The following is a 104,431-nucleotide window of genomic DNA, read 5'->3' on the forward strand; positions in this document are numbered from 1 at the left end:
GCTCTGTAAAATGTTATGGGAAATTACCTAGTGTGATCGCATTTTTAACTAATAAAATTTTCTGCTTTAAATTGCAACAATGTAAACTTCTGGTTGCAGCAACAAAATATTAGACCCAGCAGTAATAACAATTCATAATTTACTGCTGTTAACTTAAAATATAAAGGCTTTGAAAATTTAGCTGTTTGTAATTTCTAAAATGAATCTGCTTTCAAAAGTATAAAGGGAGAAGAAAGGCAACTTGAAGCAAGAAAAGTAAAAAGCTTTATTAATGACTCTTAACACCACGTCCTGACATGCACCTTTGATTTTATGAATGGGTTTGGTCAATAAATGTTTAATATGTTTAGGCCTATGAGGGTTCTGGAAGGAAATATGGGGATTTTTGCAGTGGTAATGGTGGGTATTGGGGTAAATATGCTTTCACTGTCTGTATCCAGATTTAAATGCAAGATCTAAGCCAATGCCATCTTCAAATTCGCTGACAATACTGCTGTTGGACTAATCACAGGTGACGATGAGTCAGCTTACCAGAGCAAGATAGGACACCTGGTTGAGTGGTGCCGCAACAACAATCGCTCAACATCAGCAAACCTAAAGAGCTAATTGTTGACTTCAGGAAAGGGAAGAAGGGTGAATATGCACCAGTCTGCATTGGGGGTGGAGAGAGTCAGCAGCTTTAAATTCCTGGGCATTAACATATTGGATGACCTGTCCTGGACCCAACACATAGATGCAATCATAAGGAAAGCTTGCCAGCATCTTTATCTTCTTAGGAGGTTCAGCTTGTCACTGAACATTTTCATTGCACATAAAAGGTACAGAGTATTGTCCAAAACTTTGTCTTTCTTTGACTTGTCACTGAACACTCTAACAAACTCCTACAGATGTACTGATGAAAGAATTCTGATTGGTTGCATCATGGTCTGGTATGGCAATTTGAATGCACAGGAACGTAAGAAGCTGCAGAGAGTAGTGGACATCTCAGGCACATCCCTCCCCACCATTGGTAGTATCTATAGAAGGTGCTGCCTCAAGAAGGTAACATCCATCATCAAAGATCCCCACCATCTGGGCTATGCCATCTTTTTGCAGCTACCATTGGGCAGGAGGTACAGAAACCTGAAGTCCCACACCACCAGGTTCAAGAACAGCTACTTCCCTTCAAACAAACATTTGATTCTTGAATCAACCGGCAAAATCCTAATCACTACAGTTTAGCAACGCTATGACCACTTTGCACTAAAATAGACTTTGTTTTTTTTGTTCTAATTGTGTTCTTTCTTGTAAAAATTTGTTTTTTTTGTGAATGCTGCTTATATGATGCTATGTGCCTGTGATGCTGCTGCAAGTAAGTTTTTCATTGCACCTGTGCATACATGTACTTTCACAGATGACAATAAACTTGACTTGATAAAGCCAACTATTGTCAATAAAACATAGAACGTCAGAAGCATTGCTAAAACGCTTCTGATCATTATATACATTTCTGAGCTGTGACTCTAGCATTCCCATCTCTAAGCTACAGATTTAAGGTCCGAAAAAAGACTTGCATTTCAAAAGGTTGTTTTGTTAACAATCTCCCAGGGTAGTTTTGAACCAAGAGTTTACTTTTTAAAAATAATGACTGATTATCTTGAATACAAAAACCCAGGGACATACAGGGTGTTCTAGAGTGAAGTCTTTTAGGGGACACGTTAAACTGCGGCCCCACCTGGCCTCTCAGTAATGTATAATGGATATGGCACAATTTGAAAGAATAGGAAAGTTATCCTTTGTGTCCTGGCCAGTATTTATCTCTCAGCACAAAAATAAATTGTCTGGTCATTGGAACATTTCTAAGAGCTTGCTGTATGCAAATTGGCTCCTGTTTTTCACACCTACAGCATTGATGCAAAGGCGTTTGAAATATGCTATACAAGTCCTTTAAATGATGTGGCATTTCATCCTATGCACAGACTCCACTGCTTTCATATTGGGAAAGAACTTCTGCTTAAATCTGTGATGGAAATGCTCTGACCATAACTAATTCCCCAGCCAATGTTGTTGCAGCCACAGCATTTCACAGCAAAGCCCAACAAAGCAGTACAAACTTCTGCATATAGCTCTCAGGCTGGGATACCTGCTTGTGGTATCCACACCAGGTTAACCTGGCTCAATTACAGTGAATCCATTGAAATTAATGGGAGAAATCAGTTGTCATGATGAAGGTAAGTGAAGCTTGTTCCAATAGCAAAGTGATATATAGATACTGGAAATTTGAAATAAAAAATATAAAATGTCAGAAATGCTTAGCAGGTCATGCAGCACTGTAGAGAGAAATGCAACAGGTCAGGCAACATCAGTTTCAACACGTCCAGGTCAAAGGCCCTTTGTCAGATTTTCAACATATGTAGTTTTATTTTAATCATCTTTCAGGTCGATGACTTTTCAGTCAAGGCTTTTATTAGATTCAATGTTTTAATTCTTTCAGGGGTGTTTATATATTATTGACATTAACATTATTTTCACGTCCTGAATGATGATGAGCTTGGATATCAAACACATGACATTGATAAGAACATGAGAAGTAGGAGCAGGAGTTGGCCATCCAGCCTGCTCCGCCATTCAATAAGATCACGGCTGATGTGGCCGTGGACTCAGCTGCACCTACCTGCTTTTCCCCATAACCCTTCCCTTACTCTGCAAAAATCTTCCCGTAGCGGGTTTGGCGCCTCCGCCGCTGCGCCGGGCTTCGAGCGGAACACCGCTCCGCACCGACGGACCTCAGCGGGCGGGGCGGCGAGCGTAACCATGTTACCGCGCCAGCGATCGGGCTTCAGTGGTTGGACGCGGCGGGTTCCCCGCGACTGCGCGGGTTAACGGGGGTGTCACCGGGCTGGGCTGGGCTGGGCTGGGCTGGGCCGGGCCGAGCCGGACCGGACCGACCGTCGTTTAGCTCTGTAACCTTGACAAGACGCGTCTTTACTACCAAGCTTCCTCATTGGTTGAACCTGAGGGTGATTATCGGCGCTACCAATCAGGTAGCCGGATGCTTCAGGGTCGGGGTCCTGCGCCTCGCACCCAGCCCCCCATCCCCGACCCTTCTGTACCCTCCGCAGGATGTCTGGCTCCATAGTGAGAGCATCCATCAGAGCCGTCGGTGCCAGGAGACGCCTGGTCCCCACCAGAGCAGCGCTGACGCTGGTGAGTTTGGAGACGCCTCCAGACTCTTGAAGCCCCTGAGATCCTGGTGGGACTAAACAGGCGGGGGAGGGGGTTGCAGGAGCTGTCCGGGCCGCGGGTAAACAGGCGGCGGGTTGGGGGGTGGGGAGCAAGCGGAGAAGGGGTGGGGTTGTGGCCAGTGCTGGGTAGTAGATAGGTGGCGGGGGTTTGGAGGGGAGGGCAGGTGGTCGGGGCTGCAGAGATCGGTCAGGGGGTGGGTGGTTGAATGGGAGCGATGTGGTGCGGCGGGCGGGGTGTCAGCAAGGAGCTGTGGCAGGTTTGCTGTTGGCCACAGGAGCTGGGATTGTTTAGTTCGAGAGCGACTCCTGTTGTCACCGATTGAGATGCTTTGAAAATCTTGTGCATTTCGTACGATGGTCCAGTGAGGCTTTATGGGTGGAACTCAGAAAAAAGATGTGGGTGATCACTTTGATGGGATTGTACTGTAGCCCCCTCCACACACCTCTTCCCCCCCCCCCCATCCCAATAATCAGTAGGAGTTAGAGGAGCAAATATGTAGAGAGATTGCAAATTGTTGTAAGGATGATAGAGTGATAATAGTGATAACTTCCCTAAAGTTGACTGGCACTGCCATAGCGCTAAGGGACTAAATGGGACAGAATTTGTTACATGTGCCAGGAAAGTTTTCTCAAGTAATATGCAGGTGGCCCGACTAGAGAGGTGTCAATGCTTGATCATCTGTTGGGAAATGAGACAGGACAAGTGACTGAAGTGACGTTGGGGAAGCACTATGGGACCAGTGATCATAATTCTATTAGTTTTAAAACAGTTATACAGAAAGATAGAACTGGTCCATAAGTGAAAGTCCTAAATTAGGGCAAGGCTAATTTTGATGGCATCACATGGGAATTTGGAAAGGTTGATTGGGAAAGGCTGTTTACAGATAAAGGGACATGTGGCAAGTAGGTGGTTTTTAAAAGTAAGATGAGGAGAGTTCAGGGCCAGCATCTTCCTGTTAGAGTGAAGGGCAAGGCTGGCAAGATTAAAGGAACCTGGCTGACAAAGGATATTGATGCTCTGGTTAGGAAAAAGGAGGCAAATTTCAAGTGTAAGTTGCTGGAATCAAGTGAATCCCTTGAGTATAAGGGATGTAAGAGTACACTTGTGAGGGAAATCAGGAGGGCAAAAAGACGACATGAGATAGCTTTGGCACATGAGGTGATGGAGAATCCTAAGAGATTCTAGAAGTATATTAAGAACAAAAGGGTAACTAGGGAGAGAATAGGTCCCCTTAAGGATCAATGTGGTTGTCTGTGTATAGAGCCACAGGAGATGACTCAGGTCTTAAATAAATATTTCTCATCAGTATTTACCGTGGAGAATGTCATAGAAGCTAGGGAATTCAGGAAAGAGAATAGTGATACCTTGAAACATATTCACATTACAAAGAGGAGGTGCTGACCTCGAAACATCCACAAAGAGGAGATTCTGGCGATCTTAAAGCACATAAATTCCTGGGGCCAGACTAAGTGTATCCTGGAACATTGTGGGAAGCCAGGGAAGAAATTACTGGGTCCCTGGCAGAGATATTTGTATTATATTAGCCATGGGGGAGGTATCGGAAGACTGGAGGGTAGCTAATGTTGAGCCTTTATTGAAGAAGGGCTGCAAGGAAAAGCCAGGGAACTACACATCAGTGGCGGGAAAGTTGCTGGAGGGGATTCTGAGAAGCAGGATCTAACTGCATTTGAACAGGCAAGGCCCGATAAGGGATAGTCAGCATGGCTTCGTGCATGGGAAATCATGTCTCACGAATGTGACTGAGTTTTTTTTTTAAGAGGATTGATGAGAGCAAGGTGGTAGACATTTTATACATGGACTTTAGTAAGGCCCTTATTGAGGTCCCACATGCTAAGTTGGTCCAGAGGGTTAAATCACAAGGGATCCAGAGTTAGCTAACCAATTGGATACAAAATTGGCTTGGTGGTAGGATGTGCATTTCTGGTCACACAGCTAAAGGAAGGATGTCCTTAAGCTGGAAAGGGTGCTGAAATGATTCACAAGGATGTTACTTGGACTGGAGGGCTTGAGCTACAAGGATAGGCTGGTGCTTTTTTCCCTGGAGTGAAGGAGGCTGAGGGGTGACCATACAGAAGTTTGTAAAATCGTGAAGGGCATAGATAAGGTGAGTGGTCACAGTTTTGTTTTCCTAGGGTAGAGGACTTGAGGGGCAGTTTTTCCACAGAGGGTGGTGGGTATATGGAATGAGCTGCCAGGGGAAGGGGTAAGAGCTGGGTAAAATTACAACATTTAAAAGATATTTAGACAGATATGTGGATAGGAAGGGTTTAGCCAGATAGGAAAGGTTTAGGGGGACCTGGGCCAAATGCAGGCAAATGGGACTTGTTCAGGTAGGCACCTTGGTCTGCATGGACAAGTTGGGCAAATGGCCTGTTTCTGTGCTGTATGACTCTATAACTTTATGACTTCACCTTGGACAGATTTCCAGGTGACAGCCCCATTTCACAGAATTGAGATGTAAATTCTAGAGAGATGGATTATTTTGCATACATGTTCTTGTGGGGGAGAGAAAGAGGGTGGGGTATCATGGTGAAGGGTGGGTCTGTTGGAGATGGGTGTTTGGATTAGTGGTGGTAGGGGCCTGCTGGAGGCATAGCGGGGCAGTGTTATGGTGGAGGGGGTGGCCTGGTGGGGTTAGGGGACTGTGGGCACTGGGAAGGAATATAAAATCTGTAAGCACTTCTATTAAAGATTCTAAACCGTTGCATTCTTAATCTGCTGAACTATGCAGGATTTATTTTGCTGTAAATGCTGTGTCAAATTATGTGATTCTTAGAGACAGCCTGAAGTAACATGATTGTGCTGCAGTGTTGTTTTTGTTTGTTTAGTTCAGTTTTGACCTGGGCACAATCAGCTTTCTGAAGAGCAAATCCACTTAACCACATTCCAGTATATTTTAGCACAGATCAGCAGGTCCAAGGATTTGGGTATGTACACATGTGCACAACAAAGCTGATGGGGTTTAGCTAAAACTGTGCATTATTAGTTCAAATCCTAAGTAAACTTCTTGCTCCTGATCCAACTATGGCAACTGCATCCAGGAACTTCCCCATATAAGATAGATAGGAAAGTAATTTGTGAGGAAAATAAGTCTGTAATGGCATTACAAGTAAGTGAGTGGGTAGAACAAGGGTGAGTATGGGGAATATGAGGATATCCAGTTTGGTAGGGAGATTATTTAAATCTGTGAGACCAATGAATGCTTGTGTTCAGAGATTTGGATGACCTTGTACTGTAAACAAAATTAGTATGTAGCTGCAGCAAGTGATTAAAGGCAGATGGAATGTTGACCTTTATGGTAAGTAAGATGGAGTATAAAAGTAGGAGAGTCTTGCTGAAGCTGTATAGGGCTTTGGTTAGACCACACCTGGAGCACTGTACTATTTTGGTCTCTTTTTAAGGAATGATAATACTTGCCTTGGAAGCAATGTGGAGAAAGTTCATTAGATAGATTCCTGGCATGACATGGCTGTTTGAGGAGCAGAGGGTGAGTTAGAATGGTCCATGTCCATTGGAATTTATGAGAATGATCTTATTGAACCATGTAAGATTCTGAAAGGCATTAACAGTGTGGATGCTGCAAGGATATTTTTCCCAGTGTGAACTGCCAGGCATTGTCTCTGGATAAAGGGTTTCTCATTTAAGACTGAAGTTAGGAATTTCTTCTCCTGAAGATTGTGAATTTTTATAATTCTTTATCCCCAGAGAGCTGTGAAAGCTGAATTGTTAAGTATATCTACAGCTAAAATAGATTTTGGGTTTCTCAGGGAATAAAGAGACCAGCAGCCAAGTTACCCCTGATATTGAATGGCAGATCAGGCTCAAGGAGCCATTTGACCTAATCTTCTTGTTGCTTTAAGTGAGTTTAATATTTGATTGGTGTCGTGGTTCAATATCTATGCCTATTGACTGGTGTAGAGATCAGAAAAGTTATGAGGTTAATTCCTCAGCTCAGTAAATGAGAATCTGCAGTAGTGCATCTTCGTTTCATTAGGGATTGAGAAAATTGTCCGGGATTCTAACATCATGTTGCAAGTTAATGAATGTGTATGCATCTAAATATTAGGTGAGTCACAAGCTGAGAAGAATTTTTAGATCCAAAATGAGCACAAACCATTTGCATTAAAGAAAAAAAGAAACCATTTATTGCAGCATAAACTAATGATATAACATTTAAAAACAGATCTTATTGTTGAAATTACAAAATTTGAATGCTGAGTCTTTTAAAAACAGACTTGAAAGCTGGCATGACTTTGACTTGGAAGGTATCTTCTGAAGGCCAGGTTTGAAAGTGTACAGCTGGTATCCAGGGCTTGGTACCTTCTTAAAGGAATGGGCTTCAGAAGAAAACAGGTTTTGCAAGCGCAAGATATGGGGAACTGCTCTTCTGTGTGCTATTATGTGCATCCATTCTGCAGTCAGCTGGGGTGGCAGTGCACTAATGCATAGAACGATCAGTTGTGCTATTCGCAGTGCTGTTTTGTGTTGAAGTTGTGCATCATTCTGCTTAGAAGCCACTCGCATCCACAGTTACTAATTGTCTCATGACTAGCTAACAAGTGAATTCAAATTGTGATTCAATTTCAAATAGACTCATAATCAGCATATCTTGGTTGTTAAAGTGGCTCCTAAAGTCCACCCCTAGGGATGCAAGATTGAAACAAAGTCATTAGTCTTTGATATAATCCGATAACTTGAATCAGAGAGATCTGCCTTACTCCAGGATGTAGTTAATAATTTGGCTGGCAAGTCTGAATTAAACAAAGAATCGTAAGTGGTAAACCAGTCACTGGAGACTAGAACTGTTTCTGTGTGAGCCCCAATAAAGCAACAAACCAATAGTCTTTCAAGGAACTAGACAAGCTTTCAGAAGCAGTCTAGTGCTTTCGACTAGAGTTGTAACTTCATTTGTACCAATTATATGCTTATTAGTTCCTGAGTCGTTGGTTCTACCAATCTGCAGCCGAGATTTCTGGACACATTATTAGCATGTATAAATTCTAAATGTGTAATTACTTTTAGTGTCTGCCTTTTAAACACTTAAATATCATAATGAATTTTCACACATCCACTCATCATGTTTCTTTGTATCCTGTTAGCCATCAGTGTTCTTAAAATGAGACAGTAATGAGACAGCTTTGGCACATAACTTTGCGGGAAATAGTTGGGAGCTAGCTTAAAAAAAAGTTCTAGTTATCAGTTGAACAAATATGAATATCCACAGTGCATAGACAAAAAGAAGAGGAAAAGTAAATCATGGTTATCAACTCTAGTGGAAACATAGTAATGAAGTTTTTAAATTGTACGGGAGATGCACTAAAATTGAAACCTACATTCAATTATTTATTTTCTCTCCTTACCTAGACCCCTCTGGCTGTTAATAAAATTAAACAACTGCTTCGGGAAAAGCCTGAATATGTAAGTATTATTGGGCATAATGTATCTGTCAGAAATAGTGAAAGGAAGGTACAGTCTCAGAGATGAGAATTGATCATGCATTCAAAAAAACTTCTCTTCATAGAACATATAATACAAAATCATTTTTTTAATTTTTTGAGCAGATTAAATCATTTAGATGCTGCTTCTGATTATTGATTTTTCAGAAGAATATTCTTTTAGATGAAATTTATTATATAAATGTTACAACTTAAAATTATTTCAAACTACTTGATAATTGGAATAAACATTCATTCTAAGTGTCCCTGTTCTGGGGATATCCAATTGAAAATTTGAAAATTGAAAAAAGGAGTTAAGAAACTTGCTAATGTGTTTTAGAAATGTTATTTCACAAGATCACAAGACAAAGGAGCAGAAGTAGGCCATTTGGCTCATCGATTTCTCTAGCCCCTACTATTTCTCTCTAGCCCCAATACTAATATAATACTATATATCTACTAATATAGTATAATACTATTTCTCTCTAGCCCCAATTTCCGGCCTGATCCCGATATCCCTTGATACCTTGACTAATTAGATACCTATCAATCTCCTCCTTAAATGCCCCCAATGATTGGGCCTCAACAGCTGTATGTGGCAAAGAATTCCATAATTTCACCACCCTCTGGCTAAAGAAATTTCTCCTCATTTCTGTTTTAAACCGGTACCCTCTAATTCTAAGATTGTGCCCGCTAGTCCTGGACTCACCCACCAGGGGAAACAGCTTAACCACATCTGCTCTATCTAGTCCTTTCAATATTCTAAATGTTTCTGAGGTCCCCTCTCATTCTTCTGTACTCCAGTGAATACAGTCCAAGAGCTGACAAACAGCCTTTACTAAAGCTGAATTTTTAATAGCTCATTTACAAGGGTGTGCTAGGGTCTGACTGATTTTAAAACATGTTGTTGAAGCATATCTTAAAATGTTGTCTAAATATTTTATATGGAACAGAAATTGTAGAAAATAACATTTTAAAAAAAAAACCTTTCTCTTTGTGATAGATTGGGTTGAAGATTGGAGTTCGAACCAGAGGGTGCAATGGTCTGTCTTATACTTTGGAATACACAAAGGAGAAAAGGGATTCAGATGAAGAAGTAATTCAGGATGGTAAGTAATCTTACTATGTACATGCTCTAAAAATATTTTCCATCAGTTTCTGTACTTTGGTTGTGTACTATGGTACTTGTAAATACTTAAGCATAAACTTCAGATCTTGTTCTGGATCACATTTCCTCACATTTTCAAAATCTGACAAATGTTGCAAAAGAATTAAGAGATATCGTAGACTGAAGTGTCTTGCGTTTGTACTTACTGTAGCTTTCCTGGAGTTTTTAGAATTTATTAGGATGTCTAAAATCTGACTATTCAGAAATAAAACTTAATTGTGAACAGAGTTACTCTGAAATCAATGCAGTGCCCTTTCCAAAGAAACTGCTTTGCTGGTATTGAGATTCACCATGTCTTTGTCAGGTGTTCTTGAGTTAGATGTACTGTTAATAGATTCACAAATTTATAAACAAGAATTATTTTTCAAATAAAATGAAACAACTTGCCTAAAGTACTTGCAATACTTAATTGGAACAATTGGGTTCTCCAAGTTCTGTGATTTCACTGGTACTACAGATCTCCAGCCCACATCTGTCAAAACTGGTATGAAATGCTTTGGGATAGTGTGGGTAGTGTTACAACTCACACAGCTCCAGCAACTTGGGTTCAGTCACGTTTCAACCACAGATAAATTGAGGCAGAGGTGGAGAGGATAAATGTTCAGAAGCTCAACTCCTTGTCAAATGGGGCAATAAAATTGCAAATAGTGTGGTCTAGGCTCAGACAATGGTCAGGAGGAGTGATAAAGTCAATGACTATGGAGCAAAATTTGTGTCATAACCAAAAGCAATGGCTTCTGCCTTCACATTTCATTGAAGGAAATTTTTGCTCAGTTACTACAAAGCAAGGCAGGGAAGGGGTGGCAGTTGAGTACAGCTGGATATTCAGATGATGCTACCAGGGGGCAGCATATGGATACCAAATAAGATTGAGCTAAAAATGAATCCTGGGGGATGGGGGTATTCCAGAGGTAACTCTGTTGTACTGTATACAGAAGGAGGGCTGTATGTCTATTTAAATTTTTCCCATGTTGCTATTAATTTTTCTCTTCTAGGTGTTCGAATATTCATTGAAAAGAAAGCACAATTGACACTTCTAGGAACAGAAATGGACTATTCTGAAAATAAACTTACAAGTGAATTCGTCTTTCACAATCCCAACATCAAAGGAACCTGTGGCTGTGGAGAAAGTTTTCATGTTTAACAGAAACCAACAATGTATCTTGAACACTATTGTGGGCATTGTAGTGTGGTGAGGCACTGATATCCCATTTTAGGCCATTGAGTGTAGCTGAATCTTTATTTTAATTTCATGGGAGAAGAAACTGAATTGCATCCCTGTTGGTATTTAGCCACTAACAATGGATCTTTCTCCTGATGGGAAATTTTGCACAAGAATTTATTGTGTTGAATAAGATGCTTATTTTTTTTTGTTCAATTGTCAAGCAGTGGATAATGCTAAGTTTATGAATTGTGAACTTGTGCCTGGATCAGATAAATACACCCGCTTCTCATTTGAAAAAATTCTTGCATTTAGTATTTTCAAATACACTGTGTCAAAGTCAGATTTTTTGGAAACATAGAATTGGTTTATCACTTCAGTTTTATTGATGTTGGATCCTGAATTATTTACGGGCTGCCACTAGCACCACTTTGCTATTTGGCTTTCAAGCTCCACAAAGTCAATTTTTTTTTTAAAAAGGAGCTTTTTTTGGTGACAAAGCCTAAAGTTCAATTTTTTTTGAAGATATTGCTACAAAAGTCTCTAGACTGTTAATGCCAATTGGGGATTTTGTCCTCCACCACCAACTACTAAAAATGTGCATGAAGAAAAAGTTGACATTGGAATCCAAATGGAGCATCTATGTTTTACCCTGCCCGCACGACATCACCACCAAAACGAAATGCGAAGATTGTTCCTAGAACATGTCAGAATTGTTCAGAACCAAACCATTTCAGTTTTTTTAATCAGGTAAAAATGCACTTGAGATGTAAATGATGCAGTAAGACTAGCTGCTTGGTTATTTATACCTCATGACCAAGAAGGTCATAAATTGTGTTCTCCCAAGTACAGGACTGTAAATCCATGGGGATTTGCAATGTATTTTCTCTTTAATACATCAAGAATCTAGGTGCACAGCTTTTAATTGCTGTTTGGCTCCAGTGTAGCTGTAGCTTGAATATTAATTATTAAGCTAATTTTAATTATTTAGATATACTTTCAATAACTATGTGTATAAAGTGTATTTTAAAGAGTCGGAGATTTAATCATTTTATACCTTTATGCGCACATTATAATTTTTGATCTGAGTTTCTGTACTGTGTCGATTCAGATTTTCTTTTATCTACCAATTTGCATTTTCTTAAATGTAAGTCTTGTGTTGGAATCATTGTGTATGTGTAACATCTCAAGTTTAGTGAAGATCTGACTGACTGATGGGGCAGGAGGAAATTGTCAGTGTTGGTACACTAAAACAAATTTTCCATTAATTTGGGTTAACTCTCTTAGATGTGTGCTCATAATATGGAACTCATCAGTTAAGTTGCTACTAACTCATATTATATTTAATGTTTTGATTGTTGCAATCTGGCCCATTTTCATTGGAGAACAGATTCTGTAACATCATAAATCAGTTTCTGCATGTACATTTGTTTTAAAGGGTTTTTCATGTGAATTTTATTTATGGCTCCTGGCCTTTTACTTATTGGAAAGATCTGGAGAGGCAAGGTTATTTTTGTAGACTGAGTATGCAATCTGCTCTCAGATAGAAAGATAGGCAGTGGTAATCATTTATGTTGCCGGCATGCACAAGCAATAAGGGTATCTCTCTGCAGCATGATCTTCCCTGCATGCAGAAAGTAACATCTGATGTGGTAGCTGAACCATAACCTGGAACTGAGAAACCCGAAGGCTGATTAGAAATCATATTGAAACTGCCAACGTTCATTTTCTCAGGTGGTGCCTCAGAATTGAGGATGACTAACTTCCACTCAGTTCTTTGGATTCTGGAGTGGTTGATAAAGCCATCGTGGGATCTGCAGACTCTTTCACAGATGGGACAGGAGGTGGTGGTGGGGGTGGGTAATGGATTGAGTGGTAGTTTGAGTTGGTGTACTGATTCCACCACCTATACTGACCCTCTATGAGAACTGATGCATGGACTCCAGGATCTCAGTGCCATTAGGAATGCTCCTTCTGACCTTTGAGCGGTCATGGTGGGCCAGGGATTCCCAGGAGTCAGTGACGTTATTGTACATTTTTCCAAGCAAGTTTTGAGGAAATGCTTCAATGCATTCCTCTATATTCCTGGTAATCTGTTCCTGTGCCAGAGATTTCTCCTTGGGAATCTGGTGTCAAGCATGCAAGTGATTATAACCTGCAAAATGGAGGTGACTAAGTATAATTAGAGCCTTGATCCTGGGTCTGTTTCCCTGGGAGAGGACACTAACATTGTTTCACTGATCTTGCCAGTGGATGTGGAGAATTTTGTAGAGGAAGCACTGGTGGTGTATCTCCAGTGCCTTGAGATGACTGCTTTTGCCAATCCAAGTCTCAGGAACATATAGGAGGGCAGGAATCACTGCTGCTGGCAGACTGTGTGAATTGTGCTGGGCTTGAAGTCTTGATGTTCAAACATCCTTTTTCACTGAAACAAATTGTTATGACTTGATAAATTAAAGAATCAAGTTTTTCAGAAGTGTTAAATAATATGAAAATGCCATGATCAAAGGATTCTCAATAAGCTATTTGAATATCTTCAGTGAGGTACTGGATCAGCCAGAAATTCCAGGACTAAGCAAAAATGTTTATAAAGTACATTTGTAGAAATAGTTGATTCACCAAAATGGTTGACAGAGTGTACAGGTTAGTAAAACAGGAGATAATACTGGAAGCAGATCAATACAGAACTTTAATAAAGTGATCTATATATAAGTATGTAGGATAGAGGAGGTAAAAGCCCCAAACTCATAAAATCATACAAATTATAGAATTAAACCATTTGGCTCTTTACAGCTGGCCCAGTGCTTTGGAAGGAACAGTCTGCAGGAGTGACTCTGAGCTCTGATTGCCTGCCACTTTAATTCACCATTCCAATCTGACCTTTCTGTCTGTAGTCTCCTGCACTTTTACAACAAGAGCCATTGCAAGCTTAAGGAGCAATACCTCGTTTTCTATTTGGACACGTTGCAGCCTTCAGAACTCTCGACTGAATTCTCCAACTTTAGGTAATTCACTGTCTGTCTGCATCATAGCTGACCATTTCTGCCGGTTGTTGTTTTGACTCCGTTTTTCTCTTTCTATTGCTATAGTCTGGCCTGTTGGCTGTGTCCCACAGCCTTGCCATTAGCAACACAACACAGACAAAGAAGCAGTTAACTACCACAATAACTCATTTGGTCTTGTCCTGTCAAAGATTTTCCATTTGTTCTACCCATCCTTCCCCACTTTCTCTGCTTGTGAAAACTGTTTTCTCTCCCAGGTCTGACAAAGAGTCCCAGACCTGAATCGTGAACTGTTTCTCATTTCACAAATGTTGTCTGACCTGTTGAATATTTGCAATATTTTCTATTTTTGCTTTCAAACTGCCAGCATCTGTAGTTTTTTAAAAAATTTTTATTTACTGAGACATGCAATGGATAGAATGCCCTCTGTGGGCTGAATGACCTCCTTTGCTATTGTACAAAGTGAGATTTTCTTTTAAAAGCCTTCATCAAAATTGATTTTTTACTTTGTTTCACAGATAAATTGGAGGATTGTAAGTCTGGAAAATTGTTTATAACTTTGTTATTAATGGCATACAATGTAATGTTTTCTGAAAGGAACTGAAACCAACTTATAAATTAAAAGATAGACATTGTGAAATGCTAATAAGGAAATGTATTTAATATGTTTACAATAAGGCATCATTCTTCTAAATTTGATCCTTTTGGAAGAATTGTTTTCATTTTCCTGGAAGTATGTCTCATCCTCACTAGATCAACTATTACTTCACCTCATCGTCTCCTCAAGCCCCTCAGTTATAGCCTCCAGTTTTCCCTCTTTGCTTCATATTCTTAATCTGAACCGAATAAAAAGAGGTGATAAAGTTGGAATACAGACAAACCATAAGCATTTAAATGTAGGCCTTTGTGGCAGTTTTTTTTTATAAAGTTAATTATTTTGAGATGACTGTCTAGTTTTTGTCTTTGTAATGTGAACCACTTAGTAAAGTTGCATCCAAGTATTAAAAATGTTTATTAACCTCTTAGTCCTTTTGTGAACTTATTTTTGTGAACAAGGAGTTTAATTTGTGTGGAAAATTAATGTTTTGCTATTATTTCACATGGAAGTTTTGAATTTCAATAAAAATGGTTTTGGTGATGATAAGGAAGCCATATGAAGTGGAATATTGAAATGTCTTCAGTGCTGTTTTACATAAAATGAAGTAGCTTTATCTTCTACTGAAATAAAGTTTAGAGAGAACATAAAGTTCCATTAATTTTCTTCACATTAGAACTTATTCTGATTGCTGTAAGAAATTGACATACAAATGTCATTTAAACTTGAACAAATTAAAAATAGTTCACTAAGGAAAATAGAAAAGCTGATGTTTGCAATTTCACAGGTAGAATTATTTCTAGTAAATGGAAAATCAGTGAGTACAATTGCCTATTTTCAGAACAATGAATAGAATTCAGTTGTATAAAATTACAATCAATACCTGAGATTTTTATTGTAAAAATGCTCCATTTTAGTAATTTTAGCAGAAAGGAGATCCTGACCTGTGAAAGTAGTCAGGTTATCCAGAGATGACTTGAATTGACATACGTTGAATGAATTATAACTTCTTCCCACAACTAGAGCAGAACCATAAATATGGATGCAAAAAATACAGACTGGTTAGCAGAACACAGAACAGTACGGGAACAGGCCACCACGATTTTGTGTTGAACTACTTAATCTAATGATACCTAATTAAACTAATCCCTCCTGCCTGCACATGGTCCATATCCTTCTATCCTCTGCATATTCTTGTGCCTACCTAAGAGTCTGTTAAACACCTATCATGTCTACCTCCACCAGATATGGCAGTGCATTTCAGGGACCCACCACTCCTTTGAGCTTGCCCTACACATCTCTTTGAACTTTCCACCTCTCACCTTAAATACACGCCCTCTAGTATAAGATGTTTCGACCCTGGGAAAAAGATATCGGCTGTCTGTCTATGCCTCAATCTGACAAACTTCTCCGGTCTCTCTTCAACCTCTGCTGCTCTAGAGAGAACAACCCAACTTTGTCCGAACTCCCTATAGCATATGCCCTGTAATCCAGGCAGCATCTTGGTAAATCTCTTCTGCACCCTCTCCAAAGCCTCCACATCCTTCTTATAATGGGGTGACCAGAACTGAATGCAGTACTTTCATAAAGCTGCAATATGTCATAGGAAAAATGTTACTAAAAATATTACAGCATGTTATGTAGGAAAATTCAGGATGATCATGTAAAGTCAACAGTACTTTGAACAATTTATAGAAGTTATAAATCAGACTGAATATTTTCCTGCAATCCAGTCTTATGGCCATTGCTTAACTAAATGTTTTCATGAACTCAGTACAAAATTATTAGAATCCAGAGCAAATAAAGATTAACTTCTAAATTAAGAAATACCTTTTGTGAATAGTGCCCATTTTCAATCCCTATCTATTCAGATGCTACTACAAAGTGTGTCCTGAATTCCAGCAACTTGGACGTAGCAAGCTCCTGCTCTTCTATAGAGGGTGATTGAGTTGCCCCGGATGTCCAGTATCGTAACTTGCCATGAGCCAGGAGAATCTGACCAAATGGTAGTAGGGGACTGCTAGGTGATTGAAAGAGTAGTATCAGGGTAGAAAGATGTATTCTTGGAGAAAACAACAGGTACTCTCTCCAGTAGTCAAAATCTTTCTGCAGGAACAGAATACTCCCATGGCACTGTGAAAACTGTGCAGGTGTATGTGATATTCTGAATGTTCCCATTAACACTGGGCTTTGCAAACAAGATGCCATCAGTTTGAACTTCCATTGAAATTGTTGGAGCTGTCATCATAATATATGCCATGAAATGTTCATTGGTATTCACAGCTGGCTCTGTTTCACAGAATGGCTTGCATGCTCTAAGCTTGATAGTTTGGAGTTTGATAACTACATCCTATCAGCCACCAAGTGTAAGCTTGCAACAAGCTACCCAATGCACCTAGCATTGCTTGGGTAATGTCCATAAGCTTTTTTTAATGACACATGCCTTCAGAGTGAGAAAGAAATGAGTAAACAAAAGGAGGATATGATGTGATGAAAAAATGTAACCTCGTGCACTGTTGAGACAATTAATAAATGAATCCATGCAAGGTCTCATTTGAAATGCATGAGGAAATGTCAAAATCAAAGTACTGACAATGATTGGTTGTGAATTGTTCTGGCAAAGGGTCTTTGACCTGAGACATTAATTCTGTTTCTCTTCCCACAAATGCGGCCCTGACCCGCTAGGTATTTCCAATATTTTCTGCTTTTAGATCTCCAGCATCTGCAGTCTATTTTTATTTTTAGGATATTGGGGGTATTGTGTGGTGTGGAGCTGCTGGTGAGAGGAGAAAGTAATTCAGGAAAAGAAATGGGATTCGACCTCTGAGGTAATTAAACAGCTCTTGGCTTATGTATCTGTAGAATCTAAACTCCTTAAATTCAACTCTGTACTGGCCTCTCCTGAGTGCCAATGGAGGTATTCACCAGAGAGTTCTGTCATCTAACTACCCTCCACATTAAATTGATCTTCCAGTGCTACCTTCAGGCATTTGTATGCTGTCTGTGGATCAACTTCAGCCAGTTCTGTTTTACTTTTCTAAATATTTCTTGTTGGTCCAGTTGGGACAGACCTTTTTAAAGTGACAACATCAGAACCAAAGGGTGGCCCAATGTCAATGCTTTGATTTTGACATTTTCTCCATGAATCCTTTCAAATGAGATCTTGGATGGCTTCAATTATTGAGTACAATTACAAAACATCGTTTTATTTGCCAATCTTTGCAAATATTTGCGCTCGTCATATTTATTATTACCATAGCGTAGCAGATAGCATAATGCTATTACAGTGCCAGCGACTGAGGTTCCATTCCAGCTGCTGTCTGTAAGGAGTTTGTACGTTCTCCCTGTGTCTGCCTGGGTTTCCTCCAAGTGCTCTGGTTTCCTCCCACATTCCAAAGACGTACGGATTAGGAAGTTGTGGGCATGCTATGTTGGCGACGGAAGCGTGGCGACACTTGCGGGCTACCCCTAGAACATTCTATGCAAAAGGTGTATTTCACTGTGTGTTTCCATGTACACGTGACTAATAAAGCTATCTATATTTACCCTATGAGCTTCACGCAAACAAAGAATTTCATTGCACCCTGGGTTATATGACAATAAACTAATATAATCAATCTAAAACGCTAAAGATATATTGAGTAAAAATACCTTTAATTTTTACCATTTCTAATTATTCCAGTTTAATGTAATGACTATATTAAAAATACGACCAATCATATCTGTTTTCATTGAATTTTACGAGGTTGCACGTTTTGCAAATTCAATCGTTCTTGTGCAGAATCTCTAACGAGAGGAGTTTCGGCCAAACGTCTCAATTATTTTTACCACCGAAATTGAGTAAAGTAGTTTCAATCGAATGAATCTGTGAACTGCATAGGACTATTCAGAGCCCATCTGCATCGATAGAGGAAATATAAATGAATAGGTAACCGCAAGCTACGACCCCATCAGAAATGACTTCTGTAACACAGACAACAATCGGGTCGGCCTTGGGTCGGCGGGGGCGGATTCCAGGGAGTGAACAGCTTGGTTATGGTGACAATTGGTATTTGTGATGGGATTTGTGACGTTGATTAGAACCAGTAACTTGCGAGATGTCCCCCGGTCCACACCTCGTTTATTGTCTATTTGGAGGAAGGGACGAAGAGAGGCGGGTAAGACGGGAACTTTTGGCAGCATGCCTGTGTTGTAAAATGGTGTGTCAAAGAATATGGTTTCCCTTTTACCCCTGAATGTTCCGCGTTGCTTTTTATCTTTCACTGGTATATCTTGCTGTAAGAAAAGTTAAAGTCTTTCTGCGCGCCTCTTTACACGCCTCTCGAATTTATCTTCTGTTTTTAGAATGCTTACACTTTCCAACTCAATAAAGATCCACTGGGAGAGCAGATTTTAATAATCCTCACAATTCAAATGTAAAGCAAACCACGTGGTACTGGCTTGAGGGTAGAGATCAACATATTGTATAAAGATTCTAACCGCCAGAAAGCCGTAGAACCAATGTAGTCCATCGCACTGATGGACTGACACATTGACATGGAAGCCCCCAGTTTACATAAGGGTTCAGTTCCTGAGAACTGCCCATAAACTGATGTTTTTTTTTGGTAGGGGTCGATTAGCATGAACATTTATTGTCTTCTCCTTTGTCCTTACAATGGTACAGAAACCAGAATGTCCCACATCCATTGGCTAGTTTCAATGGCCTTAAAGTATCAATGGAATAGAACAGCACGGGACAGGCCATTCGACCCACAGTATTGTGCCAATCTTGATGCTAATTTATACTAAATGTCCTCCTCCTGTGTATCATCTGTTTCTCTCCATTACCTTCCTATTCATGTGTCTATTTAGAACAATAGAACAATATAGCACAGAAAACAGGCCATTCGACCCTTCTAGTCTGTGCCAAAACATTATTACGCTGGTCCCACTTCCCTGCACCCAGTCCATGACCCTCCAGACCTCTCCCATCCATATATCTATCCAATTTATTCTTAAAGCTTAAGAGTGAGCCCGCATTTACTACATCAGATGGCAGCCCATTCCACACTCCCACCACTCTCTGAGTGAAGAAGTTCCCCCTAATGTTCCCCCTAAACCTTTCACCCTAAAGCCATGTCCTCTCATACTCTTAAACTCTTTAAGCCTCTTAAACTCCACCAAACTGCCTTCTTCCACTATTACCACTGGTAACCTATTCCAGGCACCTACCACTCACTGCATATAAAAACTTGCCCCCTCTTGCTTTAAAAGCCTGCTAATCATTACATTTGAAACAGAAAATACCAAGTGCAACTCTGCAGGTTAGCAGCAGCCCTTGGGGAGAGAAGCAGGGACAACATTTCGGATCAGTGACCCTTCATCAGAACTGGAAAAGTTTAGAAAACTACCGTGTTTAAAGTTGCAGATAGAAGGAGGGGTGGAGAGAACAGAGAGAGTGGTTGTAATAAGGTAGAGACCAAAGTTGTCAATGTTTTCATTAAAATTCCGGCAGGTTAGAGACAGAAGAGAAAAGGAACAAATTGAAACTGAAATGTCCAGTTAAAAAAAACTTAGTTTCCTGAGACTGTTGAATTCATTAATGAGTCCCAAGGGCTGCAAAGTGCCCAGATGGAAATTGAACTGCTGTTCCTGCAACATACTTTGGGGATTGTTGCAGCAGTGTAAAGGTTAAAGAGAATGGGAGCGGTTATAGAATTAAAGTGACAGGCAATTGAACGGTGGGAAACTCCTTTCTTGTGCAACCACAACAGAGGCAACACCTGTCAGTTTACCTCATCCCTTTTCTGTGTCTAGGCATCGAAACAATCCTTCCAGGTGTTGCAGCAATTCACATGCACTTTTTCCAGTTTTATGTATTGCATTCAGTGCTTAAAAATCGGTTTCCTCTACTCTGGAGAAATTAAACACAGATTAGATGACCACTTTGCAGAGAACCTACATTTTGTCTACAAGGGTGACCACAAACTTAAAGCTGCCTGGAACTTTAAATCGTCATTCTTGCTCCCACTCTGACCTTTCCATCTTCAGCCTTGTACACCATCTTGCGATGCCCTATGTAAGCCCTAAGAATAGCACCTCATTTTCTATCTGTGACAACTAGCGGGACTTAACAATGAATTTTACCTCTTTGGATACTGTTGGGGGGGATGGTCTTTCAGAGGGTAGCAGCATCAGCCAGGTCAGCAGCTCTGTGGCCAGCTCTGGGGCTCAGCAGGGAGGAGTGAAGTCAGACAGAGTGATAGTGATAGGAGACTTGATAGTTCGGTGCACAGATAGACGTTTCTGTGGCCACAAGAGAGACTCCAGGGTGGTATGTTGCTTCCCTGATGCCAGGGTCAAGGACGTCTCCGAGTGGGTACAGGAATTCTGAGACGGGAGGGTGAGCAGCCAGGGGTCATAGTCCATATTGGTACCAATGACGTAAGCAGGAAGGCGGATGAGGTCTTGCAAAATGATTTTAGGGAGTTAAGGTAGTAAGTTTAAAAAGCAGGACTTACAGTGTCATAGTGGGTGACTTTAACTTCCTCAACATTGACTGGGATTTCCTTAGTGTAAGAGGATTAGATGGGGCAGAATTTTTCCCATGGACTCAATAGGGTTTCTTGAAACAGTACATGGGTAGTTCAACTAGAGGAGAGCCCATACTGGATCTTGTCTTGAGAAATGAGCCTGGACAGTTAATTGGCTTTTCAAAGGGAGAGCATTTTGTGAATAGTGATCATAACAGCTTCTACCCCATTGTGATAAGACTATTGAACATACAATGAGATGGACTATGACTACCTTGTTGTGACCTTGCACCTTATTGCACTGCACTTTCTCTGTAGCTGTGACATTTTACTCTGTACTGTTACTGTTTTTACCTGTACTACATCAATGCACTTTGTACTAACTCAGTGTAACTGCACTGTAATGAATTGACCTGTACGATCGGTTTGTAAGACAAACTTTTCACTGTACTGCGGTACAAGTGACAATAATAAACTAATACCAATAACTCCTTAGGTTTTAAGATAATTATGACTAAGGATAAATCTGTACCTTGTGGGAAAGTACTAAATTGGGGGAGGCCAAATTACAATGTTATTAGACAGGAACTGGGGGAGTTGATTGGGAGCAGCTGTTATCAAGCAAGTCCACATATGACAATGTGGGAGTTGTTTAAAGACCAACTGATCAGAGCTCGGGACTGACATGCTCCAGTAAGGAGGAAGGACAATGGAAGGAGGCAGCATAGTGGAACTTTGGATAATGAAAGAGGTTATGACATTAGTGAAAAAGAAAAAGAAAGTGTATGTAAGGCTTAGGAAACTAAAATAAGACAGGACCCCTGAGGAATATAGAGAATGTAAGAAAGACCTCAAGCAGGGGATTAAGAAGGTCAAAAGGGGCCATGAAATGTCTTTGGCAATTAAGATTAAAGAGAATCCCAAGGCATTTTAAACTTACATTAAAAACAAGAGGATAAATAGGTAGGAGGACTCAAGGATAAAGGAGAGAATGTATGCTTGGAGTCAGAGAATGTGGGTAAGGTACCAAATGAGTACTTTGTATTGGTATTCACCAAGGAGAAGAACATGGAGGATAGTGAGAGCAGTGTGGGGCATGCTAATATGCTAGGGCATTCTGAGATCAGGAAGGAGGTGGTGCCCGGTCTTTTAAAAAGTGTCAAGGTGTATAAGTCCCAGAGCCTGATGGGATATATCTCATGTTATTGAAAGAAGTAAGAGAGATTGCTGATACTTTTATGAAGATTTTTGCATCCTCATTAGCAACAGGTGAGGTCCCAGAGGACTGAAGAGTAGCCAATGTTGTTCCCTTGTTCAAGAAGGGAAATGGGGATAATCCAGGAAATTATAGGCCAGTGAGCCTCACATCAGTGGTAGGAAAGCTATTGGAGAGGATTCTTAGGGATAGGATTTACGTGCATTTGGAAAAGCATGACCTGATTAGGGACAGTCAGCATGGCTTTGTGCAGGGCAGGCATCTCTTACAAACTTGACTGTGTGTTTTGGGGAGGTGACAGAAGTGATTGATGAGGTTAGGACAGTGAATGTTGTCTACATGGATTTTAGTAAGGCACTTGTCAAGGTACCTCATGGTAGGCTGATCCAGAAAGTTAAGATGCATGGGATCCACGGTGACTTGATAGTTTGGATTCAAAACTGGCTTGCCCATAGAAGACAAAGGGTAGTGGTGGAGGGGTTTTATTCTGGCTAGTGGTGTTCTGCAGCGATTGGTGCTGGCTTGATATCGTATTGATGGCAAGGTGCACAGGATCCAGTTATGGGAATGATCCTGAGCATTAAACTTGAAAGACTATCTAGCATAGACTTAAAATTTGTTATATATATGTTGTGCCAGTTTATTTAGACTTTTGGGAGAGGCAAAAGATAACTAGATGTAATTACTTCAGTGTGCGTAGGAATATGTTTGAAAGGATATAGTACACTTGAAATTATTCTAAAACAAAAAGCAGTGGACACTGCATTGGTTCAAACTGTTCTCAAAGTCTATCTTTTCCCCTCGATGCTACTGATGACATTGAGAAGGATGAATTCCAGAACTAAAGGCAGAGCTGCTGTAAAAATGGGCTTACATAGATTATGCCAATAGTAAGTTTCAGAGTTGTTTGCTTTGAGTTGTTTCATCACAGCAGGGGATACTGAAAGAGTATGAGTTAACTGGAGTATGAAAGATGATATTGTGCGTCAAAGGTTGTTCACAACAAAGCTGTAGCTCAGGGAAATAATGATTGGAAGTAATAGCTATGATATACAAAGACAAAAGGACTCTGTCGTCTCTGGAATGTGTTCTTAGAACTGGGTAGGCATGTAGTAAGAAGCAGACCAGAAAGAATTTGGTATAAGAGATGTAATAAGTTTGCTTAGCAAAAAGGATCGTGTTACCTGTAGGACCTAGAGTCTTGAAAACCCTTGGACTACCTATTCATACAGTTCCTCACATTGGTGCCACGTAAGTGTGTGTTAGATATAGGGCTGATGATGTTTCATTCTTTGAGATGTGTACATTAACCGATATGTTATGGTCACTTGCCTGGCAGTGTAGTGGTGTAGCTAATAGAGCTGCTGTCTCACAGCACCAAGCGACCTGGGTTCAATCTGTCTCCTTGTGACTGTGTGGGTTTCCTCCCATATCCCAAAAACCTGTGGGTTGGTGCATTAATTGGCCACTGTAAATTGCTCCTAGCGTGTAGGTGAGTGATAGAATCTGGGGGAAGTTGATGGGAATGTGGGGAGAATAAATTGGGTTTGGGTAGGATTAGTGTAAAAATGGGTGCTTAGTTGGCGTGGACTCAAATGACCAAAGCTCCAGTTCCTGTGCTGTATTTTTCTATGATTCTATCTATTAAAATTGAAAAAAGGACTTAGCTAAAAATGTAATACATGATAAAGTATGATATACATAATTTTAGTATAAAACATTTTAAAGATTACAGAAAAAGTAAATTAAATATTTGTAGGAAGCATTTGAGTGATTTGTGAGGAAAAGTTAATACAGGTTTTTGTGGTTATGACAGATGACCTGTTTAGATTAATCTTGTTAAATATCACGACAGGGAATTTCGCAGGTAACTAGAGACTTGCGTTTCCTGTGTTTAGTAGTATTGTTGCCAGTGGAAAGACAGTGCCAGATCAACCTTACTTTTCACTTCCTGCCCACTAAACCCCTGGGGCCACACTAAGCCTTTGCACTCAAGTGGCTCCCAAAACAGCATTTGGTATTGGTATATTCTTGTCACTTGTACTGAGGTACAGTGAAAAACTTGTCTTGCATACTGTTTGTACAGATCAATTCATTACACAGTGCATTGAGGTAGTACAAGGTAAAAACAGTAACAGAGTACAGAGTAAAGTGTCACAGCTACAGAAGAAGTGCAGTGCAGGTAGACAATAAGGTGCAAGGTCATAACAAGATAGATTGTGAGGTCAAGAGTCCATCTCATCTTATAAGGAAACCGTTCAATAGTCTTATAACAGTGGGATAGAAGCTGTCCTTGAGCCTGGTGGTTTGTGCCCTCAGGCTCCTATATCTTCTGCCTGATGGGAGAGTGGAGAAGAGAGAATGACTCGGCTGGGTGGGGTCTTTGATTATGCTGGCTGCTTCAACAAGGCAGTGAGACGTATAGACAAGAGTCCATGGAGGGGAGGCTGGTTTCCGTGATGTGCTGGGCTGTGTCCACAACTCTCTGCAGTTTTTTGCGGTCCCAGGCAGAGCAGTTGCCCTACTAAGCTGTGATGCATCCAGATAGGATGCTTTCTATGGTGCATTGATAAAAGTTGGAGAGTGTCAAAGGGGATATGCCAAACTTCTTAAGCCTCCTGAGGAAGTAGAGGCACTAGTGAGCTTTCTTGGCTGTGGCGTCTACATGGTTGGACCAGGACAGGCTATTGGTGATTTTCACTCCTAGGAAGCTCTCAACCGTCTTGACCTCTGCACCATTGATGTAGACAGGTGTATGTACACCGCCCCCTTTCCTGAAGTCAATGACTTGCAAGCAGGGAGTAGGCAGCAGGCAGCTGATTCTCAGGCTGTGCCCACAGACTGCCCTGACGGGCCTGTAACTTATCGAGACTCTTAGAAACAGTAGAAATAGAATTAAGTTTTAAACATTTTTCAAACATTTTATGGGTATTTTAAAAACAAAACACACCATGTAAATTAAACATTAATACTAAATGAGACAAAGGTTTGTCCTAAATCCAGCTATTAATGTAAAACTTCATGTTTCTGGGTGTTTCATGTTATTTTGGTGAATAATCAAGAGCATTCACCAAAATAATGAGATTTAGTTATCCAATTCTAAAATTACAATTATTCACATTGGTTAAAATCAGTTGCTTTTTGTTAATTAACCCAAACTGTCCTGATTCAGATCATTTTGATTTAGATATCTAACCTAGTTCTTTATTTATTATTTGCAGTCATTATCAATAAGCAATACAGCCAAATAAAAGGAAATAAAAGCCTTGATTTCATTTGTATCCCTTATAAAATAGCTATGTAGCAAATCATTCACAGTACATGTAAAATTCATAATAATTCAATTATTAGAAGTAGTATTGCATATAAATTTTCATTAAGCCTTAATGTTGTACTAATTTTACGTTGGTTGCTTGATGAAAGAGGAACTGTTGAACATCTATCAAGTGCTGAATACTTGCAGAATTTTGGAATGAAGGAAAATGAAGAGGAAGAGAGCAACAAAGAGAACACAGAAACTGAATATTCCACTTTTAGGGTAAGAATTTAACAAGAAAGGTACCAAATTAATACATACTAATGTAACTTCTGAGCCTATTAATTAGTGTTTTTGCACAATGTGATATTATTTCAGGCTTGGGCACATATGCCTATGACTCCATCTTATAACCATGTATCTAACAGCAGCCTTACTTCAGTTATGTTGTTGTAGAGTGGGGAGTGGGAAGAGTTGAAATTACTGAGGGAAATCAGTTCCACAGCAACTTTAAAAGTGAGCAATATCACAGCACTGAATGTAAATGCTGCATTCAGACAGCAAATATTGTTTACTTCCTTGTTGGATAACAATCGAACTGGTAGAGACATGAAAGATAATCATCCTATACAGTTAGTTGAAGAATTCCGGCCTAGAAATATGTTGGCATTATTGCCTCATTTAGGATGCCAAGGAAGCATTTACATCTCTAATACAGCAGATAGATAATGCACACTCATTGCAAATCAGAAGTCTGCTGCCAACATATTGGTGTAGTGAAAAACTGGTGCCCAGGCCATTTCATTGAAATAAATATTCACCCCTTTGTACCTCCAGATAAAGGATCCAGTGGTAGTCTGAAACCCTGTTTGCAATATTTGATTGCCCTAAATGAAAACCAGGTGTACATGAGGCCTAAAAAGCAGTACTTAAAGGAACAGTTCCAGCCATAACCCACAACATTAAGCACTTAAATTATACATAAATGAACGGAAACAAAAACTCACAAATGAACAGTGTCAATATAATGATATCAAAGAATGGGTCATGGAACATCTCCTCAGCAAGGAGCCATCAGCAAGTCCAGAAGCAGAGTGAAGAGGAGAAAAATTGATGCAAAATAGAATTGAAGTGCATTCCGAATGTAATTTATCATGCTGGAAGAATATTTTTTAAGTGTGCCTCTCAATTAAGCAGCAATAAAAGTTTAAATGCTAGTGTCTTTACATTGAATGTGTTACGTACCAGCAACAATAGAAACACAACAAGCCAGGTTTCCACGTTAAAATCTACTTATTAATAACTACTTGTAATAATCAGGGAAAATAAAAACGTTAGATATCAGACATTGACCCCAAAATAACCTGAAGTGTGTGTGTGGCGAGTTCCCAAACCCCAAGTCTATGAACAGTTCTCAAAGTTTAGTTCAGCAAGTCATGAAGCAAAACGATGAGCAAAGGCTTTTGAAAATCACATTAGGATGTAGAGAGAAGGTGTTTATGAATTCCACAAGTTCCACAATGGAACCAATACGATGCCTCAATCACTGAAGATCTCCATTGCTTTGTTCCAAAGTATCTGCCACACTGAGGGCACTTGATATGTGGCCGCCCACAGATATACCTGCTTTCCAGTACAGGTTAACGACAAAGTGGACTACACAGATTGCTCCAAAAATCCATACATGGATTTTAAAGTGACAGTCACAATGATTGTTCTTCATCCATAGATAGAGGCCAGCAGTCAGTGCTACCATCTCTCACGTCTCTCTCTCTTTCTCTGTCTGTCTGTGCAATTGCCAGCACATTCCAGTTATAGTCGCTTTTTTTTCTACTCGCAGTAGTCAGATAAAGCCACACACACTTCCATTCAGGCATCTTAAAGGGACACTCATCAAGTAGCAACCTGGGCTCGTAACAAATGTTCTTGGGACTTCTGCACATCCACCCTAACCTTAGCAGAACAATGAACTGTCTGCGTATGTTAACAGGGTTTCTGCTGAACTTCTATCAAAGTCATAGCAGTTGAGTAGGACAAGCCACAAGGAAGTTCATACTCCATCTTTAGATGTAATTCAACTTACTAGAACTCTACCTTAAGACCAAGGACAATGAAGTTTATCTGCAGAAAGTTTGCATGCTGCGAGGAGCACTGCTAAATCAATTCAAGTGGTAGTACTGCCATGGAAAAGAATAGTCATAAGTATCATTTTGGGAAGTTAATCAACAGTACAAAGTAACATTTTGATTGTTAAATATTAAAACACTCCATTTTGTCAGCTTGGAAAGATAATGGATAGAACTCTATAATTGTAAACTCAGTAATGCTGCATGTTAGGATGAAGCATCTTTAAGGCAATGGCCAGCTGGAGATGAATGTATTATTTTGAACATTTGACAAGGCATGTCCTTGTCGAAGTTTAAAAGAGGTAAAAATAGTTTGAGAGATATTAGAGCTTTTGCATGAGATGAAAACTGGATGTGGAAACATTAAATTAATTAATAGCTAGTCATTTCCTCCAGAAAACTGTCTATTATTATGCATTGTTACTCAAGAACACAAGTTAACACAGCCCAAATCCCAAAATCATCCTTTGTCTTAAGGCACATCTATCAAAAGACTAGAAAATTAGAATACAAAATTACTGTGTTTAATTCTAAATAAAGATATAATCACAATAGATATGCTATTAAATGAATCTCTAAAACTTTAGCAATACAACAGATAGATCATTCTTTGTTATTTGTACCAGTGCTACCTGTATTTTAACGAGGATCAAACATTAATTTCACATTGCTCCTGGGACATAATCACATTTCTGGGCCAGTGTTTTTACTTACCCCTTAATATGCCATCTCCCGACCCGTTGTTTTTGATGGTTTGTATTTTACTGCAGGCAAGAGATGTTTGTTTAATTTGTATCAGCCACACTTGATCCTAGCACACAGTATGACTATGGACCATTCTGAGCAAACATCTTAATTCTTATAAATCCAAGTATATGTTCCAAAGTCATAGAAGATAAACTGCTACTGATAGATATGAATATGCTACATATCTGCAGAAGTCACACAAGTAGTGATGATGCTTCTTGTGTATCTTCATTTTGTTGATGTGGGATGTGCAGGCTGGGACGTGGTAATGTTACCAGTATAACACAGCTCTTAACAAAAAAAAATCAAAGCTCATCAAGGAAGCTAATGTTCTCACTGAACACTGAACTGGACTGATAAAGTTCTGTTGAGTTGCAGTAATAAATGTCACAAACCAGCAACAAAAGAAACACACTGAGCATGATTCAGTGTTAAAAACTATTTTATTAATCACTACTTATGATAATACGTAAAATAAAAGTAAAAATGTTAGTATGTTAGAATTCAAGAATGTTAAACCTCGAACGTTAACCCCAAAACTAAACTCTTCGTGTGTGTGTGTGTGACAAAGTCCAAAACTCCCAGTTCCGGAATGGTTCTTAAAGTTCAGTTCCGCAAGCCATAAGGTGAAACATGAGCAAGGGCTTCTTCAACAACCACCGTTGTCTGAAGATAAGATGTAGATGTAGAAAAACATAGAGAGAGTACATACGAAATCCAAATGTTCTATGATGGAACCCAAACGACACTTCAGTGTTTACTCGGTAGTGACTTCCTCACCCCGAAAAGCATCCGAACCGTGGTCGTCCACACACAAATACCTGTTTCCTTCTACAGGTCAACAACAAAGTGAACTCCACCGGATTACTTCCAACTTCCATACATGGATTTCAGTGGCAAACACAGTTATTGTTTCTCATCCATCGATAGAGAAAACAAGCAGGCTGGTGTCTCTCTCCCTTCTCTCTCTCTCTCTCCTTCTTCTTCTTCTAACTTCTTCAATAACGTCATTACGTCCTTTATTTTCTATTGACGTAAGCACGCCCCACACACACATACACACACATTCTCTATCTTAAAGGGACTTTCACTGAGTCCGTAACATAAAGCTATAAATAAACCTTAACTTTGACCATTTTGCACTCTTGTTCCATTCGAAAACTTAATCATGCAAAATTTGACATTGGGCCAAAGGAGGTTTAAGGGCATCTTAATAGAAAGTAGAGGGGTAATTAATCAAAGAGATTTAAGATGCAAATTGTAGAGTTTTGGAACAAAATGTATAATATGTAATACTACTCAAGTGCATGTCTTCCAGATGCTCTAGCATTTAGAATGAAATTTCTTATTTGTTGTAGTTAGATTTGTTGCTAGGTAACCTAACATACAGTAGTGTTTCTTTATGATACGACAGTTGTTAAAAATGACTTACAGTATCAAGAAACTTGATCTTTTCAAGATTTCAGTTAATGGAAACAATTTATTTTTTTTTCTAATTTTTTTTGTTAGGTATCAGAGTTATTACTTGCCATTGAACGGTTAACTACAGGACAAACAAAGCCTTATAGTGAACAGAAACATGTGGGAAAAGTAACAAAAGCAGAAAAGGTCTTGCTACTCTCTACAGAGAAACAAACTACCCATCAGAGTCAACATATCAAAGATGAAAAATCATTGGGAAAAACAACTATTGGATCTGGCTCACCCAACAGAACTATATTTTTAAAGTGCCCTCAACGAAGTACTTTTGAATGCAACATGAATGCATATAAAATGAATAAAAATCCTCAGGCTACACAAAAATCAAAGCTGAAATGTAATTGGCTCACAAAACTTGATAACCAATTTGATCGGGCGATTAAGCAACCAAAGAAAAAATCTGTTGTCAATGCATTTGATGAATACACACCGCATTCTCTCTCAATACCGTTTTCACAAAAAAAGACGAGGAAAAGAAAGATATCACTTGACAAAGCATATCCAGTTCGAAGCTCGGTTTTGAAAAGCAAATTATCTCCATTTCGTCTACACATTCAACAGTCAACACTAGCAGGTAAGCATAGGATTAGGGTCATAGAGTTATAGTGTGAAAGCAGGCCCTTCAGCCCAACTCGTCCATGCTAACCAAGTTGCCTACCTGAGCATTTGCCTTTGTTTAGACCATATCCCTCTAAATCTTTCCTATTCAGGTACCTGTCCAAAGATCTTTTAAACATTGTAATTGTACCTGTGTCCACCACTTCCTCTGGCAGCTTGTTCCACATACCCACCACCCTCTGTGTGGAAAAAGTTGTCCCTCAGGTCCCATTTAAATCTTTCCCATCTCACCTTAAATCTATGCTCGATAGTTTTGGACTCCCCTACCCTAGGAAAAAGACTGTGACTATTCACCTTATCTATCCCCCTCATGATTTTATATAGCTCTATAAGGCTACCCCTCAGCCTCCTACATTCCATGGGGACAAAAAGCCGCAGCCTATCCAGCCTCTCCTTGTAACTCAAGCCCTCCAGTCCAGGTAGCATCCTTGTGAATCATTTCTGCACCCTTTCCAGTTTAATAACATCCTTCCTATAGCTAGGTGACCAGAAATGCACACAATAAATGTGGTCTTACCAACCTCTTGTACAGTTGTAACATGACGTCCCAATTCTTCTACTCAGTGCCCTGACCGATGAAGGCAAGCATGCCATACGCTTTCTTCACCACCCTATCTGCCTGTGTTGCCATTTTCAGCGAACTTTGTATTTGTACCTCTTGGTATCTCTGTTCTACAGTACTCTCCAGATCCCTACCATTTACCTTGTAAGTCCTGTCATGTTTAACTTCCCAAAATGCAACACTGCACTTGTCAGAGTTAAATTCCATCTGCCATTTCTTGGCCTACTTTCCCAGTTGATAGAGATCCTGTTGTAATCTTAGATAACCTTCACTTTTCACTGTAGCGCCAATTTTGGTGTCATCTGCGCCAACTACATTCTCATGCAAATCTTTAATATAAATGATGAACAACAGTGGACCCAGCACTGATCCCTGTGGCACACCACTGGTCACAAGCCTTCAATCTGAAAAACAACTTTTCCCGACCACTCACTAACTCTTTCCACCAAGCCAATTTTGTATCCAATTGGAGATCCTGGATCCCATGTGATCTAACCTTCCGGGCCAGCCTACAATGCGGGACCTTGACAAAGGCCATGCCAAAGTCCATGCAGACAATATCTACCGCTTTGCCCTTGTCATACCTCTTGGTCATCTCTTCAAAAAAAGTTCAACCAGATTCATGAGATGATGATTTCCCATGCACAAAGCCACACTGACAATCCCTAATCAGTCCTTGCCTTTCCAAATGCAGGTAGATCCTGTCTCCTAGAATTCACTGCAGTAACTTTCCTGTAGTTCCCTGGCTTGTCCTTGCAGCCCTCCTTAAATAAAAGCAGATTAGCCATCCTCCAGTCTTCTTGTACCTCACCTGTAAAATATCTCTGCCAGGGCCTCAGTAATTTCTTTCCTACCTTCCCACAATATCCTAGGATACACTTGGTCAGGCCTCGGGGATTTGTCCATCCTTATGCAGTTTGGAACACCAGCACATCCTTTTTAGTAATGTAGATATGTTCCTTGAATTCCCTGGCTTCCATTTTGGAGTTGGTGTTAGAAGTTTGCCAGTTGGCTGACAAAACTTCAATAGGAGATTGGAGGGAACCTGGATATACACAAGCAATCTTTCAGTTGATTTTTCAGCCAAATTATTCCATACATTTCAGAGATCCCGGAGAAAAAGCCAGGGTCATTCCCTAAACTATGATGTTTGTGTTTACTCTTAGGAGCTCCACGCCATGATCCCTTTACTGACTTAAAAGATTTACAGTTGAACCTATACAAAAGATCTCTGAACAAAAGAGCTCCTGAAATGATAACAGAAAAACCTAAGTGTGTATCACAACCCATCCCAATAGGGAGACTGGATAAAGGAGCACTTCCTATTCCTTTGATTTGTAAAGGTAATAAGTATATCGAAATGTTCTAGAGTACACATTTGACCTGATCTCTCTCTCTCAATTTTTTGATCAAATAATAAATTATGGTTCTTTTGATATCTGAATTGTCTGTTGAATTTCTTATTATTTTAAACCAAGGAACATTTCACACTGTTGTCTGTTGATTCATATTTGTGGAATATTTTATCCTGGGAGCATCCAGTTACAGGCTGTATTTTTAATACTATTTGTTATGAGACAGCTGATTAAGAGAATGAGTAAATGAGGTGTTCATATCAGAAGCAACCCAGGTTTGATTTTGGTGTAAGCCGAGTCAACTAATCTCAGCCAGCCGGCAATATAAAATGACCTACAGTTATAGTCATACAGCACAGAAACAGGCCCTTTGGCCCAACTGGTCCATGCTGACCAAGATTCCCATCTAAGCTTGTCCCATTTACCCATGTTTGTCCCATAGCCATCTAAAACTTTCCTATCCATGTACATGTCTAAGTACCTTTTAAATGTTGTTGATGTACCTGCCTCAACCACTTCCTCCAGCAGCTCATTCCTTATACTGACCACTCTCTGGGTGAAAAAGTTGCCCCTCAGGTTCCTATTAAATCTCTCCCCTCTCACCTTAAACCTATGCCCTCTAGTTCTTGATCCCCAACCCTGGGAAAAAGTCTGTGTGCATTCACCCTCTCTATGTCCCTCATAATTTTGTACACCTCTATAAGATCACCCCTCATTCTCCTGCACTCGAACGAAAAAAGTCCCAACCTGCACAACCTCAGTACTTCAACTTGGAAAAATAAAATTGACCTGGGTGCTTGCAATTGATCATTATCCAGTGATGCAAGCTATACATTGCAAGTTGTGAGGATGGGGTCTATTTCAGCTGTAATGCCCCCAAATGCAAACGTTTGTTTTCTTCCTCCTTTAAAACACCAATTTTAACTTCACTTGCCCTGTGTAAAATCAGATGGAGTGTAATATAGGACTAAAAGCAGAATCCTTCCTTTCCTCAAGTATCTTATAATAAAACTTGGGATTTAATGTTTTAAAGCCACCACTTTCATTGGGTGTATGTGGTTAAGCACAGTTGAATGTTGTATAAACTGGGCTAGTAAATCATTTTCTCAAACATTTTCTTGACTCTAAAATTGCCTCAAACATCAGTAATGCAAAAACAAAATAAAATTCTTGCAATGCTCATTATCTTGGATAAAAGCAGAAAATTCACCCAAAGGATATGCTTGCCATTGAGGGAGTGCAACAGAGATTCTCCAGACTGATTCCTGGAATGGTGGGACTGTCATAAAAACAGAAATCGGGTCAACTATTTACTGGTCAACTTAGGGCAGTATTCACTGAAGTTTAGGAAAATGAGTGGAGATCTCTTGAATTGTACAATATTCTGGCAGGGCTCAACAGACTGGATGCAGTATGTTTTCCTTGGGTGTGGGAATCTAGAACCAGGGGGTCACAGTTTCAGGATAGAGTGAGACATTTAGAACTTAGATAAAGAGAAATTGCTTCACTCAGAGGGTGGTGAACCTGTGGAATTCTCTGCTACAGAAGGTGGTGGAGATCAGGTTACAGGATATACTTAAGAATGTATATATAGATTTCTAGACACAAATGGCATTAATGGGTATGGGAAAGAGTGCAGCAATATACTGTCAAGATAGAGGATCAGCCATGGTTTTACTTAATGGCAGATTAGGCTCAAAGATTGAAATGATCTGCTCCTGCTTCAACTTTTTTTGTTGTTTTTATTATTTTGTTCAAATACTCCTGGTTCAACATTTGTTCTTTGGTGATCAAGGAATGGCAGTTTGATTTAAAAAAAATACTTGTCTCTTTAAGAAGTTCAACAGTAGTGACAATAACTTTTTATGTTATTTTCCATTTCAAAGAATGACTGAAAGCAACTTGTTCCTATTTATAGAATTGTGATATTGCTTGTGATATTAATTTCACCAGTAACAAATGTTGCAAATTTTCCCATCACACAAACCTGAAACAATTCATTTTAAAATGCATTCTACTGCATTTTCAATAATTATTAATTTTACTTAATTAAAATACCTTCTTATGTAAAACTTCGTCATTAATGTCAGAATACAAACAATGCGTGAGAAATTCAACATTCCCCAAAATGTATATGTGTGTTCACATTGTATTGCTTTTGTTTATATATAGTCATTTTTGATCTCTGGGCTCCACCAAAAAGCCAGCTCCAACTGACATTTACAAAATGGTGTTGTGCTGCCACATAAAATTGCTGTAGTTCTTCTGGTGAAGGTACTCCCACAGTGCTTTCGGGTAGGGAGTTCCAGGATGATGAAGGATCAGTGATATATTTCCAAATCAGCTTGGAGGGGATCCTGCATGGGACTCTGAATTTCATGGATTTATAAGGATCTTAAGTATTGCCTTCCACTTTCATATTAGATATCTATGAGTGCAACTAACATGGTTTGTGGATATGCCAATGTGTCAGTTTTCATTTTGAAGAAACACAGACATGTTGATTGCCCACACTGCATGCTTGCAGTAGGATGTTCAATCAACATACGCCAATCAAGAAATTGTGGACAGAATACACAGTCAATGCAACACAAGGGCAGAAACCAATGTTTAAACATTTGTTTTCAATTGACAGCAATTTGCAATTCAGATAAATGACAAAGTATTCCTCTATGTGGTCATTTTACTGGTATAGCCCAGCACTGATATTTCCCATGTGTTAATGTGTGCCATGACAGCTCCTGAATTAGCTAGACTGCTGACTCTGGGAATAGTCAATTAGGCTCTTTCAGTTTCACCTCCTTCAGGTTATTTGGTTGGACTTTGGTTCCCTAAACTGGTAGTTTTAAGGAAGCTAATGAGAAGTAGCCATTGGTAATAGTTATCCAGTCTGAGGAATATCTTTATGTGCTACAGGAACTATCATTTCTATCTTAGTTGATCTTTTGAAGTTCCTTCCTAAGAGTAACACATTTTTCAGAGCAAACAAGAAATCTTAAGCATTCATTTCAATTACCGTATAAAAATATTTCAAATTTACATCAAAATATTTCTCATTTTAATAATTTTGACATTTCATATTCTACCTTGATGTCATGTGATAATCTTTATTATGCATTTGTGAAATGTTTAAAATGAGTTAAAATTGTGCTTTTTATTTGTTAGCTGGCTGGCTGTGAGAATTCTGAGTGGTCAGCTGCTCAACCAACTTGATGACATCCTATTTGTTGTGGGTTACAGATACAGCAGCTTTCATTAAGGTCAGCAGCAGTCCTGGCTAATCTCAAAATCTGGACCCTTTGTAAATTGGTGGAAGCCAGAGATCAGTTCCAGCACTGATATTCTGAAAGAAAATTCTGGAATCTATAATGAAGGATATAACAACAGAACACTTTGAAAGGAATAATAGGATACAGCAGAGTCAACATGGATTTATAATAGGAAAGTCACATTTGACTTATTTATTGGGATTTTTCCAAGGATGTGACTAGTAGATTAAATAAAGGGGAACCAATGCATTTGGTTTATTTGGCTTTATGGAAGGCCTTCAATAAGGTCCCATACAGGAGTTCAATTAATAAGATTTGAGCACATTGAATTGGGGATGATGTACTTACATGGATTAAGAACTGGTTATTGTACTCTCAGGTTGGCAGGCCAGTAGGCTTTCATTAAAAGCTGGGCCCTAGTTATTCAAGTTATATATCAATGATTTGGCTGTGGGGATGAAGTGTCATTTTTCTGAAGTTTGCTGATAATACTAGGTGGGATTGTGGGTGTAGAGGAGGATATAAAGAGGCTTCAAGGGGATATGGCTTTAAACTAAATAGTAGTGGGGTGGGTCCAACAGATTGGAAAAGTATGGATAAAGTAAAAGGGAAGGAGGGTGCAGGAGAGGTTACTGAGATGTCCAGAATAAAGAATAAGAAATAAAGTTTAGAAAGGGTTAAGAATTTAACTTAAGGCAACATGGAGACAAAATTGAGAAGGGTGGTAAATACAGGACGGAAGGTGTTAATATCTGAATGCACGCAGTAAATGAAATAAGGTAGATGAGCTTGTAGTGCAGTTAGAAATCAGCAGGTATGACGTTGTGGGCATCACAAAGTCATGGCTGAAAGAAGATCATAGCTGGGAGCTGGACATCCAAGGATACACATCCTATTGAAAAGACAGCAGGTGGGCAGAGGGGGTGGGGTGGCTCTGTTGGTTAAAACATGAAATCAAATCCTTAGCACAAAGTGACATAGGATCAGAAGATGTACAATCCTTGGGTGTAGAATTAAGAAAATGCAAGGGTAAAAAGATCCTGATGGGAGTTACTGTATATACATGCCTCCAAATAGTAGTCAGGATGTAGGGTACAAATTACAACAGGAAATAGAAAAGGCACGTAAGAGAGGCAATGTTACGGTGGTCATGGGGGATTTCAATATACAGGTAGATTGGGAAAATCAGGTTGGTATTGGGTTCCAAGAGAAAGAATTTGTAGAATGCCTAAGCAATGGCTTTTTAGAGCAGCTTGTGGTCCAGCACACTAGGGAAAAGGCAATTCTGGATTTGGTGTTGTGCAATGAACACATTGCACAACACCAAATTTGATTAGGGAGCTTAAGGTAAAGGAACCCTTAGGAGGCAGTGATCATAATAGGATAGAATTCACCCTGCAGTTTGAGAGGGAGAAGCTAAAATCGGATGTATCGGTACTACAGTTGAGTAAAGGTAACTACAGAGGCATGAGAGAGGAGCTGGCCAAAGTTGATTGGAAGGGGACCCTAGCAGGGATGACGGTAGACCAGCAATGGCAGGAGTTTCTGGGAGTAATTCAAAGAAGCAGCAGCATTCTAAAGGGAGGATGAGACAACCGTAGCTGACAAGGGAAGTCAAAGACTGCATAAAAGCAAAAGAGAGGGCATACAATATTGCAAAAATTAGTGGGAAGCTAGAGGATTGGCAAGCTTTTAAAAACCAACAGAAGGCAACTAAAAAAGTAGTAAGGGGAGAAAAGATGAAATATGAAGGTAAGCTGGCCAATAATATAAAAGAGGATACCAAAAGTTTTTCCATTGTGTGTGTGTGTGTGTGTGTGTGTGTGTGTGTGTGTGTGTGTGTGTGTGTGTGTATATATATATATATATATACACACACGCACATAAAAAGAGTGAAAGAGAGGCAAGAGTGGACAGTGGACCACTGGAAAATTACACTGGACAGGTAATAATGGGGAACAAAGAAATGGAGGATGAATTGAATAAGTATTTTGTGTTAGTCTTCACTGTGGAAGACACCAGCAACATGCCAGAAATTTGAGAGAGTCAGCGGACAGAAGTGAGTGTAGTCACGATTACTAAGGGGAAGGTGCTTGGGAAGCTGAAAGGTCTGAAGGTGGATAAATCACCTGGAGTGGATGGACTACACTCTAGGGTTCTGAAAGAGGTAGCTGAAGAGATTGTGGAAGCTTTAGTAGTGATCTTTCAAGAATCACTAGCGTCATGAATGGTTCCAGAGGACTGAAAAATCGCAAATGTCACTCCACTCTTTAAGAAGAGAGGGAGGCAAAAGACAGAAAATTATAGGCCAGTTAACCTGACCTCAGTGGTTGGTAAGATTTTAGTGTTCGTTATTAAGGATGAGGTTTCAGGGTACTTGGAAGCACATGATAAAATAGGCCAAAGTCAGCAATGGTTTCCTCAAGGGGAGATCTTGCCTGACAAATCTGTTGGAATTCTTTGAGGAAGTAACAGGCAGGATAGACAAAGGAGAGTCGGTGGATGTTGTTTACTTGGATTTTCAGAAGGCTTTTGACAAGGTGCCGCACAAGAAGCTGCTAAATAAGATAGGAGCCCATGGTATTACAGAAAAGGTTACTAGCATGGATAGAAGATTGGCTGACTGGCAGAAGGCAAAGAGTGGGAATAAAGGGGGCCTTTTCTGGTTGGCTGCCGGTGACTAGTGGTGTTTTACAGGGGTCGGTGTTGGGTCTGCTACTTTTCACATTATATGTTAATGATCTGGATGATAGAATTGATGGGCAAGTTTGTGGATGATACAAAGATAGGTGGAGGGGCAGGTAGTGTTGAGGAAGCAGGGAGTCTGTAGAAGGACTTGGACAGGTTGGGAGAATGGGCAAAGAAGTGGCAGATGGAATACAGTGTAGGGAAATGTATAGTCATGCACTTTGGTAGAATAAAGGTATAGACTATTTTCTAAATGGGGAGCAAATTCAGAAATTGGAAGTGCAAGGGGACTTGGGAGTCCTACTGCAGGATTCCCTAAAGGTTAACTTGCAGGTTGAGTCTGTAGTGAGGAAGGTAAATGCAATGTTAGCATTTATTTCCAGAGGACTCGAATATAAAAGCAAGGATGTAACGCTGAGGCTTTATAAGGCATTGGTCAGACCACATTTAAGATATCCTTATTAGTCACATGTACATCAAAACACACAGTGAAATGTATCTTTGCGTGGAATGTTCTGGGGGCGGCCTGCAAGTGTCACCATGCTTCCGGCGCCAACATAGCATGCCCATAACTTCCTAACCCGTACGTCTTTGGAATGTGGGAGGAAACCTACACAGAGAGGGGGAGAACGTACAAACTCCTTGCAGACAGCGGCTGGGATTGAACCCGGGTTGCTGGTGCTGTAATAATGTCACGCTAACCGCTACACTACCGTGCTTAGAGTATTGTGAGCAGTTTTGGGCTCCATATCCAGGAAAAGAATGTGCTGCCATTACAGAGGGTCCAGAGGTTTACGATAATGATCTGGGGATGAAATGGTTAACACATGAGGAGCATTTGATGGCTCTGGGCCTGTACTCGCTGGAGTTGAGAAGGATGAGGGAGGATCTCATTGAAAGCTACCAAATATTGAAAGGCCTGGATAGGGTGGATGTGGAAAGGATGTTTCCAATAGTGGGAGAATCTAGGACCAGAGGGCACAGCCTCAGAAATAGAAGGATGGACCTTCAGAACAGAGATGAGGAATATCTTTAGCCACAGGGTGGTGAATCTGTGGAATTCATTGCCACAGATGGCTGTGGAGGCCAAGTCATTGGATATATTTAAAGCAGAGGTTGATAGGTTCTTGATTAATAAGTGTGTTAAAGGTTACGGGGAGAAGGCAGGAGAATGGGGTTGAGAGGGAAAAATAAATCAGCCATGATCGAATGGTGGAGCAGACTCGATGGGCCGAACAGCCTAATTCTGCTCCTATGTCTTATGATTGTACCTTGTGCCCAAAGCAGCAGAGCGCATAATTTATTCAATTCATACAGATTCTCCACTTTGTTTATCGACTCCAGTTTTTCTGTGTGCAGACCTTTGAAGACAAAAGTCCTTCTTTCATAATCCCGTTGACGTCAGAAACTACTTTCAACTTCACACATTCCCACCCGGGAGGCTGCAGGCGGCACCCCTGCCCCGCGGCCGGAGCCGGAGGTGGGGCGACGGGCTGCAGGTGCCCGGCTCGGGTCCGCCCTCCGGCTGCATTACGTAGCAGGTTCCCGTTCCCACACGCGTTTGTCCTCTCAGTCGAGAGTCGCCTTCGCCGCCGCCGGTCGTCCGTCCCGTTCGCACCGGCCTTTCGATTTCCCTTCGGCGGTCGCTGGCTCCGATTGGCTTCGCTCAAGAACTTTCTCTCAAATATATTCGGAGGATTGATTTTTAATCGAAAGGAACTCCCCCCCCCCCACTTACCTTTGGCCGGGCTGCGCCCCCTCCCCCGGGAGTGTGGTTCGAATCCCCGTCCGTCGCCGACTACCGCAGTGCGGGACAGAGGGCGCTTGCGGCCGATGGTAGGCCTGGGGAGCGGGCGGCGTAGTGCCCGCTCGACGCCGCTGCTGTTCCTGCTGTTGGCGCTGGGGGCGTGCCTGGCCTTCCTGGCGCTCAGCTACTGGGTGTCGAGTTCCCGCGGCGCCGAGCTGCGGGAGCGGGTGGCCGTCCTGGACGCCAAGGTGCGGCGCGCCGCCGCCGATGTGAGCGCCGCCGAGCTGCGGAGGCACCAGTTGCAGGTGCAACTGCAGAATCAACTCGAGGGCCACCAGGAGGAGATCGGGCAGCTGGTGCGGCTCCACCGACAGCAACTCCAGTCCAAGGCCAGGGTCTGCAGTGAGGAAAAGGTAAGGAGCCTTGATTATTGGTGGGAGTACACGTTTGGAAGAAATAAACAATGGGTCTCAAAGTCGAGTTTATTGTCTTATGCACAGGAACAAGCACAGGTGCAGTGAAGAACTTACCTGCAGCAGCATCACAGGCACGTAGCATCAGATACACAACATTGACAAGAAAAACATAAATTAACTATTATATAAAATTGCACAAGAAAGAACATAATTGGGAGAAAACAAAGTCCATTGTAGTGCAAAGTGGTCATAGTGTTGCAATTACAAATAATTGACATTAATGAATGGAAACAGAAAATGAATGAAAACTGAATAATAGTTGGTGGTCGGACATCATCCGTGGATAAGGAAGTGGGCAACGTTTCAGTTTGATAACTTCTCACCCGAGTTACCGTATTTCTCTCTTCATGGCAGCGGTCTAACCTGCAGAGAATTGTTTTAATTTTGAGTTTGCTGTATCTGAATTTTCTTTTTTGCTTTTTGAATGCTAGCGGAATGTTGGTTGGGCTTAGTCTTTGTGTTAAAATACAAAAGTACTGATATTCTTACTACTTCAACTATCCCTGGTCCCAACAACAGTTCTGTACTTGGGTTTGGACAAAACAGAGAAAGTTAAGGATGCAGCTCAGATTCACAAACAATTTGGGTGGTTAAAGAGTTAATTGTAATTCCTTGGATGATTGAGGGTGATCGAGTTTATTTTCCTTGTTTTTACCTTTGTTTGTTTTTGGTGTCTATGGAATTTGACAGGAAGGAAAACCAGAACAGTCCTCTGGTCAAGAATGGGTTATAGATAGAGGATCATGCCTGTGTTAGGGGGTTAGGTTGCTGGCAAGGAGAGAGTCTAAGAACTTGAACTCTTTTAACAATTGGAATACCATGATGGTCCCAACCTTAGTCTTTGGAAGGATTTGTGCAAAGCGTCTTCCCTTGCCCCAATCAATTTACCTTCCAAATCATTGTTGCATTAACCTGTTAATGAGGGAAAGGTGAGGAGCCTTGATTATCGGTGGGAGTATATGCTTGGAATGGGGAACGGGAAGAAATAAACAACAGGTCTCAAAGTCGAGTTTATTGTCATGTGCACAAGTACATCCTCAAGTATATATGCAATATAGGTTATTCCTTTGTCATCGTTTACTGTCTATAGTATTACCATTACACTTGCTACAAAATTATGTTAATATGGCATCAAATTTTCTTTCCCAAGCATTCTGTTAGTGATTAGTTTTGAGAGGTTATGACATAGGGCCCAGCCCTTCTGTGTTCAGTGGTGGAATACTGCATAATATAGGTGAGGAGCATGGGATGTTGATGGCATCCGAGAGGTGTGGGTATCAGGTTGTATATTGGCATCTTCCACAGTTACTGCTTTCTATATTGTAGATATAGAAAGAAATTTTTGAGCCAGGATTTTCCCTGGAATTCCCTTGCAGTATGTCTGATTTTATAACATTTCACTTTCACAATCCTTTCATCCTGACCAATAGATAGAAGCAGGAAAAAAGGAGCAGGTGTAGGTGATTCAGTCCTTTGCGCCTGCTCTGCCATTTGTTTGATCACCTATCTATACACAATATTCTTAGTCTCCTTCCATTTCCCTTGATGGATTTTATCCATTTCACATCTAACAATCTATCTAGCCCTCTCTTAAGTGTATTCAGCAACTAGACTTCCACAGCTATCTGGGCAGAGAATTCCACAAATTCATCACTCTCTGAGCAAATAAATTTCTCCATCTCAGTAATAAATGTCTTGCCTCATGTCCTGAGACCATGACCCCTCGTTCTAGAAACCCCCCCCATCCATCCTGTCATGCTCTGTCAGAATTTTGAATGTTATAATGAGAGATTCTGTCATTTTTCTAAACTCCAGTGAATTCCAGACCCAGTTCATCCAATCTCTCCTTGCCATCCCAGGAATCAGTCTGGTGAGCTTTCATTGCGCTCTCTCTATGACAAGTATATCCTTTCTTGGGTAAGGAGATCAAAACTCCATACAATACCCCATGTGTGGTCTCACCAAGGCCTTGTTTAATTGTAGGAAAGCATCCTTGCTCTTGAACTCTTGCAGTGGAGGTCAACATACCATTTTTGCCTAAGTTGCTTGCTGCATCAGCATGGTTGCTTTCAGTGGTTTTACAAATGCTATTTCCCTTTAATATGTCCATGTTGACTTTTTCTCATCCTCTTCACATTTTCTAAGTGTCCTGTTATTGCATCCTTTAAATAGACTTCAGCATTTTCCCTGCTGTGGACATTAGGCTAACAAGTCTGAAGTTCTCAGTTTTCTCTCTCCTCTCCGTTTTTTAAAAACAATCCACTATTTCCGTGCTACCATTTTTGGTATTTTGGGATGCATGTTATCAGGCCCTGGGGATTTATTGGCTCTCAGTGCCATTAATTTCTCCATTACTTTTATTTTACTAATAATCTCTTAATTCTTCCATTTCATCAAACTCTTGGTTCTTTAGCATTTCTGGGAAATAGTGTCCTCAGAGATTAAAATAGCTTGCTACAATAGGTGCTGGGTGATTTGTGAAATAAACATCCTGTGTGTTTTATGATGACCAATTTGTTGAGAGCTTCTGTCCACCCTAAATTTCAATGGCTGCAACCTGTCTCTACAAGAGAACAGATGTTGCCACTTCGTCTTCTCAACAAAGATTGTTGACATTTCTAATGCCATTTCTGTAATTGATTGTAGAGAAGCTCTCCCATTTGTTTGCTTATCCTTGGGAGTTGCCCTCCCCGATCTCTTGTCCAGGTGGTGTTTGCGGGATTGCCTTGCCAATGGTAATCAATTTCTTGGTACCTTCTTGTAATATATTTGTAAAATTGGTGACACTATCCAAGTAGGTGTTTACAAAGGTGTTTACAAAGAATCCCAGATGCTGACAAATTAGCAGCAACTGTCTTATGTAAGTAGTCAAACTGGAAAAACTGGGTTCTCTAGTTTTCCCAATTCCATCTGTTCTGAGGAATGACTTGTACTCTGAATTTATTGCAGTTTCTAAGACTTCATTGCATGTGCTCCTCTGTTGCTTTGGCATATGCATGTATAGAGATATGAGCTGCTTTTAATGCTGTGGCATCTGGAAATAGAACTGGAAGTAATTTCAGTGTAAATTATAAATAGCAAAATGGGCATATATTTTGGTGCATAATTTCAGTGTAATTTGGTAATGATATCTCCGCAAAATTCTGAGAATTTAACTCTTACAAATTGATGCTACTCGGGAGATAGTTTAAGCTGTTGCCCTGGTGCCATTACAACTGCCTCTCCTCCCGATTTGTGTGGAGGTTACAGGAGAGCTATTCTACTCGACTCCTGACTTGTAATTGTGATTCTAAATATGCAGAATTGTTTAGTTCTGACAACAGATTTTTGACCCGAAATGTTGACCCTGTTTCTGTTTCCGCATATCCTACCTAAGAAAAGTGTTTCCAGCATATTCTGTTTTTACATAACTTCTGCGTTTATCTTTCAGTGCAAGTAGTAATTTTCAACCACTTTTGGTCATTGGTTACACATTGTTTAACCATTTGAACAGTCAAGATCTTTTATCTATTCCTTTGTGGTTATGTCACTAATATTTGTTGATAGTTTCTGAAATGGAATTTTATTTGACCTAATTGGCTGAAAGTGACATGTCATCTAGGTGGAGCATCACCTACAAATATTCCGAGAAGGAACAGCAACCTTCGAAGCCAACAGATGTGCAGAATTAGAGGAAAAGAAGAAAATGGAAAGAGAGGCAGCAACAACCAAAGCCCGATCTGCCATCTGAAACTACCTGTCCTGAATGCGGAAGAACTTTCAGAGCCAAGATTGGACTCATAAGCCACTTGAGAGCCCATAAATAGATCAACGGAACGAAGACCATCATCCTCGACCTCGAGGGATAGCCACGACGATTAATGTATTCCTGGGGTGTCTGACCTCATTTATATATTATGCTATTGGCCTAGAATTTAACCGGTGCCACATCCTGTAAAACAGGGATCTAAAAGTCTATTGTAATTAATGCATAACCATTCTGCGGGCACCCTTTAAAACAGGCATTTTCTCCTTTATATATTTAAATAGGTGGCTGAACACCCTTTTGTCAGACTATCTTTGCAAAATTGGGCTTTACTCAGTGCGGCCAGGTAACCAAAATTGTGGTCCATGAATATATTTTAAAATAAACTCACTTGAATGTGGAAACCCCATGACAGTCCTGAACAATATTGCTAGCCATTGTTTAATCTCCTCTTGATTTCTGTCCTTCTGCTCCCAGAACTTATCTGAGGGTTTTTACCAAGGAAACAGTTAATTCATTTTGTCCTCGGAGAATTGACATGCTGGTTCCTCAGTGCCAGTGATCTGGGTTCAATTCTGACCTCTGGTGCTGTCTGTGGGGAGTTTGCACATTCGTTCTGTGACTGTGTGGGTTTCCCATTTCCTTCCATATCCTAAGGGGGGGGGGGGTGAGTTGGTAGGTTAATTGGCCAATTTTAAATTGTACCCAGTGTATAAGTAAGTGGTAGAATCTGGGGGGAGCTTGATGGGAATGCAGTGGGACTACAAGAAAAATCCCATTCCCCAACTGATTTCTGTGAGCTGGCATAAACATGATGGGCCAAATGGTCTCCTATGTGCTATGGAAATATGGGATGGCTTCTGCCTTTTGTTGATACATAATTTAGTATTATGGGATATAAAAGAGCATGAATGCTCTTTTGTAGCCTACAAGATGCTCAATTTTGAATCTAGCTTTATCTGCATGAAATTTCCATTAGGAAAGTTGGGTCTTGCCAGTAACTCGTTTTGCTGATAATTGTATCCACAAATTAAAATTTTAAAAACTACTTCCTTTATCTTTGCAGAGAAACAACATTCATTGAATGATTTTAGATTTGGCACCATTCAATTATGTTCTGTTCAAACAAATTTTTTTTCTTGTTTTCCTTCATTGTACAATAAAAATTCTATTCATGACCAATATTCCTTATGTTATGGTCCCTCACCATTGAGTCTTTTTGAGTTACCTTGACTTTGATTTTTTTTTGCCTTTGTATCTGGTTGCTACTTCTCATTTAAATATAAATTTTTATTGCAGTCCATGGTACTGGGGTGTGTTGCTGCCGTTATAACTTTATTTGTAGGCATGATACTTTGCTGCAAAAATAAGCTACAGGTGATTAAGCAGCATCTGAAGAGAAAGAAATGGAGTTAATCTTTCATGTTGTTAAGCCTGAATCTTAACTATTTCTTCTCTTCAACTACTACCTAAACTGGGTGTGTATTTTCAGGATTTTCTCTTTCTATCACAATTCAAGCATCTGCAGTATTTTGCTTTTTGTAAGTTACATATGGTAAGTGCTCGAATATAAGGGCATAATAGATTTATATAGCAACTTTCTAATCTTAAAGCTATCTCAAACTGCACATAGCCAACCAAATTCCTATGTTAAGCAACTGTTGCAGTACAGGCAGTCAATTTGAGCATGCATACACTGTTGATTTGAGGTGTGATGTTGGCCAGGACAGCTGGAAATACTGCATTCCTTTGAATGGTGTAATGATTTTTAAAAATGCCCCTTCCAAACACTTAATCATAAGATATAATTGCAAATGTTTGCCTTGTCTTGGAAGTTAAACAGCATAGTGGCACAGTTCAGAGCCCTGCCTTGCAGCTCCAGCAAACCGAGGTTTGATTCTGAACTTGGGCGCTGTCTTTGTGGAGTTTGCAATTTCTCTCTATGACTGCCTTTGTTTCATCCAAATACCAAAGGTGTTTAGTTCAGAAGGTTAACTGGCTACTGTAAATTGCCTTTGGTATAGGCTGAGGGTAGAATTTGGGGTGGAGTTGATGGAAATGTGGGGAGAGTAGAACAGTGTGAATGGTTGTTTGATGGTTGGCACAGACTCAGTGGGCCAAAGGATCTGCTTCCGTATTTTACGACTCTCTGAAAGAAAAATAGTAAATGTTTCATGTTGAAGAGCTAATATTTACTGTTTTTTTTGCTGGGCTTGCATTAGTGTTGGCTGTGGCTCAGTTGGTGTCATGGCTAAAACTGAGTCTGATTTTACTGTGGGTTCAAGTCTGACACCTGTCATTCCAGTACAATACTGATGAAGCGGTGGGGGTACTCCCTTTGGATGCAATTTTAAACTAAGGCTGTATCTGCCCCATGTGAATGTAATAGGTCCCATGGCACTATGTCAAAAGATGTAAGCAGATTTCTATTCTATGTCTATAATTATCCCTCAAACAGCAGCCAGAAACACATGCTTTGACTAGTATCACATTGTTGGTTGTGGGAGTTTGTTTTGAGCAAATGTATTGTGCTTCGCACAATGTGCTTCAAAAGTATTTAACTGGTTGTAAAGCATTTTGCATTTTGAGATTGTGAAATATGCTGAATAAAAGCAAACCTATTGTTTGCCAAAAGAGTGGTTTACAGTACATATGCTGCTTGCTTGTATGGAGTTGTAGAAAATGTTCAGAAGTAGATTTGCTGTCTTGCAGAATGAAGAGGTGTAGAGAACAAAGGGAGTGTCTGCGATATGGTTGAGACCAAATTGTCCAGATGATGCAGTTACTTTTGGTGCCCATTGAGGGAGGGGAAGGAATGCAAGTTAATCATGGGTGATGTACTGAGAGGGGTGTAAATGGAGGAAGATGAATGAGGCAATTTGAGAAAGAAAAATGCTGGAACTGTGAGATGCAGAACACAGCAACTGCTGGAAATCAGAAATAAAAGAATGCTGGTAATACTCATCAACTTGTTGCATCAAATGTCCTGTTTCTGTTCCACATACAGAGTGGCACAGTGGTGCAGCAGGTTCAGTGACCCAGGTTCTTGACTTCCAGTGATCCAGACTTTCATTGCTGTCTGTGTAAAGTTTAAATGTTTTCACTGTGATCATGCGAGTTTCCTTTAAGTGCTCCAGTTTCCTCCACATCCCAAAGATATGCTGATTGGTAGGTTAATTGGCTCCTGTAAATATTTGTCCCTAATGTGGGTGGGTAGTAGGAGCATTGGAGTGGAGTTAATGAGTATGAGAGAGAGGGAATAGGTACAGGGAAATAGTTGGGGGAATGCGATTAACGGGATTGCTCTGACAAACAGCATAGACTTGATGGGCTGAATGGCAGCTTCCCATGATGTAGAATGAGATCAAAATAAACACACTTTTTAATGTTAATTCAAGTAACAAGTAGCATTTCAAATTCCTAATTCTTGACTCTTATTTTAAAAGGAGGATCTGAATAAGAACATTACGAGTAGCACAAAGGTTATACACACACTGCAAGGTAAGTTAATTCTTTGTACATGATAAAATTCAGAATGGGAATATCCCTGATTGTCTCATCATCTAAGAGGAATGACTTTATGGGAAAGTGCAGTAGTTTGATTGAAGCTGATTTGAGTGCTGTCTGGCATTTAATTAGTAGTGTTAGTATTTTATGGGTGAAAGGAGCTTTTATTTTTATTTAAACGCATATAACAACATTTTTGTATGGCGTGTGCTAGATAATTAGTACCAAAGCTAATTAAGTGGGTGCACGCCATAGTGTACTTCTAAATGAGTAAAATTCGGATTTGTCAATGAGCTGTCCAGTGAAGATTTTCTTTCACCCTCTGAGCTACTTAAAAATTGATAACCCTTTTTAAATTAGTTTTAAAAGGTCTCATTACAGACGCTCACCATATTCAATGATTGGATGTCTAGGTGAAAGGTTTGTTATCTGCAGTGGAATCAAAAAGTTGGAAATTTGTAATTTTGCATTTTTATTGGTGAACTTTTACACTTGGGTAAGGGAGGAAGTTTCTGGCTTTCTGAGTTAATATAAATAACCTTTTCCATCAGAAGAGTTTTATGTATCTGCATGTTGATAGTTTTAAATCACTGTATTATCAGTTGAAGTCCATGATCAAGCAATCATTGTGCCATCATTAATATTGGATTAAGTTCTTTAGTATTTTGTGATTCTATCTTGTTTTCTTAAATTCATGGATATGTGCAAGAAAGGGCACCTGTAGGGAGGAGAAACATCCGTGAATTATGGCTTAGAATAATTTCAGTAATTTTATGGTTAAGTTGGAGCACTTTCAATAATTGTAATAAGTTTGTGTACAGTAAACTGTTATCACAACAATAACATTGAACCTCTAAGTGCTTTGGGGGAAATTGACTTACAAAAATGCAAATATATAATTTTTTCTGCTGCTATTACACATCAGATTTAAGTGACACATGGCTTCCCTGTTGCCTGCATTTTTGATTTGTTTTCTGCTTTTCACCACAGAACAATTTCAACAATTGCAAATGGGGTATAGCCAATTAAATCAAAAGTTGCAGGAACTGCAAAAAAAGTTAGCCTATGACATGTAAGTATATAAATTCTCCAGTACAAAAGTTAGCATTTAGACTTTTTATATTGATGTAGCAGAAGAAATTAAAATATTTATGTAACATCTTCAATATGGAAAATCCCCTGAACCTCTCCATAGAAGGCCAAGAGGAAAATTGATATGTACCTTTTGGTTGTGTTGTTTGCAGCTTTCATGACTTTGGTGCTTGCTGTGTGCTGCATTAAGCAGTCTAATTATGCATATATAACATGCACAGACTAAGAAAACCATTATCACAATTTACTCAAAATTGTGGAATAATCCCAAAATCATTGTGTAGAAATGTAGAATATAGAGCATCTTCATAGATGTATTTATCTATTTCTCTCCGTCTTTCCCCACCCCCACCCAAAGTTAAACATTGTGCATATTGTCTTGGAATTATGATGTATGGCCCAAAGAAATTAGACTTTTATTTCCAAGAGAGAATATCACTTAAATAGGATTCAGTTACAACAGCTAGTAAAATTGCTGATTTTCTTTTTATTTGACCATTTAGTACTCAGTGCAGTAATCAAATAAATGATCAAAAAGAGTTGTATGAAGAACAGATTAAGGAGCTAAACAGGAGACTTGCTGATGCCACAAAGTCCCAGGCTGGAAACAGAAACACTGAAGCAACTGACCAAACCAAATTACTGGTAAAGACATCATTATTTATCCATGGATTATATCCTTGCCTATCTAAAAATTTTGGGGTGAGGGTGCAGATGGTGATTCTTTACTTTTTCTCTCTCCTTTTTCCTCAATAAATATATTTAAGTTGGAAACCCGAGTTATTACTTTACTTTGTTTGAATTAGATTGGTATATTTAGTATCAAGTGGCCGGTCGAATCTGGAAAAGTGAAAATGAATATATTCCAGTGCCTTTGTGTGTACAAAGATTTTAGTTTAGAAGAAAGAAAACTGAGATGCATACAGCAACAAAATGCAGTGCTGAAATGTGAGGATATTTCAGTTACCCTATGGATTAATTGATGGTGAAAACTAATATTATTATTATTATTAATAATAAAACATTAGATGCTAAGTGGCACAAGTTTGTGGTTTTCTTTCCCGTAGCTCTTAGCAATTAGTGTACCGGTCTCTGCTCTTCATCTTTGGGATTGCAGTATAATGTAAAGCTTGGTGAAAGTCCTGTCTTGTATCACTGTTCAGTCAGGGATGCCAAGGACTGCAACTTAGTGCTGAAATTAAAGCAATATTCGCAGTGAAAAAGCTTAGAAAGATTGACTTCTAGCACTTGAGCTGTTTCCTTGTTTTCCTGTGTTGTACTAAGGAGTTTAGACTATGGTATTACATGTACCCAACCTTATTAGTATTCCAGCAATTTGGAGCATTTTTTGAGTTTTTGTGATCTTTTATTAAGCAAGTCAATAACCCTGATGAAAAGTTAGTTAATTTCATTCTGCTTCATTATTTGGAACTGAAGAATATTAAACAAAAATAGCTAAAACTCATGACTTATTGAGATGAATTCTCCGAGACCAGAAGCAGTTTCACTTTTGCCAAGGAAGATGGTGGATGTGAACAGATGAAGTGGGGATAAAAATAAATTAATTAGACTGAATGCACTGAAGATATTATATTTGCTAAGAATTGACCATTTTAATTATTGTGACTATTATATTGCATTGGTTATTAAGTCCCAACAAATGCAAGAGGAGATTGTGGAAAATACAGGATATTGGGAGGATCATGAGTTATGGCTCATGTGGCATTGGCTAACTTTCATTACTGATACTTGTTTGTATTATTGCAGCCAGTGCTCTCCAGCTTGGTTGTTGATCATGGTGAGTCAGCTGAGAGGTGACATAATAGAGGTATATAAAATTTATAAGAGGCATAGATAGGTTAGATTGCCAGAGTCCGTTCCCCGTGGTAGGGGTGTCTAAAATTAGAGGGAATATGTTTAAGGTTAGAGGGAGAAGGTTTAACTGGGATGTGAGGGGTAAATTTATCACACAAAGAGTAGTTGGTATCTGGAATGAGTTGCTAGAGGAGGTGGTGGAGACAGGAACAGTAACAACATTTAAAAGGCATCTAGACATACAGAATTAGTGCAGGCAAGTGTGGTTGGTATGGATAGGCACAATGATCAGCTGAGACACACTGGACTGAAGGGCCTATTTCTATGCTGTACAACTCTGACTCTGTGATTAATTGGCTTTTACTTATGCTCAGTAAACATCAATGTACGGTTAGAATTGAAATGGGATTGCACCTTAATCTAAACAAATTAACTTGCTTTCATACTCTTACTTATGGAGCCAAGGGTCCCATATTCCATGTAATGGTTTTTCCAACTTGTGCTTGCACAATCAAAAAATTTGTGTGTGTAGCCAATGGGTCTGTTCCTTGATCTTCTGTAAGTTTTTACTATTTCCTTTGAATAGATTTTCATTTCTTCCATTCAAAATTCATCCATTATTTCTAAAGCATCCATTATGCAAAGATCTTTATTCTTGACATTGGTGTGTGATTTGCAGAATGCATTTGCCTTCATAATATTTCAAAGATTTGTTTAATAAAGAAAAAAATACACCATAAAGGTCATCATATTCAGAAATGGATTGATTTAGAATAGATAATTGAAATGGCAATACTTAATCATTAGAAAAATTGGGTCTAATAATTGTTTTTTAAAAATGCAAAACTACAAATTCTCTTCTTGCTCTTCCATGTGCCTATAAAAAGACTTCAGAACAGATAGAATGTGGCAACTGTGAAAGTTGCTGATTTCTATAAATTTGAGTAAATCTCTGATCTGTTTACTGTTAAGCAGAAAGAGCACAAGTCAGCAGAAAAGAAAGAGATCACTGAACCATCAAATGAAGAATCCCAGTCTCCAAAAGAAAATGATCACACAAGCCAGTTAGAAGTTAAAACAAATAAAATTGCTAACTCTACAAAGTCTACATTGGAACCTGAAAGTAACAAGGTACTCAATACAGGTAAGAATTTTTAGACATGCAGTTCAAATACCCTAATGCTCCAGTTAGAGCTGTAAAATTAAATGTTCAGGTTTTCTTTTGATTGAACTATGTTTGCTTTAAATGTATTTTAAAATGTGTGAGTGAAACTGTCTCCTGACTTTCAGTCTGTTTCCCTAATTATTTGATCAGTGTAAAACAAAAAAGCGCCTTTCTCTTAAAACAACTGCAGGAAAAAAGAATTCTAAAATGTATTTTGTGATAGAAAGTGTGATTCTTCAGAGTTGTTTGATCCTTTTTAGCTCGTGCTTGTCATGATGGTAGAACTATAACAGTTTTGATATGTGTCAACTGATCTGTGAATGAATTGGATTTAACTCTTTAAATAAAAATTAATTTAGCAATTCAATTTTTATGCTGCTATAGTTTAACTGATTTTTGCATTTAAAAATTGGTGTTGGTTTATTATTGTCACTTGTACCGAGGTACAGTGAAAAACTTGTCTTGCATACCAATCGTACAGGTCAATTCATTACACAGTGCAGCTACATTGAGTTAGTACAGAGTGCATTGAGGTAGTACAGGTAAAAACAATAACAGTACAGAGTAAAAGTGTCACAGCTACATAGAAAGTGCAGTGTGGATAGACAGTAAGGTGCAATGTCACAACAAGGTAGATCGTGAGGTCAGAGTCCATTGTATAAGGGAACCGTTCAATAGTCTTATCACAGTGGGATAGAAGCTGTCCTTAAGCCTGGTGGTACATGCCCTCAGGCTCCTGTATCTTCTACCTGATGGAAGAGGAGGGAATGACCTGGGTGGGTGGGGTCTTTGATTATGCTGGCTGCTTTCACCAAGGCAGCGAGAGGTAAAGACAAGGAGGGGAGGATGGTTTCTGTGACGCACTGGGCTGTGTCCACAAGTTTCCCTTCACCTTGTCTGCAAGTGTTGAAAATTGAGTTAACATGAGTCTGTTTTCCAGGTGCCCTTGAAAATATGAATGGAACTATTGTTAACAATGAAATACAAATGAACACAAATCCAGGTTTAGTATAATCATCCATTATGGTACAATATTTTGCATAAATCCTGGGTAGAATTCTAATGAGGAAGTGATCATCTATTAGTAACGTTATATATGAAACATGGTAATGCCTTTCATGCTGGTCAGGTCCCATTTTAATCAGATGTACTGTTTTTGGTATAAGCCTGGCTTTTAACACCATTGCCTTTAATTCAGAGGGCTGTGGATTCAGGCATTCGCATAATGTAGGTTAGCACTTTAGTACATACTGAGGAAATACCAAATTGTTACAAATATCATTCTTCAACTGAGATATAAATGAGGGCGGAATTCTTGTGTAAGTAGATGTTGATGACTCCTTCACGGTATTTGAAGTAGAACAGTAAATTTTTCACTTGGCCAAAAATTCCTTCCTTTATCTATCTATCAAATTACGATCATTCATTTACTGACACCTTGCAATGCATAAAGATTTTTGATGTGTTGCTTACATAATCACTTTTGCACCTTAATTGAGATTTCATTAATTATAAAGTATTTTGAAATAATGTGAAAGCACAAGATTTGTCTGTTTTTTTTCATCCCCCTTTATTTGTTACAGTTAAGCTTACAATTTGTCCCAATCTTCTTGGAGAACCTGTAATAGTTTATCTGTCTTCCCAGTGTCACCCATTGTATTGTTATCACTTGAGTGCCCATCCTATAAACAAAGCCAGAAAGATTTGTCCAACTTTTGTGCCTGAAATACGCACTGTTCCTTTTAGTGTGATGTTCTTTTCAGTTCTGCCATTCTGAGAAAGAACCTTTCTGTTTGTAGGAAGTAACTAAGGATTTATTCTTTCTAACTAATTTTCCTTGCGTAAACATGACAGAATAAACATTAAAATGTTAATTTACACTGAATTAAGTAAATTGTGCACTATTTAATCCTTTGCATGTACTTTTGCTGTTAACCTACTTTGTGTATTTGAATAGTAGATCATTTGAATGGGAAAGTGAGTTTTGAGGAAGATCAGTCTCCATTGGGTTATATGGACAGTTTAAGCAAGGTGGCAGATAGAATATGATGATGGAAAACATGAGGTATGCATTTTGGTGGGAAAAATACATTTTCTAAATTGTGGGAAGTAGGCATATAGTAGTCCATTGAGGGGTCTTGTTACACTCTTTCATGAGACGTGGAAAGTAAAATGCATATGCAGCAAGCAGTTAGGAAGGAAGATTGCTTTTGTTGCAAGGGAGCAGGAGCACTAAAGTAAGGAAATCTCACTGATATCACAAGACTTTGGTGAGACCTCATTTGGAATAGTGTGTACAAAAAAAAATTGATCCCTTTTCTTAAAGAAGATACTTGCCTTGAGTTGATGCAGTATAAATTCACTCCATTGATTCTTGAGATGAGCATTTCTATGAGGAGGGTTTAAAATCGGTTTATTTTCAGACGTGTTTAGAAGATTGAAAGAGATACCAGGCTGTGAGGGGGATGAACACAGTAGATGCTGGAAGAATAATTCCTGTAGTTGGAGAATGTAGAACTGGAGGGCATAAGCCTCAGGATGGGTGGGGCGGGGGGGGGGGGCGTGGTGGTTGGTGGGAGAGATCTGAGATAAAGAGAAATTTCTTTATGCACTTTATGCAGTGAGTTGTGAATCTTTGTAATTCTCTACCACACAGGGTGGTGTGTGCTAAGTTCTTTTAATAGGTAGGCTGAGGTCAACCTTTATTGTCTGCATTTAGAAAATGGAGCAGGTAAAAGTGGACAAGACATGTAATCAGTCATGCGTAGGCCTGATCCTATTGCAATTTGATTGCAGTTTCTGCCATGGTATATTTACAATCTGTTATAAGTAAAGTTGCCCTTGGATTTATTTTATTTACCAGCATGTAAAGAGACTGACCATTCTACATTTACTAAATATTGAGGATGGATAGGGGTGTAGATTGACCTATGAGGGAAAGACTAGACCTTAATGAGATTTCAGAAGAATGAGAAATGATCTTGTTGAAACAACATTCTTCGAGGGCTTGATGGGTAGATGCAGGATGATGTTCCTCTGATAGATATGTTTGGAACTGGGGGAACAGTCGCAAAATATGAGGTTGGCCATTCAGGACAGAGATGAGATTTCTTCACTCGAGGGCTGTGGAGGCTTTGTCTTTACCTATATTCAGGATGGAGATGAATAGACTTTTGGATATTAATGGAATTTAGGGATATGGGGATAGTCCAAGAAAGTGGCACTAAGGCAAAAGATCAGTCAGATCTTGATGGTGAAAAGGGAGAAAGTGTTGAATGGCCTACTCCTCCTTCTGTCTCTTGGGTTTCAAGTGCAGTTACTGTCATTGAAGTTTATGTCAGAAATATTGATGTCACAATGTTTTGTCTTTCTGATAACTTCAGAAATTTCAGTTTGCATTTTCTCTTCCACATAAATTTAAGGTGTAGATGAAAATAATCAAGATCACTTGGATACAGTGAAACAGGGAAACACAGATTACAGTAGGGATGCTGGTGATGCTGTAGCCAAAGAGTCAGCACTTCAGAATGACATAGAAGGTATGTAATTAAAGGTCTTTTTCTTAAAAAAAATGCATAATGTGAAATCTTTCTACATTCGCATGTGTATAATTACTGAGTAAATGTCTTCTGCAGCCAATGCTCTGCATGGGCCTTGTTTGAGAACCACAGCTCATTCTCCTGTCATTAGTGGCTGTCTGTGCACTCATTAGCATTAGGAAAGTTCTTGCTGCCTGTAGAAGCTTATTTTGTATCACACAAGATAAATGGAACTGCCTTTTCAGCATACTTCCCATCCCCCTTGCCCTTTGCCCTAATATGTTTTTATTTTGCCCTCATTAGACATTCCTAATTTCCAAACTCTTTTCCTTTAGGGTTCATTCATCCCAGGACTTCAGCTAATATCCTCCTCTGTTATTTGGACAATTAGGTCTCGTGTTATAAAATTGTTGTTGCCATATGGTGCCTATGGTTAAATTAACTACTGATGGTCTTTTTTCATTAGTTATCCATAATTTTCTGAACTACGGTCCCACCAACATTCTATACATCAGCCTACATCATTGACCAGTGGGACTTTCAATAGATCGCCTTGTATTAGTAACCAGTGGCGCTGTTGCTTATGGCATGTGTGTTAGAAAGATTTTCCACAATCTGCTCACTTAGTCATCAGTGGAAGTGCAGTACATGATATGGCTTTGTCAAGCTTTTGACATCTGCACATCCATCATCTCATTTAGATGGAGGTTTCACAGCCAGTGCTAATACATTAGTGAAACCTAGAAAAAGAGTGCAATTAGAGGTGCTTTAGAAAATGTGCCTTATGGTACAAGTTCAATTTCTCATTGTTTTTCATTTTAAAAGAACTGAACTATGTAGTTTCAAAAATAGAATATGTGTAGGATGGGTGGAGAAGAGCAACAAAATAGCGTGGCCTATTTATTGCATGCTTTATATTATAAATGTTTTAATGAGTGTTGAACTGATGGTCTCACTGTTTTGATGATGTAGTTCAGTCTCCATGCAAAAATGTATTTCAAAACATAATTTTCTATATTTTTCTATTTACTGTTTTAATTGCTTTTACTTGTAGTTTACATTAATCCTGTGTATTTTTAAACATTTAGTGTGACATAAAGAAGCTCAAGAGAATTCTTGAACAAAATGAGGATCAGAACATGAAACAAATACTGTGAAGGAGACTGCTTGAAAGTAGTTGTTTGAGTAGATTTGTTATTATTGCACTTTTTTGGTTGACTTTTTGATGCCCATAATGAGATGTAATCAGAATTGTGTGGGGCCCTCCTTAAAAATAGCCTGAATTTGTACCAAGGACCATGTCTATGTGGTCTGTAGTTTAGAAAGCAAAGGGAATGGGTGACTTATGATTTGTTCAGAATTTAAGTAATGAACTATTTAGTAACTATTTGAGTTGAATTCATACAGGAGGCTTCAATTGGTTGAGTGCATTAATTGAAACATATTTTGAAATTGGATACTCTAAAACATTAGCTGTTTTAAAATGATTATAGTCACATTGTAATGATGTCTTACGTCAGACACCATTTTGTGTCACACTCATAAGTAATGCAACGGTTTGTGCATATCTTTTACAACCTAACTTCAATACAGACGTGTTTATGAATGTTTTATTTTTATTTTTTAAAACTAAGTTCTGAAGGGCAAGGAGATGCCCAACTTAGGTTCTTGTTTATGTTAAAATAGTGTAGTTCAACTGTCTCTTTGCGTTGGTGGGTTTTTAGAGAAAATACATTGTTGAATAATTGCTTTCAATCACTAAAGCAACTTAATTAGATCTTTGACCAGTAACTCAGAAAATGTAAATGGGTTTCTTCCTAAATAAAATAAGTTAATGCAATTCCTGCTGCTTGTGTCTGAATAGCTGGGATTGGATTTTTTGATATTTGTCCTTCATTCTGATATACTTAATTATTACATAGCATGAGAATATCATAGTTGGGCATATTCTCAATCCCTTCTACATCTGTCTACTGACAATAAAAATGCAACTTGCCTGCTTGGGCCAAATCTACATAGCCAGAGATTGTGTTCTTTAATGTTCTCTGTCTAATCTTTGTCTGAGAGCTGAATGTTTACTTCAAAATAAAAAGATTATTGCTTCATTTGATGTTTTTCACTTAATTTTAATTCTACAAATAAGACTTCATCCTGATGATTGCAAAAGCCTAAAATGTGACTTTTTTTCCCCCCTCTCTGAAGCACATTTTCTGTTTTGAATGGAAAATCCATTGTTACATAAAAGAGGGAAAGAGGAGGAAACATTGAGGTGGAGTGAATTGTGGAGTTTCTTTTTTTTTTGGGGGTGTATAACTAGGATCTTTTCCATATACTATTCAGCCAGGATATATTTACTGTGTGATTCTTAACGATCAAAACAATGTCAGTTGAATTGTCTTTTTTCTCTCCATTCAATTTGAGTGATCAAGACTTTGCAATTAGTCCCCACTGGGTCTTGGTCACATATTTCCTCTTTCAACTGCCTGCCAGGATGGGATTTATCCACTTCAAGGCATCTAATGTCTCCTTTTCACTGATAATTTTTTCTTGAATTCCATCATTTTTCATCAAGCAGCTGTTCCCATTCCTCTTCATATTGAAATCTACCTCCCACCCCCAATTCAGGACCTTAATTTCCAGTCTAGCCTTGTCCTTCTCTACAAATGGGGTTATAACTCAACAGCATAACTCCAAGTTGTGATCTCTGAAAATTTTTCACCTGGCTACAGCTGTCAAGATTAGATCCAGTATCACCTCTTTTCCAGTAGGACTTCACATTTTAAAAAGTTCTGCATCTTCTATGCCTTTTTCACAGGCAATCACAATTAATAGAAGGGAAGTTGAAATCCCCTACTATAATTATGCTATTTGTACATCTGATTTGCCTACATACATACTCTCTTCTACGGTCTGTTTGGAGGATAGTGCTAGACCCCTGGCAAAGTGATAGCCCCACCTTTTTGTTTCTAAACTCCACCTATATTGGCCCTATTTGAAGAATCTTTAGATATCTTTCCTCCTTACTACAGTGGTGCACTCCTTGATTAACATTGCACTTATTTTACATCCCTCCCCATCCCACCTACAGATAGTTACAGTGCTCATCAACTGTATTCTGCAGCAAAAGGTTAGAACTACTTTGAACTTCCAATCTCACACCACACAGATGGTGTTATTTGATAATTAAAACACTTTAACAATGCAGTCTCCGTAAGAGCAATACTAAGTGATAGCCAGCCTTAAGCCTTTTGCTGTGAATTAGTAAACAAATAAACCCATAGTGATTGTTCTACCACTGCTGAATTTTAAGGTTCCCCAATATCAGCAGGCAGGCCATTCAGGCCTTAGCTGTCTTGCTATCAATTATTTAAATTTTTCCACTTCTCCCAATAGAAAGAAAAGTTTTATCTTAAGAATAAAGATATCAAACACTGATTACACATTTTGATAGTGCTGGTGAGTGAAGCCTTTTGCTTGGTGCCAAGAATGGTTAAGACACATTTAAAAAGTTATATTTTTATTTGGGTCACAGTATTAACACAGTACAGCAGCATATACAAAGAACTTGTGCCTCATGGCTCTGAGTTTTAAACTTTACTAGTACTCTGGAACACTGAAGACACATCTGGAACAATACATCTCAATTTCTTAATCAGTTCATTAAACAAGGGGATCCATAGGCCCACTGGAGTTAGATTAACTTAACCACTGGAAAATATTTGTGAACAGAAAAATCAAATTCTGGAGGAACCTGAAATAAAAAAAAACAAGCTTACTTTGACGTGAATTATCATTAATTACCGTTTCACATTCTAGAATTGCTTTGTATACTTGTATTTGCTTTCTCGCATCAACCACTCTCTTCAGCTAATGCAACCTGCCTTAATGACTGAACTTTCCATTACAAAGGTGCTGCTTCAGTTACCTTGCTTGCACTACTGGCTTCCCCCACCACTAACCAATTTTAAAATCTTCAGAAGCCAAGAGTATTAATCATGGGCACTGTTTTAAGAACTGATTAATCCATCACCCCTAATTGGCCATAAAGGACTGGGATTGAGTTAGCTTGAACTATTTGCAGTCCATTGTGCTGGCTGGCCCATTTGATGGCACTAGACTCATCCATATTGCTGTGGAGTTTGATTTGCAGAACTGCCACCAGATAGGACAACTGGTGTCATTCCCCAAATGGCAAGTGAAATATTGTTTGATACTTAAGAATTTTGACTTTTATACTAACTGCAGTCAGTAGGACTTGAATGCCTGCCTTTAGATCAACAATCCAAGGCTTTAGATCCCTGTTCCATTGATTTAGCATGTAAGATTGTTTATAAATATGGATTTCAGAATAAATGGCTCTACTGTCTGTTGTTCCAATGCAATGGTTTGTAAACAATTTTGATGTTTGAACTATGGAGGTAGGCTTGAGATATTATAATACATTTGACGACTGCTACAAGTTGAGAAGTGTATTCATGGTAGCTTCTGAAGTTGCTGTCTCTTTGCTGTACAGGACTAACTACTTTCCAGAAAGGTTACATTTTAAATGTGATCCTTGACAGATTTCGAACTGTTTTCAGTCTTGAAAGATCACTGCAACATCCATACAAATTTCAACTGGAGCCTCTAGTAGTTGCCCGTTCCTACCCAGGATACTGAAACCAATCTTATTTTGCTTTGGCTAATTCAGCACAGATTAGAAATTAATCTTAAAAACCCAGCCAGTCATTGGATGAAATCTTTGAACCATGGAAGTCTTTGACTGACTAAACACTTATCTTCAATCCAGATCCCTTCAATTTTACAGAAAATATTTGGTAATTACATGAGTTTGTGGTAGATATTAAATCACCACAAAAATGTTTTGCTAGGAACGGGGGAAGGATACAAAAATTGTTTCATCTTTTGCTGAATTAGCTTGGAGAGCTTTAACCTTTGTTTTGAGTAGCAAAATCAATTCTGTACATGAAACATCATTAGTGATCACTAGACATTTTCAGTTACTGCACAATGTAAGGGCAGGACCAGAATGCATACAGAACATTTTCCATAAATGTTAATTTAGTTTGAAAACCCTCCCTCAAAAGTTCTCTTTAGTCATGCTGACAGGACATGTCCAATAGGTATTGTAAACACAGTGAATGCAAACTTCCAGCTTGCCATCTCCACCTACAAGTGGCCTGTTCTGCATCTCAAACATTAAAGCAACACTTCAACAGCTTGAGTAAATTTGTTTTAGTATGATACACAAGTAAAATGTAAAATTTGAAATGGTGTAGGATAATATGCAGTAGCAGGCTCCAAAATAAGACTAGATTTTTAAAAATAAAAATGGATTACTGAAGTAACATTTGAAAACATGTTAAAATGTACTTTAACTTTTTCTGTACATTGTCACAGATTTACAAAAAGGGGTTCAGTTCTGTAGTAACAAAATATTCTGGAGGAACTCAGCAGGTTGAGTAGCATCTGTGGGGGGGAAAGGAATTGTTGATATTTCAAGCTGAAACCCTACTCCAGGACTCTCTGAAACATTGACAGTTCCTTCCTTTCTTCCCCACCCCCATAGATGCTGCTTGATCTGCAAAGTTCTTCCAGCAGATTGTTTGTTGCTCCAATTGCAGCATCTGCAGTCTCTCATCTGAGTTCCGTACCTGAGGGCACAGTAGCAAGAGAACAATTCCACATGCTTTGTATTGGCCACGTGGTCTGTACCTGGGTTAAACTCAGGTAGACAAAAATTAATATTTCAAACATGCACAAAATGCAAAAACATCTGGACAGCATTAGGCTGTAAAGATCCAAGGTTGTGTGTTTTTCTTTAAAAAAAAGTTGGTCAAATTTTTTCTCTCAGCCCTCCAGTATGTCAGTGAGGCAACTTTGTTCATGCAAGGATTTTCAGATTAAACATGTATGATTGATAGTACAAAAAGCTCAGACTCATTTATGCAGTGTAATTGATCATTGTCCAACAAAATGTACAGATGCTAAGAGTGCCTAAATGCAGGTGGTTCCCACAGCCAGCTTGATTTGGCCCCTACACTCTGAGTTGATGGAGTTCAGTCAATAGTTTGTTTTATTAATCTTGGCCAATCACCTACTATCCCTTGTCTCACCACAGATGCTACTCGAACTGCTGAATTTTTCCAGCAGATTGTTTCTATCTATAGTCATTTTGTTTTTAAAGACAGACATGACTGAGTTGCATCATATGCAAGAATCTGGCCTAGAATTCACTTCTAAGGCACAACTACCAGTGGCCAAAGTCACATCCATGATTTTTCTGCAATAGTTTCAAAGCAAGAGGCTGATAGAGATGGAACTGTTATTCTGTCAACATGTGCAGGTACATTAAGGAAGCCATGAACATGACTTTTGTTTGGGTTTCATCTGCTTAAGTTTTGTGATAGGCAGCAAAGAAACACCACTCACCATATTGATAGCTACCCACAGACTGAATATCACTGGGATCATAGTATTGCACTTTAAAAGGCTGATTCTGTAAAACACTGCTGGTATGAATGTAGCATGTGTTTGTGCCTCTCCAGAATCCAATCATCTCACTTAAGATTCCACAAATAGTCAAAGAGACAGCATAAATACACAGAAGAAAAAAAAAATCACATCATGGTCTCCTGACAGGCAAGGAACTGCTTAGAAAAGGACGATTTGGGATGGATGCAGTCAGTTGCAGATTTTGTGCAGCAGATTATCACTCTCTTAGAAAACCTACAATAAGGTTGTTTGACTGAAAGGATTATCAAGGAGAGGTCAATTCTGCATGTGCATGCGACAAGCAGCAAGATTTGATTCCAGTGATCCAGAGCCCCACAATCTACACTTCACCTACCTACCTCAACTGTAGTACCTCAACTTTCATACTACTTAAACAGAAAATGCTGCAAACACTCAGCAGATTGGGCAGCATCTGTGGAAAGAGAAACACAGTTAAGGTTTCAAGTCAATGACACTTCATCAGAAGGGAGGGTATCTGACCTGAAACCTTACCTCTGTTTCTCTTTCACAGACATTGCTTGAATTGCTGAGCATTTCTAGCATTTTCAATTTTCATTTATTTTCCAGTTTTTAATTTCAACCCAGCACAGACCAAGCTCTGGGACTAGCTTTAGTAATAATGATGTTTGAAATTGAAAGGAATTTATTAATTCTAATTAATATTTCTATTTTAGGTATATGACTAATTCCGAATGCATTTATCATAGTATTGTAAATACTTACCTTAGATTCTTTCTTGTGGCCTCCTGCAAGCAATTTCATCACTACTATATTAGGTTTTGCAACCTTTAGAATTTTTTTTACCTGAAAAGTGAAACTCCATTAGTCACAGAAAAAAATAAACACAGGAGGGAAAAAAAATTAACAAGCACATCCAATAAAAATGGTATAAAGCATATTGATCATTTGTAGGCCTTTTAATCAAACTCCACAAAATTTAGCCCCTATGATACCAGAAGATGAAAGCAAGATGAAACAGAACGCAAACTATGAGACATTTTTCAGACTCTATAACATATTACTAATTTAGCAGTTAAATATTTTTTTTTAATTCAAAAGCATCAGCACTTCATATTGCAAGTACATTCTACAATGTCTCATACCTCATTGTCTGGACTTGGGATGTTTTCCAGTATCATCTTGGCCTGCTGGAAGTGCTTACTGGCTGCTATGTACAGGTCAGAAGATTGAGGAGGTGGAGTGTATTTGTTTAGGTCAGACATTTCCTATTTGACAGAATTTTAAAATGAAGACAGTTGAGTGAAATAAATATTTGTTTTATTAATGTTGTTCATTCACAAAGCTGCACATGAGGCCTATCAATCTTTGAAACAAGATGGGTTAATGAGCATAAACTGAACTAGCAGAACTACATCCTGGACTTAAAGCTCTGCAAACAAGGATGAACAAGGTGGGTGACGCATGCTAATGCCAATCCACTCCACTGCTGGCCTCCACAGATTCCAGTGGTGGAGCCTGATGTTGCTGGAATTTAATTAATCTCTTTAATCTTATGCCTACTAACCCAGAAATTTGAAAAAGATAGTTTTAAAGTAAAATGAATGCAGAAAAAAACTAAGTAAAAGCAAAAAATGCAAGTTATTTTAATTAATGAAAGCAATATTAATTGTTTAGAAATGTGAGTAGATCAGACATTAAAAACTGTTACAAAAACTTATACATGTTGATTGGAGGCAAGGCTCCCCCCCCCCCCCCCCCAGGAGAATTGAGGGGTAGGCAAGTATGAGCAACAGTGCAGAAGATGGCAGAACTCGATTACCCATGTAGTGCATTGAATTCAACCATCACTTGTGCGCCTCTCCATCCCAGGAATTGCAAATTATATGAACAGCAATAATAATAATGAAAAAAAAGAAACTACTGAGCCAAATCAACAAAATTAAAAAAAGGAAAATCTATATAAAACAGTTAACAAACAAAACTGTTTAGAAACTAAATTATATAGAGCTTTAATATCTTCAATGGTGTCTCTTAATTAATAACTGAGCCAAATGTTCTTATTATTTCCACAATTAAAAGACAAGTCTATGTAGTAATTTACCATGAAACTCTAACAACTCTAGCTACCCACCTTAAACTGTAGGTAATGCACTGGTGGAGGAGTAAGAACACCATTGAAAGGAGCAAATCTATGTTCATATCGAACTTGTTCACTGTCCAACTCAAATTTTGGCTTTCTCACTTTTCCATCCATATCAAAGGCTATCATTGTCTACAACACCATAAAAAGGGGAAAAATAAGTAATTAAGATTCAAAACTGACTGAACATAACCAACTTTTTATACTGTGGAAAGCAAGGGAAGTAAATTACTTATTATATTAAATTTTATACTATATGCCATAACATTATTTGATAAAGGAGAACCGATATAGATCTATGCACTCAGTACCATAATTTTATCATAACTGAATAAATCAAATTTTAATTCATAATGCTATATTCCACCAGTGCTTTAAACATTATATGCTGATGCATGAAATATTAAAATAAGTGACCAAGACAATTATCATTTGCTTAATTCCATATGCATTTTATTTTTATTCTACTTTGCCTTCAGTCATTCAGAGTTGCCTTTATTTAGTTCCACTTTCACCCATCCACATGTAGTGAGATGATATTACCTGCAGTATTATTGCCGTCTTAGTTCTCTTAATTACTTCATCGCCTCTGGTAACTATCTCATGCAGATAAGGGTTCAACAACAACATCTGTACTGAGGACAGCTGACTCTTTCTTCCTCTATACTGAAAACAGCCAAATCTCTCCTTCCACCACTCTTAAAAGATTCCATTACCCTCTGTATTGTCAAACGTGAAGGAGACACAATTTACTCTAGCTAGCTACAGATTGGGAATATTAAAACCACCACCTTTATTTCCTGTTACAAACTTTATGCACACAGCTCCAATTCCAGTTAACACATGGCTAAATTTGGCTAGTTGATATCAGTGTCCTTGTCAGATCTTCAGAGGACTTCATATCCTTACAACTGTAGATGGCTTAATTCCACCTCCGGACATAGTCTACCTTGGTTCATACCCCAATCAAGCTACTAGTGAAATTTGTACCTTTGTTCCTGTGCCAGACTATTTCAGTGCTCATTTGGTCTGTTTAACATCCTTTACCCTCTTTAAACTTTGGCTTATTCAAACCTCTTGTATCCATATTTTATTCTTTCAATCAGCATCTCAATCCTTGCTGGCTTACAGTGGTTCTTGCTAGACCAATGCCTGATCTTTAAAATTTTTGACCCTGGGTTTAAAAAAAGAAAATCACAGAGCCTTGCCTCATCCATTATTTGCAACTTCCTTTAGCTCTACAACCCATACTGGTACAGTCTTCCTCCAGTTCTGCTCCCTCCCCACCACTGTTGGGCAAGTCTTTAGCTGGCTCAAACTCCTCTCCCTTCATTCATCTCTTTACCAACTTGCTCACACTTTAAAAGCTGCCTTGAGATCTAAACATAAACTGTCCATTTTTGAAAACACTTCTTTTGCGGTTCATTGCCTATTTTTCAGTGCTGCAAGAGCTACATTTCTAGGTTGAACACCTAGAATCAGGCATTGAGGTCTAGGACAGCTTTAAAGTGAGGTTTGGATCGACACCTAGGATGGAGCAGTGATGCAGAAATGCGAGAATGTCATAGGAGAATTGGGAGGAATTGTTCTCAATTGGGAGATACTGTGCTATGATCCTGGGATATCATAGTCTGAAGCTAGTTTAAGTCGTGAAATGTGTTTAAAATTGTATTTGCTAGCAATATAATTACTCTATTTGTTATAATTAGAATATTTATACAGTCCATCCCTGGATAATGAATGGATTCCATTTTTACAGATGTCCGCAAGTCAATTTTGTCCATTAGTCAGAAAATACACACAAATCACTCCTCAATCCCATAGACGTTTGAAGTTGTAGGTAAAGATTAAACATTGGTAATAGTCCAAATGTGAAAGGTGAAATACCAAAAAGAAATGGTTAAGTTTGAAGAAAGTAAAAGCTAATGACAAAGGAAGAAATGTGCAAGGAAAAACAGATAGATTTGGTTTGTTTTCCTCCTTCTTGCTTTGATCGGCACATATTCCTGATTGATCTTTCAGGATTGGTTATTTTCACAAGTTCCTTGCGGTTTCCCCGATGACAGTATTCTAGATGCTTCACCCTTGCTTTTGATTTAGGTGTTCCCTAACACTTCGGTTGTGATTTGCTGCTGTTTTACTATGAACTAATCTGTAGAGTGACAGAAAACAGACTGACAAGAAGTGTAACATAGATTTAAAGACAGGACAATTCTTAAATTTTAAATTTAGTTCAGTTGACTAGCACTTAAATTTTACCATCTTGCGGCCACAATGAAATGACTTAGCTGGCAGTACAAAAAGGCAGCAGAAATATACCATGGAACTTGGAACAATAACATGTCACCTTCATTAATTCTACCTTTTGAGGTTCTGTATTGCAGCACTTCATTGTAGTAATTACTGCTGGCACTTAGTGGTAAAATGTGGGTTTGCATACATTGGTATTGTCTCATGTTTTACTGCCACATCATCTAAACTTATTTCAGCTGCTTTCAGTTGGCTGATCTTGGTTGACCTGGGAGTCCTGGAATCAAGCTATGAGGCCTTGAATAGCAACAAGGCATGGATTGACGTAATAGCAATGATGTATGCAGACCCAAGCATACCTTGCTCCCAAAACTCCCAAGGAAGCCTTGGACAGTCAGCAAAGCCCATCTCCAGCTTTGCTGGCTGTCAAAGCTGTCATAGAGAAATATTTAAAAATATAAAAAAATAGAAATAAAGATTTAAAATGAAAATTAATTTAAAAATGTTAAAAATCAAAATCACTTAAAAATGTTAAATGAAACAAACCACAGATAATTAAGGAAGAAAACTTATTTTCCCTCCAGCCATACAATTCCTATTGAACTGATGATCCAAGAGCCGAGTCCTCAGCATACTGCTGGGAACTTCAAGACCAAGCCCCACTGATAGGAGCTTGGGAAATTGCTAGAGCTTGAGCAATAAGTCTGGGACTTCTGCAGCACTGAGTGAGCAAAATCCAAACCAATTATGTTCGCCATGTTCCAGCAAGACAGTAGCTTTGTCGAATACTTTATTGGCTCAAGCTGAAAGTTGTCTCTGCTGTTTATATTCTGGGCATATGGGCCAACAGCCTCAGTGACAGATGTGCAGGAGCAATGGTCCCGTGAAAGGCTATTTTTTGGGCAAGGAAGTTTGGCAGAAATGTTTTCTTCCTTGTATCTGTATTATTCTTATCCTTTCTAATCTGTGCTTGCAAGACCCTTCTTCTGTGCTTGCAAGACCCTTCTTGCTTTACTGAATTATAAAGCTCACGGTTTCTGTGTGCTCTCTCTCATAGAAACCTAACAATAATGAGATAAAAAAATTCCTCACCTTATACATTCCAGCACACATATTATGATAAGCCTGGCTCAAAGTGATTTCTTTGCTTAGAGGTCGAACTGTATTTAAGACAAAGAAAGGCCAATTAAAAGTCCAAAAATAATAATGCAATTCTTCAGTTTTTAGTCTTAAAAGCAAATTATAGCTCAGACATTAGCTTAACAACCTCACTATAATTGTATTTGAAGATTATATTACATTCCACAATTTCTAAAATTGAAGACAAGATATTAATAATAAAGACAAGCCCAACTTTGCATTAACCCACTGTAGTAGAATGCCCAAATGTAAGGCATAATTAGAGTTCACTGTAAACACCTTTCTTCTTTTTCTTTGTCTTTTTGCTGCTCCGACCTTTCTGTTGTTCTTCTACAATCCGTTCTTCTGCCATTTGAGAGGAATCAGCACGACTCAGTGTTGATATCAACCAAGCATACAGGAATTCTGAAAGGTACCTGCAGAGCAGTATGAACCAATATTTTTTATTTTATGAAAATGAACAAGGATGCATATTGGGAGTATCTTTTGGAATACTCAATCAAAACCGAGCGTCAATGGATTATCACAGAGTATGCTACAGAGAAAAGATTAAGAGCAGTGATTTAAAAACAGCAATTGTACCAAAACAGCTAATGTTGCATGCATTTCATGTTATTATAATCAATCATGGCTCCACCCAATCATACAAGATACAAACACAAGGGGAAGAAAAAACACACACACAAATGGGCAACTACAGGAGATGGGAAAGGATTATGACCAAAATTGGATGGTTGTATTTCAATTCTGTAATTTTTGTTTACTTGTGCAAAAGGTTATTATGGATATTGAAATAATGAAGTAATGAAAAAAATTAATAAATTTTCCAAAGTGGGATCATTGACTTATCTTCAATTAAAAATTTTGACTAGATGTTTATGAAAATTATTGCATATTCTATGGCACTTTAGCTAGCTGACTACTCTCTGTAAACTGGAAAATTGCGGACATTTACTCAAAATAAACTGTACTGAATTAGATCAAGAAGAATACAATGAAACAATGTTCTTGGATCTTTCATACTGATCTTCCACATACATGAATGTAGGAAGAATGCAGTGTTATAGCAATATAAAATATTCCAAAGATTTAAAATCAGTATCAAATATGGGGGCAAAAAAAAGTTGCATCTCATTACCAATTCCATCTTAGTCACCTGAATGAATTAGTTTACATACCTTAAAAAAAAACTTGAAACATCCAATTAAAAGTAAAAATCAATTGTACAAACCACAGTGATTTGAAGAAGATTTATTTTCCTTTTATTTTCTTTTATATCTAATTCTCCCCTACATTTTGATTTTTAAAGTCACATGTGAATCAAATAAACCAGAGATTGCAATAATGATTCTATTAAACTTTAGAACAATTTACAGAAAAATAATAGTGACATTATACTAAATGGAGCAAAATCTATCCCATTTTTGTCAATTGTGCAATCCAATGCTTTTGTACTCTAAGCTGTTCATAGCTAAACAGGGTGATAAACAGATTGAATAGCCATAAGTAATTTTTTTAATCTAAAGCTCAGATCATAACACCTCCTAAAGTAGTTGTATAATACCACCTATAATGTACAATTTGAACACTTCTATGGTAGTTAATTTTTCATACCAGTACACATAGTAGTACTCATGCATGCTGTAAAGTTCCAGTTCAAAACCACTTAACAGGTACTGGATCATGATCCGAAGGTTATGGTAGAGGATCCAGGTGCCTAAGCATGCAAGATGTTGCCTTTGTGGCTCCTGCTTCAATAACATGCTATGGAGTGCTGCATCCACCTTCTCAGCCTGCAAGCAAGAGTTCATTTTTAAATTAAGTGATAATTCAGCACCTTGGCCTATATATTACTCTTGTACACTGATTTTTGGAATAATAAAATTCACATTATAATTTGAGACAATTTAAATCCCTCAGCTAATTCCCAAATAAGTTGTATAACCTAATCTATGGCTATTTGAAAGAATAAGTTACTAGCTTATTAAAAGCTTTCCCCTACCTCTTGCATCTATTCCCCCTTTCCCATCTGTTTCCTATATTCTTTATGCTTTTGTATGCGAGAAGGTGGTCTCAATCTTTTGTTTGGTTAACAGTGGCATCTAAAGATTATGTGCTGCAGGCTCAAGTTAGCATACTATATGAAAACACTGGACAGTTCAGACAAATGTGAATCATCTTGATAGTATTATTATAAATGGTCTTTGGGAAACACCTTTCTGAGAGAGTGCATGAGGTGTCTTGGAACAGTAGGAGCAAATTTTACATGAGTAACCCTTGTGTTAGTAATCCTGTCTGCTCTGATAATATGAGGGTCAACTAGTGATCTGGCTCTGGCTGGATGTGTGGCTCTGCCCCGGTCATTTCTGAAATGTGTATGATTGACCCGAGCCAGAGTGGCTCAGTACAAACAGTATAGGATTGAACTACAATTGGGTAATCCTGCTCTGAAGTCCAAGCAGGGAAATAAGTTTATGTTCAGTGTGGAGGATAGACAGAAACAGAATGAATTTATCTAACTGAATCTTTAGTAATAATTGTAAATTTAATAGTGTCACATGTGGGAGATTTTCAGACCTTGTATTCTTTTTCAAAACAAAAAGGAACTAACATGTTAGATGTAAATAGATGTAAAGTGTGACCTTGTTACCAGCTGCAGCTGAGAAATGGTCACATCTTTGGATGAGATATTAAGCTATTATCCTTTAAATATAGTCAGTTGAAAGTAAATAAAAACTATGGCACCATTCTGAAGAATAATTTATATATCAAGCAATAATACTAAGTAGATTAACTAGTCATTTACTTAAACATTACTTATGGGGCCTTGCTGTAGCTTGGCTATCACATTGCTCTACAGTGACAACAGTTTGCTTTGAAATATCCACAGGTCTTGAACGTCTTCATGATTTCCTCTCACTTTCATTTTTCATGGAAAATACCTCATCTTGGAGAGTGGCAAATTCCTCCAGAATGTGGCCTAGTTTATCTCTCTGCCGAGCTCTGTTGTGTCCATGAATCTGGATCAAACTACAAAATGGCTGCAAGCAAAAAACAAACAATAAATTGATTGAGTGCTCCAAAGCAGACACTATAATACTCTTGGTATCACATGGAGAATAAAATGCTCTATTTTTGGAACCTGAGCATTTGAGATCACAGTAAATGGCAGAGGTTTTCTTAATCCATGTTTTTATACTAAAGACAATAAGTTACAATTGTTCTGTTAGAGTTTAAACTTTCTATTTTTAATTAAATTTTTCTTCCCAATAAAACCACTTCCATTGAAGAGATGGAAAGAACAAATGCCTAGAACTCTGCTGATCTATTGACATAATCTCAATGTAAGGCATTGGTGCATAATAGCCCTCAAAGTTTTCTTTTCTCCTTTTCGTCAGTATGGGCTAGTGTCTTATCTTTATTTCACTGTAGCCAATGTAGAATAAAATTTGCTTTCCTGAAAATCACAAGCAAGAACTAAAATTTGACAGCTTTAAACACATTGTGCTAAAAACTCAATGCAGCCTGCCCAAATATTTGCTATCAAACACAATTTCCAACAAGCACGACTAGTACTAATCTATTAAAATAAAACTATTACAGACAGATTTATATATGTCTAGACAGAAAATAATGTAAATGAAATAACAGAATATTCCTATTTATAAACATATTCATGGGAGGTTCTTCCATTTTGAATGCCTACATTCAAACATTCAAACAGAACAACTCATTTATATTATCTTTCTGTTGCATACTAAAAAGGGAGAGATTGTCAATTTTTATGAACAATTAAATCAATGTTCTTAATAATACATTTTCCAATCGTCATAAAATGGAAACATTTCTTTTGCTGGACCCCTGTCAAACTATTTCACCATCAATGCCTCATGTTTTAAAGGATACGTGAATGAGAGCTCACTAGGTCGATGCACTCAACAGATTAACGCTAAGCACAGATCAAGGTGATCCCAACTTGATATGTAGGCACAGACCAGATATTAGTCTAGTTCTAGTCAGCCTAACAGGGGGAGAAAAGTGGCCAGTTGCTGCTTTTCACACCTATCCACTGTTGTCCGCTGGATAGCCAAGTGTGGAATTTAGATTACAGAATGAGACCACCCACTCCTCTTCCCTTGAATGCCACACACACAAATACGCTTGTGCACAATAAAATGGTTCATTGACATTTACTGTCTAGTCTTGTACATGAAGAAAAGCTGCTTGGGTAAAAACCAAAGCTTTGAATAGTTAAGAAAAAAAATGGGAAGGGAACTGCAGCAACAGAACAAAGAGCTATTACTGTGAAAAATATGAATCTAGAAATAGTCTGCAAAACTAAAAGTATGCTACCCCAATATTTGAATTAAATGTATTCTTAAGCATTCTAAGTGACATGATTTACTTACCCGTACACAGTGAGTAACAAATGAGTCGATGTAATCCTTAGCTTGATGATTATTATAAAGACAACACCTGAAATTACCACAATGAGGCAAGATTAGTGTCACTTTATTTTTACATTTCAAGAATACTCGAGTTCTTACAGTAGTGGTTCAAAGTTAAAAAACTTTATTTGATGTGGTTGTTAAATCTACAATCATCAGCTTAATGAAAACTTACACACCCAAAAAAATTAAAAAATGTTGATACTGCACATCCGATTTTTTAACATCTGAAGATAGTTCAGAAACACTGTCCTAAATCATCTCTCATCAGATGTTAATAAACTAACAATATTTTCCCTTTTTGATTTAAATTTTGATTCAACAGTCTGACTAGCTAGAGTGGCTGTATACAATCAGAGTGTTTGTATGTTTATGTACTTTCACTATTGATTTATTAAAACATTACTTTTCAGTTTAGGACAATTATTCTACAATGTTGATACAAAAACTACCCCTTTCCTCCACTTGAAGATGGTAACTGGTTGGGTTTCTGATGCATAGTACTTCATATGTTGGCGTTTGTCAAGCGGAACCCCAGACACTGAGCCTATGTTTGCTGGGGTGGATCACACTGGTGTAGATGACATTAGGGTATAGCTTCAAGCAAGTGTCATTGGGCTTTGGCAGGTTTCCTAGATGGATCTCAGTGTGATTGAAATCTTGGCTTCCAGTTGATGGGGAACACTGTTAGACGCAGTAGGACCAGGTAATCTGGTGCCTAATTTTAGGGTAGGGAGAGGTCCGAAGGTGCAGGAGCTGGGGGTACTGTGCAGGGTGGGAAGAAGGATTCCTGCTCCTCCTGGCTCACAAGGAATTCTATGAAGCACTTACCTTCTCCCCACATTGTTCTTGCCTCAATGCAGCTGCTGGCTTCCCCAAGACCCAGGAAATTCTGCTGTGCACAGTAAATCTGCAATGCTGATCAAATCAGAGTCCTCCAACCTAATTAAATATAGTTAAAATGCCAATTCTTCATCTGAGAGTGGCCCCAACCACCCTCATTACTACCACCTCTATTGAAATAAAGTCTCCAGGTTGGAGCTACCTTCCAGTCACAGTATCAATTTCATCTACCTATTGCCAAATAAAAAGTCCATTTACGCCTCCCAACACCAGCGCCTCTCTTCAGAGTTTTGATAGCCCATTCCAAAACTGATGATACCACTCCCATACTCAAAATAAACTCACATTTGGAAGGGTCTAGAATAGTGACAAGGAGATTAGTTTTCTCTTCCCTTGTTGCTGAGGCAGGATGCAGTGATTAAGTAGAGTTCCCCAGGTCCAGTCAGCTCAGCAGTGGTTTTTGAAAGTATATGTTCAATATTTGTGTCAGTGGACAGGGAGTTCTTAAAAAGTGCAGCCCAAAGTACAGTTTGTTCTTTTATAGATGATGTTCATATCTTTTTGCAGCCAAACATTGGGAATTTAAAACTCTGCTAATCACACCGAGTCTTTATACACCAAAGATTAGTAATTAATAGAGAATTAACAAATCCTGTTGAAAGAAAATGTTTGGTTCGGTTCTCTCAGGTGACTAGTTAGATCAATACCTGGAAAATTAACACTGACTGGTTAAATGCTTATCACTTCCTTGCTATAGTAAATGGAACAATTGATGCAGAATACATGAAGTTGTGCAATCTATTAATATTGCAAAAGCTACCAAGAATTAAATAGAATAAATTTGTGAAATAGTACACATTGAAGATATTGTTGTTCCAGGGAACAAGTGTCACTAGTAAAAAAATCTTATCTATGCAGCAAAAATTCCACATACTACCCAAAACTCCAACTAATGCAGCGCCAAGAAGCTTGTACAGACATAATTTGTTTTTATATTTATATCCAGGTATATTTAGCCTTTAGCCTGGGAAAATGATAAAGGAGGAACAAGAGTCATGTTACTGGAGTGCATTCCAAGATAACATTCCGAGCCACGCTGGCTATACAGTGTACGATTTCTGCTTTCGGCACTTAAAAAAACATTTGTTTTCACACATGGATGATTTTATATTTTAGCACATCATCTGTTCTGTTTGCTGGTATTGAAGTAATAATTTTCTCTACTGTAGTTAGGAAAGTGAAATTAGAGAAACATTGGCTTTGATGAAATATGTTAACCCATACTGAAGATATGGGCAGAATGCCATAAGCATATACTAGAAATCAGAAATTTAAAAAAACAGAAAATTCTGGAAATACAGCATGCATGAAGAGAGAAAAAGATCTACATTTTGATTTAATGAATTTTCACCAAAACTAGCCAGTATTGAGCATTTCAGAATTCCAGTATCTGTAGTTTTTTTTGAATTCCTATCATTGAGAAACTAAAAAAAAGTGAACCTATCTATATACCAAGGATCAAATATCAACCCATTTTTCTTTAATGTGAGAGGACAAGCAATAAAACAGCATTGCAAAGCTGACAGGAATTCAAAAAACTGCAGATGCTGGAATTCTGAAATACTTAGCATTCTGACAAGCATCTTCCACCTGAAATGCTAACTCTGTTCTCCTTTCCACAGAATTTGCCTGACCTGCTGTGTGTTTCCAGCATTTTCTGTCTTTGTTCCAAAGCTTAAAGTACAGTTTATATAATAGTTTATTTGTTGCATTTTTTAAATCAGTAGATGATAGAACAAAGTATTTGTTCAACTCATGCTAAAAAGTGAGAAATACTGCTCTTTTAATCACAATATCTTATTTACTCACTTGGATGAAAGCACAGGAGGACTCACAAAGTATCTCAGAGCATCTTTTATCATGTCCTGCATCAAATGTGTACCAAATACCTTCTTATTATCCACCAAGAAAGTTGCCTGTAAAGTAAATATTATGACTATACCTAGGTCTTCTACTATCAACTATAATCATTCTTAGTTTTAAAGATATTCAGGTTGTCTACTCGTAATCAGTTAAAATTTATCTCCAAAGAAAAAAATGTCCAATGGAGACAATTCAGTATTATATGCCTGGCTTTTGACATTTTGTACATTGTATACTTCTAGAACATTTGCTAGAGGCCTTCATTGATAATGCATAATATGCAAGTATAAAGAAAAAAATTAACAAGACAGTCCCAAACTAAACAAATACACACGTACCTGCAACAAAGATCTTGAAAGAACACAAGGCGACTGTTCACTAAATTCACAGAAGAAGTCCTATAAAATGAAGTTTTTAAAAGCACTAATATCCTGATAAACTGTCACTTAAGAATATGTTAATAGCATGAACATTATGGAATATCTTTCTGAAAAATGCATAATTCTTACAAAAAAACTTGATAGATATTATTCCAAAAATTGCTGGAAATTAACTGGAGGTCATTCAGTACAAGTTACTAATTAACAGCAAAGATTTTGCAAGAGTGCAATGCGAAGTAGAATTTACTGTGTATTCTACTAATAGTTGCCATGTTGTGGTGCAGTCTGTGGGTGACTATTACTGAATGATAGAGTGGTACCATGTAATACCAGGATAAAGGGATCTCCAAATTGGTGGAAACAGAACAATCATGTGTTATATTATAAAGCTGATTCATGATAAAGTACTTGCAAGCAGTTGGGATTGAGGAAGAAAATTGAAATAGAATTCATTCACTTTTAATGTAGCACTTTCATTAAACATTTCTTTCCCCTCCCTACTTCCAACCCTACCCACTGGAGGGCGTTGGATTTAATGGAGTTTAACCATCATATGTCGAAAATCATGCAGTTTATTTTTTACTAAACACATTACAGAAAAACTGCAATATATAATGCCTTTCCACACACTTCTTGAATCAAATGGGATAAAGATTTTTAGGTTGGGAGTGAAATTGCAGGTGTTTGGGGCTTTATCTGTGCAGTTACACTATAATTCAATCAATGAGGTTCTGTGTCAGTCCCAGGTAACAGAAGTATGATACTGCAGCAAAGTGAAAAGTGCTTTACTATTATGCTGAAGTCAACAGTATAAACATGACTATTGAATGTGAAATATACTTTGAAACAATACAATTCCATCTTTGACTAAATGGACAATAATTGGCAAACTATACACAAAAATCATGTACTTACCAAAATATTATGGAGGTTTGTCAAGTTGACGACTTCACAAACCATTTTTATTCTCTCTATAAGTTTAGCAAAATAGTTAACCATATCTTCCCGTTTTATGATTTTTGCATAGCGAGGAAATGTTGGAGGTAGCAATCTCTGATTGACCAGAGGTTCAAATCCCATCATTATAGGGTGATCTATCAAACAAAAGTGCAAGTCACAGTTTTAAAACATATATCGAAGCCTTAAAAACATAAAATTAGGGTGAACTGTAAATCTAGACTAAGATATTATTCTTTTGTGCCAAGCAAGGAAGCTTTAATCATTTGAGGTAAATAGGAACACCATTATCATTTAGGATCAGCAAAATGAGATATATGCATATTTGTGTGTGGCATACGATTCAAACGTTACAAACAGCCCTTGAGCCTATGAGCTAAATAATTTTGTACTAAATGACATGGCACACACTGAGGGAGTAATTTTCCATCTAATATCAGGAGCCAATAATCTTCATAGAACACGAGGAAACGAGTTAAATGTTTCTAAGAAAATTATCCAAGTGTTCCAGTTTCTTATTCAGGCAATGAAAATGGGCATGATTGGTTTAATATTATTTCACTCTTGCTACTGGAATTGGATACCTCTCTGAAATAAAACAGAAAAAAAAATAGCCCCATTTCACTTGACGTATCAACATTTCTGACATCCTGTTCAGCAAAAAAGAATAAATAGTCTGAAGAAATTTGATAGACAAATATAATTTGGAAAATTTTATTACCTCCTTTTGTAGTATCATTTTGGGCCTGAATACCGTGGTGGATAGAGTTTTGAATAGCAGGTAGAAGATCTGCGGCTTGGGTCATAAGTTTCTGAGCTTCACTAACTGCACTCATCTAGCAAATTAACAAAAAAAAAACAAATGAACAAAAATCAGTTTTTAAATTTGTAATCTTTCTCTTCCTTTCAAGCAGTGCTTATGATATCACTGACCTTTCCTAAAATAATCCTGTGTAGTGCACAAATGAAGGTACTCAGCCTTGTATCATAATTCTATCCATGGCATTATGCAGTTAATTGGTACGCAGTACAATAGCAACTTGGTGGGAGTTTTAATCCCCAATTTCCATGCTCTGTGAAAAGTCAGCTTGCTTCTCTTTGACCAAGTTGTAAATTCATGTATTATTTACTGCCTCCGATCCCCTACCACTGGTTCTGTATTGACAGTTGTCACAAAAACAGGTCCTGCTGCAGGGTCTCAACCAGCAGTTTGTTTTTTGCTCCAGATTCCAGCATCTGCAATCTCGTGTCTCCATTGTCACAAAAATGTTGCTCTTAAATAACATTGCCTGTTCATTTTACTTCAACAATGGGACTGACATGTTACACAAAACACATCTGCACAAATATATTTAAAGTCTATGTGTTCCTCATAATTATCAGTACTTAAACCTACTGTCATTCAGTTTAAAATACAAGAATTTGACATGCACAGATTCCTAATTTACTGAAATCCTAGCACAAACACTGCAGTCAAGAATAAATTAACAAATTTGGAATACATTTTGGTGTGCCTGAACAAAATTTCAAATCTGATTATATTTTCCATTCATGTCTGTAACAAGCCTCCATGACCTCACCTCTCCAATGTGGCAGTATTATTTAACCAAAAACCTATAAAACAAAAACAGTGGCCTCAACTTTGTGCTCATTTTTACTGTATGCATTATTGTAATTATTAGTTTCTATCAAATTTCCATTATTACAATGGTATGATTTTACTTCGAAGCTACACCTTTCTCTAGTTTTCCCAACAAAAACTAAACAAATCTGCAAGCCTGAAAGCTATGAATTGGGGATGTGAATTACAGCTGTGATGGAGAGGTGCTGTATGTGGGCAATCCTGGCCTTTGTAATACACCCACTAGCTGATATTTTCAGAGGCTTGGAGGAGATTCCTCATAACCTCCTGGCCCTACAAAACAAGGAGATCAGGGAGAAAGAGATTTTAATGATAGTAGTTCTATAGTTCACCCCACCCACTTGATGTAGGTATAGATTATTAAACAACTGGTTTCCTCTCCATGCTTGGAATATTTGTATTTCTCTTCCTTTTTTTTATATATATAGTTCTTAATGGAACTGTAAAAAAGGAAGAGAAATATAAACAACAGTTCATCTTTCAGTCTTAAATTCCTCAAGAAGAACAGTCCATGAAATAAATGGATCACAAAGTGTTGTGACCACCAACCTTAATAGAGTGCTAATTGGGAATAGTTACTGCCTTCCGCTAATGCTGGTTGACAAATGTTTTCTAGAAATTGTTCCTGGTAATCAGCCTTTAGTTTCTCTTTTAGTACATGGAGTTTCTTTTTTAAAATAAAACACACCTTAGAATAGTATATGAAGTGTGATTCTCAATTTGCCTTATTCATAAAACACCTGCAGTAACTGAATTTTTGACAGTTATAACTGTAACCAAGTTAATTAATAACTTTGTAGAAATGATGACTGCCATAACATTAGTCTGCTTATAGACATTCTGGTTCACAATCCATCATTTACAGCACTATATATATATATATATATATATATATATATATATATATATATATATATATATATATATATATATATATGTAGTCCCCAGCACTTAAAACATCCACATTTAAAATGGGAAGTTGCCTTGAGCTGCCAAAAAATGTGAACCATTCCCAATTAGCATTCTGTCAAAGTTGCTGGTTATAGCGCTTTGTGATCCATTTATTTTAGGCAGAACCAACTGTTTGCACTTGTGTTTTCTGGTTTTTTTTGGTACATCAAATTTCTTCACATTTTAATTTGTTCTACAGTAGTGCAGATACAAGTCCTTACCACGGCTAGGTAGAAACTCAGGCACATTAGATCATGAATTGTGAATCTCCAGAATTTGCTAATTGATTTGTACCATGCCACCTTTTGCTATGTACCAAAAACCTAACACCACCAGCTGTACCAGTACAAACTTGGTACATTTGTACATTGATTGCTCAGGAAACACATTGCAAAGCCCGATCATCAGAACCTCCTTTAATGACAGGAAATTGTTAATAATATGAAAATTATTAATGACTGGAAATAAAACCCACTGGCCAAGAAACAAAAGAAAACTTAAACCTGTTTCAAGTGCTGGCCTTAACTCAAAGCAGCAAATTCTTTTCTCCCAATACCCATTTTATGAATCATCCTCAGGAACAACTGCTGTTACAGAAGTATGAGAGATCACGAAGTTTCATATTAGTTGTTATATTAGGCAGGTTATTTGATCTCAGGAGATCAAAGTCTGGACTGATACAAACTTCACTGACATTTTCTTTTGGGCACCTCTGGCAGACTTACAAGACAGGACTTAGGAACAGGATACGAGAGAAACAAAGGACTGCAGATGCTGGAATCTGGATGAAAAGCACAATAATGCTGGAGGAACTCAGCAGGCCAGGCAGCAGCCAGAGAGCAGAGGAGATCACAGAGGTGAACCATTGAGAGAGGGACTCACGAAGCTCCCGTTGAAGAGAAGCTTCATGAGTCCCTCTCTCATAGCTGCCTGGCCTGCTGAGTTCCTCCAGCATCATGTTTAGCAACAGGATGGTGTTGATACCAATCTTACAATCTCTAATGCTACCCCACATGAGATCTGGTAATTCAATAAAGAACATCCACCAAACTTGATACCTTCAGCCTACCTTAATGACTTGAGCCTTTTGACCATTCCTTACTCACACTTATAATACAAAAAAAGTGCATTTTTATATTCTCAGAGTCAGGTTTATTATCACCGACATATGTTGTGAAATTTGTTGTTTTGTGGAATAAAGCAAGCATCATTATAATTTTGAACAGGTTTGTACAAGTCAAATATTGAACACATGGCAATCTGTATCAAAATTTCCAAACCAGATATCCTTTACTGCCATGCAAGCGTGAAAGCTCTTTTTTGACTTCAACAATAGCTTCACTGTATTAATAGCCAGGGTCAATCTGGGAAAATCACTCCAGAAACAGGTATTTTGTTTCTGTTGGTTACGTTGAATAACTTCCACAAGGGATGCATCTTACCTCTTTCTTCGTGAAAGCAATCAGGGCAGTCAGTAACAGTCGAGTAAACTTCATCCTGCTGAAAACTGCCGTGCATTGCTGATGCTGAAATATTAAGGGAAATCACATTAGAATGTAAAGCACAATCGCTATATTAAAAGGAAGTCAACAACAGTCTTCTTAGTTCCATGTGCCCTCTTTCTTCATTTAAAAACATGGCCCAAGTTATGTTTATGAATGTGGTTGCAAGCAAATAATTCCTCCACAGAATACAACTCCAGCAGCAAAATTTGCCTAATACATTAAATTCCATCTTGCAACATTATTCCACTAATTGGATTCTCTTTCATCTTTAAATTTTACCCATTTTTTGTTTAAATGGTTGTAAATGACTAATTCGATATGCAATAAGACACAAATTAATTTTAAGGATGTTTAAAGTATGCTCTCTCATTTCCTTTAGATTTTCTCCCCTCACAAGTTTGCTTCAATAAATTCTATTTCCTGCAATACTATAGGTAGGGTGTGTGCTCTATAACAAGATACTGTCCACGATGTCATAGAATCATACAACACAGAAACAGGCTCTTTGGTTCACCGTATCCATGCTGCCCATTGTACCCATTTACCCGCAGCAGGTTCGTAGCCTTTTTTGCTTTGGTGATTCAGGTACTTGTCTGGATACTTTTTAAAATGTTATGAGAGTACTCACCTCCACAACCTTCAGGCAGCACATTCCAGACTCCAACCACTGTCTGTGTGAATAATTTCCTCCTCAGATCCTTCTCCCTTTCACCTTAAACCTATGCCTTCTTATCTTAGACACCCCTGCCATGGGAAAAGGATTTTTACTATTTACCCTATCTATCCCCATCATAATTTTATACATCTCCATCACGTCACTCAGCAGCCTCCTCTACTCCATGGAAACCAAACCCAGCCTATCCAGTCTTTCCTTACAAGTGATACACTCCATCCTAGGCAATAAACTGCTGAATTTCCTTTGCACCCTCTCCAGAGCATCACATCCTTCCTATAGTGGGTCGACCAGAACTGCACACAATACTCCAGGTGTGGCCTCAAAGTTGTAACATTACGCCTCAGCTCTTATATTCTGCCATGGCCAATGAAGGCAGGTATCTCGTATGCCTTCATCACTTTATGCACCCGTGCTGTCACTTTTAGGGATCTATAGACTTGTACTCCAAGGACCCTCTGTTCATCAACACTCCCTAGAGCCTTACCATTTACTGTGCATGTCCTGCCCTTGTTTGCTCTCCCAAAATGCATCACCTAACACTTGTCACGATTAAATTCCATTTGCCCTTGCTCCTCCCAACTTTACAGCTGATCTATATCATGCTGTAACCTTAAACAACCTTAGTTCCTATCCGTTACAGCGCCAACTTTCGTATCATCTGCAAACTTACTTATCATACCTACTGTGTTCACATTCACATCACAAACAGAGGTCCCAGCACAGATCCTTGTGGTGCACCACTAGTTACAGACTCCAATCAGAAAAACAACCCTCCACCATCACCCTCTGCCTCCTGCACAGTCAAGAGATCAGTCATGACATTTGATTTTTGCTTTCTTTCCAAAAGACACTCATCTTATTTGAATCCTTCTCCTTACCACTTTGTCTGAAAAGACTTTATTGAGTAAGCTTGGAACTATTTACCAATCACTCCAGAACCCCGAATAACTTTTTTAACATGTATTAAGAAAGTGTTCCAGTACTTTCTAAAGTTGGTAAAGCCTTATGTGCCATAGAGTTAAAGCTATATTTGAAAAACAAAGGTATTCTAAAAAAAAATTAAGACTTGTGATCAGAAATTACAGAACAAGACTTGTGATCAGAAATTACAGAACATTATGCTGTGAAAGTATTGAAACCCTAAGCAATGCATTTCATTTGCTCCCAATCCAGAATACTATCCACTGTACAAAAAAGATTATATACCGAATTCATCTTGAGAATTGACATATGCTTACTTCAAGTTCAACCTCTGGATTACGCTCTTCCCCTTGTCGACTCCTAGTGCTCTGCCAGGAAAAAAAACATTAATCACAGTGCAAAACTGGAAAAACATTCTTTTTTTGTTTAAAAAAAACATTCTTTTTTTGTTTAAAAAATTGTATCTCCAGCAAAGGTACCCCATATTTCCCGAAGCCTACAGAGATTCGGAAAGATATAAAGTTCTTCAAAATGGTCACTTCATCAAAAGTTAATTCATGAAATTTGTACTAGATATTACTCAAATTTAGGCTGCAGGAGAACACACACCAGTCCTCATTGAGGGGCCAGTGGTGGAAAGGGCGAGCAGCTTCAAGTTCCTAGGCATCAACATCTCGGAACAGCTATCATGGGCCCAACACATTGATGCAATCATGACGAAAGCACACCAGTGGCTCTACTTTGTTAGGAGTTTGAGGAGATTTGGTACGTCACCAAAGACTCTTGCAAATTTCTATAGATGTGCGGTGGAGAGCATTCTGACTGGTTGCATCACAGCCTGATATGGAGGCTCCGATGCAGAGGATCGCAAGAGGCTGCAGAGTGTTGTAGACTCAGCCAGCTCCATCATGGGTACAACCCTCCCTACCATCGGGGACATCTTCAAGAGGTGGTGCCTCAAGAAGGCAGCATCCATCACTAAGGACCCTCACCATCCGGGTCGTGCCCTCTTCTCATTACTACCATCGGGGAGGTGGTACAGGAGCTTGAAGACACACATTCAATGATTTGGGAACAGCTTCTTACCCTCTGCCATCAGATTTCTGAAAGGTCCACGAACACTACTTCATTATTCCTTTTTCTTTTGCACTATTTATTTTATAATTTATAGTAATTTTTATGTCTTTGCACTGTACTGCTGCCACAAAACAAAATTTGATGACACACAATTCAGTGATAATAAACCAGATTTTGTTTATACTGATGAGTACATTCTTAGACTTCAAGTTTTACCGATAGTTTTAAATTAAAATTTAATATACAAACAATTTACTTCCGAGAATAATGGAAGTACTTTGTTTTTCTTTCACATATTGACTTCAGTAGATCAAATTTCCTGTGGTGGAGTAGGCAGGGTGTGAACTCTACACTGGGGTGCTGTTCACAGCATACAATCAAGAGATGGAATCACACTTCTAATTTTCACTTCCCTTCTGAAAGATAAATTTCACTTTCTCGAGTCTTCCTTCTGACCACCACCTCTGAGACGTCTTTTTCAGAGTGAACTTTATTAATTTTTTGATATCCTTTGGTGATTTCTAAAACATTCACACTTCTGGGTGGTGGTACCCTGCTTGGCAAAATTATTATCCTTTCCTTTAATCTGATACTAAATCTTTAATTTATTTTGGCCATCAGCTGAATCTTATGTGTAGAGCTTTTGTTTCATAATAAAGGATATTTTTGGTAAATTATGTATTATTTAATTGTTTGCTTTGTCATTAATCTAGTTCTTAATCTACTGAAATATGTATTCTATATGAATGCTGAATTAAAATGTATGCTTAACATGCTGAAATTATAAAGTACCTTTACTCTTCTTTGCAAATCATCTTCTACATCTTTCAACATGCCTGGAGATAGAATTTAATAAATATTGAAAAACATTAGTTTATACTGTATTTTGATAGATGAAAAATCCTCAGTCATAAATCACACCACAGAAACAATAATCCCAAATGGATTGATGGTGGTTTAAAAGTAATTTGTTCTATATGACACTTTCCTCTCCTCTATTTCATTAGGAATATTGAGGCATACAATATATCAATTTGTTTCAGTATTTAATAATACATTAAATTAATTGCAATGGTTTTCATTGTGAAGCATTTTCATTTCTGAAGGAGGATATGATAATCAATTCTGGTAACTTTAAAGCAATCAGATGGCAGGTACCATTGATTTCTCTGCCATTTCCTATTCTCATTGTAATTTCTTCCATTCTTGCCTATCAGGAATCCAACATTTACATTCACTAATCTCTGTAAAAACCAGTATAGGTGTGTTAAAAATTACTTTTTATATCTCTTGCTTGTTCTCATATTCTCTCTATTCTGTCTCCCTTTATAAATTTCTTATTCACCCTTTTCTTCACTCCTTATTTCTCATACTTTATCGTCAGGGTGATAGTTACTGCTTTTCCATTGTACCTCTCTTTTCTAACCTTGGAACATTCAGCTACTAACCACATCCCTATAATGTATATTAAATTAAGCTGATTTTTGTTATGTTATTAATTTGTCCATTTTGTCATAATTGGTTTGCACAAATATATTATGCAAAGAAATATGATTTTATGTCACGTTATTAATGCCCAATTATCTTCATCAAGCTTTGTGTTCTTCATTCACCTATTGTTTATTTTCACTCAAATTGTTTTTCTACTCTATGCTCCTAATATTTCTTACTGCATTAACATTGAGCAATTCCTGAATCATCCCAGAAACCATCCCCAATCCAGTTTAGTCGCTACATGACTCACCAGATATTGATCCTAAACCAGCTTAAGTGAAATCCTCCCCAGTGAAACTGATCTCTCATTCCCTGATATGGATGCTATTAATCATAAATCAAACCCTTGCTATCCATACCACTTTTTGTCTCTTGTCTAATCATCTTGTCCCTGTGCTAGTCTGAGGGTTGTTTAACTAACAGATCTTTAGCTACATTTTAATTTCAATTTGTATTTTGATTTCAACCCTAGCTCCTTGATCTCTCAGCATAATCTGTATGCTAGATGGGTCAATGCTAACAATTGGACCTTATCCCTCCACTCCAAATTCTTCTGCAACCACAAAGCAAAGTTTTTAACCCTGGCACTGGGTAAGCAATACAAGCTTTAGAAATCCTGGTTTTACCTGGACAGAACAATAATTATCTGTCCAACTACACCAACTGCTACTATGACCACAGTCCTGTTTACATCCCCCATTTATATCATGCTGTGTCAGTCATCCATCCTGCAGACTTTGCCCTCATCCCCATGGATGGCATGACATTTGCAATTCAGATAATGAACAAAGACTAAGGCTCTTCTTAAAGTGCATCTGGGGTTCCCTCAGCTGGCTGATTCCAAGTCACACCTTCCTTGTCCCTGAGCACTAACCACACTTGTACCATTTATGACTACTAATACAACCTAATTTAAGCAGTGCAACTACCTTATGAATCAAAGTGCTGGGTAATTCTCCCCACCCCCACTTCCTTGCAGTGTCTGTACCTATGATTCCAGCTCAATAATTGTGTGGTCAAGTTCCTCAAGATGCAGATATTTATTGCAGATGTGGATATTCAAAGTAGTGATGATCTCACAAATTCCAACATGCTGCAGATCAACTGCATTGCCATCCCTACTTCACTTTTTAAAATGAGTATCATTTACCTACTCAATTCAGCATCTTTATAATAACACAATTTAATTTTTAGATCGATTACCTACATCACTGACCACCCATCCTTGTGGTATCAATTTATAATTTTTTATGAGCTATTCAGATAAATATTCATTGCCTCTGCTCCTCTTTTAAACTGTTGCTCCTCAGGGTCCACGTGCTTTTTAATCATTTCTTCAATGCCTTCAAGGACAGCAGTAGGATGCTTTCCCTTGCAACAATATATTTCTATGATGACATATGAATAAATAGCAAAAGGGAGAAATTGAATCACTCATGGAACTGCATTTTAGAAGTTACCACTTTCAGAAGGCAAAGGAAAAGGGACAAATTAAAATGAAATTTACACTAGGTTACATCTGGCTCAAACCAGTTCTGTCACTATTATTGAATATGGTTTTCACTCTTCTCCTCCACAATTATACAAAACCTTTTCATATAAAACTTGAATGCCAAATAGATTTCTAATAGTTACAATTATTACGATAACCTTTTATCTCAATCTAAGTAGAAACATTAATTCAAACTTCAGATATAACATTAGACTTAAATGTGGGAACCATGTTTAAAAAGTTTGAAGATAATACAAACATAAGAAAAGTGTTGACAGCTTCAGACAACAGGAAGATATCTAATAAACTTGTCAGGTGGGCAGAAAAGCAGCAAGTGGTATTTAATCTGAGAAAGTGTGAGATTACGCTACTGGAGTATACAAATAAGATAAAAAGCATACACATGAAGAGCTAGATCCTGTAAAGTAGAGGAACAGAAGGACCAAGGAACACATATCCATAGATTCCTGAAGGCAGCAAGACAATGCAGACATGGTGTTTTAGAATGGATGTGGGATTCTTCAATTTATTAACCAAGGAACAGAATACAAGAGCAGAAATCCATAATCTAGACCACCATAAAAACTTGTTAGCCTATAGCAAGATTACTGCTATTACCTTTGTATTTATAGAAGGGAAGAAGTACAAGATGAGACTTATAAGCATGTTGCCAGGATTGAAGAATTATACTTACAATGAAAGAATACTTGGGCTAGGCTGATTTTCTCTAGAACAGAAAGAATTTAAAGGGTACCAGATAAGGTGCAAGGAAGGATCCACTTACCTTAGCAGAGATTAATAGTTAGGAAAATGGTAAAGTAGTTGAAGAACAGTTGAGGAAAACAAAATTATGTGCAAGTCTGAAAGGCGGTTGAGGCAATAACCTTCCATGTATTTACAGATTATTAGATACACACATAATACAGCACAACCCCAAAGTTAAGGATAGTGTTAAGGATTGAGAGCTAGGAAGTAAGTTTTTTTTAAACTGGCATGGGCTCGATAGGCCTGATGGGCCAAACAGCCTCCTTCTGTTCAGTAAGGTTCAAAGATTATAATGGGTTAACATTTTACAACATTGCCAGTTTAAAAAAAATAAGTTACTTAATTTGTTAAGATAAAACAAATTAGTCAATAAGCTAAAACTCCTATGACGAAAGAGGCATTTAAAATTATGTCAAAAATATTTTAAAATGCTCACCTGTAACCCTCAGATCTGTGACATTATTGGCCATTTTAAAACCATAAGTCATTGACTGAAAATCCTCCTGAAAATACAAATAAAAGTAAAAATTGGTAACTTGGTTTATTATTGTCACATGTACAGAGGTACAATACCTCCAAGCGATTGATTCCAGCAATACGTATTGCTCTATGTTTCCCCTCCTGTGGATTACTATCTTCATTATATTTTTCTCCCTCCAGCGAGAATGTCAAAAGGGGAAAAATCACCACTTAATTAACTTTTATAGTAGAATAAAACCAGTAAATGCTGAAAGCACTCAGCAGATCAGGTAGCATCTGTGGAAGCAAATAGTTTTAAGCTGATAACCTCCCATCAGAACTTGGAAAAATGAGAAATAAGGGAAGGTTTAAGTTGCAGAAAAAGGGGAGGGGTAGAACAAACAAAAATGGAGTATACACGCTGGAGACCAGGAGCGATAGAATAAAACAAGTGGTGGCACTGATTAAAAGGGGGAGGCAAGGCCTACAGAATAACAAATGCCTGGGGGAAGATACAAATAGAAGATTACTTGAAATTACCATGAAAGAGAGAGAAGAATAAAATTGAAATGTTACAAAAGATATAGGACTGATTACCCAAAACAGTTGAATTTTATTGTGGGTTCAGTGCCTCGTTAGAAGATGAGATACAGTTCCTTCATTGGCCTCCTACACTGAGGCAACAAAGGTCAAAGAGAGAGATCAGAGTAGGAACAGGTTGAAGAATTAAAGTCTTGGGTAATTGGAAGCTCAAGAGCATCTACATTTGGTGCAGAGATCTAAATTCATCTTGTAAATTGGAGGGGGGTGGGGGCGGGGTCACCAAATACTAGGAGGGGAAAAGTCATTCTACTGACTTCAAGTTAAACAAATAGTAGGAGGGGATGCAATGGGCTAGCATAATGCAAAGCTGTCCTATTATTATTACTAAAAATAAGAACTTCTAATAATAATACTAAAAATAATCAAAGTAATGATTTTATCTTAAGTACATCAATATAGAATATGGTACTTCAGCAGAAATTATTGTGTAAAGACCAATTTATTTTGCTCATAAAACAAGATAATTTTAGTTTCTTCTAAGATATCAAGAGGAAAGATATTCTGCCTGTTTATCCTTAGTATTTCACTAATGCCTAATTTTAAGAAAACATGATTAAATGCAGATTATTCAATAACCTCTCAAGCTGAAAAGATTTAATGCTGGGCCATTCACAAGATTTTTTTTCTACTGGCCCGAGGAAAGCTTTTTTGGTGTCAAAAATCAATGGATAAAGGAGAAGGAAAACTGGTTCACTGTCCCTCTGCACTATTTATCTAACTTGTGTTGGGTCACACTCTGATGCAGGAAAACATAACCTATTTTGTTACACTTTATTCCATCTGCCACTTCTTTGCCCACTCTCCCAATCTGTTCAAGTCCTGCTGCAAATCCCCTGCTTCTGCAACACTATCTGTCCCTTCATCTATCTTTGTATTGTCTGCAAACTTGGCCACAATGCCATTAGTTGCTTCATCCAGATCATTTACATGCAAAGTAAAAAGTTGTGGTCTCAACACCGATCCCTGCGGAATTCCACTAGTCACCAGCAACCATCCTGAAAAGGACCCCTTTATCTCCACTCTCTGCCTTCTGTCAGTCAGCCAATCTTCTATCCACGCTAGTAGCTTGCCTCTAGTGCCATGGGTTCTTGTTTAGCAGCCTCACGTGCAGCACTTTGTCAAAGGCCTTCTGAAAATTCAAGTAAATAACATCCACTGCCTCTCCTTTGCCTAACCTGCTTGTTACCTCCTCAAAGAATTCTAACACATTTGTCAGGCAAGATTTCCCCTTAACAAAACTGTGCTGACTTCTCCTTATTTTGTCACGTACTTCCAAGTACACTGAAATTTCATCCTGAATAATGGACACTAAATCTTACCAACCATAAGTCATATGTACTCGTTAAAAACTATCCTATGAGCTTACCTCTTCGAAAACAGCTGCTTTGTTAACCTTTTCTCTGGCAATGTCACAGATCTTTAAAATGCCAAGGGCAAAAGCTTTCATTGCAGAATCCTCAATTAAGTCTGGATTATGAACATAAAGGCACGTGAAAACTGTCTGGGCCAAAGAATGTCCTTCTAGCCAGGTTATCTGTTGGAAGAAGCCACGAGTTAAGACTTCAATTTAAACTGATATTTAATGATTCCAACAATAAATAACACAACATTAAGTAGCTTTACACCTTGTAGAGAAAGCAAACATCACATGCATGAAAGTTGTACTGCTCTTTCAAACCAACTAACCTGTTCAAAATTCAGTGAGTGGTTGGCCAAAGGGAAAGAACACAACTTTGAATATACAAAGTATGTACAGATTAAAATATATTGTTTCTCCCTAATCCCGAGCCCAATTTCAACAGTTTAAAAAAGATTTTATATGAATAAGTATAATACCAATTCAAACAGTCTTTTTTTTGAAAAAAGAGAAGTTGCTTATGGAGAGAGAATTTGTTTACAATTTGGCCAGCTTAAAGAACAAACCTGAAAATACAAAATACTTGGGAAAATTGTTGAAGACTTAAAGACTTCAATACTAACTGGTTAGCAGAATTGGTTTGGTACAGATAAATATTGTGAGGAAGTAGACAAAAGAAATATATCTTTTAGTCATGTGGCTAGCAGTTAAACCTCTACAAAGCATGATAGGAAAAGAAGCCAACTTTACACGAGTATCAGTTTACTGTGAAAACTACATGAACAAGACAGTTGAAAAAGCAAATACCTTATGTTAAAGGGGCAAAAAAATAAAGATGACTAATAAGAAAACATTGGAGCAAATGTATCCAGTTTATCCAACCCTTGAAAAATGATCTCAGAACCAGGAGGTCTGGAGTCTGATACAGCAGGAATATGTAACCAGATGAAACAAAGGAAAAATGTCAGTAATAGAAAATGGCCTTGCAAGCCACAAGGAGGAAGGCAAGGAAACAGCCCAGAAATTTGGTTGAATCATCCTATATAGGTAAATAACTGACTTCACCCTTCTTGTTGGTTTACTAGAAATACAAGGGCCTGAACATTTTGGGGGGAAAAAAAATCAGAAAACACAAAAGAACATTGAACACATGGGCAACCATCACAGAAGGAAGACTGAGTTCAGAACTCAGAAGAAAACTACAGGAAGTGAGCCTGGCCAGTTCATATCACACGGGTGGTATCTAAGTCCAAGACATGAGTTTTGAGATTTAATGTAACAAGCAACAAGCCAGAACATTGAATTAAATGCAAAGTTATAAGGAATAATTGAATTCCAGTGTACTTTGATTCCTGTATGAATAAAGACTGTTATACTAAACTTCAGTTTCTTTGTCTACCTCGTCAGTTGATACCCTATAGAGGGAAGAGGGTCAACAACCTTAAATGATCAGATTTAAAATGGAATCAGAGAACCTGGTGATCAGAGACACAAGTCACTAATAAATGAGATTAAACAAAAGTAATCAGAAACCTTGGCCTGGTGTCTAGCTGCATTTATATAAAAAGGAGGTGATGATCGGACTTAATTTGACTGCAGTAAATATTCTATGTCTATCAACCATTTTATTTTTATATTATAGTTATGAAAAAAGATTTGAAAACATTTTCACTAGAGTGATTAGAAAGCTTAAAGCTGTGGGTAAATTATTGGAAACCAGGGGTTGGCAATAATGTGATCAGAATACACAAATTTTAGACAGTCACAAAAAATTAAAGGGAATCAAGTGTAAAATGGAGTAGAATAGTTTCTTGATAAAAATTAAAGGAGCAAGGGGACCAAAATAAAAACCAAATTAAAAGCACAATTTAAAAAAAAACAACTCACCAAGCAACAGAAGCATGTGTCTATTATACCTATAAGTTCAGGCAAGGTCAGACCCTTGATTGTAATCGTTCCATCCTTCAGTAGGAAGTAAAAGTAAACATTACTACTCAAGAAATTAGCCATTTAAAAAGGAACATCACCCATTACAATAAGTACAATTTCCAACTTTTAAATCTAAATATTTTGGAACTGATGAACATTCAATTTCAAATAATATTGAAAAAACTGTTTCAATTATTTACATTTCTATAATTATGCTGAAGAATTTAGAAACTGTGAGCATACAAGTTTAAACATTAATATCTTGGAGCAAATGGAACTGTTGGTACTATAAGAATAAACACTTTACTTTCATAGATTCTGCAAAGCAATATACATAGGTTAAACATGAATGCAAATTGGAAGGTGGAGTAAAATGAGATTGGAAGAATTGAAAACAACTGTCACTGCAATCTCAAGTCCAATTTTCTATTTCTTCAGTCTACTTGTAAAGGCTCCACTGTTTCCTTACTACTCATTAGATCCTCTCTTATCACTAAATTACTTCTCCACCTTTCTCCCCATCATTCTTTCGGATGTTGAAATTTAGCACAGTCATCCTAGTTTTGACTGTTGTAGCCAAGCCTGCAGCAATAACATGCATAATAAATTAACATTAAATTGAGTCAAGCAGTTGTTCTGTGAAAATGGTTTCATAGCCTTCAAAAGAAAAATGACTGAGATTGCCTTCAATCTGCTATGAGGCAAGAAGTTCTAAATGAATTTTTAAATAGGCTGCACACTGAAGGAGACGATGAGGCAAAGTCGGGCAAATATCTGGTAAACAGAGTATAAAGTGGGAATGTGTGAAATTATCAATTTTGGCAGAAAAATAAAGAAGAAACATATTATCTAAATGGTGGGAGACTGAAGGGTTCTGAGATGCATTAGGATCTGGATGTCCCATTGCACGGGACATAGGAACGGCAAGTAATTAGGAAAGCTAACAGAATGTTACCGTTTATTGCAAGGAAAACTGAATACACAGATATACAGGGGCTCCACCGGTCATGAATGACCTGTCTTACGGAAATTCTACTGTACACAAATTCTCCCTTACTGTTTTTAAGTATATTTTCAAGCTAGTAATGAAATGTTTCATGATATTTATTAATGATTGGATACAGTATATATTTCATGAGTTTAATTATGTGTAGTGATCAAGTAACTATTGAATGAAATGAAAGAATTATAGTAAGTGTATACACAGCTATAAAATAATTGTTTACTATACAAAACAGATGTTTCTGGCTCAAGGAGAAATCAGCTAATGCATAGTTCTCAGCAATGGAAGGGGACCATCTGTATAGGGCACTATCCAGACTACTTTTTGTTTTATAAGGTATATTCATCACTACAGGATCTGGGCATTGCTGCAAGGCCAGCATCCCTAATTCCCATTGATGGTGGTGGAGAGAACCCTTCTTGAAACCAAGTAGTTTGCTAATAATTTCAGAGGGTATTTAATCATAGGGAAAAGTTAGACAGACTAGGCTTGTACCTGCTTTAGCTTAAAAGAGTGAGAGGGGACGATTGAAACATTACAAGAGATATTGATAGGATGGATGTCGACTGGATTATTCTAGGAGAATCTAGAACGAGGTCACAAGTTAAAAATAAGGCACCACCCATTTAAGACACAATGAAATGAGGTTCCTCATAGAGTGTCACGGGTCTTTGGAACTTGCTTCCTTCAAGGGTAATGGAAGCAGAGTCTTTCAATATTTTTAAGGCAGAGATAGATACTGTACGTAAATACTTGATCAGCACGGTGGTGAAATATTACCATTGTAACCTTGGTTCCTCAAACCATCTGTCAATCAGATCAGCCAGGTGATTATCGAATAATGGAGCTAGCTCAAGAGGTCCAAGTACCCTATCCCGTCTCTAATTCAAATTTCCATTTGCATTACATTCATGTAGTATAATGGCTTCATTATTGGATTAAGAATCCAGAAGTACTACAAAAGCAGAAAACATTTGTTTGTGTCCAATTATAAAACATAAAGAATTTGAATTTAGTTTAAAAAAAATCTTATAGTAAAGAAATTGGTGTACATCAGCAAATAGTAGCATGCAGCCAGATTACTGTAGAAAATCAGCCAACTGAGTTGCAAATATTACTTAGGGAAGGAAATCTCACATTTATAACCCATCTTGCTTTCATACCAACCTGCTGACTCATAGCACCCTCACCTCACCCTATCCCACCAAATATCTGTGACCAAAAAAAAATCCAGTTTATGAAATGCAGGGCAAGGAAATGCAATAAAATGCTTCTCCTGCCAGCAATACTCACATTGTGGAAAGTAACAGCAAATAATAACAAATAAAAAGCACACATAACTTACTGTTATTTATTTATTATAACATAATATTATTATAATAATAATAATATAACATAACAAAACACACATATAACTTAAATAAGTAACACAACATAATTTTAACCTGAACTGACATATTTCATTAACTCATGATTGTTTAAAATGGGAATAAGTTACACATTTGGAATGCTGCTAGAACTCATCAAGCTTTAGGATAAAAGCTTAGAGAATGAAAACCTACATTCTTGTAAATTACATAAACTTGGAGCCTGATACTTCCTCCGATTTCAACTATTTGCCCCCACCACCTCAATAAATTCAGAATCCAAAATTCTCAGATCGCTTACAGGATTAAAAAAAATTACTTTTTTTATATATTTACAAAATATAAATTCAAAACTCTTCTCTACATAAGAAAAATAAATATTTGGGTCAACAGCTCAGATCTTTGTCAACAACTGTAACTGTCAGAAAAGAGGTGAAAAGTGACAATAGCAACTGTGAGAATGGCATAAGAATGTAAAATGATGGAAACACTCAGCAGGTCAGACAGCTTCTGTAGAAAGAGAATCAGAATTAATGTATCGGGCCTGACCAGCTGAGTGTTTTCATATTTTGTGCTTCGGTGGTAGATACCAGCATCTGCATTTTTTTCTTTTACTTTCACTTACACGAGAACTACATAAATGGACCTTGGCTAAAATGATGGTAATTTTGTTTTTAAATAAAAGTGCCAAACCTTGACTGCCTGCTCAAAGTTGAACACCTTGCGATTCACTTGGTTACCGATCATTCCCGCATCCATCTTTGGGTCCATCATCTCAATTGCTGACATAGCTTCAAATAGGCCGAAGCTGAAAGAATAATTTCAAATACACTGAATTACAATTTTGTACAATAATTACAGTTTACAGCTTCCACTACATAGCAGGAGAAAATTCCAGTCAACACTAGCAAGAAAAAAAAACACCGATGGAATGGTATTCAGGCAATTTTAAAAGTTCCAAAGAATTAAAATTATACTGGTTAATGAAATTGCTGTCATACTTACAGTTTGTCATGAAGTAATTCACCCAGCTTAAGTTCTATAGTAAAACAGATTTAAAATTAATTTTTGCTGCTGCATTTCATTCATTGATCCAATATAAATAACAGTTAAGCATAGTAACAACTTTATAATAAACATAATAATCGCTTGCCATTACATCTTTATTATGGTGCACATGACAATCTAAACTTAACATCAATGATTTATATTGCTGGCTCATTAGCAGTGTAGAGTGAACTGGTTGTATTTTACACAGATGCTGTTATGGTGTAAAGTCTGCTCAAGTCCACAATCAGGACCTGTCCTGACACCAGAATGGAGCAGTACGATACTCAATATAGGATGCTTTCTAAGCCACATCAGAAATGGCTCACACATTCATAAAAGATTTCTGATATTCAGATTTAGCTTTGCTACAAGATGAAACAACTTTGGTTGACACTAATCTTTGTGTAACATGAATTCTAAGTGCAATAATTGTGCTTTAAGAATAATAGGCTGACATTTTAGCACAGAAACCTCAAAGGAGGTTTAATGTTCAGTTAAGTTGCCCTTCTTCCTCTAAACTCTATGAGAGACCTAGCTTACTCAATCTCTCCTCATAATTGCCACTTGCCATCCTTGGCATAGAACACTTCGTACTTTGAACCCAAACTGATAAAAACTTCAAACCTTTACAGGTCTTTTTCCTAGTTGTATTTAAAAAGATGATTCCACCACCCCCCTCCCCCCCGCTGCCCCCCCCCCCCACAAACTCTTTAGATTCATAGTGTCATCTTCAAAACTCCCAGCAGGTACATGATCAAGTAGAGGATCTTTCACACTACTCCAATGTCAAAAAAAGTGCAAAAGAGGAATTTTTCAGTGGGTGAGATTGATAACTTATTCCAAATTTTTCAGCAGGAACTGTGATAAAACCACTACCAATTTTATGGAGCAGCCTAACAATCTACAAGGAGACAATATCATCCTATTAAAATTTTAGAAGTAGTATTATAGCACTTTATTACATAATTGTGTATTTTTTAGAAAAAAGATTTCAATAGCTAAATCTATACCAAATTATTCTCTTAACAGCCCGCACACAAATTAAAATGCAATAAGCCTTGCTAAATACACCTCTGGGCAAATTTTAACAAAAGGATTATATGCCTTTCTAAGTATCAAAACAGACAGAATAAAAAAGGTCAACTACAGAAGTTCAAGAAATTAAAAACTGAATAAACTAATTTACCTATAAAACTGAACAGTGAGTGGGATTACTTTTATCCCATGCTTTAATACATGCATCCTTGCTTACAAGAGGAAGGAGAGAAAAACAAATAATAAAATGAGAATAGTATTAATTCTCAATATTAAATATCGTGGTTTGTAGTTTTTCAGCATCATTATGCCTTTTTCAAAAAGGTGCAAGCTTTCATAATTTTTTTAATAATTGTACATTCACAACTTTTGGTTACACTAATAAAAATAAAACATTAATAAATTTCTTGAAAGGGCAAAAAAAACTATAGATTTGTTCTAATTTTATTACAAGATACTGTAACATTTTATTATAGAAGTCATTTAAGACAGAAACATATTATACCTTTACAACAATCTTTGAATTCCTTAGTAATGTCTACCCAGTTTGCATTACTTTTTTCCATCTTTTCTGAGATGCCAAGCCCCCAGCCAACATCGTCTTCATCCAAGGATGCTTTCGTGACCATGGTAACTATGAAATCAAATTACACAAGTGCAAGATAAATTAAGCTGTTCAAAAGAGGACGTTGTTCCTGTTTCCTCAAAATACCCCACACAAGCAGAATGTTTTACTTCTTTACATACCAAATGAAAAGCAGCAAACATTTTACTGACATTTCCAGAGGCAGTGTCAACTATGAAGACAAACAATAGTCGTTTTATTAATCGTAACAAAAGAAATAACATTCAAGTGTAAATCTTCAGATATTAATACACATTGAACTCTTAATGGAGTGATGAAGGAAGCCAGCAGTGCACTTCCAAGTCTAGGCCCTGGTTCCGAATCAAAACAAAAAAAAACAGAAAATGCTGGGAACACTCAGTAGGTCAGGCAGCATCTGAGGAAAGAGAAACAGAGTTAACATTTCAGGTCTAAGAATTTTCATCAGAACTGTAAAGAGAGAAAACAAACAAGTTTTCAGCAGCATAGAAGGTATGGGATGGGTAGAACAAAGGGAATATCTCTGATAGGGCAAGAGCAAATGAGTTAGCATGGCAGTTAGAATCACATCATGCTTCTTTGTCTTTGTTATGTGCTGCCAACAGCAGGACTATGGGAAATGCCCTGCAGTCCAAACTACATTAATGTAAAGGGAAAAATTCAGACAATAATCACAGATAGGTAGCTAACAGAAAAGGCCATTTCTGATACAGACAGAAAGAAAGAGCAAGTTCCCTAAAATTGGAGAACTTGATAGAGTCCAGAAGGCTGCAACATGACTAGGCAGAAGATGTGGCTTGCTTTGGGCCTCGTTGTGGCAGTGCAGAAGACCACGGATGTGTCAGAACAGGAATAGGATGAGGAACTAAAGTGGCAGGTGACTGGAAACTCAGGGTCACTCCTGTGGACTGAACACATATGCTCTGCAAAACAATCACCCAATCTGCATTTGGTTTCTCCAATGCAGAGAAGGTCACATTGTGAACACCAAATACAGTACATTAGATTGGAAACACAGATAGATCCCTGCTTCACTTGGAAAGATTGTCTGGGTGTCTAAAAGGTGGGAAGGAAAGAGGCCATCTGCAACACATAACAACAGACGAAGAAGGATAATCTGATTCTAATTGCCATGTTGACCTACTTAGTCTCACCCTAACAGAAATGTTCCCTTTATTTTACCCATCACTCCCCACCTTCTACTGCAAACTAATGTTCTATCTTTCCCAGTTCTGATGAAATGCCTCAGACCTGAAATGTTAACTTTGTTTCTCTTTCCACCAATGCTGCCTGACCTGCTGAATGTTTCCAGTATTTTCTGTTTTCATTTCAGATTTCCAGCATCTGAAGTTCTTTTTTAAATTCTTTAGATGAGATCTTATCTATGGTGATGGTAAAAATACAGTAATGTTCTCAATTTCTGCAGGGAGTTACTGCACAAAGCTATTCCTAAATTCCTATGAAACTCACCCACAAAGTCATATTGATGGCTGATGCAGGAAACAGGACAGATCATACTGGTGTTTAAAGAATGCTCACTTTGGCTTCAACCAGTTGTAGGAAGTGATAGATTAATTGTTCAACTTGTTCCATTAAGATAACTATTAGCATATTTAAGAAGTTTTAAATAAAATCCTTAAAACTATTGTGGATTCCCTAGTGTCAACTGGGGGACTTCATTCCCAACTGCAGTACCGAGCTGCAAAAAATATACTGGATCTCAAACTTTATTCCTTATCCACACCGAGTTTGTGGTCTCACTTTTAAATTGCAGTAAGGATACAATAAATGACCTCAGTGAATCTAGGCAAGGGAAATACGAAGTATATTATAAAAGAAAGGGAAGAAGAATAATAAAACAAAATAGCTGGAGTGGACCATATTGCTGATCTGATCTTGCCCTTAATCCCGTTGACTCTTCGCACTGCATACATTTCCATCAATAAGAACAAGAATGCACAGATTTCTCAGGCTTGTTCTCACCAAAGCCCTGACCCCATGATACATTGTTAGAAATACTGCTTAGCTATCCCTTCATGAGTAAGTAGCTTGTAAACACACACTTCCCATATTCAAACATTTACTAAGTGAAACTGAGTGAGGTTCCAGAAGGCACAAATGACTGATGCACCCCATCACCTTCACAGGGGAGAAGGAAAGCAATACTAGAATTCTATAAAAATTACTCACGACTGCTGGTTCTACATGTTATATCCCTCAATAACAATTTTAAAAATTACTTAATTTAGATTTGTTCACTTTTATTTCACTGTATCAAGATTTATCGAAGTATTCAAAGGCAATTAACTCATGTTAAACTATAGTGCACTAGTGACTTCATTCAAAAATGATCATGACATTCTATAGTGTTTTGTAATCAGAAGCTATTGGTAGTAATTTGCAAATCTGCAAAATTAATGTACATGATTCTGGTTGTAATGTAATACAACATAACTGAGATGAAAGCTCAGATCAATGAAATCAGAAGGCAGACTAATGCAAAAGTAGCAAAACTATTTAAGATAGTTAAGCAATGTTAAAACAGGCGACAAGTTTTAAAATAACATGAGGACAATAAATTTTACTGAAAAGCTAGGGTACCATATAATAGTATACAGTCAAGATTCTTAAACCACTAAGAAATTAGAGACTAAGCCTTCATCAGTGGTTTAAAGATTCCACAGTAGTAACAAGAGATTGAAACTACTTGCCTTATCAGCTCACTATACAAAAGATAAAATGCAAATAATGGAGATCAATACTGATTCTTACAACAGCATCAGTTAAATCTTGACATACTGAAAATGAGAGTTTTTGATCCCAATCTGTTTTCTGGCCATTAAGCAGTTCTCAAGCCATGCCAATATATTTCCCTTAACCCTGTGGACTCTAATTTTGCATTGCATTCTCTTGTAAGGCATCTCATTAAATGCCTTATGAAAATCCAAATATACCACGCTGTCCTTGTCTACCTTACACTTTACAACATCAAAAATAACACCTACCAGACGTGTCAAGCATAATTTCTGTTCGTAGATATTTACACTGTCTTCATTATCTGCTGAATAACCATCCCTGGATCCACATACTTACAAAGTCAGCTGCAAACCACTAAGAGTGCCAGTAAATATTGTGCCTGCCTCCGATCTCTCTGTGAAGTGATGAATCCTATTTGTCGCAAGATGGAATGTATTTGATGTCTAGTGCTAACAAGTAGTGAAATATCAAATGATAGGTGCATGGCAAGAACAGGGTCAGGAATTTGGGCCAGGTGTATTTTCTTTTTTGTAGTTATCATGTTTATTCTTCACAAACATGTAAAATTACACTACCCTGCACATTATTTCTGTGTATGCAATTTTCCCAAGTCCTGTGATCAGTAAATGTCAAAAGTAACAGCTGCAATGATACATGGCTAGTTACGCAGCTGGAGCCAGACTCCAAAGCATGAGCCAGGTTTGTGGCTGGAGCTGGGCTTGGTTCAGGGATGACCCCCCACCCCCGTGGAGGATCAGACAGATTTGCAGCGGGAGGTAATATTGGAAATATGGCTAGTTGTGCTGACAACTGTACTGTTTTCAGTTTCAGTGGTAGCCACTAGCTACCAGCAACTATTAATGGTGAGAAATGTTCATAGCTGGTCAACCTCCTCCCTGTAATGCTGCCTTAAATCTAAAGCAATCCCTCCTTGTTTTGACAAGCTGAAACTTACACAGAAGTTGTAATACAAATGGAGGTTGACTGCTATTTGGCATTACAATTAGTGTCATTTCCAGCAATCTTAGACTTTTGCTATCCATAAGAAGCCTGTGTCCCTATTCATCATATCTAGTTCTTAGTGTACTGGCTGGTTACACTCAGTATACTCATTTGACAAAGTTTTTACATTCAATGTAAAGTGACTGCACTTGATGACTTCAAAGAAAGTGGTCTCCAAAAGATCTTGCAATGTCTGTGGATTCCACCTTTCCTAGTATTATTTCATTAAAAAAAAACATGCAGCAAATCTGGAAATAAAAAGCAAGACTTTTAACTAGCATTTTACAAATCACAAAATGAAGGTTGAAACATACAAGTTTAAGATGCAGCTGAAATATCACAAATAATTTTAAAATGCAGTGCAAAAGTTGATCTTTAAGCGGACATAGTTTTGAAACAGTTAGAGGGAATGATAATTAACATTATAAAATTAGTTTTCTTTTAAATCAGCAAGCTCGTTACACAGTGAAAACTCAGTTACACAGAATGAACTGCCAGGTGAAGTGGTAGAGGTGGGTACAATTGAAACATTTAAGACATTTAGACAGGTACAGGGATAAGAAAGATTTAAAAGGACATGGGCCCAATACAGGCAAATGGGACGAGCTCAGGATGGCACCTTGGTCGGCATGGATAAGTTGGGCCAAAGGGTCTGTTTCCATGCTGTATAACTCTAAAAAGCAAGCCATCAAAGCTTAGGTCTCATCTAATGCAAAAAAAAGTACAAAAAAGTGTTTAGTTATTTTTATATAATAAAATTGTTTTTATAAAAAAGGGAATCACTCACAACAGCTCTGAATTTTCATTTTAAAAATTGTGAAGGTATGGACTTCAGACAGCAGAGGTTACATATGAACAGATGAATTAGGAGTAAATGGCCACAAGGCACTTCAAACCTGCTCCACCACTTAATAAGATAATGGCTGATCTGATTGGAATCTCAACTATGCATTCCTGTCAACCTGTAAAAATAGGTTAGTTATTGTTGGATCAGGGGTAATTGGATATTAAGGGATAAGTGGTGAGCACAGGAAAGTGACACTGAGTTAAAAGATCAGCCATCATCAATATGAACGGTGGAGCAGGTTTGAGAGGTTGCTTGACCTCATCCTACTTCTATATCTTATATTGTTGGTTTCACAGTGCAATCATAAGGAAGGTTACAGTTTCGTAGTCATCACAACTGCAACAGCTGAGCTAATATTATTTTCAAATGCTGTGATTAGATCCTTAAAAGAATATATAATCTTGTGTTTCCCTAATGATATCAAACTAACTGGCCTGTGGTTTGTTTTTTCTCTTTCCCACATTTATTGAACAGCATGGTTATTCTGACTGTCTTCTAATCCACAGCGACTCCTCCAGAATCTAGGGTGGTCTGGACAAGCAAAATCATATACATCTCTGTCCTCTTCCCTTAAAATCCTTGGATGTACTCCATCAGATTCAGGGAGTCTGTCAGGTTTTAGTGCCTTGAAGTTTCTCCACTACTCTTTTCCCACTAATATCAATTACTTCAAACACTTCATAGTCAATAGACCTTTGGTTTACAGCAATTTCTTGTTTGCCATCCACCACAATGAAGTAAGTATCAATATATGTGGCCATTCCTTTATTTCCCTTTAGAGGTAGAGGCAGGAGAAATTATAAAGGAACAATGTTTACTTCTGCTAATTTTTTTTTATCCCCCACATTTGTGAAGTTTAAAAAAATTCTTTTAACTTACTGTCATTCTATTTCTAACAATTTTTTTGTCATCTTTTGCTTTTTTATACTCATTCTTTAATTCTTCTCATTTGCCATGGATGCATTATGTTTCCAATAGCATTTTATTTCTCACTGATTGGAATCATCAATGCATTTTTCTCAAAATCCTATGTTTAAAACCTGCAACATTATACATCAAGTGAGGCATCCACAAATGATTTGATATTTTCAAAAGATATGTAACATACATAATACAATATTTGTGCAAAGTTATGATAATGACACAAGTTCTACGATATTACAAAATACATCTTATTGCAATTATATCTATCCTTGTTATGACCACACCTGAAGAATTGTGTACATGTTTGGTCACCTTACGCGAAGGGAGCACAGTGAAGAATCACCTGATTCATGCCTGGGATGGCAATAGGAGATTGCACAGGTGAGGCCTCCATCTGAGAATTTAAGAAAAAACCAGGCTCATTGAAAAATATAAAATCCCCCTAGGGCTTGACAAGGGTAAGTATGGGGAGGATATTTTTCTTGTTTGAGTTTAGAACTAGGGAGGGGGGAGGGGGACTGGGGTGTCACAGACTCAAAATAAGGGGTAAGCCAATATATAGGACTGAAAATGAGGAGGAGGGAGGAGAATAAGTCTTTGATTGCATTCAGAATTGAGTGGACAGATTTCTGAATGTTAGAGGAATCAAGGGATAGGGCAAAGATTTGAGGTTGAAATTCAGCCAAGATTTTATTGAATGGGGAGCGGGTCAAGGCTCCTGTTCAAATACTTATTGATAATTTGATAATAACCCAGAAGCAATCTTTTTGATAAAACGGTGGCTCGTGTTCATAAATGATGTTCTGTTTCAATCAGTCGTATTAAATTTGAAAATCATGAACTGAAATTTATAACAAGTCATTTATAATTGAACATTAATCTCTGAACTACTTTCTATTGTAGAATGTATTTTTTTTCTTCCTTTACCTAGTTGCAATTTAGAGAGTAGGTAATTTTATAAATTAAGACATACTCATGTCATCACTAATCCACTATATAGGCCGAGGTATAAAGTTAAAGGTGGATCAAAATGTCATAAGCCAATTCAATATCTTCAAAATATGTTTCTCTCTCGAGAGATGTGGCTGAATAATTTCAAGCCTCACACGAAAAACATCCATTTAAACTGACGTTACCTTACAGAGAAGCTGCTTTCAGTTCATCAGCATGTACGATCAGATGAAGCCATGTTGAGGTCAACCCACTCCGTGCGGCGATCAACCGTCTCACTCTGCTTGCCGGGAACTGTAGTCTTATTCGGAGCATCGCTCCCTATCCTCAAACCTGGGCAACCCCGCTGAGAACAACAAATCCCATCAGGCTGTTATCTTCGCAGGGAAATTATCGCGATGTCTGCTCGAGCAGTGCCGGGCTATTTCCTGTAGCAACGGAAGCTGTTGCTGTAGAGAGGGTGTGAGGTTGGTTAATGCATATATTTTCATTTTATGCCTTCCTTAGTTTGGGAATTGGTGGAGTCTTTTTTTTGTAGAGATTACTTATTGATTGGTATAAGTATGGCAGAAAAATAAACAGCGTTTTTGATCACTTATTGGTGTCTAAAAGTGCTTCTCAGCCATTGAAACCTGCGGTAACGACAGCAACGGCTTGTGGTTTACCGGGGAGCGAGAGCCTGCTGCTGGGGTCCGGCTGCTGGGAATTGTTGTGCTTGACTGTTGAGATGCTCCAGCCCTTTATCCTGCTTTGCTATTGATATTTGCACGTATTCTTTCCAAATAATTTTATTCACACAGCTGAAAGTCCATGCAGTAATATCAAGAGATATTGTGAAGCGGTAGCTCAGAGAACTTTGGAAATGTATTGATCAGAGGAGATTGTTCTACCCATCATGTCCATTCGGAAAGGCATTAATGTAATTTTGCTGATAATTTTTTTTTTATATTTTGCCTTTGTATATGGTTTCAATCCAGTCTGCTGCCAAAGTGTCTATGTAGCCGGTTCAGTTGCCAAATGCTGTGGACCCGGATTGCAGGTTAATGATACCCCTGCGACAATGTAAGTGTACTTGTGCTCGTGAAGTACGCAGTTTCTTAGTTCAACATGTATTCAACAGTTTGTTTTGACCTGTTGTGTGATTTCGTACAGTTCGATCTCCTTAAGTTGTGGAACAGTGAGATCTTGTTTGTGTTGTTACAAATTATCAAGCGTGGTATTTATTTTATTTACATAGTTACATATTTTAGACTGAAATTTTTGGAGAGAGGATACTGAGTCAGAAAGAAAATAACAAAGGGAAGGAATTCCTGTCTGTCAGCGCAATGCGTAACAACATCTTAAATTTATATAAAAAAACTACTGACGTGAATTTTAATCAAATTACAAGAACCCCATGGAGAGCAAAATACTAACATTGACATACAATGTTTACGCAATATTCTGATAATTTCATTGTGAAAAATAACAAGACATCATAGCAAGTAGTATGCGTTCTGCAGAAGTTAATTTAAAATATAAGTTAATTACCTTGTGATCAAACCTCCAGGATAAGTTTAACTAGAGTTGGGAATTCAAATCTTGATGTGGAACAGAATTGTTAACAAATTATATATTTATTAAGGGAGAAATGTAATATTTTAAACTTCATTACTGAGAAGTAAGTTTCACTTCCTGGTCCTGGAAGTCTTTCTTAATCTAAAGCTTTCAACTACCCTATCCTCAAAACAACTCTCAGCTATTGTCCAGATGATTTCATGATTATTTATCCAAATCACTTGCATTGTTGCCTCCCGTGGCCTCCAATATTAGCCCCCTCTCCTTCCTGTATCTTACTTGCACACTGTTCTCTGAACATATCATTCAAAAGCAACACTCAATTCTACCACCTCTCTCAATTGTTTCTAAATTGTTGGACTACTTGCCTATCATTCAGAATG

At 38.0% G+C, this 104,431-nt stretch overlaps 4 protein-coding genes across 6 annotated transcripts; 3 read left to right on the forward strand and 1 right to left on the reverse strand.

Moving 5' to 3' along the window:
* Positions 1 to 2,898: 2,898 nt before the first annotated feature.
* Positions 2,899 to 15,038, forward strand: LOC127572392 (iron-sulfur cluster assembly 1 homolog, mitochondrial-like). The gene is made up of 4 exons (XM_052019583.1): positions 2,899 to 3,186; positions 8,611 to 8,664; positions 9,685 to 9,790; positions 10,845 to 15,038. Exons 1-4 carry the CDS (start codon positions 3,103 to 3,105, stop codon positions 10,991 to 10,993), a joined length of 393 nt encoding a protein of 130 aa, XP_051875543.1. The 5' UTR covers positions 2,899 to 3,102; the 3' UTR covers positions 10,994 to 15,038.
* Positions 15,039 to 18,620: 3,582 nt separating this feature from the next.
* On the forward strand, positions 18,621 to 32,493 carry LOC127572911 (uncharacterized). Its single transcript, XM_052020639.1, has 4 exons — positions 18,621 to 18,765; positions 25,760 to 25,874; positions 29,975 to 30,518; positions 32,291 to 32,493. The coding sequence occupies exons 2-4, from the start codon at positions 25,809 to 25,811 to the stop codon at positions 32,491 to 32,493; spliced, it is 813 nt and encodes a 270-aa protein (XP_051876599.1). The 5' UTR covers positions 18,621 to 18,765; positions 25,760 to 25,808.
* Positions 32,494 to 39,842: 7,349 nt separating this feature from the next.
* LOC127572458 (Golgi membrane protein 1-like) lies at positions 39,843 to 57,627 on the forward strand. 2 transcript variants are annotated; one of them, XM_052019743.1, is made up of 8 exons: positions 39,843 to 40,596; positions 47,851 to 47,905; positions 48,902 to 48,983; positions 49,507 to 49,648; positions 51,791 to 51,962; positions 52,924 to 52,986; positions 55,406 to 55,522; positions 56,611 to 57,627. In XM_052019743.1, the coding sequence occupies exons 1-8, from the start codon at positions 40,270 to 40,272 to the stop codon at positions 56,613 to 56,615; spliced, it is 963 nt and encodes a 320-aa protein (XP_051875703.1). In that variant the 5' UTR covers positions 39,843 to 40,269; the 3' UTR covers positions 56,616 to 57,627. The 2 variants fall into 2 exon arrangements, with proteins under 2 accessions (XP_051875703.1, XP_051875704.1); XM_052019744.1 differs by having other exon boundaries at positions 39,844 to 40,596; positions 51,794 to 51,962.
* Positions 57,628 to 59,022: 1,395 nt separating this feature from the next.
* naa35 (N-alpha-acetyltransferase 35, NatC auxiliary subunit) lies at positions 59,023 to 102,855 on the reverse strand. Of its 2 annotated transcripts, XM_052019535.1 has the most exons (23): positions 102,677 to 102,855; positions 95,912 to 96,040; positions 94,327 to 94,360; positions 94,015 to 94,129; positions 90,910 to 90,984; positions 89,032 to 89,199; positions 87,040 to 87,106; positions 83,645 to 83,688; positions 82,093 to 82,143; positions 80,116 to 80,199; positions 76,802 to 76,916; positions 76,039 to 76,217; positions 75,082 to 75,141; positions 74,690 to 74,796; positions 71,939 to 72,005; positions 70,472 to 70,570; positions 69,144 to 69,322; positions 67,809 to 67,945; positions 67,482 to 67,549; positions 64,131 to 64,271; positions 63,142 to 63,264; positions 62,762 to 62,842; positions 59,023 to 59,273 (listed from the first exon to the last, which is right to left on the reverse strand). In XM_052019535.1, the coding sequence occupies exons 2-23, from the start codon at positions 96,033 to 96,035 to the stop codon at positions 59,214 to 59,216; spliced, it is 2,178 nt and encodes a 725-aa protein (XP_051875495.1). In that variant the 5' UTR covers positions 96,036 to 96,040; positions 102,677 to 102,855; the 3' UTR covers positions 59,023 to 59,213. The 2 variants fall into 2 exon arrangements, with proteins under 2 accessions (XP_051875495.1, XP_051875496.1); XM_052019536.1 differs by lacking the exon at positions 75,082 to 75,141 and having other exon boundaries at positions 102,677 to 102,763.
* Between the last annotated feature and the right edge of the window lie 1,576 nt (positions 102,856 to 104,431).

Source organism: Pristis pectinata, chromosome 7 (genome assembly GCF_009764475.1).
Source record: "Pristis pectinata isolate sPriPec2 chromosome 7, sPriPec2.1.pri, whole genome shotgun sequence".
Classification (NCBI taxonomy): Eukaryota; Metazoa; Chordata; class Chondrichthyes; order Rhinopristiformes; family Pristidae; genus Pristis; species Pristis pectinata.

Excerpts from the sequence above, each read along its gene's own strand:
- LOC127572392 (XM_052019583.1), top strand. The coding sequence starts at position 3,103 with ATGTCTGGCTCCATAGTGAGAGCATCCATCAGAGCCGTCGGTGCCAGG. Across the intron at positions 8,665-9,684 it reads TTCGGGAAAAGCCTGAATAT|ATTGGGTTGAAGATTGGAGT; the intron begins GTAAGTATTATT and ends TCTTTGTGATAG. Across the intron at positions 9,791-10,844 it reads TGAAGAAGTAATTCAGGATG|GTGTTCGAATATTCATTGAA; the intron begins GTAAGTAATCTT and ends TTTCTCTTCTAG.
- LOC127572911 (XM_052020639.1), top strand. The coding sequence starts at position 25,809 with ATGAAGGAAAATGAAGAGGAAGAGAGCAACAAAGAGAACACAGAAACT. Across the intron at positions 25,875-29,974 it reads CTGAATATTCCACTTTTAGG|GTATCAGAGTTATTACTTGC; the intron begins GTAAGAATTTAA and ends TTTTTTTGTTAG. Across the intron at positions 30,519-32,290 it reads TCAACAGTCAACACTAGCAG|GAGCTCCACGCCATGATCCC; the intron begins GTAAGCATAGGA and ends GTTTACTCTTAG.
- LOC127572458 (XM_052019743.1), top strand. The coding sequence starts at position 40,270 with ATGGTAGGCCTGGGGAGCGGGCGGCGTAGTGCCCGCTCGACGCCGCTG. Across the intron at positions 40,597-47,850 it reads GGGTCTGCAGTGAGGAAAAG|GAGGATCTGAATAAGAACAT; the intron begins GTAAGGAGCCTT and ends TTATTTTAAAAG. Across the intron at positions 47,906-48,901 it reads GGTTATACACACACTGCAAG|AACAATTTCAACAATTGCAA; the intron begins GTAAGTTAATTC and ends TTTTCACCACAG.
- naa35 (XM_052019535.1), bottom strand. The coding sequence starts at position 96,035 with ATGGTCACGAAAGCATCCTTGGATGAAGACGATGTTGGCTGGGGGCTT. Across the intron at positions 83,689-87,039 it reads CACAGATCTGAGGGTTACAG|GCATGTTGAAAGATGTAGAA; the intron begins GTGAGCATTTTA and ends TTCTATCTCCAG. Across the intron at positions 75,142-76,038 it reads CAAACCTCCATAATATTTTG|GACTTCTTCTGTGAATTTAG; the intron begins GTAAGTACATGA and ends TTCATTTTATAG.